The sequence below is a fragment of the Macrotis lagotis genome, chromosome X (genome assembly GCF_037893015.1).
Source record: "Macrotis lagotis isolate mMagLag1 chromosome X, bilby.v1.9.chrom.fasta, whole genome shotgun sequence".
Taxonomy (NCBI): Eukaryota; Metazoa; Chordata; class Mammalia; order Peramelemorphia; family Peramelidae; genus Macrotis; species Macrotis lagotis.
Window position 1 is genome coordinate 101,958,186 of NC_133666.1, and position 144,179 is coordinate 102,102,364.

Here is a 144,179-nt window from a genome sequence, read left to right on the forward strand (position 1 = left end):
TAATGAAAAAAAAGTGCAAAAGAAGGTGGCTTAGCCCTACCCGATCTGAAATTATATTATAAAGCATCAGTCATCAAAATTGTTGGGTATTGGCTAAGAAATAGATTGGTGGACCAGTGGAAGAGACTAGGTGTAAAAGCAGGAGATGATTATAGTAATTTGCTGTTTGATAAACCCAATGATTCCGGCCACTGAGATAAAAACTCCCTCTTTGATAAAAATTGCTGCAATAATTGGAAGTTAGTATGGAAAAAACTTAGATTAGACCAACACCTCATACCCTTTACCAAGATAAGATCCAAATGGTTACAGGATATAGAAATAAAAAACAATACTATAAGCCAATTACAAGATCAGGTTCTAGTCTACCTGTCAGATCTATGGAAAGGGAAACAGTTTATGACTAAGGAAGAGTTGGAGAACATCACCAAAAACCAATTAGATGATCTCGATTACATTAAATTAAAAAGCTTTTGCACAGATTAAACAAATGTAACCAAGATCAAAAGAAATGTAGTTAATTGGGAAACAATCTTTAGAACTAATGATTCTGACAAAGGACTCATTTCTAAAATATACAGAGAACTGAGTCATATTTTTAAAAGAAAAAGCCATTCCCCAATTGACAAATGGTCAAAGCATATGCAAAGGCAATTTACAGATGAGGAGATCAAAGTAATCCATAGCCCTATGAAAAAATGCTCTAAATCATTAATTATTAGAGAAATGCAAATTAAAGCTTCTCTGAGTTACGACCTCACACCTCTCAGATTGGCCAGTATGACCAGGAAGGATAATGATCATTGTTAGAAGGGATGTGGGAAATCTGGGACACTATTACACTGTTGGTGGAGCTGTGAACTCATTCAACCCTTCTGGAGAGCTATTTGGAACTATACCCAAAGGGCAACAAAAATGTGCATACCCTTTGACCCAGCAATATCACTACTGGGTCTATACCCTGAAGATATGAGGAAAAAGGGTAAAAACATTACTTGTACAAAAGTATTTATAGCAGCCCTATTTGTGGTGGCAAAGAATTGGAAATCCAGTAAATGTCCTTCAATTGGGGAATGGCTTAGCAAACTGTGTTACATGTATGTCATACAACACTATTGTTCTATTAGAAACCAGGAGGGATGGAATTTCAGGGAAACCTGGAGGGATTTGCATGAACTGATGCTGAGTGAGATGAGCAGAACCAGAAAAACACTGTACACCCTAACAGCAACATGGGAGTGATGTTCAACCTTGAAGGACTTGCTCCTTCTATCAGTTGCAACAATTGGGAACAATTTTGAGCTGTCTGCAAAGGAGAGTACCATCAGTATCCAGATAAGGACCTGTGGAGTTTGAACAAAGCACAAAGACTATTCCCTTTAATTTAGAAAAAAACAGATAGCTTCTTTTCTGATCTTGTTACCTCTTAGTCTTCTCTTCTCTTTAAGGATATGATTTCTCTCTCATCACATCCAATTTGGATCAAGGTACAACATACAAACAGAGTAAAGACTGACAGAGTGCTTTCTGTGGGGGGGGGATGGGGGAGGGAAGCAAGATTGGGGGAAAATTGTAACACTCAAATAATATCTTTAATAAAAATTTTTTTAAAGTATTTCATGAAATTTCTAAAGTTCCAAGTTATCCCCCAATTGAAAATTGATCATTGGATATGAATAGACAGTTTTCAAATGAAGAAATTTAAGCTATATATAGTCATATGAAAAATGCTCCAAATCATTATGGATTAGAGAAATACAAAATAAAACAACTATAAGGTATCACCTCACACTTATCAGATTGATCAATATGAGAAAAAGGGGAAATGATCAATGTTGGAGAGGTTGTTGGAAAATTGGTTGCATTGGTGGTGGAGTTGTGAATGGAACCAACCATTCTGGTAAGCAATATGGAACTATGCCCAAAGAGCAATAAAACTGATCTTATCTTTTGATCATACAATTTCAGTTCTAAACATCCAGAAGAAATTGTAAAAATTGGAAAAGACTCACAATGTTCCAAAATATTCATAGCAGCTTTTTTTTGTAGTGGGAAAGAACTGGAAATTGAGGGGAGAAGTCCATCAATTGGGGAATGGCTAAACAAGTTATGGTACATGAATACTATGGAATATTATTGTTCTATAGGAAATCATAAATGGTTAGACTCTAGAGAAGCATGGAATGACTTACAGGATCTGATGCTTAGTGAAGGGAGTAGAACCAAGAGAATAACATTGTGGAAGCAGCTCCTTTCAACAGTTCATAGAGCTAGGACAACCATTTTAGACCAGCTAGGGACAATGTTATTCCAATCCAGAGGAAGAAAAACAAAACAAAAATAACCCTTCAGAATCTGATGAGAACTTCATAAAAATTATTTCCAATATATCTTTTTCTTAATCCTTATTTCTCATACCAAAAGTGACTAATCTGTAAATATGTTTATCAAAAATTTGTATGTATAGGGGTGGAGCCAAGATGGTGGTGTGAAGGCAACATTACCCAGAAACTCCTTCCCCACCAAAACTCCAAAAGCCAACGAAATATGACTTATGAGTGATACATTTTCCCAGTCCAAGATAACTCAGAAATTCTGAGAGAAAGGTATGTTTCACCAGGACCGGAGGTTGAAAAAAAGCTGCTGCTGCAGGGCAACCCAGCCCAGCCCAGCCCAGGGATCACCATCAATACCTTGAAGGGGCTGTGAGAGAACTCTGCTACACCAGAATGAGTGTGGAGTGAGGAGCACTGGTTGCAGAACCTGCAGTGAGGATTGGGGAAAACCAACCAGCACCTCCAGAGCACAGCCCACAGATGGTAAGGGGTTCAGGGGAGACTGCAGAAATCTCCCTGCTCTTCCTGGAGCAGGACTCTGCTATTTGCCCACACTCAGATTCAGGTTGTAGTTTGGCCTTCCATAATAAGATTGCAGGGCTCCTCCTCACAGCTCCAGGGAAGTGGGGAGTGCCAGTGATCCTCTACATATCAAAGCACAGATAAGAGAGCATAAGACCTTGGAGTAATAAAGGTCCCAGTGTGGTGTCCCAAAACCCCCCCAAAGTGGGTGTCCCAATAATACTCAAAGGCTCAGGAAGAACCCCCAAACCAGGCACAGGCTGGAGAAATGAATAAACAGAGATAATAGAGGAACACCATTGAGAAACATTGTCTATGATCCTAAGAATCCTCCTCCATCTGAAAATGAGGAACTAGAAGTTCCTGCATCTAAAATCTCCATGAAAAATGGAAGTTAGTCTCAGGCTATAACAAAGCTCAAAAAATATTTTGAAAATCAAGTAAGGGAGATAGGAGAAAAATTTGGAAAAGAAATGAGAGAGATGCAGGAAAAACATGAAAACAAAGTCAGCTGAAGGAAATATGATATGTTTAAATGTTAAAAACTAGCATAAGTCAAATGAATAAAATAGTTCAAAAATTATTGAGGAGAAGAATTCTTTAAAAAGTAGAATTGTCCAGATAGAAAAGGAGTTAAGAAAGTTCTCTGAGGAAAACACATCATTCAGATGTAGAATGGAGCTAAAGTAAGCTGATGACTTTACGAGAAGTTAAGACACAGTACTTCAACACCAAAAGAATGAAAAATAAGAAGAAAATGTGAAAGATCTCATTGAAAAAAACAAGTGATCTGGAATACGGATTCAGAAAAGATAATTTAAAAATAATTGGGATATCTGAAAGTCTAGATCAGGAAAAGAGCCTTGGCCTTATTTTTAAAGAAATCCTATAGGAAAATTGCCCTAATGACCTAGAAGCAGAGGGCAGAATAGAAATTGAGAGAATCCACCAATCTACCCTGAAAAAAGGTCCAAAAAAAGAGAAAATATTACAAGCAGCCAGAAGGACACAATTCAAATATCATGGAGCTGCAGTCAGAATCCCACAGGACTTAGCAGCAACTACATTAAGGGCTCCTAGGACTTGGAATATAATATTCCAGAAGGCAAAAGAACTCAGAATACAACTGAGAATCAACTACCCAGCAAAACTGAACATCCCTTTTCCAGGGGAAAAAATGGACTTTCAATGAACCAGGGGAATTTCAAATGTTCCTGTTAAAATGACCAGAGCTGAACAGAAACTTTGACCTTCAAATACAGGAGAAGCATAGATTGGAGGAGAAGGGTAAAATATGAGGGACTTAATGATGATGAACTTCCTGTATTCCTGCATAGAAAAATAATACTGATATTATGAAACTTCTCATTTAATAGAGCAGGTAGAAGGAACTTTTATAGATGAAGCACAGGAGAGAGTTGAATCTGAAGATATAATACATTATATAAATGGAGTTAATGGCTAAAAGGGAAATGCACTGGGAAATAGAGAAAGGAGACGTGGAATAGGCTAAGATATTTTGTATAAAAGATTTTTTTATTCTTTTTACAATGAGTTTTTGCAATGATATGGGAAGGGAGAAGATGAGGGGGGAATGAGGGCATCTTCACTCTCATCAGAAATGTCTCAGAGGAGAAACAGCATACACACTCAATAGAATATAGACATCTGGAGTAAATAGGAGAGAAGGGGGGAAAGGGGAAAGGGAGGGATGTGGGAGATAGAGGAGACAATAGACCATAGGAGAGAATAGTCAGATATGACACATTTTCTTTTTTACTTCTTGCAAGGGGTTGGGATTGGGTGGCCTGTGTGGAACCACAGGGCCAGGTGGTTGCTATGTCTCAGGGGTAGTATGTGGTTTGGGGACCTCTTGGCCCCAGGACTGGTGATCAGTCTGCTACATCACTCAGCTACTTCACAACACATTTTAGAAGAGGGACAGAGTGAAAGGAGAGAGAAAATATAATATTATGGTAGTGGGGAGGAATGTATGGAGGGAATTACTATCAGCAACAGCAACAGTGCAAAAATATGGAAGTAACTTTTACGATGGACTTATCATAAAGAATGTGATCCACCTGAGACAGAGCTGATGGTATCAGAACACAGACTGAAATACATTTTTTACCTCTTTCCTTTACTTTATTTCTCTTTAGGTTCTATATTATTTGGGGGAGGTGGTATTATGTTTACTCTTAAACAAGAATATATATTTAGTAATGTATTAACAAAAACTTGTACTAAAATATTCATAGCAGCTGTTTGTAGTGGCAAGTAATTGGAAATTAATATAATTGCCATTCAATTGGGGAATGTCTTAACAAAATGTGGTATATGTATGTCATGGAACACTATTGTTCTGTTGGAAACCTGGATGGATGGGAATTCAGGAAAGCCCAGAAAGATTTCCATGTACTGATGCTGAACGTGATGAGCAGAACCAGAGGAACACTCTGCACCCTAGCAGCAACATGGGGGTGATGACCAACCTTGATGGACTTGCTCATTCCATTAGTACAACAATCAGGCACAATACTTTATTTTTCTTCCTTAAGGATATGGTTTCTCTCTCATCACATTCAACTTGGATCATTGTATACCATGGAAACAATGTAAATATCAACAGATTGTCTTCTGTAGGAGGGGTGGGGGGAGAGTAAAGCAAGATTAGGGAGGGAAAATTGCAAAAAAGTCAAAATAAAGTACAAAAAAATTAAAAAATATGTATGTATGTATAATACTAATCTGACTGTTTGCAGTTGAGGGGAGGGGGTAGGAAGGGTGGGGGGAAGGAAATTTTATAACTTTAAAATATTCATGTTCATATGGATGAAAAAAATAAAAAATAATTTAAAATTTTTAAAAAAGAAATTGAGAGGATGCCCATCAATTGGGGAATGGCTGAACAAGTATGGCATATGAATGTTATGAAATTCTATTGTTCTATGAGAAATTATAAATGGTTGAACTGTAGAAATGCATGCAATGAATTACAGGATCTGATGCTGAGTGAGGAGAGCAGACAACAACATTGTGAGTTGCTCAACCTTGATGGATGCAACTCCTCTCATAAGTTCAGACAACCCTAGGAGAGTGGCTATCAACAATGCTATCCACATCCAGAGGAAGAAACGCAAAACACAACAGAGCAAATCAAACAAAATAAAACTTCAGAATCTCAATGAACACTGCATTCACTTTTTAAAAACTTCTCTTATGTATTTTTTTCTTTTCTCATAGTTTTCTTTCTTTTCCTTAGTTCCTCATTCTGATAATGACTAATCTGACTAATCTGTAAGCATGTTTAACAAAAAAGTATGTGTACAATATTCACCTTATTGTTCACTCCTGAGGTAAGGGGAGTGGGAAGGCGGGGTGGAAAGAAACTATGTAACTTAAAAAATGTATATACATATGTATGAATGTGGGAAACATTTTCATAACATGTAATTGGAAAAATAAAATATCAATTAAAAAAGCCATGCACACTCTGAACTAGCAATGTCACTAATAAATCTATATCCTTAAAGAGATAAAAAACAAAAAGTAAAAAAAAATAGAGAGAAAGGATATTTATACCTTGCAATTCTTTTCTAGTGTCAAGAAATCTGATTAAGGTAATAGCCATCATTTAGGGAATGAATAAATAAATTGTGATGTGTGATTACGATGGAATATTATTGTTATGTAAGAAATCAGAGTGAGCAGGCCAGAAAAGCCTGGAAAAACTTGCATTAACTGATGCTGAGTAAAGTGAGCCAAACCAGAAGAACTTTGTACACATTAATAGGTACTTTTGTGATGATCAATTGATGAATTGATGATAAATTGTGCTCCTCTCAGAAGTTAAATGACCATGGCCAATCATAAAAGACCTGCGATGAAAAATGCCAACCACATTTAGAGAAAAAAAACTATGGTGTCTAAATACAGACAGCATACTATTTTCATTTTTTAAAACTTGTTTTAGGTGTTTTTTTTCCTCTTTTTCTGGTTTTTGTTTCCTTTTTTTCTGGTTCTTCTTTCACAATATAACTATAATGGTAATATGTTAAATATGATTGTCCATGTATAAACTATCAGATTACTTATTGTCATGGGGAGTGGGGAGGGAAGGGAGGGAGACAGGAACTCAAAATCTTACAAAAAGATGAATGTTGAAAACTATCTTGACATGTAAATGAAAAAAATAGCATTTTAGAAAAAATAATAAATGGTGAGAAGGATGCTCTCAGAAAAACTGGAAAAGTTTTACATGGCCTGATCAAAGTAAAATGTACATTTTACAAAGTACCAGTATATCATGGAATGATCAAGTGCAAATGGCTTAACTTTTCTCAGCAAAACAGTGACCCTAGATAACCCTAAAAGAAATATGATGTGTGCAATGCTATCCATCCCCAGAGAAAGAACTGATAGTAAACAAAGAGAGATTGACGCATACATTTTTTATTTATTTTTCTCGAGCTTGTTTTTTGAGCAAAGGGATAAGGGACTATGCTTTCTTTCACAACATGACTATTATGGAAATGCTTTGCATGATTTCACATTTATAGCTATAGCAAATTCCTTATTTTCTCAATGGGGAAAAGAAAGGAAAAATTTAGAATTCAGAGTTTTTAAAAAACAAATGTTAATTATGTTACATGCAAGTTGAGGAAAACAAAATACTAACTTAAAAAAACTGAGAGATGATCATTAAGGTTGATATAATTTTTGGAATGCTTTTTCAGCCAAAGAAAGTCTTCATCAACACATGGTTAGTCTTCTTGTTGCCATTACAAAAGTCTGTAGATGATAGTCAATATCTTCAAGGCATTTTCCTTTTATGACAACATTATTCGTTCAGAAGCAGTTCTCTAGCATCCTCACATAGATGGAAGAGAATTCATCTCATCTGATCTACATATAAGTCAGACCTTCATTCCACTCAATAGTTAATACTCTAATTCATCTGGTATGTGAGTACTATGCCAACAGAGATTGATACAGAAATGCTCCTAATAATCTTTTTTTTCTTTTATACCAAATGAGGGGAGATTCAATATGTATTATGTATGTATTCAATTTATATTATTTCCAGACATATTTCTAATGAGATCCAAATTCTATGCCCCAATCATGATACCAGGATTTTCCTTGTATGTCTCCTTTCTTAGACAAAATTATCTCAGGCATTAATCCCTGGTGGCTTCTACTGAGTGAACTCTTCAAATTAAAAATAAATTATATGAAATGGTAGGGAGAAATATCTAAAGATATCTCCTCTCCAAGGGAAATTTGCATTTTCAAAAATAACATATGGAGAAAGAAACCTAAATAAATGAACCCCTAATGCTCAGCTAACAAGAATTTTTCTTTTGAAAGAAATGGTACCAGTTGCTGGAGTCTCCCTATATCACATAGTTTCCTTATGTGTAAAATCATATTCATTGTTTCTAAATTCAAGGTGATAGAAAAGATGTGTGATGTGTGATCATAGTGGCCTCTGGGTCAAGGTAGGTAAGCATCAGAATTCAGCAAGCCAAAGAATACAGAAATGAGTTAATTGTAGGATGTGTGGGAGCACACAAAAGCATTTGATAACATGTTATATCACAGATTGAGGTAAAACAAATTAGCTATTGGGAACAGAGGCAGGATGAAGCAGAGAAAAGGACAAGATCCAGCAATCAGAAATTTGAGAATGAATCAGGTATATATAAAGCGTGAGTGGGCATATAAAAAGAGACAACCTGCCACAAAGTTCATGCCCTTGTATAGTTTCTTTTTGGCAGTGAGTTAAACTATTCCAGTAATATTATGTCTTTATCTTTTTTTTTTAAAAGATTTTGCAAGGCAATGGGATTAAGATTAAGTGACTTGCCCAAGGTCACACATCCTTAAAGAGACTGTTTTGGTGGGATATTGGAAGAAGATAATCTCAGACTCTAACACATCCGTGAGCAGAGTTTGCTAATAATTCAAGCCTCACACTATTACTTATGATAACAGGTGCCTAGTATTATTAAATTTCTAATCTTGGCAGTCAGGTCCACAAACAAAGGAGCTGATATTAGGTACAGGGAAAAAGTAAAACTGAGGTGTGTAAAACCTGACTTCTCTTGTCTTCCTCAGGTTTTATTTCTCCTGTTTCAAATACAGACTCTTACTCATAAGACTTCAGTGTAAAAACATATTCTTAAAGCAGTTAGCTCATAAGGTACATAGATGGTTGAGATGCAGTGAGGATCTGAATAAGCTCTCTTTCACATACTGACATATGACCCCAGATAAGTTATTTACCTCTCTCAGTTTCCCCAAATGTAAAATGTTTTTGATAATAATGCCGATTTCTCTCTCATCACACCCAATTTGGATCAAGGTGCAACATGGAAACAAAGTAAAGACTGACAGATTGCTTCCCATGGGGGGGGAAGTAAGATTGGGGGGAAAAATGTAAAACTCAAATATCTTTAATAAAAATTAATAAAAAATAATGCCTATTTCACAGGGTTCTTGTGAAGATACAATGAGATAGCAATTATTAAGTGCAATGCAAACCATAAATTCCTATATAGATAGTAGCAATTTTATTTATTTTATCCTCTTAAAATAGGTTTGAAGAACAAGGTAGTTTACATTGTCTATTTATTGTACTTGGTTTCTTCATCATGGCAAATGAACACTGGTAATCCTGATAGGGTCACTTCTATCAATAAACATGGTCTGTTTCTCAGCTTAGCCAATATATCTGAAAAATGTAAATTTAAAGCACTAGCAACCTAGTCTTTTCTCAGTAGACTGAAATTTTGTGATTAGTACAATATTTCAAAGTGATTAAAAGGTTTTCAAGAATTCAAAACTGAAAAGTCATGCTTATTTTTGTAGATGAACCTTGAACTGACTGTGGCAAAAGACCAAGGTTTTGGTTTTTTTAATAATTTTATTTATGCAACTGTAAGAATTTCAGAATAAAAACTAGCTGGAAAACAAAACACAGCAAAACAAAACTTAAGTGAGAAAATGATCCAACTTAACACCATCTGTGACTCCTATTTAGAATTAGGGAATATGATAATATCTCTCCAAAAGTGGAAATATATGAGGTGATGATATCTACTAGAATACCTCTGATTAGCCTCTAATATTGTACAAGGCCAATTTTGATCTTTGTTTTTTACTTGTTTCTTTTACCCTGCTTCTTTAACTCAATTATTAGAGAAATTATTTTTGAAATTATTTCAATTTATTTTTGACTGTTTTCTGTCTTCAAACATATATATATATATATATATATATATATATACACATAAATAAATAACTAAAAATACAAAGTTTAAAAGTCTTCAAAGGAACAGCTGCCACTTCATCAGTTCATGTACATAATTTTGTTCCGTATAAAACTTTCTGAAAGAATGACTTGCTTCTGGTCCTTAAATTGTCCATCAAGAAAGCATTATCATTCAAACTGTAATAGTACAGACTATATAATTACAATAGTTGCAACTCAGGAAAAAGAAGAAAAATATGCTTTCTGCCCTCAATAAATCTACCTGTATTGAAGAGATAAGGCAATGGACCTTTCTTTCTTTCTTTTTTTTTTTTTTTTTTGAGGTTTTTGCAAGGCTAATGGGGTTAGCTTGCCCAAGGCCACACAGTTTGGTAATTATTAAGTGTCTGAGATCGGATTTGAACCCAGGTACTCCTGACTCCAGGGCCGGTGCTTTATCCACTGCACCACCTAGCTGCCCCTGGCAATGAACTTTTCACCCATCTTTGCATATGTGGGCAATTATTGCATACTGTCAGCCACAGTTAATGTGTTGGTTACTTATATTGAATCATTTTTTCCCTTACATTTTTGGTCAATATTATAATGAAAGTTTCACTGGACCCTGTGTTAGGGAAGATGTGTGTGTGTGTGTAGGTGTGTGTGTGTGTGTGTTCATGTGTGTGTATGTGATATATTAAAAATTAAGGGGGGGGCTAGGTGCTGCAGTGGACAAAGCACCGGCCCTGGAGTCAGGAGTACCTGGGTTCAAGTCCGGTCTCAGACACTTAATAATTACCTAGCTGTGTGGCCTTGGGCAAGCCACTTAACCCCATTTGCCTTGCAAAAGCCTAAAACAATTAAAATGATATGAAACAAAATATATGCATTATTTTTATTGAGTTGAAAATATGTGGAGGAACTGTGGGGGAGCTGGAAGTTGAGCAGAGAACTTTGGAAGGTGTGGGAGGAGGAAGTCAGTCTGTAGTGTCTCCCTTCAATGGGATCTGGTGTGTAGAGTTAAAGGGGTGGGGGAACTCTTAAAGAGAAAAAGTTGTGTTCAGGTAGAGTTTCAGAGAGAAAGAACTTTTAAGGAAAATGATTAAGATTGAGAAGTTATAGGAGGGAGGATTTCTTATTCTTATGGCTGTCTGGGTTGGGGAAAGGGGGTAGTGGACTGCACACGTGGTAGTTTTGATTCCATCCACATTCTTAATTAAGACTGAGTTCAGCTGAGGAGTGCCCACCTGTGGAGAGAGGGGAGGGGGACAAAAGACTTCAAGCATTTAAGACTTTAAGGGAAAGACCCAGTCACAGGTTAGGTGGTGTCTGGTTGAGAGAAGAAGAAAATATAAAAACCAGGGGTTGGGGGACATGTTTATTGAAAGGAAATCATGTATAATGAAAGCTGCTGCTCTGGCCTCGTGACCTAAAAGTGCTGCACTCTTTACTCACTATATTTAATGTTGATCTCTTTCTGAACTAGAGATATGGGAATCACTCTGAAGATTTTAAAGGAGAGTATTAGTATTGTTACATTCTGACAAAATTTTGTACAGAATGGAAGGAATTAAATAACCTAGATTGTTTGGTTTGAGATTTTGAACTCTATTGAAACACCTTTGAATTAGAGGGAAGAGTTGTGAAGGGCATTTAAGGAAAGGGCTTATTAAATCTCTAATTCATTTTAGTGTTAAGCCTAATAATAATAATAATGATAATAATAATAATCATTATTGATAATAATACTAATCATAATCATAATAATTGTATTTTTATTTTGGATGGCATTTTTGAATGCAAGTGCTAAATTCTCTATATTCTAAAACTAAACTTTTGGGAAGTTAAAATTATATGGTTGATAGCAAACTAAATAAATTGCAGTTTCATCTAATGATTTAGTCCTTTGCCATTTGATTAACCATGGCATAAATAAGAATTACTTTGGGGTTTTAAATGTATCATATATATGGCATTAGATTCTTGGAGGATCTTGGTAAAGATGTTTAATTTTAAAGAGGTAAAGAATGTGAACTCTTATGGTAACTGCAGATAGCTGATGAGTTATGGGGTCTGTAAATAAGATGTGAAAAAATCTTTATCAGTTAAGTGATATGCTTTTATAATTATTTGGTTCTCTCTTGTGAACATATAAGTTATTTGAATACTATAATGTTAAAGCCTGAAATTAACATTTCATTACTTTTAAGGGGTAATAAAGGAAATATCAAAAATTATGACCCCTTCTGGGTTAGATCTTTGGGCTCATGCATAATGTAAAAATGGAAAGTCATTTATACAAACTAGTAATTCCTGTAGCATTCTTGCTGCTGTTTTGTTATATTGGAACTAATAACACATTTTGGGAAATTTAAAGTCATCTTTTTCTAATGGTTTGAAATGATTTGTAATGATTTGTATGGTAAGCATGGCTAGTAGTTACACAAGTATATATATATATATATATATATATATATATATGTATATATATATGTTATATATGTATATAATATATATGTTACATATGTATATAATATATATGTTATATATGTATATAATGCATGTATATACATACATACATATATATGTGTATATACATATATATATATATATATATAAATATATATATATATATATATATATATTCCCAAACTCTGGCTGTTTGCTTTGAAGTAAAAGCATTTATATAATATGAGAAAGATAAACACAAGAAAAATAATTTGAGATTTTTCCTGTGACAATATTTGGCTGATTGCCTATCATCTCCTTAATTCTCATATAAAAATCTCCTAAACAAAAGAGCTGTTTAGTTAATGTATAATACAACAGGCTAGAAGGAGGGGTCTCTAGCCAAGGGGAATCAGGTATGATTTCAGACAAAAGAATGTGGACCTGAAGATCAGAGGATTTGAGTAAGAGGTAGGACATGAGGCATGTAGGGTCAGAAGTAGTTAGAATTCCTGTTTTAGCAAGGACCCAGGAAGGACACTCAGAGCTTTAAGAAGGGGATACATTAATTGGAACCCCATTAAGACTATAATTGGGAATTTAGTGATTGGATTCAATTAAAGTTCTTTTTTTCCCTTTTATTAAAGATTTTATTTGAGTTTTACAATTTTTCCTCCAATCTTAATTCCCTCCCCCACCCCCCACAGAAAGCAATCGATCAGTCTTTACTTTGTTTCCATGTTGTACATTGATCCAAATTGAGTGTGATGAGAGAGAAATCATATCCTTAAGGAAGAAACAAAAAGCAGAAGAGATAACAAGATCAAACAATAAGATATCTGGGTTTTTTTCCCTAAATTAAAGGGAATAGTCCTTGAGATTTCTGCAAACTCCACGGCTCTTTATCTGGATACAGATGTTATTCTCCATTGCAGACAGCCCAAAATTGTCCCTGATTGTTGCACTGATGGAACGAGCAAGTCCATCAAGGTTGAACATCACCCCCATACTGCTGTTAGGGTGTACAGTGTTTTTCTGGTAATGCTCATCTCACTCAGCATCAGTTCACATGCAAATCATTCCAGGCTTTCCTGAATTCCCATCCCTCCTGGTTTCTAAAAGAACAATAGTGCTCTGTGATAAACATATAGCACAGTTTGCTAAGCCATTCCCCAATTGAAGGACATTTATTTAATTTCCAATTCTTTGGCACCAAAAACAGGGCTGTTATGAATATTTTTGTACAATTGATGTTTTTACCCTTTTTCATTAGTGGTATTGCAGAATCAAAGCATATGTTTATTTATTTATTTTTTTTGCCTTTTGTGCATAGTTCCAAATAGCTCTCCAGAAAGGTTGGATGAGTTCACAGCTCCACCAACACTGTAATAGTGTCCCAGACTTCCCACAACCGTTCCAACAATGATCATTATCCTTTCTGATCATATTGGTGAGTCTGAGAGGTGTGAGGTGGTACCCCAGAGAAGCTTTCATTTGCATTTCTCTAATAAGTAATGATTTGGAGTAATTTTTCATATGGCTATGGATTTCTTTGATCTCCTTGTCTGTAAATTGCCTTTGCATATCCTTTGACCATTTGTCAATTGGGGAATGTGTTTTTCTTTTAAAAATATGACTCAGTTCTCTGTATATTTTAGAAATGAGTCCTTTGTCAGAATCATTACTTGTAAAGATTGTTTCCCAATTTACTACCTTTCTTTTGATCTTGGTTACAGTGGTTTTATCTGTGCAAAAGCTTTTCAATTTAAAGTAATCGAAATCATCTAGTTTGTTTTTGGTGATGTTCTCCATCTCTTCCTTAGTCATAAACTGCTCCCCTTTCCATACATCTGACACAGGAAAACTAGTCCTCGATCTTCTAATTTGCTTATAGTATTGTTTTTTTATGTCTAAATCCTGTAACCATTTGGATCTTATCTTGGTAAAGGGTGTGAGGTGTTGATCTAATCTAAGTTTCTTCCATACTAACTTCCAATTTTCCCAGAAGTTTTTATCAAAGAGAGAGTTTTCATCCCAATAGATTGACTCTTTGGATTTATCAAACAGCAGATTACTATAATCATTTCCTGCTGTTGCTCCTAGTCTATTCCACTGGTCCACCTCTCTATTTCTTAGCCAGGACCAAACAGTTTTGATGGCTGATGCTTTATAATATAATTTTAGATCAGGTAGGGTTAAACCCACTTCTTTTACACTTTTTTTCATTAAATTCCTACAAATTCTTGACTTTTTATTTCTCCATATGAATTTACTTGCAATTTTTCTAACTAATTAAAGTAATTTTTTGGAATTTTGATTGGTAGTGCACAAAACAGGTAGTTTAGTTTTGGTAGAATTGTCATTTTTATTATATTAGCTCTACCTATGCATGAGCAGTTGATATTTGCCCAGTTATTTAAATCTGATTTAATTTGTGTGAAAAGTGTTTTAAAATTGTTTTAAAAAAGTTTCTGAGTCTGCCTTGGCAAATAGACTCCCAGATACTTTATATTGTCTGAGGTTTCTTTGAATGGGATTTCCCTTTCTAGCTATTCCTGCTGTATCTTGTGAGACAAATATGGAAAGTTGAGGATTTATGAGGGTTTATTTGATAACCTGCAACTTTGCTAAAATTGCTAATTGTTTCCAGTAGTTTTTTAGATGATTTCTTGGAATTCTCTAGGTTGACCATCATGTCATCTGCAAAGAGTGAGAGTTTTGTCTCTTCCTTCCTGATTCTCATTCCTTTAATTTCTTTTTCTTCTTTAATTGCTGATGCTAACATTTCTAATACAATATAGAACAGTAGTGGGGATAATGGGCACCCTAGTTTCACCCCTGATCTTATTGGGAATGCCTCTAGCCTCTCCCCATTAAATATAATGCTTGTTGATGGTTTCAGATAGATACTGCTAATTCTTTTAAGGAACAGTCTATTTATTGCTACACTCTCTAGTGTTTTTAATAGGAATGGGTGCTGTATTTTTTCAAAAACTTGTTCAGCATTTTTGATATGAACATATTTTCTGATAGGCTTGTTGTTGATATAATTGAGTATACTAACAATTTTCCTAATATTGAACCAACCCTGCATTGCTGGGATAAATCTTACTTGATCATAATCCCATATTCTAATGATAATTTGTTGTACTCATTTTGCTAAGATTTAATTAAAATTTTTGCATCTATATTCATTAGGGAGATAGGTCCATAATTTTCTTTCTCTTTTTTAACTCTTCCTGGTTTAGGTATCAGCACCATATTGGTTTCATAGAAAGAGTTAGGCAGAGTTACATCTTTCCCTATTTTTCCCAAAGAGTTTATATAGAATTGGAACCAATTGTTCCTTAAATGTTTGGTAGAATTCACTTGTGAATCCATCAGGCCCTGGAGATTTTTTTCTTAGGGAGTTCAAAAATGGCTTTTTGAATTTCTTATTCTGAGATAGGGTTGTTTAGGTATTTAATCTCCTCTTCATTTAACCTGGGCAACCTATATTTTTGTAAATATTCATTCATTTCACTTAGATTATCAAATTTATTGGCATAGATATGAACAAAATAATTTCAATTTATTACTTCAATTTCCTCCACATTGGGACAGTTTGCCTTTTTTCATTTATGATACTAGCAATTTGGTTTTCTTCTTCCTTTTTTTAAAATCAAATTGACCAGAGGTTTATCAATTTTATTGGGTTTTTTTCATAAAACCAACTTTTGGTTTTATTTATTAATTCAATAGTTTTTTGCTTTCTATTTTTATTAATTTCTCCTTTAATTTTTAGAATTTCTAATTTAGTATTTAATTGGGGATTTTAATTTGTTCTTTCTCTAATTTTTTAATTGCATATTTAGTTTATTGATTTCCTTTTTCGCTAATTTATTTATGTAAGCATTTAAAGGTATAATATATCCCCTGACAGCTAATTTGAACTAATCCCCTAGGTTTTGGTATGTTGTTTCATTATTGTCATTATCAACTATAAAATAATTAATTCTTTCTATAATTTGTTTTTTGGTCCATTCATTCTTTAAAATGAGGTTATTCATTTTCCAATTGTTTCTATGTCTGTATTTCTTTGGCCTAATATTGCATATGACTTTTATTGCATTGTGATCTGAGAAAGATGTATTCACTATTTCTGCCTTTCTGCAGTTGATCATTAGGTTTTTATATCCTAGTACATGATCAGTTTTTATATAAGTTCCTTGTACTGCCAAGAAAAAAGTATATTCTTTTCTATTCCCATTCAATTTGCTCCATAAGTCTACCACATATAATTTTTTTAACAATCTATTTACCTCCTTAACTTCTTTCTTGTTTATTTTATGATTCGATTTATCTAGATCTGAGAGTGGGAGGTTGAGGTCTCCCACTAGCAGAGTTTTGCTGTCTTTGTCTTCCTGTATTTCTTTCAGCTTCTCCTCTAAGAATTTGGATGCTATCCCATTGGGTGCATATATACATACATACATACATACATACATATATATATATATATATATATTCAGCATTGAAATAACTTTATTGTCTATGGTACCTTTTAGGAGGATAAAGTTTCCTTCCCTATCTTCTTTTAACACAATGTATTTTTGCAGCTGCTTTGTCTGAGATAAGGATTGCTACACTTGCTTTTTTCACTTCAGCTGAAGCAAAATATATTTTTCTCCAACCTTTTACTTATACTCTATATGTATCTCTCTGCTTCAAATGAGTTTCTTGTAACAGCATATTGTAGGATTCTGGTTTTTAATCCACTCTGCTATTTGCTTACATTTTAAGGGAGAGTTCATCCCATTCACATTCAAAGTTATGATACTAACTCTTTATTGCCCACCATGCTATCTTCCCTCTGTTTGCATTTTCCTCCTTTTCCCCCTTTATCTGTATTCCCCAGGATCTTGCTTCTGAATACCACCCCCTTTAGTGTTTTTGCCCTCCTATATTACCCCCTCCCCTTTCTTTCCCCTTTCCCCTTTCCCTTTTTCCCTTTTTTCCTAGCTTCCTTTTGTTAGTTCCCCTTTTCCCCCTCCCCCTCCTTTCTTCTTCCCCCTCCCCTTGTAGGTCTCTTTCAGTTCTAGGAGGAAGAAGGGGATGCTTCTCCCCTGTCAGGACCCCTTCCCCATCCTCTTTCCACCACCCAGCCTGGAGGTGTTCGGCCTCCAAGTGTCCGGCCAGCTGTGTATATTTCCTGGCTGCTGAGGCAGCATGGAGTGGGGGTGGGGGGCTTCATTCCCAGATGCAGGCCCAGGGCTCATTTCTCAAAGTAAGGCAAGTAGAAGAACAGGAAGCCTCGGTGCCCCTTGACAGTGAAGTCAATGATGATGGCATACTCCTGGGATGAACAACAGGAAGCCAGGGACCAAGAAGATGGTACTGGAGACACCTGGAGAAAGTTTCACCTGGAGTCCTGTTCCAATAAGGATGAGTGTGAGGCCCAGCAACAACAACAGGAAGGAGGCCAGAGCCACCTGACAGTTCTTCTGAATCAGAGGGTGTTGTGTCCTACTGCAGCAGGCATGGTAGGAGCACTGAATATTGTTGCTGATGGTGCTGAATGACCACTGGGAACTTCGGGTGGAAGATCAGCCTGGGTCCCTGAGCTTCAAAGCTCCATCATGATCCAATGGAATCTGGGTGCCATTCTCATCATTCTCCAAGTTCTCATATTTGAAACGAGACGGCTTCTCTCCCTCCTCTTCTGAGTCCCCCCAGCCCTTGCACTCAAAGTGCAGCTCCCCAAAATGTGGAAAATTTAAGAATTGGTCTTAGGTGCCAGTTCTGAGTCTGACTTAGATTCTCAGTTCCTGATCAGAGGTGCCCTGTGGAACAGGATTCTGGTCCAGAGGAGAGAAACACCAGTGGTATATATGACTTAGTCAGTCCAGGCTAACTACTGTCCATACCAGTTTGGACAGGATATTTTCCTGGGGAGTAGCAAATGTCTGTGGCTTTATATATAGAAGCAGGATACACATATACTGGACTGTACAACTTACAGTAGGTAAACTGAGACTCATGTGAAATGAAATAATGGTACCTGGATCCCTTGTCAGGATGAATTATGGTAAAGAAAATTGTGATTACCACTGCAATTACCCATCTGCCAAAGGTTGGTCAGGGAGTTGTAACCCAGATTTATGGGTCTGCTACCTGGGCATAGGATGGGAATTAGGGCAATGGAACCCCAATTTATATCCTGACTAGATTCTAAGCTTGTAGTGGAAATAATTATCAATTAGGCAGCTGGTGCCCTGGACTTGCTGACTGGCTAAGCCATGAAAACAAGAGAGAGTTATTCAACATAGAGTTGTGTTAGACAATCTGTTGATTGGAGGAGGAGTTTGTGGTAAATTGAATCTATCAAGTTGCTGCCTAGAGATAGATAGTAATGAAATAAGCAGGGACAACAAAAAGTTGGCAAACCTGGGAGATAGAACAAGTCCATGGCTCTGATGATGCAGAAGTAAAATTTTGATTAGAAGAAGAGTCAAAAGGTGGTGCAGTGGATAGAGCACTGGCCCAGGAGTCAGGAGTACCTGAGTTCAAATCCGGCCTCAGACACTTAATAATTACTTAGCTGTGTGGCCTTGGGCAAACCACTTAACCCCATTTGCCTTGTGAAAACCTAAAAGAAGAGTCAATAGTTATGTCAATAACAAGAATTGTAATTTAGGAAAGAAATATTTAAGTGTGGAACCCAAATTCTTAAAAACAGGGGAATTGTGGGGGTGTTTGGGGTCTACAAGAATGTGAAAGGAGATTGTTAGTTTATATTACAAAGATTGGGGTCTGAGCAGGGTGAGGAAACTATATGGAGGTGAATGTGTCAATTAGATTGTGACTCCCTTCAACAAATGGCACAAAGGTGAAGGACTTTCAAAGTGTATATAAAGTGTATATAAGACCTAACATTTCCAGGATTTGGTGCTCCTCTCCCCTTGAGAGAGATGTGCCATTTATCAAGATGTCTTAATAAATAAAAACATTTTAATAACTCTATAAAAAGAAAATATGTGGAGAATAGCAGTTATTATAAATTCTAGAATTACTGCTATAGCATGAACATACCATTTTACCTCAATATCTGTTTTTTCTATAGTGCTTTGACCTAGAAGATAAGTATAATAAAGCTTCTACTCATCTTATATAGTTATTGCAGATACCAAACATGGTGAACCAAGACTTTGTTCCAGATTTCCAATATCAAGGGCTTGCATTTCTTTTTTCCACATAGAGATAGACTTCCTTCCTAAGGTAGTTTAGACTCCTTGCTACTATGTCTCAATGTAATGCACTATCCAAGTGTTTTAATAGTTTAAGAAACACAGTAGTTATCTACTAAGAAACCCCAATGAAAATTTAAAAAAAAACCCTCACAGAAAAGGTGATTTACCTCGTGAGATTAAAATCATTAGTAATGACCCAAACCCATTTCTCCACTTGCAGAAAATTTGGATATCAACTAGCCTCTAAGTGCTCAGGAATCTTGCCTCCTAGTATGCACCTATTAGCATTAATTAATACAGGTCCCTAGGACCAAGCTCCTCTATTCCTTCCCTTAATGTGTAATACTCCTAGAGTCACACAAGAACTCTATAAGAATCAATCAGACTTTATCTATTGAGGAGAACATTCCCTATTACCTTTGAGATCTCAGTAGGGTCCCCAATCTGTGTTCCCTGTAGAACTGTTAAATTTCACCTGTTAAATTTCTTTCCTGACTCCCCTGTCTTTTCTCAATTAAAATGACTAGCATTAGTCTTCTTGTGAGCTTCAAATTTCTATGTGAAATTAGGATGGTCTGTTTTCAGTCTGTATTCAGGCAGAAAGAAAGAGAGATATATAAAGTATTAAGCAGTTGCCAGACTCTGTACTAAGCAGTCAAATTAAAATAAGGTAAGCAAATATCATCTGCTTCAAGTAGTTTACATTGTAAAGGGAGGTTGGATATGTCATGGAATTTTAGGATTGGGAAGAACCTTGGCTAATTCTATAGATAATACAGTCACTGATTTACTGATGGTATTATCATTCTGATGTTAAAAAAAGTTGGAACAGGCAGTATCAAAGTAGACATAAAATGGAAAAAAAATTAATGGAAAGGTTAGAGAATTCACCATCTAAGCAAACAAGGTTTGAGTTACTTTCTGAAAACCATTAAATTAGAATACTTTGGGAAGGGCAGAAGCCTTTGTTTTTGATGACTTGGGGGGAAAATCTTAGAATATTAGACACCAACTACCTTAGATGGCGTTAAGATTTTCCTAAAGAGTTAAAAAAAATGCTACATTCAATAACTACATTCAATTCAATTCTTTTTCCTTAGAATCAAAGGCTGAATTGGAAGGGATCTGAGTGGTCACTCTTTCCAAATAATATATTAAAATAATTCCCACTGTACCATATGAGGCAAGTAATTATCTGTGCTTTGACATTTTGTAAGAAAAGGTTACCCATCATCTCTCCAGGAAGCCTATTGCATTTTGGAACAGCTCTAAAATGTTGCTAACTTATTTGTTTTCTAACACCAAAGCTACTTATTTATTTATTTTTTAATTTTTAGCAACATCCACCTAATGCTTCTGATTCTGCACTTTGAGGAAAAATAGAACAAATCACCTTCTGCCTCCCCATGACAGCTTTTCAAATATTTGAACACAACAAATGATCAGTTCCCTCTCCCAATTCTTTTTTGCTCCAGGTTAGGCATGTCCTGTTTCTTTAAAAATCCTTTTAATTATACTAATTCAAGGACCTTCACCAATTTGCTTTTATTGATTTTCAATTATAAGTATCTAGTTTTATGATTCTAATGCAAAAAGTTATGAACCTGGCTGAACTTAAGAATGATACCTTGCATCTGCTTGAATTTTTGCATTTATTAACCCATCTGATCTGTACCCAAATCCCATTGAAACTAATGTACATTTAACAATTAAAAAAATGTAAAAGGAACATTGGTCAATCTATAGGGCTAGGATTGCTATAAGACTGACTGAAAGTAGTAATATCAACCAAATATTTTCATTTATTTATCAATAATAGGTATAGAGATATTGTTGTTATCATTTAACATATGAGGGAATTGTAACTTAGAGCCATCAATTAACCTATGCCATTTTATGTAGTTAATAACAATTTAAACCCAGATATTTTTTACTTTAATTCCAATGAATATACATTTAATTCATGTTTTTTAATAAATTAAATTTAATTTCTACAAATTCAAGAAGTAGATTTAAGCCTGAATTATTTTTATAAAAAATATTTTGCTTATTAAAGGTTTGGTGATGGAGGATTGAGGACTTAATCTTGCTCAGTTTGGTTTGTGGCCTTGAATGCACATGTAGGAAAAAAGAGAGAATATATTTGTAATCTTTAACTAATGTATATTAAACAGGAAAGAAGTATTAAAAATATTAATCATTATTATGTTTCTAATTTCATATATAGGTCTAAATAAGACTTTGCCTCCTTGAGATTTCTCATTCTTTCAAAAATGAATTAGGATATTTGTTAAGAAATGTAAAACATGGGTGGCTAGCTGGCGCAGTGGATAAAGCATCGGCCCTGGAGTCAGGAGTACCTGGGTTCAAATCCGGTCTCAGATACTTAATAATTACCTAGCCGTGTGGCCTTGGGCAAGCCACCTATCCCCATTGCTTTACAAAAACCTAAAAAAAAATGTAAAACACAACAAAAAAAGATTTCTGTACATTCATGCAATTCAAGCACATAATTTCTTATATACATGTAATGCAGATTATCATGGATTTAGAAACCCAAATAAACAAAAGAATGTTCATTTGTTTGTTTTTAGAACATTAAATCTGGGAAGAAATTAATTATAATTGAATGATTAATAGGAGGAGAGCAAATTAATTTAATAAAAATTGTTCTGTTTTTATTAACCTTAGGCTTATTGTTTAGTCCATCTGGAAAAGTGTCCTATTGTCTCTCTCTGAGATGATATTGCTGGAAAAGTCAACAGAGCAGCAGAGAAAACAGAGAGAGAGAGAGAGAGAGAAGACATGGTAACTAGAGCACTAGACTGAAGTCAGGAATTTCTGAGTATGAATCCTGCTTCAGGAATTTACTATCTGTGTGGCTTGGAACAATTCATTTATATTCTCTGTGCTTCAGGTTTTTTTTTCCTAAATAAATTTGTTTACTTCTTATTCCAACTACATGTAAAGATAGTTTTTAACATTCAATTTTTGTAAAATATTGAGTTCCACATTTCTCTCCTTTTCTTCATTCCCAACCCATTGCCCTTGGCAATGAGTTACCTGAGAATAGATTATACACATATTATTTGATGGAACCAGGCTTGGATTTTACTCTTAATTGAGTCCAATTGAGTATCATTTCCTGAGAAAACAAATCTTAATTTCCATGAAACCCCAAATGATTCACAACCTTCATAGAGACCCCAAACAGCTCTCAAATCCCCCATGGAAACCACAATAACCTGATTTCCAGTAGCACTTGCCCTATAAAAGGCATGTTCTCCCAATTACCTCGTGCTGGAGTCCGTTCTGATCCAGTCCCCCCATTCCTTCCATCAATAAATAACTTTACATTCCATTTGAATCTATTGCTACCCTCTTAGGCTAGAGGCTGACCTTTCATTTGGTGCTGAAATCTGGAAGAGATGCAGAAAGAAATCCTGAAGGCATGCAATCAAGGAAGCAGTATGTTTGAACTAACTGTGATCTTGTCAGAAAGGGAACCTTGCAAGTCTCTCCTAGACTTACCAATTCCCTGTTATTTGAGAATGACTTTTACACTCTGGCTATTTCATAATACAGGACTAATTAGAGAGGTAAGTCTCCTTCCCAGACTTCTTCCTATTTTCTAGGACACTCAGTGTAGTCCGTTCTGAAATTCTCCCTAGGTGGGGAATTGCCTTGAAGCAGAGAAATGGAACTGCAGTGCTTCTTTCTTTCTCTGTTTTAAACTGGAACTAAACAATTCAGCAATAACACCTAAAATCAAACAAGGTTAAGGATTTTGTGCATCTGTTAACAAGAGCTAATTTAATTTTTTTTATCATGTCCCAATTTTTTCTTCTTTAGCATATTTCTACCATCAGAGCAAGTAGTCAATGAAAGACATGGATGCATGCACAATATGCAATGGTACATACTGATAAGACCAATGCTGCCTGAATTGGATAACTATTACATGATATATGCTGGATATTGATTCAACTACCAAAGTCATGGAATATTATTTTGTTATCCTCACTTCTCTGTATTATTATTGTTGTGCTTTCTTTTGGCTATTGCTATACGCATATTATCAACTCTCAATATTTTACTCTGGACTGAGTGTATCCTGGAAAAGACCACAAGTTGAAGACCTTCATTTTTCTCTTCTAAAGGAAAATATCTGTCTTTGATGACCTCTGCTAAGTACCCCCAGCACTTCTGTTTTAGCTTGTCCTCTTATTTTTCATCTACTTTGTTCTATTAAACAATTGATACATGTAGCCCTTGCAGATATCTCTTGGCCATATCCCCCTAATTACTCCTTACTTTTCTTTCTCCTTTGCATACTCTTTTGCTGGCCACTAATGATACTATTCTTTTTCTTGACCTCCTCCTGCCCTGGGGACCCTAATTATGTGTTGTAATTATGTTTTGTATTATGAAAGATTCCTCAGGAACTAGCAAAAGTGGGAGTCACATTTTATGATCCATTCTTAACTCATGCCATCTTCTGCCTTTCCCCATGTCAGCATTCTCAATATCATTTCTGTTTCCAGGCCTCATCATCCATGGGTACTGACATGGAAACCTCATCTCTTCTGTCTGAACTTTTCTTTTCCTCCTTAGACCAGGAAAGCCCGGCCCTATATATAGGCATTCTTCTTGAGACTGCTTTCATCTCTAGACATGTAGTCAAACTATCCAAAGGTTCTCTAGTCCCTTCCACGCAATATTGTTGAAAAATGACTGTCTCAAAACAAAATTCTTTTTTTAAAATTTGTTTTATTTTTAAATCCCCCCCAGCTACATGCAAAAGCAAATCTCAACATTAATTTCCAAAACATTATATTCCAAACTCTCTCCTTTCTTCCCATACTTTTCCTCCATTGAGAAATTAAGTTACTTGGTGTAGATTAAAATGTGCAGCCATGAGAAACATTACTACAACAGTCATGTTGCAAAAGTAAACATAACCCCCACACACAAAGAAAGAGAGAATTCAAGAAAAATAAAGTGGGGGGGGGAAGGATGTTTAAGTCTGTATTCAGACACCACCAGTTCTGTCTTTGGGATAGATAAAATTCTTTATCATAGTCTATCAGAGAAATTGCTTCAATTGTTTTCCCACAGTTGCTTTTGCTAGTTATATTGCCCTCCATTCTATTACTCCACCCTCATTTATTCTATTCTCTCTCTCCTCTCACCCTGTCCTTCCTCAAAAGTGTGTTGCATCTGATTAATCTCTCCCAATATCTCCTGTCTCTTCTATCACTTGCACCTCTTGTTTCCTTCTCCTGTCCCTTTTCTCCCATCCCTTTGTTCTCCTATTTTCCTCTAGGGTAAGAATGATTTCTGTATCCCATTTAGTATGTATGTTATTTCCTCTCTGAGCCACTTCCAATGACAGTAAGGCTCACTCACTCCTCTCGCTCATCCTCTTTCACTCCACTGTGAAAGCTTCTTCTTTCCTCCTTTATATGAAATAACATACACTATTCATCTTCTCATTTCCCTTTCTCCCAATACATTTCTTCCTCCCCCATTAACTCCATCTTTCTAATATATTAAATTTCAAATTCAACTCTCTCCTGTGTGTTGTCTACATATATATAAATTCCTTCTAACTGCTCTAATAAATGAGAAGATTCATATGATATATATAGATATAGATATACATATCTATATAAATATATATATATACATATATATATATGTATATATATATATATATATATATATACATATATATATATATGCTGGATACTGTGATTCAGCTACAAGTCACAGAATACTATTTTGTTATCCATACTTTTCTGTATTATTATTGTTGTTGTGCTTTATTTTTGCTATTGCAAATATATATTAAGACATTTCAATATCATTAAGTCCCTCATGATTTGTCCTTCCCATCCACCCTCTCTGTGATTCACCGGAGTCTTATACTTGAAGAGCAAGCTTTCTTTTCAGCTCTGATAATTTCATCAGGAAAGTATATAAGTCCCCATTCCATCTTTTCCCCTGAAAAGTATATTCAGTTTTACTGGGTAGTTGATTATTGATTGTAATCCAAGTACTTTTACCTTACAGAATATCATATTCCAAACCTTATGAGCCCTTAATGGAGAAGTTGCTAAATCTTCTGTTATCTTGAAGTGAACATCAAACATCTATGAAATCAAATCATTTCTTTCTCACTGCTTGTAATATTTTCTCCTTCACTTGGGAGTTCTGAATTTGGCTATAATATTCCTGGAAGTTTTTTTTAGGGATCTCTTTCAGGAAATGTTCAGTGGAGTCTTTCATTTTCTATTGTGCCCTCTGTTTCTGGGCTATCAGGGCAGTTTTCCTGTAGAATTTGTTGAAAAAATAATGTCTTCATTTCTTTTTTGGTCATGAATTTCAAGTTGTCCAATAATTTTTAATTATCTCTCTTGGATCTGTTTTTCAGTTCAGTTGTTTTTCCAATAAAATATCTCACATTTTCTTCTAGTTTTTCATTCTTTTGGTTTTGTATTATTGTTTCTTGATTTCTTACAAAGTCAATAATTTCCCTTAGCTCCATTCTACATTTTAAGGAATTATTTTCTTCAGAGAGATTTTGAATTTCCTTTTCCATCAAGTGAATTCTGCTTTTTAATGGTAATCTTCTCCTCATTGGCCTTTTGGACTGTTTTTTCCATTTGGCCCAAACTGATTTTTTTAAGATGTTATTTTTATTCTTGTATTACAATCACGATTATTTTTGATATCTCCTTCACTAAGCTGCTGAATTGGTTTCCATGATTTTCCTGCATTGCATTCATTTATCTTCCCATTTTTTCCTATCTTCCTTACTTGATTTTCAGAATCTTTTTTTAAGCTCCTCCATAGTCTGAGACCCATTCATATTTTTCCTTGGAGGCTTTGAATTCAGAAACTTTGATTTTGTTATGTTCCAAGTACATATTTTGATCTTCCACAGGAGCAAAGTAATTCTCTGTGGTCAGATTTTTCTTCTGTTGCTTGCTCATTTCCCCAATCTATGACTTGATTTTAACTCTTTCTTCATTCATTCAATTCAATTTTTTTATTTAAGGCAATGGGATTAAGAGTGACTTGACCAAGGTCACACAGCTAGGCAATTATTAAGTGTCTGAGTTGAATTTGGACTCAGGTCCTCCTGACTCCAGAGTGGGTGCTCTAGCACTGAACCATGTAGCTGCCTCTGATTTTAACTTTTTCTTAATGCTGGGCTCTGCTTGACATTCTGCCAAGCTTTTGAGGATTTAGGGGATACTCCCCAAGGACCTGCAATATCTCAATTTCTCCAAGATCTTATGAGTGACTCTGACTGCATTCCTGTTCTACGTTCTTGTTTGTGGATGACCACAAATCCTCCCCTTTGCTCTGTTCTGCTGTAACATACTCTATTGTGCTTCTACTCCTAATCTATTGTGCTTCTACTCCTTTTTCTTGAGACTGAAAAAAATCCTATGATTTGTATCTGAGTATCTATGAAGCAATTAGAGTCCTGCCTCAGGGACAGCAAAGAGACTTCTGCAATGTCCTCTGAACCACTTACTATCTGTGAGCTAAGCATTCACCTACAGGCCTGCTTCTGATCCCTGGTGGCCAGTTTTGCACTGAGGCCTGCACTGGACTGGGCTCTGCACTCACTCTGGTACAGCAGAATTTTCCTGCTAATTTTTTCTAGTTGTCCTTGGTAATCCTTGGACTGAGAGTTCTGGAAATTGCCACTGCTAACACAGATCCAGGTATCCCCAAAGACTCAAGCACCCCTAAGTCTGTTCCTGGATGGCCGAAACCTGTTTGCTCCAGCATGCTCTGGGCTGACTGAGGGCCCTTTCTAATCCAAGTGCAGCAGATCCTTTCTGCAGATCTTTCACATTGTCTTGGAAAATTGTTTCATTCAGGTTTTTTTGTGGGTTCTGCCACTCTAGAAGTTGGTTAGAGACCTTATTTAAAGGTATTTGGAATGGTTTAGGGGAGAGCTCTGAGGATTCCCTGACTTTGCTCCACCATCTTGTCTGCCCTCTCAAATAAATTCTAACTGCTATTCCACAACCAGTTTCTGCTCCCCCCTTTCCAGTCCTTAAGCCACCAGTGACTTCCCTTCATCACCCCTCTTCAGCAGGAAGCAGCCAGCAGAGACTGTACTGTCATCCCAATTCCCAAGAAGCATTTCTTCAGTCTTTACCACACCCCCATTCCTTTTGCAGATAGAAACTCCCCTCTATGCTATTAGAAACAGTAGATAGAAATCCTCCAAGCATGTTGTGTGGTTAGAAACACCTTGTTTCCTCATTGCTCATAGATGACAGTCTAAACAATGTCTCATAGTCTTTGCAGGCAAGGGACTTTCCCAAACCAAGATAAAATCAATTGTTCTCACACCTAACTGACCCTAATCCTCCAAAATTAAAACAAAAGATTGGAATGTTTGATCCAGGTCTAGGTTTCATTCTTGACCAGTTGATCCTAGTTGAATATTGTTTCTTAAGAAAAAGAATCTTAACCTCCATAGAAACCCCAAATGACTCTCAACATCCATGGAAACCCCAATGACTCACAATCTCAATGGAGAACCCAAACAACTCTCATACTCCAATGGAAATCACAACAGCCTTCCTTCCTATAGCACTTACCCTATAAAAGGCATTCTTTCCTAACATTCTTTCTTCTAATAAACAGCCTTACATTCCATTTGCTTCTATTACTGTCCTACTTAGACAATGTTTCATAATTATGCTAAACATTTTTCCATATTAGTCATGTTGGGAAAGATGAATCAGGACAAAAGAAGAAAAAACCATGAAAGGTATGAAAAGAAATAAATCACAAAACAAAATTTTTCATTTTTATTTTTTTAGGTTTTTGTAAGGTAGATGGAGTTAAGTGGCTTGCCCAAGGCCACTCAGGTACACCTGACTCCAGGGCCAGTGCTCTATCCACTGCACCACCTAGCTGCCCCCAAACAAAATTTTAAAATGGAAAATGGTATTCTTTGATCTACATTCAGATGCCATAGTTCTTTTTCTGGATGTGGATAGTATTTTTCAATACAAGTCCTTTAGAATTATCTTTTATCATAGGACTGCTAAAGAGTACTGAGTCTAATGTAGTTAATCATCACACAATGTTGCTGTTAATGTGTACAATGTTCTTGTTCTGCTCACTTCATTCAACATCAGTTTATGTAAATCTTTCCAGGTTTTTATGGTCTACCCATTCGTGATTTCTTATAGAACAATAATATTCAGTTATTCCCCAATTGATGGGAATCCTCTTAATGTCCAATTCTTTACCACTACAAAATGATGTGCTTCAATTTCTTTATACATAAAATGAGGAACTGTAGACCTGCAAGATACATTGTAACTATGAAACTATAATACTATGAACTTTCCCTTGGGGGTAAAAAGAATTTGGTCCTTGAAAATCTAGAACCTGATTGCAGAAAATAATTTAATTTTTTGGACTAATGTCTTGACTGACTCAAAGCAAAATTCTTGCATGGACAACTAAAGATGGTGTCTTTATATACACCTTTCAATTAAAGACAATTGAAGCAGTAGCCAGGAGGTCAGGAATTACTCTAGGTGAGGATAAATTTACTCCTCACCCCAACAACAGTGGTATCTAGCAGGAAATCTGCTCATCCAGTGGAAAACTTCCCATTCAGACATTGGAAAGAAGTTTAAGGGTGCTCAAGGTACAGTTAAAGGATCAGAGGTACATACTCTAGTCAGAAATGGATAGAACTAAGCAAGCACTAAGGAGATTTAAAAAATGAGGTCTTTGGTAACAAAGAAAAGCACTGTCTAGGGAATTATGAGAGTTACTGTACCCTTTGAGGAACAACCTCTGGAAATCCAGTTGATCAGCACACCCAGAAGAGTTTTGTAAACTCTCCACAGAAGACTAGTTCTCCACAGAAAGACAGAGTAGTTCCCAAAGTGAACATGTATTTTACTGCCATGGTCCTTTCTACCATTGTACTCTTAATTTTACTTTCCTTAAACACTTTTTGTGTAAGAGTATGCCTCTCAGGTTAAAATGCATTAATTTTAATATGCCATCTTAGTAAATTATTATATTTTGATCATAATCTCTACTGGACTGATTATTAATAGAAAGAATGCTGGTGAGGGCTTACAACCCATCATTTAAGGTATGATACAACTTGAAGAGTACAAAATGACAAAGTATTTTGTATACTTTGTACATATATATTACTCTTTAAAAAGCTAGAAAGAGAAATATGAGATATTTTTTGTATTTTTTCTTCTCTTCCTTATCCTACTTTGTTTACTATGCTCCTTTCTTTTCCATTCAATTCAGATAAATAAACATTTAGTGTTGCACATGAATAAGGCATTTGGAGAGATGACACTATGTAGCTGACTGGAAATTTACATTGGAATCAGAAAATCATTACTCTGAAATGTAAAGGTCAAATGAAACTGGTCAAATCATTTAACCTCTCAGAACTCACAGAAAATTTTTTTAATTTTTAAATTAATTTTTTATATTTCATTTTATATTGTCAAATTTCACTCCCTTCCCCTCTCTGACAGTGTTCCATTCCATGTAACAAGGGGGGGGAAAACAACCAGAGAACCAATCAATACTTTGAAAAAAATCTGAAAATATATGTAATGTTCAAAAGCTATGGATAATCCACTATTGCAAAGGAGTTGAGGTGGATGCTGTCACATAACTATTCTACAAGGTCATTTGAACTCCAGTTCTCCTGTCAACAGTGCTGGTGTTCCATTCACTGCACCATCTAACTGCCCCCTGTTTTGTTCTTTAGAGTAGTTTTTAGTTTCTGCTGTTTGAAGTATTTGAATTTCTAATAAACTTCAAACATCTGGTTGATATATGTACAAATCTGGTGGGTTGTCTGTGGATAGATAGATAGATAGAAAGATAGATAGATAGACGGATATATATATATATATATTTAAATACACATACACACACATATATATATATGCATAAATATGTGTATACAAGTATATAAGAATAAACTTTTATTTCAGATATTTGACTCAAACATCCCTGCCTCTCTCATTATATACCTGGGTATATAGGTCTCTGTATTCATTGATTAGACTCATGTTTATAGGTTATATTATTTTTTATGAAGGCAATTTGCAAAATCTTCTGTTTTCTGCATTCAGAATCTGGAGTCAATTTTGTTGTGTTATTTCATGAATTGTAGTGTTCAGGTTTTTTTTAACTTGTTATTTTATTCTTGGAAACCTATGGTTTTTCTGTTATCTCTATTCATCCTGTCTTCAAGATCAACATATGTTGTTTATATAGAGAGCATTTAATATCCTCTGTATTGCTATGTACTCACAAGTTTGTGTATATTGTATATATGTTTACAATCATGTTGATAGCTGGTAGGCATCTTCCCTTCCTACTGTTTGATCTACTTGTGCTTCAGATTTAAAGTAAATTTTCTTACTCCCTATAATAATTTTGGTTTTAGTATTTTTTCCTTCATATTCCTTCCTTTTTCTGACTGACATCACTGTTAGCAGTTCTAAGAAGTTCTGAACTTGAAAGATATTTCAGCCTCCTCTAACATTGGAAAGGTGAATTTTCAGCAGCCCCAATCATTACTTCAAGAAGCTTCTCAGGGCACAGTTCTCTTTATTTCACGTCTGGTACAACCTACAAATATGCCTTTTGGCATCACTTCCCAATTCCCTCTGGCCTTTAGTTATCTGGCTGAGTCCTACTATCTCCAACAGAATATGTACTCCTATCTTGTTGTACCTTTTCCCTTCTTCAAACATAAGCAAAATTGGTGTCTACTAATTGTTGCTGCAAAATGGTGGAGTGAAGGCCCAACAAGGTGCTTTGTTTAAAGACTGCAAGCAAAGTACTGAGCACATCTCAGTGCACAAACCATTCTGTCTTATTGTACATTCTACAAAAAGTTAGGAGCTTGTTAATGGGTTAAAGAATTAGTAAGTGTTGTTTCCTACTGAAAATTCATAAGGATTTGAGACTTATGAATTATGCAGCTTTTTATGTCTTGGTCTAAAGAGATGGGTATAATATATTTTACATTGTAGCTTAATTCCTATTTAGGGGGGAATTTTAAGAGTTAGTGAGACCTAGATAAAATTTCTAGTCCTTCATCTTTTTTGGTCACAGTACTCTGAACTGTTTAAGACAATAAATTTCAGAGAAGATTATCTACCTGTCTTTTTAGAGGGAGTTTCTGCCTCATTGATTTTTGTATACCAAGGCAATCAGATACTTCTTTGCTGTCACATGTATATGACATTGAATGAGTCATAATGTCAAGATATTTTAGATTTAAGTTCCCAACTCACTACTGAGCCTATATCTATGTATTTAAATAATTTCTGTAATATACAATTTAAATTTTGAACAAAAGCAAATGGAACATCAAGATGATCAAGGATCTTCATTTTCTTTTGAGAATAACTGGTCTTTGGAATAATGACAAAAGGCAATTAAGCAATCCCTGATGTGTTCATCCTGTTCTTTAATTAGACACTGCAGAGTATGAAGTACAAGTCTGGTTGTTAGCAAGTGTGCTTTTAAAATTTTGGCAAGGGGCAGCTAGGTGGCACAGGGGACAGAGCACTGGCCCTGGAGTCAGGAGTACCTGAATTCAAATCCAGCCTCAGACACTTAATAATTACCTAGCTGTGTGGCCTTGGGCAAGCCACTTAGCCCCATTGCATTGCAGAAAATAAATAAAAAAATAAATTTGTGGCAAGTATTGATAATATTAGAAAGAAATAATATTGGAAATTTTCAGAATTGTGTTTCTAAAATTTCTCAAATTCAGTCAAAATTTAAATAAATTTTTCTTCAGAATTAGTATCAAATACACTCCTCAGACTTCTTTCTCTGAGATATATATTTGTACCATTTGCTGCTTTTTAAGGACTTTGACTCCAAATTACTTTTGTTCATCTAACATATTTAGATCATATATTATCCTAGTTTGAGCATATGTGTAGTATTGTGATTTATTCTAGCTACAATATTTTAATAAGAATATTTATAAGATTGACCACATCTAGAGAATGATAACTTTAAGCTATACAATATAAGCATCTATTGAAAATCTTAGAATGTATAGTTTACCTTTATAAAGAAAAGACAAAAAGGATCATAATTTTAAGTATTTAAAGGGTTTTTTTTATGTTGAATAAGAATTAGAACCAGGAAAAAGAAAATAGAAGTATATATAAACTCAATATAGGGAAGAATTTCCTAGATTGTACAAAAGTTTTTTTTAAAAAAAGCTTTCTTTTTTAAGAGGCACTCTATTACTTGTCACTGAGGGTCTTGCAGAGTTTAAAGTGTTGGAATTTTCTGAGGAGGTAGCATGGAAATGAATTTCCTCTGAGACACTTTCAATTCTTGGATTCATTATTGCTATTGATAAATATTAGCTCACCTGGACATCTTCAGCACTAATATACATAGTTTAAACTAATATAATCCATGAACTAATGACCTAAATTCATATAGACCAGTGTCCTCAAATATCATACCCTTTGGAACATATCCAAAAATTTTCTATATGGATGTTAAAATTTGTCTTTGATCTCATAAAGAACTGCAAAAAGGTCCTAAGGGTTTGAGCAACAAAATATTAAAACCTAAATAATTTTATTGAACCCACCAAAAGATGCAATAAAGGTCTTCATAATTTGAATTAGTATATTATAAAAATATATCAATGTTCACTGTAATACTCCTTAAATATATAGTCATAATAATAGACTTACAAGTCAAAATTGTCAAAAATCACCCTTTCCCTTTCTGGTCAATTCCATCTCCCCAGAAACTTAAATATCCATTTAAGGTAATACATCAATTCTGACTAATCCCATTCTCTAGATTTTTCCAGTTCCTTAAAAGTCAGATTTCTACCTTAGAGAAATCTTTGTCCTGAGATCCACTCTTCTTATTGGTGACTCCCTAGCACAGAACACAATTTCTTGAAGGACACCAATTATAATCATTTCAGTCTCAGATTGCCTCAGAATTACTAGTCATTTCTATTTCCTTGACACTGTTTAGGCACTGTTCCCTTGTTTTCCAATTTCTCTTTTCATGATATTTTCCCTAATTTGGGATTTAAAAAAGCTTCAGGATTGGGAGTGTTGTTTCTTTGTATTGTTTCTTCCAATTCTTTTTTTTCTCTTTTATTCTTCTAATTCTTAGTAATGTACTTGGAACATAGTAAGCATTTTTATAAATGTAGTAGTGTGCATGTATGTATGTATGTATTCATATATAATTCTATCTTTCTATATCTATCTATCTATCTATCTATGTGCTACAATTTCTCAAGGGAAAACATTCAAACAATCTGCCTTTCATGTGAGTCCTATATCCAATATGATTTAGAATGCAAGTGCAATAAATTCTAGAAAGCCATTGGCTAGAGTTTGTACTTCTTCCCTACATGTATAATCTAATGTGTAACCAACATGCAAGCTAATATGTAATAAAAAAAACTAGAAATTAGAGGTTATTTTCATGTATAGCCTAAGTTTTGAGGGACTCTGAAAAAGAATAGGGAGAAAAAAATAGTAATATGGATTTACTTGAAATATCAGGCCACCAGGATATCGAATGGCCCTATATTCTGCCAGTCCCTTCTTTAAAACCCTGAGAGATTACTTTTAAAAGGTCAAGTGGAGAAGTGTCTATTTTTTCATATTCATTTGTTTCTATTACTGGTGTGCTAGTGCTCACACACACACATACACACATCCTGTTAAAATATACAAGTATATGTTTCAAAGATTGACTTTTATTTCTCATAAAGAATTGTATTTACAGTAGCTGGTATCCCTTTGTAACATGAAGATAATTGAGCCATACAGGTAAAAGGGATTCTTCTTCTCCTCCTCCTCCTCCTCCTCCATCTTCTTCTTCTTCTTTTTCTCCCTGTATCTATCTATCTAACCTGGACCATAAACATGAGTCATTACATAACAAAACTTCCAAGAATGTAATTACTATGTACCTGGTTCAATTAATAACCATACCATTAAAAGACCTTTAAGGTTTTGTATCAAACATTTCCTCATGTCCTAGGGATTCCTTTGTTCTCATTAGTGTTGTAGGAGTTCTACTGCATGACTGACCCAAATCTTCTATATGATTTTCCTTGGGAGAGAACAAAAATTTTCCTGAAAATTTCCTATTTTGGAACTAGATGTTTTGCCTGGGGCATGTTCACAACTAGATTTTTCTGTACAACTCAAGGCTATCTAGTGTTCAGCTGATGTACAGATGAGTTCTTTCTATTCTGGGATCTAGAGTTGGACCTTCTCATAGGTGTTAGTCTTCTATTGAACAGAACAACCATCCTGAACTTACCTTGCTGCATTTGAACTTAGATGAGAGTTAAAAGTGGATTCAGCCTTATAAACAGATGAGGCCTAATTTAGCTGGCAAGAATGTTGCTTCACATATCTGTGCAGGTAAGAAACAGAGTGCATAGATAAACTTGTACCTCAGCTCTTGAACTATGTTATTTCCTATACTCATTAAACAAAGATAAATTTCTACAGAATTCTTCTTCTGAGTGAAGAAGGATAAATTAAATGTAGATCCATTTCTAGCCACTGTCACATAGTAGGACTTTGTTCAACATTTTTTTAATGATAAACTTGCTTTGTTTCTCAGTTAACCCTAAGGGCTGGTACTTATTTGTGATCTATTGCAGATTATTTTATATTTTTCCCTGACCTCCCCTACCTTACTTCTACTCCAAATTTCAGAGATATTTTGTATTAATGTCCATAAATGATGTTACATTTCAAGGATCATACTAATATTTTCATTGTGTTGTTGATGTCAATTTTTGCCTAATCACATTTTATTCAGACCCTAGATAACAATGCTCTAAAACAAAAGACATGTATCAAGTATAAATAAGGTACAACAGCAACATTTTTAATAGGATAGGCAAATATACATGATGTTAGCACCACCAGATGATAGGTCATGCTCTGCAGATTGAATATAGGTGTGTAATAGATAGAAAAGAATAAAAGACTGTTCAAAAATAGGGAGAAGAGAGCATAAAGGAGTCCAAAATAAATGATATTCTAAAATAAAGCAATATTCAAAGCAAAAATATAATGGAAAACTTCAATAATATACATTTCATGACTGAAAATAAAATTCTATGTCAAAAGGAAACACAAGTATATATTTTTAAATTCTTTAAATTGAAGTTTTTCTCCAAGTAAAAATTTTAAACTAATTCAACTAAAATTCTATTATGAAAGTGTTTTAAATGCTGGGTGAGATAAGCAGAAGCAGAAAAATATTGTACACCCTAACAGCAACATGGGGGTGCTGACCAACCTTGATGGACTTGCTCATCCCTTCAGTGTAACAACCGGGAAAATATTGGGCTATCTTCAATGGAGAATACCATCTGTATCCAGAAAAAGAATTATGGATTTGAACAAAGACCAAAGACTACTACCAGCAAATTAGAAAAAAATAAGCTATATTATTATGTAATTTTAGTATCTCATACTTTATTATTCTTCCTTAAGAATATGATTTCTCTTTCATCACATTCAACTGAGATCAATGTATATCATGGAACCAATGTAAAGACTAACAGAATGCCTTCTGTGGGGGTGGAAGGAGGGAAGCAAGAATGGGGGGAAAATTGTAAAACTCAAAATAAATAAATTTTTTCTAAAAAAATGTTTTAAGTGAAAAATCATGCACATAAAAATTTATCATTATTCAGGTAAAGACAGATCAAAAAGTTAATGAGATAACAACAAATTTCATGGGTGAAATTCTCATCTTTAATAGAACAGAGCAACATATTTTAAAAAACATAGATAGCAGTTACTTTTTCTTTAGCTAACATTCACCTTCAAATGTAAGGGTGCTGTTGCTTCTTATATCCACCCTTAACTGTCACGGATATTATGACTGTTCATTCATCAAATCTTCTACTCCTCTTCTCATTGAAGTTCATACAGAGCCATTGTAATGCATGGGAAAACATGATGAGGGAAATAAAACTGCCCATGCTTCAGCATTTCTGAAACAAACATCCTCTGTTTATCAAGTCTTCTTTAATAACTTCAATTTCTTTACTCAGATTTGATGGTCAGAATTTCCACTATTTAAAATTTCTCTGCTAGTGCAAAAAGATTAGGAAAGTATTAATAAATTTAAACTCCTTGAGATTGTTTCTCATTTGAGTCAAGACTTCAGTGAAGAGAAGGCCAAGTACTCTGGATCTAGATTTGAACTTCTGACCTTTTTTTCTTTTGATTTATATTTTTTATGTCTATATAGCATAACTCATTCACTGGTTAATTTGCAACAGTCCCATGTGCAATTAAGAACAGAAACCTGGATCTGTATTTAGAGTAAGCTAATTTTAAATTAATAATGAAATCATGAATTTTTAATGGAGAAACTTTGGAATAAAACTCTCTCATCCTAGGCAGAAGAGTGGAAAGGAAGAGTTAAAGTAGCTCACCTCTTTCTCAATATCCTGTGAAGAAACAATTCAGTCAATCTTACTTTTCTCCAGTTCTTTTAACAGAGTCCAAGCTTCTTCAGATATTCACTCTCCATGATGGAGTTTCCATTCCCTTTCTATTCTCTTAAACACTTATTTCCTCTTGAATGCTATAGTTGTTCATCCCACACCAATTGCTGTCACCTTAGAACTAACAATAGCCAATGTCCTTCCCTGACAGAAGCAACATATTCCTCAGAAATTCATTCAGTGAAACCTAAAAATTTCCCCTCTCTGCTTGCAGAGGAGTTGGTCTACCAAAGCCTACTACAATATAATATTTGCAACCTTTCCACAATGCTTTTACACTGGCTTCTACTTCTTGAACAATATAAAATTAATCTTTTCTTTTGCATGCTGAAGAATTTATACTGGGCGTGAAAAAGTGAGCTGAAGTTTTGGCACCAACTAAATGAGTTGCAATTTTAATTCAGCATAGCATAATAATATTACATTACTTTATATGCTTCACATTCAGGAAGGCAAACTTCATTATTAATATTTATAATATTAATTCTTGAGAAACAAGACATTCTAGTTGAGAAGTTCATTGTTTTCATTGGTTTGCAGCATTAAATTTAAGTATTGGACAAAACAACTAGAGTGAATTTTTAGTATCTGTGAATTCCCATTGGTTCCTTTTAGTACCAATATTTAATTCAGTTTTCTGAATATAATTAAAATCAAATATTTTGCTTTAGCTATAGAAATTTCTCTTCTTTCATTCCCTCCTCTCTTTTGACTCTTCTTTCTTCACATCTTTTCTCCTTCCATAACTGCTCTTTTCTTTTTTCCTTCTTTCTCTGCATTATATTTATCTCCAGCCCTGTCTAAGGGTTCTATCTCTAATCAATACAATTCTCTCACTTCTCCTGCAATTCATCTAAGATATATAAGTCCCGTCTGTAGTTGTTTGGCAAAGCCAGTACAAATGCAATGGTTTTGCAGGACTTATATGGTCATTAGACCTCACATTCCTCACCTCTATTCTAGAAACTGGGAACTTCCTTTTGAATGATATACAGAAATCTTTATTTTCATAAAGCATAATACTCCAATTGGACTATTACATTTAATTATATGTGCCTTCTGATTTGCTACCCATTTGGATAAATGAATTTCTTGCTACTAATCATACGTCTCATTATGAAACTGTATTTGATGAAAAGGGAATCAGGTCTTAGCAATAAAGCTTGGGTTTCTGTGATTTAACTTGAGATTTCTTGGTACTTGTTTGCTGTTCCATTGCTGTGACATTATAATGATGAAAAAATTAGGATGTAACAATTCCAGTTCATTTAAGGTCAAAATATCTGTCAAAATTTAGAGAAGCATTTTTTTTTTCTTTTTAAATCACACACTTGATGGAATGAGTCTGTTTTTTGAATTTGGTCTCTAGAAGATGTGAGACCAAATCTGGCCTTACCAGCTTGCAACCTTGGATAAGTAATTAAAAACAATGCAAAACAAATAACATACACACAGACACACAGACACACAGACACACACACACACACACACACACACACACACAGACACACACACACACCAAAAAACCCTGCCTGTCTCAGATTTCTCATCTGTAAAATAAGAATAATAATAACATCTGACTTCCATAGTTGAGACAATAATTTGAGGTGATTTTTTAAACAATTTTGCAGACTTGAAAGGGCTTTATAATGTTAGTTATTATTATCTAGCAATTTCTTTTCTTAAATAAAACAAATATTTTCTCATACTATAACACTTATAATAATAAGCATTTGTTAACTGCTCACTTTGTGCTGGGCATTGTGCTAAATATAAGGAATAGAAAGGGGGAAACAGTTCTTATCCCAAGGGGTTCACAATACTATAATGCAAAAGCTTATCCCATTGTAATGGATGTGATATTACAGGATATAACTTTAATTGTCAAATTGGAGTGGATTTCCTTATAGTAGACTAATATTGATTGAAAGGGTTTAGGACATACTTCTTATGTCTAAATTCAATAAATCTGAATTCTATTGTTCTTTCTCCTTTACTGACATTATTCTGAAGCTAATTTCTCAGTTCCTCTGAGGGTAGATGAAGGTATTTTTAAAGTTCCCTTTTAAGTCAGAGAATGCTTTTTATATCGGAGAAAAAATGAGAATGATAATTCTATAGCAGAAAATGCATTTATCTGCTAACTTGAAATTTGGTTTTCACAACTTTGTCACTAACATGCAAATTCTATTAACATGCAGATTCCATTAAAATACCCAAGTGGACAAACTGTAATTCAGTTGCATCTATGCAACCATCTCCAAGGTCTTTGTTAAGAATTAAGCTAATTAAACAGCATAATAATAATGATAGTAGTAGTAGTAGTAGTAGTAGTAGTAGTAGTAGTAGTAATACCCCCAAAACCTATTATTGAAAAATTTGGTTTATTTTGCTGAAGTAATTTAAGACTAAAGCTGTTGCATTTTGGATTACTAAAATATTTAGGAAAATCCTAATTGCCTATAGGGCTATCCCAGGACCTGAAGTCTATAGATCTGAATTTACATCTATTTTTACAATTTACTAGCTATGTGACCATTGGCAATTCACTTAGCCACTCTGAGCCTCAGTTTCCTACTCTAAATCATCAAGATAATATTCATACTGTGGATGATAGAAGCATTCTAAATTGTAATGTAACATATACATTAATATTATTGTTAATAATACTATTTCTACTTTTTACAATATTATGAGTTGAAGTATTTGTTAATTTAGATATTAACAAACTTTTAATAAATTTTGGGGGGAATGGACACAATTTTACAAGTAAATTCATATTTTACTGCATTTCTTTTCCTTTAACAATATAAGACTTTTAAAATTATGTTTTTTGAGAGAAATGAGAAGAAATTCATGTGAGACTGAAATAGCAGGGAGAAAATAAGATAGGTGAAATATATGATAACTGGAATGACAGAAGTTAAATATACCTGTCAGGGATCATCCCTGGGAAGATCAGAAGTCCTGATATAAGATATGAAAAGAGCCTTGAGAGAAATACAAAAGGAATAAGAAAAATCCTTCTAAGAAGAGTAGTTTAAGTTACCTAACTTCAGGTTGGAAGTTGTGACTTCAAGCACATTCAAGCAAGCATAATATTATAAAAGAAGACACTATGGACCTAATTATCATATGATATCCTGAATTTAATAAAATTGTGGTCAAATGATATTCTGTCCTTAAAGACACCTCTGGAGTTTTTAGTGCCTGAGACCTTGGCATGAGAAAAGAAATTCATGTTCTTATATGTTTTAGAAGACTTTGAAATGACAAAAAAAAATATCACTGGAGATGACAAAAAATACCACTAAGAAATCACTTTGGGGATTTCCTATTTGGCCTAAAGTATGAAATATAGGGTATTTGGTACTATTCACTTAACCATGATTCTGTTTATGTAAAACTCCAAATTTAGTGTTCTGGAAAACAATTTGGAATTTTGTGGGGAAAGAAAGCAAGTTCCTTTCACAAGAGCACTCTTATGGTAGTTTTAAGAATATTAAAGGAAGTTGTGGCATCTTAATAAATGATGGATATGAAGAATTTAGAGGGACATATAAATTGGTATAATGTGAAATAAAAGTAAAACAGTATACATCATGGCTAAAATGATATAAATGAAAACAATGCTATCACATATTCTAATTTGTTGCCTCTAATAACCAATTTTAGTCAAGGAGAGGAGAAACAGCTCCTGCCTCTAAGGAGAGAAATAAAAGGGCATGGAAGTGAAATGCAGCATATCCTGTCAGATATGGTTGTTGTATGGTGGCTTCTCTTAAATGTTTTTATATATTAAAGGAATGATTCTATTATAATAATGAGAATTTAGATGAAAAGACTGCTTTATAAAAGCATATGATATCAAGAAAACTTTTTAAAAGTGAACCTAAATTTGGGCAGTATTATCCAAACCTTTATTCTATCCATCAAATCAGTGGAAAAGGGAGCTAGAGGTATTATGGTACAACATTTAATAACATGCAACCAATTTAATCTGTGGTTATTGTAAATTTGCAATAATTCTGCATACAGGTACACACTGACAAACTAAAAAGATTTTATGCACAACTTTAATTCACTCCCTTACAGCAACTTAAGTTAATTTTTAAAGAACTAAACATGTTTGATGTTCTGAAATTACATGATTAGAAATATATATATGAAGAATTCTTGAGTGGAACCAAAGTGCTATAGAGAAACAAGGAAATTTTGAGTTTTTCCCAGTTTCTCTCTGAAACAACACTGAATGAAATCTCCAAACAGACTGTGGAAGGATAGAAACCACAAAAAAGACAGAATAAAAAACAACTTTTAGGCTCAAGATATCTTGGAAGTTCAGAAAAGGTCACTCTCACTTTGTTGAAAAGGGGAGCTCAGCCCAAGTGGGAAACAGGGAAGTCAACAGTAAACTCTTAACTCCAGAGTCAGCAGATATGTATTGAGGACCCTGGGTCCTGATTTATAAAAAGTCAACAGCGAGGTCTAAGCATCAGTGCAGAACACATACTGTGAACCCTGGGAAGGTCAGAACAACAGGCAGGGCTGGGTCAGGCTACTCCAATGCAGGTTGCATGCCATCCAGTGATCAGACGTCTGAACCCTAGCACAAAAAAAAAAAAATGGGACTGTGATGTGCCTCAGGAATAAAGCTCAACTTTTAAAATAATACAAAAAATTAAAAAGAGCACTAACCTTAGAAATCTTCTATAGCAATAGAGAAGAACAAAATGTTGTCTCAGAAGAGGAAAGCAATGACAAAATGCTGAATTGGTTTCCCATCCAAAAGTCCTCTTGGAAGGGTTCAGAAAACATTTAAGAAACCAAATAAAATAGACAGAATGAAAATTGAGAAAAGAAATGAGGATATATGCAGGAAATTATGAAATATTGAAAAAGGAAACACAAAAAATGACCAAAGTAAAGAATACCTTAAAAGTAGAATCGACTCATGAAAAAAGAAAATAAATTCTTTAAAAGATTAATTGGAGGGGCAACTAGGTGGCACAGTGGCTAGAGCACTGGCCCTGGAGTCAGGAGTACCTGCATTCAAATCCAGCCTCAGACACTTAATAATTACATAGCTGTATGACCTAGGACAAGTCACTTAACCCCATTGCCTTGCAAAAAACAAAACAAAACAAAAAGAATTATTGGTCTACTTTAAAGCTATGATTTAAAAAAGGGCCTGGACAATATCTTTCAAGAAATTATTGGGGCAGCTAGGTGGCGCAGTGAATAAAGCACCAGCCCTGGGGTCAGGAGTACCTGGGTTCAAATCTGGTCTGAAATAATAATTACCTAGCTGTGTGGCCTTGGGCAAGCCACTTAACCCCGTTTGCCTTGCAAAAACCTAAAAAAAAATTATCAAGGAAAACTGCCTTAATATCCTAGAATAAATGTAAATTATTAATAGTTTACTATTGGTTAACTTATAGTTATGCTTATAGTAAACTAATAGTTTACTATTTACTATTATTAATAGTAAAATATTGCTTGAAAGTATACACTGATCACCTTCTGAAATAGATCCTAAAAATAAAAATTCCGAGGAATATTGCCTCCAAACTTCAAAATTCTCAGCTATGGGAGGAAAATATTACAAGTAGTCAAAAAATAAGAAAAGAAACAACTCAATTTCAAGGGCTCACAGTTATGATTAACCAAGACGTGGCAGCATCAACAATAAGGTATTGAAGGGCCTGAAATATGAAATTCTAGAGGACAAAAGAACTTGGAATATAACCAAGAATCAATTATCTTGTAAAACTGAACTGTAGTCTTCCAAAGGAAAAGATGAATATTAAATTAAATAGAAGACTTTAAAATTTTCTTGATGAATAGAACAGAACTGAACAGAAAACTCAGTCTTCAAATACAAGATTCAAGAGAAATGTAGAAAAGTTAACAGAATAAAAATATTTAATAAAACTAAACTGTTTACATATCTACAAAAAAGATAATTTCTTTATTAGAAGGAATATACTCAGATAGTTGGAGTGGTTTTAATATGATTTTAATTTGATGATATTAAAAAAATAAGAGCTGGGGAAGCTAGATAGCGCAGTGGATAGAGCACTGGCCCTGTAGTCAGGAGTACCTGAGTTCAAATCCAGCCTCAGACCCTTAATAATTGCCTAGCTGTGTGACCTTAGACATTTAACCTTATTGCCTTAAATAAATAAAATTTTTAAAATATACCTAAAAAATAGGAGTCAGAAAAAAGGATTGTGATGAGAAGAAAGAAATAGGGAAGGCATAATAGGGTAAATTAGATTACCAAAGGAGGCAAAAATATCCTAGTACATTAAGGGGAAAAATTGAGGGATTGAGAACTGCTGGTATTTTACTGTCATTGGATTTGGCTCAAAATGGGAATAACATATACACTCAGTTAGTTTAGAAATTTGTCTTACCCTACAGAGAATTAGGAGAGGAAAGGATAAAGAAAGACGGGGGGGGGGGGGGTGTGAGAAGAAAGGGCAGAAAGGATGTTAGGGGAAAAGGGAAAGGCTATATATATAGTCATATGAAAAAAAATCTCCAAATCATCATTGATTTTGGAAATACAAATTAAAACAACTATAAGATACCTTCTCACACCTATCAGATTGAGTAAGATGACAAAGAAGGAAAATGATCAATGTTGAAGAGGATGTGGGAATATTGGGACATTGATATTTTAATAGTGGAGTTGTGAACTAATCCTGCCATTCTGGACAGAAATGTGGAACTATAGCTAAAGAACAATAAAAAATGTATCTTACTCTTTGATCCAGAAATACCAATACTAGGCCTATATCCAAAAGAAATCTTAAGAAAGGGGAAAAGTCTCATATATTCAAAAATACTTATAGTAGTGGTAAAGAATTCAAAAATTGAGGAAATACCTATCAATATGGGACTGGCAGAACTTGTTCTTCAATCCATACCTTCAATTTCCTTTCTTACTCAGGACATTTTGCTGACTTGTCTCTCGTGGCTTTCTTCTGCCACAGTGTTTTCAGTAGGGTTTCTTCTTCTGGAGTCAGTCTCAAATTGTTTTCTCAATTGGAGGAGGACCAAGCACTATTCAGCAGCAAGATTCCCAGTCACTTTTGTAAACTGGATCACTTTGAATTTGAATTCATCACGGTTCAAAAATATTTTCTAAGTCATTTCTGGGCAGAACTTGGCAAAACATAAATTGAATTAACTGGTAACAAATATGAAGCGATGAGTGCAAAGCCAACAAGGGTGAAAAAGAGGGAAATGTAAGTAAAAAATATCTACACCACTATATAAGATGTTCCCAGTTTTAGACCCCAAATTTTTGGAAAAAGGTGTGTCTTATAAATGGGGAAATATGGTAGGTACAAAAGAAACAGTAATAAGTGATGATAACAATCTGCTGTTTCATAAACCCCAAGATTCTAGCTTTCTGAGATAAAAGTGCAATAATTTACATGAATGAAATAAAGAAACAGGATATCAAAGGATTGGATATGCAACTAAAATGTTAGAAAAAGAACAAACTAAAAATACCCAATTAAATACAAAATTAAAAATCATGAAAATAAAAAGAGAAAAATTAAAAATAAGAAAACTTTTGAAGTAGCAGATAAAACAGAAGAGGAAATAAAATGTTGAAATAACCTTATTTTTGAGCAAGCAATGGATGATTTCCCTCCATTTGTATTTTTCCCCTCCCTTCACCCTTTCCTTCCATACCAGTGTTTTGCTTCTGAACATTGCTTCCATCAATGATTCCCCTTTCTATCAATCACCTTATTTTTTCTTCCCTTTTCCCCTTTTTATCCTGTCCTTCCTTCAATCAGTCCCTCCTTCCCTCACCCTTTCCCTTCTAATACTTGAAAGGGTAAGATAAAGTTCTCAGCTCACCTGAGTGTATGTGTTATTTATTCTTTGAGACAAATCTGATAAGAGTAGGATTCAAGCAATTCTCATCCCCCCTTCTTTCCTTCTACTGAAAGAAGTACCTCTTCATATGATTTAATTTACCTCATTCTGCATCTCCCTTCCCCTCTTTCATTACATTTCCCCCATCTTTTTTAACCTCTTAATTTTTTTAAAAAAATCTTTCCTAATTGAGTGAATGTCCATCAATTTAGGAATGGCTGAACAATTGTGGTATATGTACGTTATGGAAAACTATTGTTCTATTAGAAACCAGGAGGGATGGGAATTCAGAGAAGCCTGGAAGGATTTGCATGAACTGATGCTGAGCAAAATGAGCAGAACCAGAAGAACAATGTATACCATAACAGCTACATAGGGGGCTGATCAATTTTAATGGACTTGCTCATTCCATCAGTACAACAATCAGGGACTATTTTGGGGTATCTGTGATGGAGAATACCATCTGCATCCACAGAAGGAATTGTGGCATTTGAACAAAGACCAAAGACTATTACTTTTAATTTTTAAAAAAAACAGTTATCTTATTATGTAATTTTGCTATCTCATATTTTTTTCTTTAAGAATATAATTTGTCTCTTAACACATTCAACTTAGATCAATGTATAGCATGGAAACAATGTAAAGACTAACAGACTGCCTTATATGGGGGGTGGGGGAGAGAGGTGAGATTAGGGGAAAAATTGTAAAATGAAAAAATAAATAAATAAAAGAAAAAATATTCCCTCCAAAATTAACTTATGTTCATCACTGCAGCCTAAGTCTATTCCCTCTCATAGAGATACTTTTCTCAAGAGTTATGAAAATCTTCCTGGGAAGGACATAATCAATTTAATCTTATTGAATAACAACATTTTTATTTTCTCCTGTTTATCTTTTTAAGAATCTCCTTTTTTTTTCATTTTCTGTTTTTTGGGGATTTTTTGCAAGGCAATGGGGTTAAGTGGCTTGCTCCAGGACACACAGCTAGGTAATAATTAAGTGTCTGAGGCTAGATTTGAATTCAGATACTCCTGACTGTGCTCTATCCTGCCGGTGCTCTATCCACTGCACCAGCTAGCTGCCCCCTATGTATCTTTTGAATCTCCTACTTGAAGATCAAATTTTCTGTTCAACTCTGGCCTTTTCTTCAGGAAGGTTTGAAAGTCACCTGCTTCATTAAATCTTTTCACCTGAAAGAGAAGAGTCAGTTTTGTTGGATAGTTGTTTCTTGGTTGTAATCCAAGTTCACTTTCCCTCTAGAATATCACATTCCAGGCCTTTCAGTCTTTTAATGTTGATGCAGTCAGGTCCCATGGAATACTGAGTGTGACTCCTTGGTATTTGAATGACTTCTTTCTGACTGCTTGCAGGATTTTCTCCTTGATCTGATAATTCTGGAGATTGGCTGCAATATTTCTTGGTGTTTTTATTTTGGGATCCCTTTGGGATCCCTTTTAGGAAGAGATCAATGGATTCTTTTGATAACTATTTTGCTCTCTGATTCTAGGGTATCAGGGTAGTCCTCTTTGATTTCCTGAAGAATGGTATCCAGGCTTTTTTTTATCATGGATTTCAGGTTGTCCAATTCTTTTTTTTGTCAAGGCAATGGGGTTAAAGGACTTGCCCAAGGTCACACAGTTAGGTAATTATTAAGGGTCTGAGTCAGTATTTTAACTCAGACCCTCCTGACTCCAGGGCCAGTGCTCTATCCACTGTGCCACCCAGCTGCCCCTGTCCAATTATTTTTAAATTATCTCTCCAGGATATATTTTCCAGGTCAGTTATTTTACCTTTGAGATACTTTATGCTTTTTTCTATCTTTTAATTTTTTTGACTTTGTTTAAAAAATTCTTTATTTCTCATTAAATCATTACTTTCCATTAGTTCCATCCTATTTTACAAGAAAGTATTTTCTTCACTTAGGTTTCACATCTCTATTTTCTATTTTTAAAAGAGCTTTTCTCTTTTTCCAATTGCCCAATTGTATTTTTAAAGAATTAGTTTTGGGGGAGGAGCCAAGACGACAAAAGAAGAGCCTCTTTTAGGTGCACTCTCTATAATATTTCAAAAATCATAAAATTATGACTAACTAAATTTACGAGAGACAGAATCCACAGAAAGATCCAGTGAGGCAATTGTCCAGACCGAGGTAACCTGGAAAATAGTGGAAAGGCTCCACTCCACGGGGGATAGAGGGGCAGCCCACCAGAGTGAAGGAATTTCAGCCTCCTGGAGGAAGCCCCAGGGTGCCTGGTAGTCACAGCGCATGGCAGCAGGAGCAGTTTCCTGATCTACACCCCGGGGAGCATTGGGGACAACTTGGAAGATCAGCGAGAGGGACCTCTGCCAGAGCAAGCATGAGAAGCCCAACCCTCAGGGCACTCAACAAGCAGAGGTGGCAGTGGCAGTCCAGATCCAGGAAATGGAAGCAGTCAGAGCCTGTAAGCAGGAGCCTCCAGGCAACTGAGCCTTGAGTGCTTAGTCTACCAAAGGTAGGGGAGTGGAGAGAGACTTCTGAGGTCTGTCCTCTGTACCTGGACCAGGACTCTGGGGCTCTGACACATTCAGATCCTAATCACAGTCTAGGCTCCTCTAATAGAACAGCAGCCCTCCCACCTCAGCCCTGGCAGAGGGGTGCACTTGTGGTCATTCACAAACCAGGAGAGAAGACAGAGCTTCAGACAATGAGTTCTTTGTGGGGGTGGGGTGTCCCAATAATACTCAAAAGCTCAGGAAGCAACACGAAACCAGGCACAGACTGGGAAAATGAGTAAACAGAGAAAAAAGAGGAACACCATTGAGAAATACATTGTCTATGCTCCCAAGAAGGATCAAAATACTCAATCTAAATATGAGGAAGCACAACTTTCAGCGTCTAAAAGACTCCAAGAAAAATGGAAATTGGGCTCATGCTATGACAGAGCTTAAAAAAGATTTTGAATATCAGATAAGGGATATAGAAGAACAATTGGGAAAATAAATGAGAGAGATGCAGGAAAAACATGAAAAAGAAGTTAACAGTTAGTCAAGGAGACCCCAAAAAATGCCAAAGAAAATAACATGTTAAAAACCAGCATAAGTCAAATGTCTAAAACAGTTCAAAAAGTTATTGAGAAGAATACCTTGAAAAGCAGAATTGGCCAGATGGAAAAAGAGATAAGAAACCTCTCTGAGGAAAACAAATCCTTCAGATGTAGAATGGAACTAAAGGAAGCTATACGAGAAGTCAAGACACAATACTTCAACACCAAAAGACTGAAAAATTAGAAGAAAATGTGAAACATCACATTGAAAAAACAACTGATATGGCAAACAGATTCAGGAAAGATAATTTAAAAATTATTGGAATACCTGAATGTTATGACCAGGAAAGGAGCCTTGACATCATTTTAAAAGAATTCCTACAGGAAAATTGTCCAGATATCCTAGAAGCAGAGGGCAAAATAGAAATTGAGAAAATCCACTGATCTTCCCCTGAAAGAGATCCAAAAAACCAAACCCCAGGAGTATTATAGCCAAGTCACAGAATTGCCAAGTCAAAAAAAAGATATTTCAAACAGCCAGAATGACACAATTCAAATATTGTGGCACTGCAGTCAGGATCACACAGGACCTAGCAGTAACTACATTAAGGGCTCATAGGGCTTGGAGTATAATATTCCAGAAGGCAAAAGAGCTCAGAATACAACTGGGAATCAACTACCCAGCAAAACTGAATATCCTCTTCAAGGGGAAAAGATGGACTTTCAATGAACAAGGGGAATTTCAATTGTTCCTGCTGAAACAAACCAGAGCTGACCAGAAAGTTTGATCTTCAAATACAGGACTAAAGTGAAGTATAGAGACCAGAAGAGAAGGGTAAAATATGAGGGACTTAATGATGATGAACTGTATGTATTCCTGTGTAGAAAAATGATACTGATAATATGCATATGAAACTTCTCATTTAATAGAGCAGGTAGAAGGAGATTTTATAGATGAAGCACAGGAGAGAGCTGAATTTGAAGATATAATATATTGTAAAAATGGAGTCAATAACTAAAAGGGAAATGTAATGGGAATAAGAGAAAGGAGAGGTGGAATAGGCTTAGACATTTCATATAATAAGATTTTATTTTATTGCACTTATCTACTGCAATGATATGGAATGGGGAAGGCAAGGGGGAATGAGGGAACCTATGCTCTCATCAGAAGTGACTCAGAGAGGAAACAGCATATATACTCAATGTGGTATAGACATCTAGAGTAAGAAGGAGAGAAGGGGGACAGGGGGGAATGAGTGATGCAGGAGAGGGTGGACCGTGGGGGAGAGTGGTTAGAAACATTCACATTATATGTTAACAATACATTAACATATAACACATTTTCTTTTTTACTTCTTTTAAGGGGCTGGGATTGGATGGCCTGTCTGGGACCACAGGGCCAGATAGTGGCTGGACCTTAGGGGTGGTATATGGGCTCAGGGCCTCTTGGCCCCAGAGCTAAGAAGAGGGACAAAGTGAAAGGAGAGAGAAAATATAGTATATGGTGGGGAAGTTGCGATCAGCAATGGCAATGGAGGAAAAATGGAAGTAGCTTTTGTAATGGACTTATCATAAAGATTGTGATTCATCTGTGACAGAGCTGGTGGTGTTGGAACACAGACTGAAGCACATTTTATTATTTATTTTTATTTTTTTTCTCTTTCCTTTACATTATTGCTCATGAGTGTCTATATTTTTTTGGGGGGAGGGTATCATGTTTACTCTTAAGAATATTTTTAGTAAAGTATAAAATAACATCATTTGTACAAAAACATAAAAAATAAATATTAAAGGATTCATTTTCTTCCTTAACATTTTGTTGCAACATGTTAATTTTCTCTTGCATTTCTTTTCCCAATTTTCCCTTTGATTTTTTAAAATCCTTTCTGAGTTCTTAGAATTCTTTCTGGATTGGAGACCAATTAACATTCTCCTCTAAAGTTTTACATGTAGCATCCCTTTTCTTCTCCTTTACTGAACTTGTGTTTTGCCCATCTCCATATCCAAGGAAGCTTTCAATGGACTCTGCTTTTCTCTACCCTTTCTTATTCATCCTGAGATTTGTTATCTATCCCAAGGTTCTTGTATTTTGTGGGGAGATTGCTCACAGACCTTTGGGGCTGAGAACACTAGAGGCTTGCTAACTAGCCTGGGATCACAGATATTAGGAACTAAAAGGAGCTGCTCAGTGGATTGAATAGTAAGGATCACCTAAGGCTTTCTCTTTGGGATGTATGTACTGGGGATGTCATTGGGAATGGTGGGAAGTCCTGGCACTATGTCCAGCCTGTCCACAGGCAGCCCAGTTACTGGACTAGGCCTGCCAGGCTGGAAACATCAGTGGTTCTCTCTCTGGACCAACCTACAGTGCTAGGGAAATCAGCTGCCTACTCCCTGGGTCATTGTGAAAGGTGGTGCTATCTTAGGGCTGTTTACAGAGGGATGACAGGTCCACTAGAAATGCCAGAGCATCATAGTCAGGGTCAAGCTGTCCAGATATGCTGGGGGGGTGAATAGGGTTCTTTGGCACCCATGTTAGAGTTTTCCTATCATGCTGAAGTTCTCCCAGTGACCTGTCTGCAGCTGAATTTGAATTACCATAGCCCAGGTTCCCACAGCTGAGGATCTCAGGTTAGTCCCCACCTCATTCTGCTTCCCTTGCACTAAATTTCTGTTTTCTGCACTAGGTTTCTGGTTTCTACCTGATTCTGCCCACAATCCCCTGGGACAGACCTTTGGTTCATTCTGTTGTTTCAAAATTAAGAGTCTTGATTAATTTCATTTCTGAGGAAAATACAGGAGAGATTAACAATGTTCCTGTCTTCTCTCTGCTGTCTTGACCAGAAATCGAATAGAAAAAATCTCCAGTCAGAGGGATTTACAATAAAATTCTACCAAATGTTTAAAAAACAATTCATTCCAATTTTATACAAGTATTTGAAAAAAATAGTGAAAAAGCAGTCCTACTGAATTCTATTTATGACATAAATATGGTGTTCATACCTAAATCAAGAAGAGCCAAAAGAAAGAAAAAATTTTCCTAAAGAATATTCCTTCAAAAATTTTAAAGAAAATATTATTATATTAAAGATATTATAACAAGTTATCACTAGGATAGTATACCTTGGTTAGGGAGGATTTATACCAGGTATATAGGTATGGTTTGATATTAGGAAAAACAATCAGTATAATTGACTGTATGAATAGCAAAACTAATAGAAATCATGATTATTATCTCAATAACTACTGAAAAAGTCTTTGAAAAAATACAGCATCCAACTTTTACACCTAGAGAGTATAGAAATAAATGGAGTTTTCCTTAAAATGAGAAGCAGTATCTTTCTAAAACTATCCACAAGCATTATATGTAATATGGATAAATTAAAGATATTACCAATAAGATCAGGGTGAAACAAGGATGCCCATTTTTACCACTATTATTGAATATTGTAATTAGAAATGCTGACTTTAGCAATAAGAAAAGAAAAAGAAAAAGGAGTTAGAATAGAAAATAAGAAAACAAAACAGATCATACGATGGTATACTTAGGGAATCTAAAAAAAAATCAACTTGAAACAATTAACTTTAATAAAGTTGTAGGACATAAAATTAACCCAAAATTGATCGTATCTCTTTATATGACCAATAAAGTCCAGTAGCAAAAGACAGTAAGAGAAATTTCATTAAAAATAACTCTAGACAAAATAAAATACTTGAGAGTCTATCTGCCAAGAAAAACCAAGAAACTATATGAACTTAAATACAAAACAACTTTTCACATGCCAAATGCTTGCACTAGATTTCTGGTTTCTGACCTGGTTCTTCCCACAATCCCCTGGGACAGACCTTGTTGTTATAGTGTTCCAAATGACCACTTGAAAGGTAATCACAATATCTGATAATTTTGGGGTATCCAATCTTTACTTTATCCTCTGCTAATGAGATTATGGGTGCAATTAGGTAAGCACAGTGAACAGAGCGCTGGATTTGACAGGAAGACTCATCTTTATGAGCTAGCCTCAGCACTTACTATCTGTGCTACCTTTTCTTCATCTGTATAATGAGTGGGAGAAAGGACTGACAAACTGCTCTCATATAGACTAAGAAAACACTAAATGGAATCACAAAGAATTATACATGACTGAAATGGCCCAATAACAATAATAATATTATTAATGTAGTCAACAGTTTAAAAAATGAAACAAAATACAATTAATTTATCATTTTTTAGTTTTTATATACCCAGTGGGTTGCAGAGTAAAGACTTGCAGAAGAGGGAAACTCAAACTATATCCCTAGTAAGATAATATGTTTATATATAATATTCATAATATATATTTCTATAATGTATATATATATCATACATACACATATACATAGATAGATGATGATGATGATGATGATGATAGATAGATAGATAGATAGATAGATAGATAGATAGATAGACAAATAGAATCAGCCTTGTACCCAGAACCTGTAGACCTATATTGTCAAGGTTAACCATTGTCTAATGCTTAGTCAGCCAGTGTGATCAAACTGGAGGTATTAGCACAGTGTGGAAGATGGGAGGTGGTAACACCCTTAGTTATTAATTATAAGGAATACAACAGAAGCCAGACACCCACACAATCTTAAAATTAGTTTTCATAGTTTGCAAAATATTTATTAGCCAAACAAGATTTTTGAATAACTATTTGAAAAAAGACCTTGTGCTAATTGCTATAATAATGCTATTATATATGTCTTATTATATCATTTTATTTTATGTAACTAGGCACAAAAATGCATTTTCTATGTATGAATAAGTATATTTGTATTTGTGTTTATATACATTACATTCATTTGTGTTTATGTCAGAGAGAGAAAACAAGGTAAATATAGTGGTACCAAAAATAAATAAAACTAATCTATAGATAAAAGATCCTTGCTCATACATATTGGCTAAGAAAATCACACATTTATCTTATATTTTATTGTACTTTCATTTATTTTGTTGAATATTTACTGATTACATTTTGATATCACTTTTCATGAGTGTTGTGGACCAAATGACACAGAAGTCATGTGCTTTAAACTTATGGTATATTGATGATAATGTTTGGCCTTCATTTTTGAAGAAGACCATGACATCAGAGAGGTGATGCCATGATAAGCATGATTGGATTAGAGTGTGTGTGCGGGGGGGGGGGGTGCTGTGCTAAGTCAACAGCCTCACTTTCACCTCCATAGTCATCTGAATCCAGTGGTCAGATATAAATCAGAAAGACTGGAGATGGTCCTGGAGGTGAGACAATCAGGGTTAAATGACTTGCCCAAGATCACACAGCTAGGAAGAGGCATGTCTTTCTGACTCCAGGCCTTGTGCTCTATCCACTAAACCACCTAGCTGCCCCTTATGGAACATTGGACATAAGAGGCTGTATCAGGAATAACTCAGTTTAATTTCTAAGATTGCATTTGTCTATGAATAATTCATTTAACCTCTCACTGTCCAAAAGCACAAATGAGTTGCAATCTGCACCTGAGGAGGGAGTTTCCCTGCCAGAAATTCTCCTAAAAGAGGTTCAATGACTAATTTACTTTCTTCAGAAAAATAGCAAACACAAAAATTTTAAACAATCTTATAGTTATTCTCTTCATTAAACATTACCCCTTCAAGACTAAACTAGATGTCAATGATAAAAGATAAATTATGAAATTATCTGCATTTTCTGTCAATTCTCAATTTATCATAAACAGTTACTATGTACTTTGTACCATAATGAACTAAGTAAGAAAATTCAGTTTAGGAATGAATTTATATTCAAAAGTCATCTTAAGATAACATATAGAAATATTAGCTAACTAATAAATTAGTGAAAGTCCTACTTTGATTTTAGATATCTAACTTCATAGAAAGAATTATTTTTTCATCAGAGCCCAATGTCCCCAGAGATGCTCCAAGATACTCTTTGAAAATCTTGAAGTAACCTCCAAATCACTGTTTTATATTTGCACACCTATGAAGAGCTCAATTTAGTCCATCAGACGTGAAGTGAAGACATCTCTAGAAGCCAGGAACAGCTTAAGAACACAAAGCTAACTGAAATTGCCATTTCTAATTACATTTTTTTAGAGAGGAAAGATTAAACTATGTGAGAATGAGGGTCACTGAATTCAGAATTGGGTTAAAGTGTCTAACATTTATATGTAAATGAATAATAAAACTGAAGTCTTTGTAATGAAAACTCTTGACTGATGCTCTGATGTAAGATGTATTCTTTAATGGAAAACTATGAAATTAAGTATCAATGAAAACTGCAAATTATTTTTAGTAGAAGTGAAGAACATGATTTCTGACTAATCAGTGTTCCAGAGTAAATTACCTGGGTTACCTAAACTCTTTGAGATCAAGAATAATTTCAGTTATTTTATTTGAATACCAAGAACTTAGTGAAGTCCTAATAATCAAACAACAAGCAAGCATTTTTAAGGACCTGTGATATTTGCTAGATATTAGGCTAGACTCTTGGGAAATAAGGAGATGATTAATTTTGAGTATTGTCAAAGACAATTCAATACCAAAAGCAAATATTAATATAGTGTGGGAGGATTTAATGTAATAATGGATCAATAAAGAATGTAAAGAATGGTATGTGGTATGTTAAGCCTGACTTTGAAGAAAGCTGTTATTTTAAAATGTGGAGCTGAGGTAAATAATAGGTGCTTAATATTTGTTTCCTGCCTGAGTGAATGAAATATGAATGATGAATTTATGTGAAAAGAAAGTAAGCAATGAAGAAAATAAGATAGCAAGAGGAAGGAAAAAAGGAAAGGTGGAAGGGTAAAAGGATGAAAAAGGGAGGAAGGAAGGGAGGGAGGGAGGAGGAAGGGAGAGAAAGGGAGGGAGGGAGCAATGACTAATATAACTCCAAGTTTATTTTTGCTGCTGCCTATAGCATTCTTATTGATGGCATTGCCGTTTTTATTGAATTATATCTTTTGACTTTCCTTCTATGGTTTTTGGTGAACTTGTAGTCTCTAGTATGACTATTTCAGAAAACCTGTAGATTTTCAGTTTCTGGAGACTATGTATAATAAATATAACAATTAGGTATATTCATATGGTGGATCCCAAAATGTTGATAATTGGGCAAATGTCAATGCAAAGAAGCATAGAGATTATAATAAATACAATTTTGATTTCAGTCATTTGTTCAGCATTTTTAAGTGATTTTACTGAAGGCATGTGTATGCCATTTTTGAAAGGCATTAAAGAAGTAATAACAAGATAAAAGTAAATAAAACCAAGGGCCTGTCAGTTAGGGAATGTCTTAAAAATTATGGTACCTAGTTTTCATGGGATATGTTAGTGCAACGATAAATGACATAGTTTTAGAGCAATCTGGTATACTTTTATGAATTAATGCTGAGTGAAACAACCAAAAGCAGAATAAATTATACAATAGCAAAAATTATGTGGAAAAACAAATAAATTTAAATGTATAAAAAGACTGAACAGCACAACGATCAAGCAAAATTCTACAGGACCCATGGCAAAATATCTTAAGCACAAACTGAAAGAAAAGCTATGAACTAAGAGTACAAAATAAGAAATACTTTAAGAATTTAATGTGTTTGACCATGTGTACTTGTTACCACATTTTATTTCCCCTTAGATTTTTTAAAATTAAAATATAAAATTTCTCTTTTCATAAAAAAAATCAATAAAGCTATAGCTGACAGTGGAATAAAAACATTTGTTTTGCTTTTAAGTTAGCATTCCTAGGCCAAGGTTGACAGTTCTGTCCCTTTTGAAGTTCTTATTGAAGCATTTGTATGAATTACCAGTATCATCCTACTATGGTAGGAATCAATTCAACATCATTAAGTATTGGGAGAAAAGGGAATGAGAAGGTAGAATAAAATAAATTCTCTCACATGTAAGAGTCAATAAAAAGAATTGCAGTGAGATTATTTACCCAATTCTATCTTCTGTTTCCTTTTCTACCAATACATTCCTCTCTCACTCGTTATTTTAATTTTTTAAAATCATGTTTAAATCATACTTGTGTTCTCTCCATACATATATATGTGTGCATGTGTGTGTGTGTGTGTGTGTGTATTCATTATAACTACTCTAATAATGAGAAAGTTTGTATGAATTATTAGTATCATCTTAGGGAGGAATCAGTTAAGCATCATTAAGTCCTTTATGATTTCCCTTTCCTGTTTACCTTTTTATGCTTCTCTTGAAAATCTAATTTTCTTTTCATTCCTAGTCTTTTAACCAAGAAAATTTGGAAGTTCCCTATTTCATTGAATGCCCATCTTTTTTTTGCAGAAAATAATACTCAATTTTGTTCAATAGTTAATTTTTGGTTTAATTCAAGTTCCTTTACCATCTGCAATATCATAGTCGAAATCCTATGGTACTTTAATATCAAGGCCACTAAATTTAATACTTGAATTGCTTCTTTCTGGCTGTTTGTAATATTTTCTCCTTATCTGGGAGTTCTGGAATTTACCTATAATATTCTTGGGAATTTTAATTTGAAGATCTTTTTCAAGAAAGATATTCTAACAGAAAAACTTGGAAAGACTTAAATGAACTGATGAAAAGTGAAATGAGCAAAATAATTTAAAAATTGTACATATCAGCAATATTGTAATTCAACTGTGAATGACTTAGATAATTTCAGTAAAATGATAATCTGAGACAATTCCAAAGGATTTGTGATGCAAAATCAATCTACTTCCAGAGAAAGATTTGATGAAATCATAATACATATAGAAGCCTAGGTTTAAACTTTTTTCTATTTGTTATTTTATTTGTGTTTTCTTTCACAATAAAGCTGAAAGAAATATGTTTTGCATGTTTGCATATGCATAATCTATAATAATGAGCTTACCTTGTCAATAAGCAGCCAGAAGAGGAGGAAAGTGAGAAAATTTGCACTTCAGACTTTAAAAAAAAAATGTTAAACATTGTTTTATATGGAATTCAGAAAAAATAATAAGGTTGAAAATTTTTAAAAAGAAATATATACTATTGTATACAGAATAGACAAGATAGGTAACTTTACATTGCATTAGTCAGTCCATAATTAGAATATTCTGTCCAGATATAGAAACCAAATTTAAGAGTGACCAACTGAAAAATAACAGAAGAGTGTGATCAGCTATATCAGTTGAAGTAAATATTATTATAAAAATAAATGAATCTATAAATAATCAAATGAATGAATAAATGCCAAAATTATACAGTCAATGTTTGAATAAGAAAATGAAGTTTTCTTATAAGTAAGTTCTCTCGAGCCTGTATGAGGATGTGCCTTCCTCACAAATTTACTTCCCCCCACTCCAGACATTCCATAGGTAATTTGGCTGCATTCCAGAGACTCCAGGAGCCAGCCACTCCTTGGAATACACAGGTAGTACTGGGGAGAACTGGCTATTCTCACAGTATTGACCTTATTCAAAGTAAAATCTTCCAGCCCCCTATGGCATTTCCTTGAAGTCTTCAAACTGCTAGACTTGTAGGCTTTTCCCATATTACTGTTAAAGGAACTCCCTCCCAACTAAGGGAATTGCCTCCCAACTAAATTAGCATCTAGCCTTCTTTGTTCTCCACTGATAAATACTCTGAGGCTCCAAGCATTGGCAGGAATCTCACCCATGGAGAATTGATTCTTCCTGGGACTTCTCTCTCTCTCTCTCTGTCTCTCTCTCTGTCTCTCTCTCTCTCTCTCTCTCTCTCTCTCTCTCTCTCTCTCTTTCTCTCTTTCTTTCTTTCTTCCTTTCTTTCCCAAACCGGGACTTAACAGAAAGGCTGGACAAGAACTTGGGATCCCCCCAGCCACGGACTGTTCAGAGTTGGTGCTCCCCCGAATTGGTGATGTTATCTTTATCTTTTTCTTCTACTTTGATTATAGTATTACTAACCCATTGTCTTTAATGTATTAGTTGCTGTATTGGATGTTATTGTAATCAATCTACTCCTTGTGTTGTGTAATTAAAATACTTTCATTTTTTATGAGTGTCAGTGAGAGTGTCATTTGCAGGAACGAATCCGAAACTCATTTAAAATCACAATACAATGTTATTTACAAGAAAGGACCAGATTTATAAAAATACTTGCTAACACAAAATCTAATATCAATGTAAAGAAAAAAATAAAAAAAACTGTCAGAATTTGTGAGGCATTCATTTGTATGAACTAGATAAAAAGTCAATATAATACAGGTGATAATACTAAATAATTTGGTTCATAAATTTAGTGGAATATCAAACAAAATAGCAGGAATAAACAATTAAGGAAGCAAGACATTGTTCATTTAAAGCTAGGTCTGAGCTGAGCCCTCCTGAGTGTACAATAGAAGATAGAATATTTCAATTGGTACAGTAGTTTTTTCTATCATGATTCTGGAGGGAATAAGGGAAAATGGGAGAAGTATTTTAGAAAGCAATTATCTTTGTCAGAATATATGATTTATAACTACAATAAATCCAACTCCACTAAAGCACACAACATTTTAAAGGTGATACAAAGTTTCATCTTAAAACATTAGTAACTTGACCTTCAGAATAATGAAATGATTTATGCAGTGAAGGATTTCACTTCTCTAGTTTCCTGTTCAAGGAAAGATTAGGTGGTAGAGACCAAAGGAGAAACTGGGTCAGAAGCTATTAAACCAGACATGGAAAGGGAACCTGACAAGTGGACAGAAAGCAATTATGCTAACATTGGATGCAAAACCAGATGTTTGGGATACCATTGCCTAAATGCATTTCTAGGTCATATTTCAAGGGTGGAGATTCAAACTTTTAGTCAAGAGTAAGCAGAAATTCTGAGGGGTATGTTCACATTTGTTTACAAAGGATCAAGGATCCTGAGAAACAGTATCACTTCTGGTCTCAAGAGATCAGGAATCTTGAGGAGCACTATCAATTCCAGTCCCAAAGGAGCAGTGGTCATAAGTATCAGTTGCCATCCCAAGAAATCAGGGACCCTTACTGCTTAGAAATTGATCATAAAAAAAGTCTTCTGAGGAACAAGGAAAATCAAGACACAATCACATAAGACAATGAAGTCAAAACAACAAAAAAAATTTGAAATAAACACATTTCTGAAATTTCAGAAAAAAAATCTGGAAAAGGTAAAAGGATAATTCTCAAAATCATAGTGAAAGAAAAAAATAACAAGAAATGAAAACAAAAGAAGAAATTGGGAAAAGAAAATTAACAACTTTGTAAAAGAAGCACTAAAATATTTAAGATTTTAAGAGACTTTAATAAAAAGCAGAATTGGCAAAAAGGAAAAAAAGAGGTACAAAAGTTCATTGAAGAATATAATCCTTTAAAAATTAAAACTGGACAAGATGGAACTAATGACTTTATGAGACACAAAGAATTAATAAAACAAAGTCCAAAGGATCAAAAAATATAAGAAAAATGTGAAATATATCATTGAAAAAATAGCAGACAGATCAGGGAGAAATAATTTCAAAATAGTTGACCTATCTGAAAATCATGATCAAATAAAGAACCTATAAATATAATTTTAAGAAATTATGTAGGAAAATTGTCCCTATTTATTAGAATCATAAGGTAAAATAGAAATTGAAAGAATCCACCAATCACCACCTGAGATACTAAAGTGAAAACTCCTGAGAATATTATAGCCAAAGGGAGGATGAGAAGGCAAAAGAAAAATAAGGCAGGTGACTAAAGAGAAGATAGATAAAAGAAGGCAGTGGTCAGAAGTAAAATGAAAGGACAGAATATAAAATAGAGATAAGTAGAAGAAAATATTATGGAGGAAAATGCATAATTGATTATCATAACTTCAAAGGAGATGAACTCATTGGAAACAGAAGCCAGAATGAATTAGAAACTGGAATCAACAATAATGTTGCTGTTGCTTTTTTATAAGAAATACATCTGAACCATAGAGTCACATACCAAATTAAAATAAGAAGCTAGACTATAATATATTATGCTTCAAAAGAAGTTTAAAAAAACGCTTAGGTAGCAATCATGACCTGAGCCAAAGCAAAAATAAAAATAGACCTAATTCAAAAAGGTAAGTAGGGAAAAGGAATCTTAATAAAAGACACTATGGACAATGAAGTAAAATCAAATATATGTGTGTGTGTGTGTGTGTGTGTGTATACATATATGTAAAAGCATAATATCCCAATTCATAAAGGAAAATATATGAATGAGTACAAAAATATACACTAAAACTCTACTAGTCAGGGAACCTCAATTTTCCCTCTTTTAGAACCAGATAATTCTAAACATAAAATAATAAAGAAGTGAAGGAGATAAATCCTAAAAAATTAAATAAACTCTAGAGACAATTAAATGTGAATAGAAAAGAGTGTCCTTTTTTCAGTTTTATATGACATCTTCATGAAAATTGGCCATATATATTTAGGGTAAAAACCTCACAGTCAAATGCAACAAAGAATAAATATTAAATGTACCCTTTTCAGACTATATTGAAATAAACTTCAAATTTAATAAAGGACAGTAGAAACATAAATTAGAGATGATTATAAACTAAACAATTTAATCCTAAAGAATGAGTGTGTCAATGAACAAATCATAGTTACAATAAATAATTTCATTAAAGAAAATAACAGCAATAAAATAGCATTTCAAAATTTATGGAATGCAGCTAAAGCAGTACTTAGAGGAAATTTATCTCTAAATGTTTAGCCAAATGAGAAAAGGAGTAGATCAATGAATTTATTATGCAAAAAACTTCAAAAAGAATAAATATAAAATCTTTAATTAATACCAAAAATAGAAATCCTTAAAATCTAAGAAAAGATTAAGAAAGTAGAGAGTAAAAAAATGACAAAGAATTGGAAATCAAGGTGATGCCCAGTATTTGAGAAATGAATAAACAAGATTGGGTAGCTGATTGTGATAGAATTCTTTTGTGTTGTAAGAAATATTGAGCAGAATGGTTTTAGGAAAGCTGCATAAATCATTTTATTACTCTGAACACCAAGTTAGGAAAAATGTGGAACATACACAAAATAAGGTGACAGCAGGAGAATATTATACTTACTAGCAGAAAAATTATAAGGATGATCAGCTGTGAAAAACTTAAGATGATGAAGCCAGATTATTTCAGGAGACCCATATACAAAATGTTATCCTCTTACAATAAAAGAACTAATAAACTCTGAATTCAGACTGAAGCACAAATCTTAGTATTTATTTTTGTTTTATTTTTCCCCTTTTTGTTTGTTTTCTTTTTTCTTTTTTAGTTTTTTGCAAGGCAAAGGGGTTAAGTGGCTTGCCCAAGGCCACACATCTAGGTAATTATTAAGTGTCTGAGACCAGATTTGAACCCAGGTACTCCTGACTCCAAGGCCGGTGCTTTATCCACTACGCCACCTAGCCACCCCTGTTTGTTTTCACCAATGATAATTCTGACGTGCATCTAAACAGTGACTTGAGAGTCAGATTGAATAGAGATGTGTATGCAAGGCTGAGATACAGCTCTACTAGTTTATTCTTGGATACTCAGACTTTTTATAACAAAAACTTATCTCAGGAATGACCTGTTCAAAGAGACCCAGCTTCACAACTTCCTGGGTAAATTTACAATATTTATCCTCAGAAATCTGCAGACTTCCTTATCAGAAAAGCCTTTTACAACCATCTCCAGAGCCAAGATTGTCCCAGGTCAGATTTCACTGGAGAGCCAACAAATCCATTTAATGACCAAGAATATCTCTGATGGAAAAGGTCACCAAATATATGTGTAAATCACCCCTAGGAGCTGGCTCTCTACAGATTTCACCCTTCTTGGGCATGCTGAAGCTTTAGATGGTGTGTTAAGACATTTATATTTTGCCCCAGAGAAAAAAGACATCTGAGACAAATGGGAATAATACACAATATTAATAATAATGCAAAAATACCAGAAAGCATGCTTACTAAATGGTTCATAAAATAAAAAGTATGAAATTTATTAACAAAGTTAAACAAATTATCAATACCTGAGTCTGTTTCCATTCTAGGTGCCAATGCAATATCATTAACAATTTTATGTAACTGATTCATATCCATAGTGATAGAATCATTATTCAATATTCCATTCAAATAACTTTTTATATTATCCAATGGAATAAGTGAAGTATTATATTTTAAACAAATAACAGAAAAGCTACAATAACATTGCAATTGTAATCTCATTTAGATTGTATCCACATGATCCCATCTATTCATTACAGAAGTTTACAATGAATTAATCAAATGACAAAGATCTTCATTAATTCTCTCCTGAACTTTTAATACTCTAGTAACATTTTCTGATAATTCTTGAATATATTTAGCTTCTATTTTTTCCTTATTCTCTACTTGTACAGAAATAACTGTAGAGGTGACTGCCACAATGGCTGCCACAACAATTAATATTCCAAACACAATGCATCTCTTTTGCCTAATTCTCTTTATACCTTTTCCAAGAACTCATTAGCAGGAGACATACACCAGGCTTCTACCTTGGTGGGTATTGTAGCAAAGTTTGGTTGTCTTATCACAAAAGCAACATCATAATCCATCACTTCCTTATTTACACATGCTCAAAAAGTGCAATCATAACAGTTAACATTATATCCCCCTTTTTCTCTAATAATATTGACATTTTTGAAAGACCCTATCATGAAAGCAATGTCTGGTCCTGTGCATGTGGTCACACACAATTTCTTTTCTGTATAAGATGTTTTGCCCATCTTATTCCATTGTATATAAATTACCTCATCTACTGTTGCCATAGCCTTCCAAATCTCTGAATTAGCTAACCCTATATCTAGGTATATAATTGGTTTAATATAGCTGGAATATCACATGGAATAACTCTATCAGGAGAATTCCACACTTGTAGCAAAACAGAATGATCATAAATTCTTCTTCTACTCAGGGTGTGACAGCCAACCCAGGGTGGAAAACATTCATGGTTGAAATCCTAAGCATGGAAATTTAAACAAGAAGGTTCTGTAGGAAATATCTTTCTACCTTTAGTAGTTTCTACAATTGGAATTCCTGATATTTCTAAGATCCTAAATACTCCCATGTTATAAATATTTGGATGAGTTGAATGATTAGTTTTACTTAATTTAACACATGGTTCAACAGTATATGTTTTACAAAAACATATAGGTGATATAGTATTTAAACCAGAAATATTATGCCTAACTTCTCTTTTCAGCATTTCTTTTTTGATATCTCCAGTAGGAATTTTGCTATATCCTAAATAATTTGTAGCTTCCCATATTAATACAATTTCAGCCATACTCACCCCCATTGTAGAGTAGTTACCCATGGAGGTTTTTAAACATAAGTCCAATATTCAATTCCTTTTACAGTCCCCAAGTTGTTCATGAGTAATGTAAGCATCATATATTGTCCCATAAGTCCATGTTGTGCTCTTCTTTTGGTCTGTCCTTCCTTCTCCTCTTATCTTTTCTTTTTTGATTTCTTAAGTGTAAGTTATTCATTTTCTTTTTTTAATTTATTTTTTATTCTCATTTTGTACAAATGTTTTTTTTTACATTATTAAAATATTCTTGTTTACAAGTAAACAAAATACCCCTCCACCCCCATGAATATAGATAGACTTTCTTGGGTGAAAAAAGTAAAGGGGAGAGAAAAAAATTAAAATTAAAAAAAATAATAGTAATAATTGTAGGTATGGCCAGGTGGCGCAATGGATGAAGCACCAGCCCTGGAGCCACAAGCACCGAGTCCATATCCAGCTTCGTAAACCCAACAATCACCCAGCCACGTGACATGCAAGCCACCCGATCCCCACTGCCCTGCAAAAACCAAAAAGAAGGGGGGAAAAAAGACCCAAAATAAAATAAAATAGTAATAATAGTAGGGGTAGCTGGGTGGCAGACAGAGCATTGGCCCTTCAGCCAGGAGCACATGGGTCCAAATCCGGCCCCAGACACCCAAAGATCACCCTGCTATGTGGCCCTAGGCGGGCCACCCAGCCCCACTTGCCCTGCACCCTCCCCCAAATAATAATAATAAAAAATGTGCTTCAGTCTTTATTCCAACACCAACAACTCTGTCACAGGTGGATCACATTCTTTATGATAAGTCCATCACAAAAGTTACTTCCATATTTTTCCAACGTTGCCATTGCTGATTGCAACTCCCTCATTTCTTATTTCTCTACTACCATGTACTATATTTTCTCTCTCCTTTCACTCTGATTCTGCTGTAGGGTCACTGAGTGGCACAGCAGATAGATCCCTGGTCCTGGGGCCAAGAAGCCCTGAGCCCCCATACAACCCCTTAGGCCCAGAATCCACCTGGCCCCATGGCCCTGGGCAGGCCTTCCAATTCCAGCCCCTTGCAAGAAGTAAAAAAGAAAATGTGTTATATCTGACCACTCTCTCCCCATGGTCCATCCTCTCCTCCATTATTCACATCCCCACCCCTTCCCCCTGCTCCCCCCTCCTTCTTACTCCAGATCTCTATACCTCATTGAGTATATCTGCTATTTCCTCTCCTAGCCATCTCTGATGAGAGCAAAGGTTCCCTCATTCCCCCTTGCCTGCCCCCCTTCCATATCATTGCAATAGCTCATTGTAATAAAAAAAATCTTATTATATGAAATATCTTGGACTATTCCCCCTCTCGTTTTTTCTTTCTCCAATTCCATTTCCCTTTTTTTCTATTGACTCCATTTTTATACCCTATTTTATCTTCGTATTCAGCTTTCTCCTGTGCTTCAACTGTAAAAGTTCCCTCTACCTGCTCTATTAACTGAGAAGTTTCATATAAATATTATCAGTATCATTTTTCTATACATGCAGTTCATCCTCATTAAGTCCCTCATATTTCCCCCCTCTCCTCCAATCTCCTTGCTTCATCTGAGTCCTGTATCTGAAGATCAAACCTTCTGTTCAGCTCTGGCCATTCCAAAAGGAACATTTGAAACTCCACTGGCTCATTGAAAGCCCATCTTTTTCCCTGGAAGAGGACATTCAGCCTTGCTGGGTAGTCCGTTCTTGTCTGCATTCTAAGCTCTTTTACATTCTGGCATATTGTATTCCAAGCCCTACGAGCTTCCAATGTAGTTGCTGCTAAGTCCTGTGTGATCCTGACTGCAGCTCCACGATATTTGAACTGTGTCCTTCTGGATGCTTGTAATATTTTCTCTTTGACTTGGGAGTTCTGGAACTTGGCTATGATATTCCTAGGGGTTGGTTTTTTTGGGATCTCTTTCTCTGGGGGATCGGTGGATTCTCTCCATTTCTATTTTGCCCTCTGCTTCTAGAATATCAGGACAATTTTCCTGTAGTAATTCTTTGAAAATGATGTCAAGGCTCTTTTCCTGATCATGACTTTCAGGTATTCCAATAATTTTTAAATTATCTTTCCTAAGTCTGTTTTCCATATCAGTTGTTTTTTCAATGAGATATTGCACATTTTCTTCTAATTTTTCTTTTTTTTTTTTTTTGGTTTTGAAGTATTGATTCCTGATTTCTGGTAAATTCAACAATCTCCCTGAATTCTATTCTTTGTCTGAAGGATTTGTTCTCTTCAGAGAATTTTCTTATCTCTTTTTCCTTCTGGCCAATTTTGCTTTTTAAAGCATTCTTCTCCTCAATAACTTTTTGAACTGTTTTATCCAATCTGACCTAAGCTGGTTTTTAGCATGCTATTTTCTTCAGGATTTTTTTGCATTTCCTTGACTAAGCTGCTGACTTCATTTTCATGTTTTTCCTGCATCTCTCTCCTTTCTTTTCCCAGTTTTTCTTCCAACTCCCTCATTTGATTTTCAAAGTCTTTTTTGAGCTCTGTCATAGCCTGAGCCCAATTTCTGTTTTTCTTGGAGTCTTTAGATGCAGGAGCTTGTGCTTCCTCATCTTCAGACTAGGTATTTTGATCCTTCTTGGCTCATTTGCAAAATATTTCTCAATAGTCTTCCTTTTGTTTCTCTGCTTGCTCATTTTCCCAGCCTGGCCCTGGTTTTGGGGTGCTTCCTGAGCTTTTGGGACACTCCCACAAGGGTCTCAGTGTGTGAGGCTCTGTCCTCCCTCCTGGTCTGTGAATGACCATAAGCGCCCCCCTCTGCCACGGGGCCGAGGTGGGGGGGCCCTGTTGTTCTATGGGGGGCCTAGACTGGGATCAGGATCTGAATGTGGTCAGAGCCCCAGAGTCCTGTTCCAGGGGCAGAGGACAGAGCTAGGCAGTCTCTCTCTCTTCACTCCCCTCCCTCAGCTCAATGGGCTCATGCCCTGGAGGCTCCTGCTTACCAGCTCCACCTGCTTCTGTTTCAGGGTCTGAGCTGCTGAAAGACCAAGCTGCTTGCTGTGTGCCCTGAGGGCTGGGCTCCACATGCTCACTCTGGCAGAGGTCCCCCACTGTTCCCCTACTTTGGGCCCGGTGCTCCCTGGGGTGCAACTCAGGAGACTCCCCCGCTGCTGTGAGCCCCAGTGCCCTGGGGCTGCCTCTGGGAGGCTGAAGTTCTTTCACTCTGGCAGGCCACCCCTCTGGCTGGCCGCCCCTCAGACCCCGGGGAGCAGAGCCTTTCTGCTCTTTTCCAGGTTACCTTGAGTAGGAGAACTGCCTCACTGGGTCCCTTTGTGGGTTCTGTCTCTCAAAAGTTTAGTTAGAGTCCTTAGTTTTATCAGAGAGCTCCTAAGACTGGATCCCTTCTTGTTGCCATCTTGGCTCCGCCCTTATTTTGTTTATTTATTCAATTCATCTGGTCTGCATGGTCTGATATTCCTTTCTGGTTTCCAGACAGTTTCTCCATCTGGTCAAAACAGAAGTATACCCTCGACTTGAGATTAATAATTGATCCAGGGGTGGCTAGGTGGCGTAGTGGATAAAGCACCAGCCTTGGAGTCAGGAATACCTGGGTTCAAATCCGGTGTCAGACACTTAATAATTACCTAGCTGTGTGGCCTTGGGCAAGCCACATAACCCCATTGCCTTGCAAAAACCTAAAAAATTCCTTCTGTAGGTGTTAATTGTTTAACATTCAATGTCAAAAAATTCACGCTATATAAGGCAAGACTTATTCTCCACTTTTGTTTCCCCCTTTTTATGCATTTCCAGAAATCTCTAAAGTTTGAACAGTGGAGTTATAGGGAATACCTGCAACATGTTTTATATTGTAATATAGGCAGAATTGTTTAAATGCCATAGAAGTATATCCAGAGTCATTATCTGTTTTTATAAATTTTGGTATCCCTGCAATAGTAAAACAATGGGATAAATAATCAATCACACCTTGTGTAGCTTCTGAACGTTGTGCTGTTGCCATTGTATATGAACTAAATATCTACAGTAACATGAATGAATTTCATTTTTCCAAAAGGTGCATAATGAGCCACATCCATCTGCCACAATTCATTAGGAACCTGGACTCTAGGATTCTTAATTTGGAGGGGTAAGTAAATATGGAATTCATAATTGAAAGGATATTACAATATTCCTTGCTTGCTCTCTGGTTATTTTAAATTCTTTCCTTAGTAAAGAGGCATTCTGATGAAATTTTTTGAGACTAACTAGCTTGCTCTTCTACTAAGTTTATAAGAAGTGGAAGAATTAATTGATCAGCCCTGTGATTACCTTCATATATAGACTCAAGCAATCCAATGTAGAAATGTATGTGTTCAATAAAAAAAATTATATCTATCTCTTATATCTTCTTGTAACTCTTTAAATAGTTGATATAATTCTTCATCAGTGCTATGTTTAATAAAAGCTGTTTCTATGTGTCTGACTACAAGATAACAATACTTACTATCTGTAAATATGTTGAGGGTTTGTGGCTGTTCTTTTAATACCATTATTTGGGCAAATAATTCATTCTGTTGTTTTGATTTAAAAGGAGTTTGTAATTTCTTTTCTATTATTGCATTTATGCTTAGACTTACAGGTCCAGAATAAGATCCATCACATTGTTTAAAAATTTCAGGAAACTCAGAAGTGCATTACTTTGGGTATTTTCCTTCATTACCTCTACAAAGTAATCAATCATTAACTCCAGGCTTTGACATTTTACAGTAAAATAGCTTATACTGATAAAACTAGATCATATAACTTTTCAGCATCTTTCTCATCAGTAAGTTACCTAATTACATAATTTTCAATTTCCCAATCATTTTTTCAAAACCTCTTACATTTATTCAGTATTATTGAAAATAGCTACAGCTAAGCTATACTTCCCAATCTCTTATTCAACCTTCTTCTAAGTTTGCCATTTTGCTTCTTTAGAATTAAACATTACATTCTTAACTTACATGAAACATAATGTTTCCATGCTGACATCTCATTCTCTTAAAGTTAACCTTATAACTGAATATCTGTTACACATAAATTTCTTTCACATTTCTTTTTAAAAAGCTTATTTTCTCTAGCTCAAATGCACTCCTATTTTCAAAAGAAAATAAGATTCTCTATAAATTTAGTTTTATACACACACACACACACACACACACATATAATATATATATATATATATATATATAAATAATTTCAAAAAATCCAATGTAAATCTTTTACCAATGTTAAGGTTACAGGATACATGTATAATTTCTTCTAAAATAATAGATGTTAAATAGATTACTTAACTATAAATATTCCCTTTAAGAAACACTAGGTGGAAGAGCACAGCTTTTCACAATCCCTCTGGGCCAAAAGATCTTGAGAGATATAACCTTGTTGGCAAGTTTTCTTTTAACAAATCTTTACAAAGGTGATGGATGATACTTCAATTCATTCATTGTTTGTTATTATAACAGAATCTTAAAGTTTCAAAAAATTGTCTGAATCTGTTCTTTTACAAACTTTACTAATGATACAGAGCACATTTCAATTTAATGTAAATTTCCTTTACTCCCTAAAACTCTGTAATAAAATTTTCATAGAAATTCTCATAAATTTCTTGACACCAGATGTTTCTAAGATTCCTTTTTATGATTACAAGATTTTCTTTATAGTTCTCTTAATATTCTTATAAATTTCAAATTCATTTTCAAAATTACCTTAAATTATTTTCCTTTTCAAAATATAAAAGTCTACAAATTCTTCTTATCAATGCTATTCTAACTTCTCAGTGCTCTAACTTAAAAGAGCTTTCTATCCTGACTGACAAAATGATGTTCTGGGAATTAGAGATTTCTCACATTTTGAGATATCAAGTTAGTATGCACTAATTATTTACCTTTACTATTTATCATTCCTCGCTCACTCAAAAGAAAAAAAAAATATATATATGTATATACATATATATTTTTAACATGCTAATTAAAACCAGTCAAAAAATTTTAGACACTTTCAGACACTTCTAAGTCCTTTAGAAATATAATTTGCCAAATCAGTAAATAAAATTCTTAGTCAGTCAGACCAGAAAAGAAACAATGAAAAATAAGAGAAAATAATAGAACCTCTTCTCTTCCAAAACATGATTCTCAGGAAAATCTCCTTTTTTGGAACCATTTATGAGTTTTGGGGGAAAAAAAGAACTAATTTTGAAAAGAAAGAATGGAAAGAAGATTGGCCAATCAGAACACAGAGAACAGCTGGCGGGAGAGATAGCTGAGAACTTCTCTCTGCCTGTATTTTAAAGCAAACACATACAGACACATAAATGCAGTCAAAGTATTTAGAACCAGAAAGGCCCCTGAAATCTGGGGAAACCCCACTTTGCTCTCCCTTTAAACATTACACAAAGAAAAACCAACAGGATACCATATAAACACACACACTCTAATGAAACACAAAAAACAAACACCACCAAAGGTGACAAATCTCCAAGACACCAGATGAAAAATACAGAAAACATTCCATTTTTTCACAATACATTTTTCCATTCAAAGGTTTTGATATCTAACACTTCTTGATTTTAACTATAAATAACTATAACTTTTGAGAAGACAGTCACTCAAAAATCTCTCAGTCTAATTGGAAAATGCCCTATGCCCCTTCAGTTTAGAGTAAAACAAATAACTTCTTTTTAAAGGAATAGCCCTAAATCTTTTCTGGGAGGGGAGTCTTCTATTTTTAAATCATCAATTGTCACATCATTTTCTGTAATAATCAAATTAATGTACTTTAAAATGAACCTGGGGGCGGCTAGGTGGCACAGTGAATAGAGAATTGGCCCTGAAGTCAGGAGTACCTGAGTTCAAATCCAGCCTCAGACACTTAATAATTACCTAGCTGTGTGTGGCCTTGGGCAAGCTACTTATCCCCACTGTCTTGCAATAAATAAATAAGCAAACAAACAAACAAATAAATAAATAAAAATGAACTGGACTATCTTGTCTTTCTGAAATTTACTTCTTCAAAGCTTTCTTAATGTCAAATAGTATTTTTGTGATTCTTATTTAGCACATACCTTTCACATCTATGAATACTCACTGTCACTTTCTCTGTTTCTATTGATTCAAATAAATTCCATTTTTAACATTGTTGGGAGCCAGGGTCTCTAAGCTGTTTGACATAGTCGCAGTAAGAAGACTCAAGGCAATCACTCTGCCTGATGGAACAACATTTCCTTCTTCAATATATATAGGGATTCCATGCATACCAATATTTATAGGTCTATTATTGATTGCAATATTTACTTACCCTAATAGTAGAATGACTATAAAGGAAGGATTTCAGAAAAATTCATTGAATAAAACAGATTGTAAACTATGTCCAAATTTAACAGGACTGCCTCTCCTTGAGGCATACAAAAGGATTCAACATTATGAAATCTCTGGAAAACGCAACACTGGGAATTCCAAGGAGATGTCAGAATATATACAGGGAATACAGATACAAGATGGGTCAGATAGAATTCCAGGGAAATTAATAGTTTCCCCCCCCCCTTATCATACACAGGAATATATGAAAAAGATGTTGAGAAAATAGTTAGTATAGCTAACCCATATGTGAACCCTAGCAGCCTTAATTTCTTGGGAAAGAATAAAAAAGTCACAGAAACCATGCTTTCTACCAACAAGGCCTGAAAGAAAAATTGGTTATTGTAAGAGTTAACGGATGGGCAGACAAGCATAAAGACCCTCACTATAGATTGTTAAGGAAGTTTATCAGAAAACATTATTTACACAAAAAATATAAACTCTTTCCATTAAAAGAATTGCTTAATAACTTTAAATGAATTAACAATTATACAGTGTAGTAATAAATAAGGTAATAGATAGGTTGAGGTCATCATGGTCTGAGCAGGGATAAGAAATCAATTACCTATATGATTAATTAAACTCGTAATCACATGAATTATATGATTGATGATGAAAATTGTACACTTTTGTAACCAAGGAAATGATCTTAACTTGCTTACTTGCTTGAAGCATACATGATTCTGAGACTATAAAAATAAATCCAAGCAGCTGACTGTCAGTCAACCTGTTCCTGCCTTTACCCCTTTGTTGACTCAACTCATTTGGCTGACTATCCCTTCTGTCAGGTTCCAAGGACCCCACAGAGGCTGGACCCCCACATAACATTTTATTTTATTTTATTTTTTCAAGTCTTCATGAAACAATTTTCTCTCTTATATTGCTTTTTCTTAATTCCTCTCTGTTAACTTCAAGATCTAGATAAATGAGCCATGAACAATCAAAGCTGTCTGGTCTCTCACACCCCTTTGAACTGCCTGTTGCAGCCTAGCAAGAAATTGTGCAAAATCTTCATTAGTTCCTTGTTTTATTTTTTTAAGTGAAGTATTGTTGCCTTCTTTTTCAGGCAATTTCAGCCATGCCTGTTTCACAGCAATGGCTATTTGTTGGTGTGCCTGTAAACTATACCCAATTTTATTATTTACTCCTGCCCATGGACCAGTGCTAGAGAACATTTCAAATGTTATTCTTAACCCTGCTGCATCATTTATTGTAGCCTGACTAGTAAAATTCTCAAAAAAAAATTCAGTTTTCCATATTAAATAATGTCCTGGTATAAGAATAGTTTTTGCTATCGTGGTCCAATCTTCTGGGGCTAATATCTGACTACCTAATATTTCTATTATATTCAAAACATATGGATGGGTATTGCCATAGGTGCTTGTTGCTATTTTTAATTCTCTAAATGTTTTAAAATCTAAATTATTGTATTCTCTCAAAACAATCCCTGGAATCCTTGGATAAGGTTTCTCAAGCACAGGAAAAGGGAACAATAACTCTTGCATGTCCCATGGAATCTCCTCTTCTTTAGCCACTGCTTTTTGAGCAACATTTATATGCCCCTTATCTTTGTTAGTGTTTTCTTCTTTAGACTGTAAAGCAGCAGAAGTTATTAAATTTAGGGTTATTAAAGTTAGGAGGAGATAGTGTTAGAGATAAAAGCCACCAATCTTTTTAAACTCTTATCTTCCTGCTGAATGGCTTGAATATCTACATCAACTTTTATTATAATCTGAGCCCAAGGAACATCACCAGGTGGAGTCAGACATATTTTTAAATTATTCCACCATGAAAAGATCCCTATAGGAAATGCCTCCTGTCCTTCCTGTTTAAAATGTTCACTTCTCTGTTTCCCCACAGTTTCCCATTTTTCAGTACTTAGTACTCCTTCTTCTGGAAACCAAGGACAACATTTTTGGACACATTCAAAAAATTCTTCCAATTGTTTTGTTGTTATTAACAAACATCTTTCTTTAACTATCTGCTTTAGCACTTTCAAATAATGTCCTATATCCTTAGACTGTCCCTGTCCCATATTAATGCTCTCTGTTTCAGATCTGATGAAAAAAATAAAAAAAAATATTTACCTCAATGCCTGCTATCCTTTTAGAGCACTCTTTTTTTGACCCACGGGATGTTCAATGTCTTTCCTTTGGGTGCTAGATTTTGCCAGTGATAATTCTAGTATGTGTCTAAATTTTGACTTGAGAATCAGGTTGAATGGAGATGTACATGCAAAGTTGTGAATACAACTCTATTGGTTTATTCTTGGATACTCAGACTTTTTATAACAAATACTTATTACAGGAATGACCGGTTAAAAGAGACCCAGCTTCACAATTTCCTGGGTAAATTTACAATATTCATACTTAGAAATCTGCATACTTCCTTGTCAGAAAAGCCTTTTACAATCACCTTCAGGGCCACAGATTGTCCCAGGTCAGAGTTCACTGGAGAGCCAATATATTCATTTAATGAGCAAGAATACATACATATGTCTGATGGAAAAGGTCAACAAAAACATGTGTGAATCATTCTCAGGAGCTGGCCCTTGACAGTTTGTTTTAGTCCAATTCTTCTGATATAATCTTCTCATTTTACTATATTCTTCGTACTCTATAATAATAATAATCTTATATTATGTATGGATAGATAAATTCGTTCATAATGTTCTGTTATACCAAGAACTGTTAAGGGACTCTCTGTTTCCTAACAAATGCATTTCAATTCCATTGTTCAAAGTTGTCCATAATATGCTGTCATAATTTTTCCACCCTTAAATTATTCCTCCTCTCTGCATCATTTAAATCATAATAGTCTGGAATATTCAATTTACTTGGCCTACATTTGTTGTTGCTCTCATTGTTCAGTATACCTGGAATGCTATCCTCTAAACATTTCTTGCAATGATAAATATCCCTTAATTATATTATTACTATTTAATTAATTAATTAAATCAATTAATAATTATTATTAATACTAATAATATTAGCTCTATCACTTGCAGAAAAACTTCTCATAGGTTCTTAGTTTTAAAAGGTCTTTTTCTCCTTAGACATTACATTGAACATTTTTGTTTCCCTTGAAAATATTTTGTATTATGATTATGTAAGAGAAACATAGATAAGTCCCTCCCTACTCAATTCCTGTTATTCATATAAACCCCATCACTTCTCAAACTCAATGTAGATTACATGAATAACAATGTAGATTACAGGAGAAGCAATATGCTTTTGGATAAGAAAACCTAGGCTCTGTGGGAAGAGGAGGTGTTGGGGGCGGGGGGAAGAGGCTTGGCGGTCGCTTAGAGGGGAAACATAATCACCTTATAAGGGAATGTTACAGAACTCGGCCCCTCATTGAGTAAGAGTTCATGGGAGGGAGGACAGAGGGGATAAAAGGGTCTGCTGAGAGGTTGGGGGGAAGGAGCGGGAATGTGATCACAGAAGAATAAAGACTCATGACCCACCTCAGGCGCTCTGTCTGGTTCTTCCCCCATCAAAGAGTGGGGGCCGGAGGTACCCCGAAGACTCACCACGCGTTGGACTGGTGAGTAAGAGGACGGACTAGCATTAAGAAGCCGGCGTTGTAAATAAAAACCCGGCAAGTGGTGCCGAAACCCGGGACCTGATTTTGCTAGGGAACGTCTGAATCCGCTGGTCGGATTCTCCAGACAGCCTCGGTCGTTTCTGACCGGGAGGAAGGAGAGGGCGTTTACTCTCAGATATTGCCTGAGGGACATATCCCTATTGTGTTGACTATGCTTTCTTTCTCTCCCCTTTCTCCTTCTGCTCTAATCACGCTCCTTGCCGTGCTGGCCTGTCTGATTGTGCCCTGCTTCCTCCTTCTCTTTTGCCGAACGGGAACTTTCCAGTTCTGCCACCTGTTAGGATTGCAGCCTCGGCTAGTAGACAGCATGGGGGGCCGGAATAGTATTCCCGCCTTTGAGCCGGAGGAAAAAGAGGCCGTTGCAGGGCAGCTTTATAAACTCTGCGCTAAGCATGGCCGTAAATTACCTATCAAGACGTGCCGTGCTTTTGTTGAGAATATCTGGAACATCTGCCCTTGGGTGCAACATAGTGGGATCCAACCAGGTAAATGGAAGGTGGTAGGGCAGCAGATGGCCTCCTATAATGACACCTGCCCGGGAAAACTGACCCCCAAGGATTTTACAGTGTATAAGATAGTGGATGCAGCCCTGCATCCCCAGAAGGTGACTTTGGCACGAACAATCAGCACTCAGGTGGGTAGCTCGTTGGCGGGATCGGATTCAGAGAGCCCAGAGGAAGAGGGAAGGCCACTCCCTCCCCTGTATCCGTGGGAGGAACTTAGAAGAAACAATGGGGGAACAAGGGGCCCCCAGGGAGAAGATTCAGGGCCGGAAGTTTCCGAGCGCGGGAAGGGAGGGGTGCAAACAGCCCTCAGGGGTGGCAGGAAGAGGAGCGTGAGTAGGTGGGACCGGGAGGCTGCTGACGAGGAGGGAGAAGTCTGCGCTGATTGGACAGCTGCCGCGCCCCAGGCTTGGCGGCCCAGCCAGGAAACAGAGGCAAAAAATCCCCCGTGTTCCTTGTCCGCCCTTCAGAGATCCCCTCAAGGGCTCCGCCCATCTGGCCTACTTGCCACCAGTGCCTCCATAGCAATAGAGAAGGGGAGGAGGTGGACTGGGATGACTGGGGCCTCTACCCGGTATTTACGGACCCCCTTACCGGAGCCCGAGACTACCGCCCTGTCCCTTTTAAGATGCTTAAGGAACTTAAGGAGGCCGTGACTAAATACAGCCCAAGCTCCCCTTATGTAAAAAGACTGATGCAAAACCTCTTTGCTACACACCCTTGGACCCCTGCTGACTTTGACGAAATTGCAGCCGCGTGCCTAGATGCCTCCTTATATTTAGCTTTTAAGGCTCAGGCCCGCAGAGAGGCCTCTAAGCTGGCAAAATCCCGGGGTTATACTCCCCTGGATTTAGCCATTGACCTCCTGTGTGGAACTGGAGCCTATACTGACCCTGCTGTTCAGGCCCAGTATGGCCAGTTTGAGCTAGAGACTGTTAAAGAAACACATGTTGCAGCTTGGGATAAGATTGGAGCCATGAAAGGGGGGAGAGCCACACAGAAGTTGGTTGGGCTGAAGCAGAGAGCAGATCAGACACCCCTCTCATTTGTGAACGAGGTTAAAGAGACAGTGACTCGTATAATGGGAGACACCCCGGGATCTGATCTACTTATGAGACAATTGATTAAAGAGGGTCTTTGCCCCAAAGGGATCGCAGCCATTAGCAGCCTTCCCCCCGACGCTTCATTAGAAGAAATTGTTGACAAATTGCTGGACATGCCCAGCGAGGATTCAATTCAGGCCTTAGTGACTGCCATGGAGAACCGGGAGGATAGCCTCCTGACCGCCCTTCACGGTATGCAGGTGAGACCCACCTGTTTTGGGTGCGGAAAGCCAGGGCACCTCAAAGCACAGTGCAGGCAGCAGCCCCCCTCCACTTCAGTTCCGACCTGTTATTCCTGTGGAAAGCCAGGTCACATAGCCAGGTTCTGCCGATCCAAAGGGAAGTCGGGAAAAGGGAAAGGGAGGGGCCCGGCCGCGGGGCCCCCCCCGTGCTCGAAGACAGCGGCCCCATTACTGTGACTATCCCCGTGAGGGTTGACTATAGAGAAGGGACACAGCAGAGAGAGATCGGGCCTTGGGAAACCTCGATGATTCCCATTGAGCTAAATATTTTCCCAGCGCTCATCACAGGGGCTGAGAGATGTGTGGACTTAGTCACCCATACCCAGGTCATTTTTGGTCCCGGAAGTCCCACATCCGTAAGGGTCACAAACCCCCACCCCTTTCCCACCTTGGTAAAACAGGGCCAAGAGGTAGGAAAGGCGCTGCCCTTGCGGACCCCTCCCGCTCATGTGAACTGGGTCCACCCGGTCAGCTCTGGGCGACCACTGTTAACCGTCACGGTGGAAAATCAGAAGCTCGAAGGGATAATTGACACTGGAGCCGATTGCTCTGTCATAAATAGGGGACAGTGGAGGCGCGAGTGGCCACTCCTACAGAGCCCTCAAGCAGTGACGGGGGTGGGGGGCAATAGATCTGCCATGAAAGCAGCACACGCCCTACGGTGGTCAGCTTTGGAAGAATCTGGACTCTTCACCCCACTGTGCCTACCCGACCTCCCTTATGCATTATGGGGTAGAGATATCTTGAGCCAGCTTAACCTGACACTTGCCACCCCTGATAGCCTGCGGGGAAATTAATTGGGGCCACTCTAGAGATGAGCTTTTCCCCTAGAATAACATGGATTAATAAGAAACCTATTTGGGTTGAGCAGTGGCCCCTGACAAAAGAAAAGCTCATCGCCCTCACAGACATAGTAATGACCCTCCTGCACGAGAACAAAGTGGAACCGTCCCTTAGCCCGTATAACTCCCCCGTCTTTGTCATAAAAAAGAAAGGGGGGAGTTGGAGAATGTTGATTGATCTTCGGGCAGTAAATGCCAACATGGTACCCATGGGTACCCTCCAACCTGGTCTCCCTATGCCCACTGCAGTCCCGCAAGGGTGGACTATTATAGTGATTGATGTTAAAGACTGCTTCTATAGCATTCCCCTCCACCCGGAGGACAAAGAAAAATTTGCCTTTTCCCTCCCCGCGATCAATTTCCAAGCCCCCAGTAAACGTTATCAGTTCACCGTCCTACCTCAGGGAATGGCCAATAGCCCCACCCTGTGCCAGCTTTACATGGATACTCTGCTACATCCTATCTTTTTAAACAGAAAGGGGGAGTTGGCAGGTCACTGACCCATTCAGACCTGTCTCAGGTACTATTTACCATGAATTTCCTACAAGTCAGGGATGACGGCACTACAGCCGCCCAGAGATTTTTCTCCCCAAAAGGACATGCTAAGAAAGAACCAACGCTCCTGCCCTCTCCCACCAAGGCCCTACCAGGCTCTAAAGTCATGTGGAGAGATGAAGAGGGAGGTTGGCATGGCCCTGTAACGGTAAAGAACAGAAGACAGGGCCACCTGTCATTTCATCCCGAGGATAAGATAGAAGAGCCAGAAAGATGGCTCCCTGTTTACAAGATAAGAGACCTTGATTAATGCCCAACCCTACGGGGTGAGAGGAATTTCTTTCTTTTTCAGGCCTTCTGATCATCGTAGGGATCCTTGGAGGTGCTCCATCTGAAGGAAATCCGACATGGGGAATACTCCGAGTTATTCCCTCTCCCCTTCCGGTAGCACGGAACTCCCCGATCTACCCTCGCCTGCTAGTGACCAATACATCGATGGGGCTCCCTTCTGCCTCGGTGGGGCCCCTCATGTGTGGCCACAGGGGAAGACATCGAGGATCCCATACCATGGAGGGATTGCCAGATGGCGGGAGGATACCCCCTTGAGGGTGAACAAGGACGCTGATTCTGGGAATCACCCTACTTGTTGTCTGTTTCTGCCGCCTAGCTAGGCGACAGAGGGGCTATATGCTTCTTACTCAGAAAGCCTTCATGGCCATGGAGACGGGGGAGGATCCCCAAGTCTGGCTAGCCGCCATGCATGACATGTGACACCTAGGGGTAAGACGAGGTAAACCCCAAGACGGGCAACTTCTCCTCACCCAGCCACCTAAGACAGGCCCTGAGGGTGTCGGGCGCCTAGGACGGGCAAGGTCCTGGGTTGAAGGAGATGACCTAAGACAGGGTTCCTCGCCCCCGGCTATCAGAGGCCAGTAGAAATGACACCGCTTAAGGCTAACCTCAGCACCGCTTAAGGTCACACCAAGTGATAACCTTGTAAAACAGAAAGGGGGAGATGTTGGGGGCGGGGGGAAGAGGCTTGGCGGTCGCTTAGAGGGGAAACATAATCACCTTATAAGGGAATGTTACAGAACTCGGCCCCTCATTGAGTAAGAGTTCATGGGAGGGAGGACAGAGGGGATAAAAGGGTCTGCTGAGAGGTTGGGGGGAAGGAGCGGGAATGTGATCACAGAAGAATAAAGACTCATGACCCACCTCAGGCGCTCTGTCTGGTTCTTCCCCCATCAAAGAGTGGGGGCCGGAGGTACCCCGAAGACTCACCACGCGTTGGACTGGTGAGTAAGAGGACGGACTAGCATTAAGAAGCCGGCGTTGTAAATAAAAACCCGGCAAGGAGGTAAAGATTCTCAATGGGGTTTAGCCTTGGAAAAACATTGGTAGCCTGATTGATTGTAAGGTTATTCAGTAATGTTTTCAAAAGTACAAAAAAAGTCAGAAAATGTTGGGTTTTAAAATTTTTAGAATAAAGAACCTTTTTCTCACAAGATAAATGTGTAATTGATGATTCTAGGGAAAATATTCTGTCTCTTCTTCAAAACTATATTCATGGTCAGGGGAGGCTAAGTGGCGCAGTGGATAGAGCTCCAGCCCTGAAGTCAAGAGTCCCTGAGTTCAAATCTGACCTCAGATACTTAATAATTACCTAGCTTTGTGGCCTTGGCCAAGCCACTTAACCCCATTGCCTTTCAAAAAAAGAAACTTAAAAAAAACCCTATATTCATTGTCTTAAATTGTTTGAACATGAAATTAAGAATTTTCACTTTTTTTTAACCAATCAGCACAATGGCAGATTGGATTAAAACACTTCCTATGGAAACAACTATATATTTCATTTATAAAAATTGAAATTTATTTGAACAAAATATTGTCTGAATTTTACCACTTTTGACAAAAATAATGAAGTTTGTAGTTCCTTGATCAAAATCAACAATTGGCAAACAGCCAATTGCAGTTGACTTTTCAAGAGCCAAAGAAACTTCCTGAAATAGTCTCAATTGGGTATTTTCAGGGATAAATGTTCTGGCCCTTTCTATTATAAAACACAGAAATAGTCAGAGATTTTTTTCTTGCTTTCTTGATCACAGTAAAAGGAGGGATTACTCAACTTGACTTGTGATTGAACTGAAGAGCCACTGGGACAAATAAGGAAGTAAGACTCTTCTTTTTTGAACTGGCTTTTTTGCAGGGACAAGATAAGAGTAATGGACCTCTACCAAATAGATGTTTACTCTCTACTTTCCATTCCCAGTGGGACAAATGAAAAATCCAGAGACAGAGTTTCTGGGTAATTAACAATTAATTTATTAATTAGACTAGTTAATAACCAATAAATTGTTGAACAGAATTTTTCTCAGTAACCAAAGATACCTAACGGAGATGCAAATACCTTCCTTTTTTGTGAAAGGGAATTCCTCTCTGGAAGGAGAAATCAACTCTGTTTGATGGACATTTAAATGAGGAGGTAAGCTAAAAATATTCAACTCCTCCTGTTGTGAACATGGATTGATAATGAGCCTCCTGCAGTCTCAACAGGAGAATTCATCTTCACCCAGACCACTCTGATTGATTTTTCTCCTTGATGAAATAGGTCACCTTAAATAAGACGGAGGGTAGGGTTTCAAACTCAATGCTTTACATCTTTAATTCACCCAGATAGATTCTATTTACACTCTAAATGGAAATAAGGTCTCCTGCTTGAGTGGAATATCATCCAAGATCAAGGAGCACATTCCAAAAGGATCTGTGTGATCTCATTTATCAGCTATATTGTTCAGAGAAATAGAAAAATAATTTCCTTCAATTAGAGAGTCTATAACATTGATTACAACAAAATCACAGAAGTTCCTAGGTTTTCTTTAGATTACTTCTCTAGAGTAAAGATTTCTTTTCTTTTTTGTGTTTCTTTCACTGGGTATAGGTTTCCAAAAAAAATGGGAGATAGATATTGTTTTTCCCAGTTACTACCTCATGAGTTTGTCCTGCTGGGAGTTAGAACCAGGTCAAAGTTGTTTAGCAGTTGGTGATCCCTGCACTATTGCCTTCTTAGAAGAGAAGATGAATATTTCCATTAGGATAAATCTATCTTATTTGAGAGAAGCCATGGAACTTGAGTTAATTTACATTAAATAGGAACATGAAGCAAATGTGAAAAATCTCTTTGGCAGCCCCTGAAGTCTGGTCGGAGGCTTTACCTTCTGGGAGAGTATAATAGGAATAAGGGATTACTACTTGAATTATCTCACCATTTTGTTACAACTTTCATTTGTATCCTTGCTTCATTTATCATGAAAATATTATTACCAATATGTTTCAATTCTGCCAATAATATGTTACTCTAACTCATAGAAGAAAGATATGACACATATTATCAGTGACTAAGCTAATATTTAAAGATGATTTTAAAAACTGAATGATTCCTACCACCTTCTACTCTCTTTTCTAAATTCCACCATTTTTCACTGCTGCAAAAGAAAAAAAAGAAACAACAAAACAAAATTGGTGGTAATCCCTTCCTTCATTTCAAGAGTTTCTATAGATGGAAAACTAATCCATAGTATATAAAGGTTGATGATCCTCCCCTTCCTTAGGAGAAGCTTAAGAATTAACTCCACACAACACTATCATATTCTTCTCTTTAATATAACCATTTATCATTCCTTTTGTTACACAAGTTCTAGGTAGCTCTGTATTGTATCCTTTTGATAATTTTGGAAGTACTATCATTATTATATTGTCTCAGGACAACCATGAGCACTGACTTTTGTTATTGTTTTGTCTTGTCTTGATCTATTAAGTGGACATTTGATTGGTATAGCAATAAGTTAACTTTAATCACTAAATATCTCTTGGGTTATTTAAATTCTCAATTTTTTAAGAAGAATTTTTCTTTGTAACTATATATCCTTTTGGATATTTTCATTGCTTCATAAAATAATATTAATTATTGTGAGGTTTTTTCCTTGTTACTTTACTGAAACCATTGTTTTTATTTTTTGCTGATTCATTGGGATTTTCTATCCAAAAGTTCATGCACTGAGCAAATATTGTTTCATTTCTTCTTTGGCAGTTTATGGATTTAATTTATTCCTTTTGCATATTACTATCATAAAGGGCATTCTTGTTTTACTCTGGTATTTGTTGAGAACGTTCCAATTATTTTCCCACTGTAAATATAGCCAGATTTTTGTCATAGATGCTCTAACATATTAATAGAAAATCCTTATGTATCTAGGTAATATAGGAATTTTTACCATAAATAAGTGTTGTACTTTTCCAAATATGGTCTTTAGATTTTGGATGTCTTTATTTATTTATTTAAATATGAAAGAGTAGTTTGCTTTTTTTTTACCCCAGAGGTGAGAAGGAAAGAGAGAAAAAAGCTAAAATTTAAACCTATTCTCTCCTCACCAAAAAATAATTTAAGTAAAGTGTTTTTTTGCTTTCCCACAAATTATTAATTAATAAAATTTACATTGTAGAAAAAACTAGATATAGATAAAGGAAAAGAGTATCAGAGGAAGCATAGCTGTCTTGACTTCCATAAATTACATATATTCTTGTTATCTGCAATATTTAACATAATTTTGACAGAGTAAAAAATCATTTTGAATTTCTTAGGCCATCTGTTGCCTATTCCAGTTGAATGTTACTACTCAATGGAGCTTTTAATATCTTAAATTTCTTCCACTTGAGTAAATTTTTATCTTAATCAAATGTAAGTCATCAGGCTCAGTTTATTACATTCATCCATTATAAAACCTTTTTAATTCCCTTGCTTCAGTCAGAGAAATTTGATGTTAGCAGTAAAAGGACATGGTTGAAATGATACTAAAATTGTTATTTTAGGTCTGGACCTGAAAGTATCAAACTGACTAATAATAAGTAAAATAGGATAGAACTCCCTCAGTTCTGTTTGAATCCAGACAAAATTAAAAGGGGATTTCATAGCAAAGCCAAGAACAAACAAGTTGGTAACTTTTACATTCAAAAGAAAACAGTGCTATCAGAGAAACCAAGTCCAACAGATGCTACAAGTATCTTCCTTTGGCAATTCTTGTGATTTTTTAAGCAATCTGAAATCATTTGCCTGCTGAATTTTTGAAGGTACAAAGGTTAGGAGCATTATGAGCTATGTAGCAAAGTTGAACACTTTACTTGCTTTCAAACTAGCATTCAAATTAGAGTAACAGTTCCTCATACAAGTTCCACTGGTTACAGCTTAAAATAGGTTCAAATTGTTTCTCATGTAACCATGATGCCATTAAGTATTCAAAAAATGACAGTCATTGAAAGCATCCAGCCTTTATTTTTGTTTTTTGAGATTTTGTGTTTTTGTTTATTTTTGTTTTTTTTTAGTTTTTTGCAAGCCAATGGGGTTAAGTTGGTTTGACCAAGGCCACACAGCTAGGTAATTATTAAGTGTCTGAGGTCAGATTTAAACTCAGGTACTCCTGACTCCAGGGCCAGTGTTCTATCCACTGTGCCACCTAGCCGCCCCATTTCCAACTAATCTTACGGGAGTTATTGTAGAATAATAAAATATGAACAAAGCCGCCCTAGCATCCATCCTTTATACTCATTAAAGACACTATACTGTGTCTTTAAAAGAGCTTCCAGCTTCTCCTTTTACACTGTAGTATAGGTTAATGTGGGGTGCTGGAGTCAGAAAAAATAACCAGAAAGAAGGAGGGGTTTTTTGGTAATGTCTGTAATTTTTTTGTAAATTTTTTTGTAATGTAATGCCCACCTACAGATCAGTTTTAAAACTTTGAAAAAATTAAAAAAGAAAGGGTTTTTTTTTTGGTTAATCCACACCCATACATAAAATTGAGCACAGCAAATTTTTTTGTTAGCTAGATAGTCCCAATAGTAAATTATTTAACTATGGACTTGTATTGGAGCTGGAGTTTAACAATTATAATAGGCTGTTATAATAGGCTATTTAGTTTCATCTTAAAGTTTGCTTGTGAAGTTGCAAAGGACAAAAACCTGTATTAGAAAATCTTGAATAGCAATTGATTTAGTATAGGGAACAGAAAATTAAGGAGAATGGAAAGGACAAAAGGAACCAAAATAGTAAAATAGTTTGAAAAAAAAAGGAGTGACTAAATTAAAAATAGGAACAACCCTGTTTTGGGGTATTAAGAAAGAATTATATAAAGTTTAGAAAAAGAAAAGTTAAAAAAAACTTTATTGCTACTTCTCTGTAGTGATGATAACAAATCCTTCTCAAAGAAAAACAAAACTATAAACCACGTGAGCAGTCTATTTCTTCTAAATTTGTAAGTATCATTGCATTTTCATTTTAAGCAGCAGAAGTCTATATAAACTATCATTCTCACTTCTTCCACATTCCTCAACTATTTTAGGTTGATATTTCATTTGGTAATATTGTTGCATGCTAATTTTTTAATTAAAAAGTAAGAAAGAAGAGAAATATAAGAGTAAAAAGAATAATCACTTAAGACATCAAAACAGTTCTAAACTATTCAAAATACTTTAAATAGAAAAGAATATATTTTATCAAAATATTATTTCTTGTAAATTCAATTAATATTAGGAATTATGCCTTTTTTTCTGCCTGATGCTACAGTGAATGTAGAACTTGTTACCACCATTGTCATTGGTATAAAGATTTAAAACTGAAAATGGTCTTCTTTGTTTACATATTTCCAATTACAGGTGTAGCAGAATCTGATAACTTTGCATCTGTTTTCATAATTATTCTAAAATATTTGCAAATATTTGATTTACACTTAAAGTTTCAGACTTGTATATAAGTTTATATTTGTTTATTAATCTTTTGGCTATGTTTGATTTGATTTTACATTAGTCATCTTTATAAAATAATATTAAAGATGAATAAGAGATATGATGAATTTTAGGATCTAAAATGAAAAATAGCAAATAAACATTGGAATGGTACCCACCTTTTGATTACGATTGAAAAGTAGTCTGCAGGGTATAATTTTCACCTTGGGAAATATACTGCTTCTCATTCCTTAATCTTATTTTTTTTGTAAAATAATTATGATGCTATATAATTTCAGAATGCAATTTGTTTTACTTAATATTTATCTGAGTATCTGGCTGAGCTTTAAGGCACTCTATAACTTTTTACAGCTTTCATAGAGTATTCATTTTCTATTTTTATTGAAATTTGAAGGCAATACATTACCTTCCTACAATCTTGCCTCCCTTATCAATCAACATATTAGCAAAAAGATATGATCAAAGACTGGGTAATTTGGATAGCTCATGTATAAAATTAAATCCACCCTTGATTGAGAATATTTTTAGTTGTTTCTTATCATCCCAAATTAGTTACTTATGACAATATTTAGAATGGTTTTCCAACTGTTACATAAACCAAAAGATAGTTTTCTCTTATGTTTAAAGTTCTATTTAAAATAAATACTTCATTAGCTTCATGTGGATAAATAAGTTCTGGTTTGATTTCTTCACACTTTGTAGACTAATGGGACAGTACTTAAAGGAATGTAACAATTATTTGACTTTTGTACATATTGCACAGAGGACATGGGAGAGGCACAGGAGGGATGAAAAAAGTCTGCAACATAAAACTCATTAACTCTGAAAATCAGACTTAAAAAAATTGTAAGTTGGGAAAAAAGATGAGTTGTCACATCCAGAGCAATAAATGATATTGTGAAGTTACCTGATGTATTGTCTCAATACTCCTAAATTGAAAGTAAAGTGATCTTCTAACACATTGAGTGAAACAGCTGTGACAAATTTTGGGAAGGGAATGGGCAAAAATCACAAAAGATGAGTAGGTTGTGATGTGACTGAAAGGTCCATTTAAATGTAAATTCTGGCAAATAAAATGGATGAGGGCAGCTAGGTGGCACAGTGGATAGAGCACTGGCCCTGGAGTCAGGAGGACCTGAGTTCAAATGTGACCTTAGCCTCTTAATAATTACCTAGCTGTGTGGTCTTAGGCAAGCCACTTAAACCAATTTGCCTTGCAAAAACCTAAAGAAAAAAAAATAAAATGGATGAGCAGCAATGATTTAGCTAAATTAAAATTCAGTTAACTTTTTTAAAGAAAGGTTTTATTTATTTTGAGTTTTATAATTTTGCCCCCATTCTTGCTTCCCTCCCCCCCCACACACACACACCGAAGGCAGTCTGTTAGTCTTTACATTGTTTCCATGGTATACGCTGATCTAAACTGAATGTGATGAGAGAGAAATCATATACTTAAGGAAGAAAAATAAAGTATAAGAGATAACAAAATTACATAATAAGATAATGTTTTTTCCCCTAAAATTGAAGGCTTTGGTCTTTGTACAAAATCCACAGCTTTCTCTGGATATAGATGGTATTCTCCATCACAGATAGCACCAAATTGTCCCTGATTGTTGCACTGATGGAATGAGCAAGTCCATCAACATTGATCATCACCCCTTTGTTGCTGTTATGGGTATACAAAAATTCAGTTAAATTAAATTAAAATTTAAATGGTTATACTTTTGAACTGACATAAAGCCACTCCTATAAGCATTCAAGTTTAGTCTGTCAGTAAACTCTGGGTGATTTTGTGAGCCTACACTGCTCTCCCATCCCAAAGAGCTTTTTTCTCCCAAGGAGAGTCTAATGGTGTTGACAACAATGTCATTCATATATCTTTATCTTCTGGGACTTTGTTCTCACAATCCATAAAATATTTAACTATACTGAAGAAGATAGCTTGAGAATCAGACTGCCTTCATATGCCAATAAAATTCAGGCTGAGTGTATCTGCCTCCATACACTATTCTGTTTTTTATTTGCTACTTCTAATACTACTTAATTAGGTGGCCATATAAAGCATAATTCCAAGCACTCAAAAAATCACCCAATAAGAATTCAAATTACCCTCAAATTTCCCAGAGATCAGGTTGGGAGAGCTATAGTTTACTGATATAGTCATTATATTATATCCTACTTGTCAAACCTTCATCCTTTGTAGTTACACAAATTAAATATTATGCCTTAAATATATTCAACTTCAGCTCTCTTTTTTTTAACAGAAATGTTCCCTTGTATTCTAATCCTGCCTAATCTTCTGATTAATAGTGATTAGAAAATAATATAAAGCTTTCTTATAGCACCTGGAACACCTAATAATGATATCCATCTGCACTCCTGATTCAGAGATATTTATCTTCCAAATCCTGAAATCAACCATGATAATCAAACTTATATGCTGATTATAGATTGTGTTGATTATTTTAAAACATTATATGGCTTTATTAAAACTTATAATTTTTCCTGAAAACACATGGCAAAAGGAAATAGTAATTAATAAATTTTCTAATTGTTCTTTCTTGCTGCTGTATAAAGTATCAAGTTTTTAATGCATATTATATACTTTGTATAAAAGTTTTTCCCCATGCTAAAGCATCCTAATTTTACAAGTCAGTGACATTATTAATGAAATGAAGTTCCAAATGTTTACTGGGGATTTTACAGTTGCTCATAAGATTCATTTTTTTGGTACATTTATGCAGGCTAATTGTTTTATTACTGTGGAATTTTGTTTGCACAAACCTTCTGAAAAACTGTAAATTATAATCTCTTCTCTAACTTAAAGTTTTGGGGGTCTTTTGAGGCCCTTATAGCTAAGTGACTTCTCTAAAGTCATATAGCTAATATGTTGTTAAAATAGAATCTCAGATCTTTCTGATATAAGAAATAACCCATATTCATTCTATCATGAAATCTCTCACACATTGCCAAATAATAAAAACAAACAACCTTAAAATATAAAAAAGGCAACAGGAGGCTTTCTATGAATAAAAATTTTTTTGGCAATATGAGGCTATACTTTTGTGAGTCAGATAGGATTGTGTAACAGTGCTGACACATCCATGAGTCTATGTGTTTTGTTTTGCCTTTAATGGAGCAATGTTTTTTCACTGTTATTATTTTAAACATATATTAATTAATCAGACTTATGAAGCTATTTTTCCTTCTGTATTTGATAGAACTCTTGGAAAGTATCACCTAAAAAGTCAGAAAACAAAGGTAGACTAAACAATTTCCCTTTAAAATAGAATAAATTTTTTTTGTTCTTTTTCTTTTTAAGCTCATGATAGGTATGTTTCACCATCCCTCCATACTAGAATTTGTTCTTTTCAACGTTAAGTCAAGAACTGAGCATGTAATTATAATTTGGTACAAAAGTCAGCTTATAAAAATCTATTTCCTTCTATATCATGTAGTTTTCCAGACTTTAGTAATTGTTGGGTGGGGGGTTTCCCCTTTTGGATGGAAGATTTTGATTCTTTCATTTTTATCAATGTACACAAGTATGTTCACTTAAGTTTTCATTGTTACAAAAGGTCAAATGTCCAGAGGAAAGGTTCTGATTTATTTTTTAGCCTAATATTTCTTTTGTGAGTTAAATATGTCACTGAAGAGTAAATTTTTCATAAATAAAATATTATTACAAATAATTGCTAATGTTTACATAGGGCTTTAAGTATGTAAATAACTTGATACCATATCATATGATCTTTATAGCAATCTTGTGTGATGTCACATACATTCAAACATATAAACATACATCTTGTTTGCATATGCTTATGTATTATATAATATATACATATAGAATAAATAAAAATAAGAATAAAGAATGAGAAAACTAAACTTAGAGAACTACATATTTTATAGATTAGAACTTTAAAACTTGGAGAGGTCCAGTGAACAAGTCAACAACCATTTATTAGGTGTTTTTTATGAGCTAGGCTACTGTGTTAGTATCTGAGAATGCAAATATGGTTCTGTTGGGTTGGTTCTTATCCTTCATTATCAAGAAAGATCAAAATGACTTCACTATGTTTGAGACAAATTGCAGTGTGTCCTCCTGTTACTTAACAGACCAATAGAAGTTCAGTAGTAGCTGATCTCAACACCATTTCCATCCTCATGAATCATGAGTCCACTATCCAGAAAGAGGGCATGCATGTTATCATGCAACTGGCCTACAATACTGATGAACTTCTCTAGGCAGCCAAATTTTGATATAATTTTTCATAAGCCCTCATGACTAACAATATCAAAGCCCTTGGTCAGATCTAAAAATGTTGTGTACAGACCTCTGTTCTGCTCCTGGCTTTTTTTTCCTGGAATTATCAGGCAGAAAACATCATATTGACTGCTCCTCTATCCTTTCTGAAGCCACACTGGCTCTCAGGGAGATGACCATCTTCCAGGTGAAGTATCAGTCTATTGATAAGGACACTGACAAGAATCTTACCAGCAAGGACTAAAAGTGAAACACTCCAATGATTGTCATAGGATAATCTATTCCCTTTGCCTTTACAGAGATGGACAATAGAGGCATCCTTGAATTCTTGGGGATAATCTCTTCATGCCATATAACTTGAAAATTTCAGTCAGTTTTTGAATGAACAATGGATCCCCCACCTTGTAGATCTCAGCTGGAATGGAATCAGCGCCAGGTGCTTTTGCCACATGAAAGGAACCTAATGGCATTCAGAATCTCTCCTTCAGTAGATAATTCAGCTAAGAACAGAGTGACTTCAACTTGAGGTAAATAATCAATGACTTCTGCATTGCTTGTTGATGGTCTGTTAAGAACATTTTGAAAATGTTCAGTCCACCTCTCTAGGACCATATCCCTGTCATTAATCAATGTGACTATATCTGAACTGTGTAGTTGAGATGCTCTAGATGTCTTTGGCCCATAAATAGCCTTCAGAGTGTCACAAAAGCACTTTAGATTGTTGCTATTCTCATAAAAGTAAATTTCATGTTCTTTCCTACTGAGCCAGAAATCCTACAACTCTCTAAGCTTTGCTTGTACTTTACATTTTTTATTTGTTTCATTTTGTTGATTTTTGCAAGGCAATGGGTTAAGTAGCTTGTCTAAGGCCACATAGCTAGGTATTTATTAATTGTCTGAGGCTGGCTTTGAACTCAGGTCCTCCTGACTTCAGGGATGGTGCTCTACCCACTGCATCACCTAGCTACCCCATTTTTACTTTACTTTTGCTGGGATTAAATTCTACCTTTTTAGAAACAGATGAACTATCCTCTGGTAAACCCAATGGAGTTCTCTTTTTTTATTTAGCAGCTTCTGTATTTCCCCATCATTTTCATGAAACCAGTCTTAATGTTTTCAAGTGCTCTGACCCAGATGAGCAAATTCTGTGCTGTATACCAAGTCTGTGAAAGCTACCATTTCAACTTCACTTTTGCCAATGACATGTTGGCTCAGCTTTCCCTCCAATTAACAACAAACTGCTCAGAGAGGCATTTTATTCTCTTGACAATTCTTCATGTTGTCGTTTTGAGTTAGGTGCCTCCAAGCCACCCCTTTGCTAGAATGTAAATACTTAACTTGGAAAGCATGAGTCTGTGATCAGTTCAGCACATTGCACCACACATTGCCTTTATCACTCTCACATTTTGTATGTCTCTTTTTCTTACAAACACATAGTTTATAAGATGACAATGCTTGTTTCAGGATGCACAAGTCTTCATTAGTAGGTGACCATTACTGTTGCTGTTTCCAACTACATTCCTTCCAACAATTCCCTGCCATGTCTGGTAATCTGGGCCTACTGGGCCTACTCTAGCATTAAAGTCATCCAAAATTATAAATTTGGGCCTACTCTAGCATTAAAGTCATCCAAAATTATAAATTTGTCCTCTTATGGCACATTGATGATAAGGGTCTCCAGGTCTTCATAAAATTTTTCTTTGACTTCATCAGAGTTTGTCATAGTATAGGCACTGAGTAATGTGGTGTAGCATTTTAGTGCAAGTGGCAATCTCATTGTCATGAGCCTTGTCATTCACTCCTTTTGGTAGGCTTTCATGCTTGTTAACTAGAATACCTTTGATTGCAAAATCTACTGAGTTCTCTCCATCACTGCAGCCACTCCAGAAAAACATGTATATAGCTTCAACTTCAGTAAGCTGACCTTCATTTGCCAGCCTTATTTCACTCAGGGCTGATATTTGTATATGACATCTGCTGAGTTCTCTTGCAACATGAGCTGTTCAGTTTTCAGGTCTATCAGATCTTGTGCTGTCTATGATTGTACACACATCCCAAGCTCTGATGGTGAGTGAAATCTTCTTTGAAAAATTTTTGTAGATTCTTTTTTGTTTCAACTGCGGGGTGGCATTCTTGTCTTCCACAGTGATCAGGCCAGGATTGGGTAAGCAGACAATTTTAAGGCATCTTTTCTAGCCCCTTCCTCCCACCAGGAGATGAACAATATCATCCTTAAAAGGGCTGTTCAGACACCCAGGGGGTTGCTGATACCCACTGAAGTTTTCTTTTTGTTTTGTTTTGTTTTTGCAAGGCAATGGATTAAGTGTCTGAGGTCACATTTGAACTCAGGCCCTGCTGACTCCAGGACCAGTGCTCAATCCACTGGACTAGCTGCCCCCTACCACTGCAACTTGAGTTTTTATTTTGTAGTCTGCCACTTTATTGAATCTATTACTTGTCTCAGTATCAATACCAATTCTTTGTTGTTGTTTCTATTGTTGTTCAATCATTTAGTCATATGCAACTCTTCAAGACCCTCTGGGTCATATAACATAAATAATGTCCATGAAGTTTTCTTGGCAAAAGAATTGGAATGGTTTGCCTTTGTCTTCCCTAGCACAGGGGTTAAATGACTTGTCTGGGATCACACAGCTAGTTATTTTGCTGAAATAAGATATGAATTCAGATTTTTTTCTGACTCCATGTCAACCACTCTATCCATTCATCCAAATAACTGCCTAAGGAGCATTTAGGTGGCACAGTAAATAGAGCACTGGTCCTGGAGTTCAGAGGACTTGAGTTCAAATTGGCCTCAGACACTTAATAATTACCTGTGTGACCTTGGGCAAGTCACTTAATCCCTTTGCCTTGCTAAAACAAAAACAAAAAATCAAAATACCTACTGATTCTGTAGGATTTTTCAATTATACTATTATATCATTAGCAAATAGGGATAGTTTTACCTCTTTTCTTAATTTTATACCTAAAATTTCTTTCTCTTATCATATGACTATAGTTAACATTTAGAGAAATATATCAAATAATAGCTGAGGAGTGGTCATTCTTGCTTCACACCCATATTTATTGATAAGAATTCTACTGTATCTCCATTTAATTCAATACTTTGGTTTTGATAATTTTTTAAAGTTATCTGAATGGAAAGGTACCTTTATGCCTAAATTTTACAGAGTATTTGAAACAACAAAATGTGTTTTAAATTGTCATTGTTTTTTTCCTCTACCCATTGAGAAAATCATGTGGTTTGTGGGGGTTTTTTTTGGTTTTTATTGTGGCTAATTATATTTGATTATTTTTCTAAGGTTAAATAATTTATAACATCAATGGTATAAATTCCACTTTGTCATAATGAATTATTTCTTAAATAAATTGCTGTAGTCTATTTGACAGAATTTTGTTTAAAAATCTTGACTCAATAGTCATTAATGTTATTGACAAAATTTTTCTTTTGTGTTTGATCTTTCTCAGTTTAAGTATAAGGACTATATTTTGCTTTCTTTTTAATCTTTTTTATTTATTCTGGTACTGTGGTATTCCAACTTGCTCATTTTTTAAATTATTTTGAATTACTCTTAATCAGATTAGCTAAAGGTTTGTCAATTTTATTAGTCCTTTTAAAGAAGCTATTTTTAACTTTGTGCTTTATATTAGTTTTGTTTCCAAATTATCTATTTCTCCTCTAATTTTCTATATCATTTCCTTTTTTTCTTATTTTAGGTTTATTTGTTGGTGTTCTAATTTTGTTAAAATAAATTTTAGGGATTTGATTCCCCCCCCATGATGAATCTTTTAGGTGCATACCAGAAAGTTTGGTATGTAGTTTGGTCATTATAATTTTCTTTTACATAATTATAATTTCCATGTTTTCCTCAATCTGTTCAATATTTAGGATTTTATTATTAAGCTCAGTAGAGAAACATTGATCAAGTGATGTTTGGGCTGGGCTCTAACAATGAGAGCCAGAGTGATTTGAGTTTAAGGCATGATTCTTAAAAGGAAAACTACTCTGTAAACTCCAAGATGTCTTGGGAGGTTTCAGCTATCAAAATTTATATTCCTTTGAGCAATTCAACCATAGCTAAAGGAATGCTTTCCTAGATATGATGGATAGGAGGGATGGTGAGGAGGGAGAAGGAGAGGGAAGGAAGGACAATTTATTGCCAAGGTGAACCCAGTCAGTTGGCTCTCCAGTGGAGCTGATACACAGTTTAGGTTAGTACAATTAGTCTTTGAAACATATTACTGAGTTCGCCACAAAATTTACCCCACCAAGACCATTTTAACTAGGTGGAATTATTACCTCACCCAACTTAAAAGGTCAATAACCTTATAAAGTAAATCTGAACCATTGTGTTCTACTCAGATTTTTTGTGGGGTTTTTTTTTGGGGGGTAGCAACTTTGTCTAGATGGCCCAAGAATAGGAGTAGTCTGAGAGTAAGAATGACCTAATCAAAGTCAAGATTCCCAGTCTTTCATCAGATTGAGCTCCCCTCTGATAATAATATTCATTCTTTCATTGATTGTTAACTGTAGTTAGGTGGCACAGTAGCTAGAGAACTGGCCTTGGAGTCAGGAGGACAGGAGTTTGAATCCAGCCTCAGAAATTTGATATTTATTGGTTGTGTTATCTTGGACAAGTAACTTAACCCTGATTGTCCTGCATCCAGGGCCATGTCCAATAATCCTGATTCCTAATTCACCACTGGACACAGATGGCTCTGGAGGAAAAAGTGAGACTGGTGACCCAGCACAGCACCCCTCACTCAAATCTAGTTCATGTGCTTGTCATGATATCACCTCCTGGATGTCATGGTTTTCACCAATGAAGGACAAACATCATCAACTGTTAATCAACAAGAGTTGATTGTCACTTGTCAGAAATATTTATCCTTCCAAAATATCAGGAGGAGGTCTTTGGTTTATTGAATAGCCAAATAAGTATTCTTTATATTAATTACAGGCTAGCCATAATTAATAAATTGATTACCCAGAAAGTATGACTATCAAACTTTTCATATATCACACTGATACCATCCTTGGCAACTTCGTTTATTCATCTGTTTGAATTTTTAAAGTTTATAGAGTATGAGGAACAAATAATCTCTTAAAATCTTATAAAGAAAACTAAGAATGTCTCAGACACTTCTTTGCTATTCAATGTGCATGTTTATTTACTTATAGTTAAGCTCAGATTTTTAGGGTAGGTAACCAGGATTCCATACTGTGTATCATTGCTCTTTACATTATTCCATTTTTCTCTTATATTTTCTGTGTGCTTTTCAGTATTTGTCTCAATCATTTGCAGAACTTACTCATTCTCAGTTCAGACACTCAATTTAGCCAGTATATTTTTCATTTAATATTTTATTTTGTGTACAGAAATTCTGAGCAATTCCCTTGCATTTTTGCATTGATATTTACCTTTTTCATCTTGTCATATTCTCCTGAGAGACCCATGATCCTTAGCTATCTCTGTCCATCCTATCATTAAGATCCATATGGTTTGCTTGAATACTGAGCATATTTTTCTTTTAGTGTAATTACTTTTGTAATTCTTATATTGTGCCCTTCAATTCTACAGCTTCTTTGCATTTTCAATCTATTCTTCTCTGTTTCATTTCATTGTTGAGTCCTCTCTTCACAGATTCCAAATTTCCTGTTCAGCTCATTGATTTTGCTACACAGTTCATGACTTAAGTTTTTATTATCATTCATTCTAGTTTTAGCCACTCAGAAACAGGATGCTGTGGTCCCATGGTCTTTTTTACCTTCCATAGGTTTCTCTGTTTCAAGTACTAAATCATTTTCCCATTTATTAGATCTGGAGGTCATATTTCCTTTTATTCCTAAGATTTTTTTCTGTTGTTTTGACTGTTTAAATTGAAAACAGTCTTAGATTTTCTTTTCTCTTCCTGTGATTTTTGCCAATTTTAATTTATGTCCCATTCTAATTTTCCCCGCTGGCTCACTTTCTGATTTCTGCCTCTGTAATGACTATTTCTTTGTCATCTAAATCTCCTCTCAAACTGGGCAATTCACAAGTCAACACCCCCAAGTGAATTTTCAGTGGATAGAACTGGTCCCAAATAGATGTTGAAAATTTCTCCCTCAGAATTAATGGAACACTGCACAGAAGCCCCTTCTGAGATATAGTCCTGTAGTATCCTGTCCCATTTCCTTCCTGTATACTTAGAGCTGGTTTTATAATTCTGATTTCTGTATTTTGGGACTCTTAGTCTCTGAGATTTTTTTTAATTTTTTAAAAGAATCTATTTATTTTGAGTTTTATAATTTCCCCCCTAATCTTACTTCCCTCCCCCCACCCCCCCCCACAGAAGGTAATTTGCCAGTCTTTACATTGTTTCCATGGTATACATTGATCCAAATTGAACATGATGAGAGAGAAATCATATCCTTAAGGAAGAAACAAAAAGTATAAGAGATAGCAAGATCAGACAATAAGATATCAGGTTTTTTTTTTTTTTTTCTAAATTAAATGTAATAGTCTTGGTCTTTGTTCAAACTCCACAGTTCTTTCTCTGGATACAGATGTCATTCTCCAAAGCAGACAATCCCAAATTGTCCCTGATTGTTGCACTGATGGAATGAGCCAGTCCTTCAAGTTTGATTATCACCACCATGTTGCTATTCGGGTGTACAGTGTTTTCCTGATTCTGCTCATCTTGCTCAACATTAGGTCATGCAAATCCCTCCAGGCTTCCCTGAATTCCCATCCCTCCTGGTTTCTAAAAGAACAATAATGTTCCATGACATACATATAACACAGTTTGTTAAGCCCAACTGAAGGCCATTTACTTGATTTCCAATTCTTTACCACCACAAACAGGGCTGCAATGAATATTTTTTGTACGAGTGATGTTTATAGCCTTTTTCATAATCTCTTCAGGGTATAGACCCAGTAGTGGTATTGCTGGATCAAATGGTATGCAAATTTTTGTTGCTCTTTGGGCATAATTCCAAATTTCTCTCCAGAAAGGTTGGATGAGTTCACAGCTCCACTAACAATGTAATAGTGTCCCAGATTTCCCACAACCCTTCCAACAATGATTATTGTCCTTTCTGATCATATTGGCCAGTCTAAGAGGTGTGAAGTGGTACCTCAGAGATTCTTTAATTTGCATTTCTCTAATAAGTAAAGATTTAGAGCAATTTTTCATATGACATTGGATTGCTTTGATCTCCTCATCTGTAAATTGCCTTTGTATATCCTGTGACCATTTCTCAATTGGGGAATGGTTTGGTTTTTCTGAAAATTTGACTCAGTTCTCTCTATATTTTAGAAATGAGTCCATTGTCAGAAATACTAGCTTTAAAGACTGTTTTCCAGTTTACTACATTTCTTTTAATCTTGGTTACAGTGGTTTTGTCTGTGCAAAAGCTTTTTAATTTAATATAATCAAAATCATCTAGTTTGTTTTTAGTGATGTTCTCCATCTATTCCTTAGTCACAAACTGCTTCCCTTTCCATAGATCTGACAGGTAAATCAGTCTTTGATCTTCTAGTTTGCCTATAATATTGTTTTATATGTCTAAATCCTGGATCCATTTGGATCTTATCTTGGTATAAGGTGTGAGGTGTTGGTTTAATCGAAGTTTCTTCCATACTAACTTCCAATTTTCCCAGCAGTTTTTATCAAAGAGAGAGTTTTATCCCAATAGCTGGACTCTGGGTTTATCAAACAAGCACATTACTATAATCATTTCCTGATATTGCACTTAGTCTATTCCACTGATCTACCGCTCTATTTCTGAGCCAATACTAGACACTTTTGATGACTGATGCTTTATAATATAATTTTAGATCTGGTAGGACTAAGCCACCTTCTTTTACACTTTTTTTCATTGAACCCCCAGAAATTCCTGACTTTTTATTTCTCCTTATGAATTTACTTACAAATTTTTCTAACACATTAAAGTATTTTTTTGGAATTTTGATTGGTAGGGCACTAAACAGGTATTTGAGTTTTGGTAGATTTGTGATTTTTACTATATTAGCTCTACCTATCCATAAGTAATTTATGTTTACCAAGTTTTTTGTGTGAGAAGTGTTTTGTAATTGTTTTCAAAAAGTTTCTGAGTCTGCCTTAGCAAATAGACTCCCATGTCATTTATACTGTCTGAGATTACTTTGAATGGGATTTCTCTTTGTAGCTCTTCCTGCTGTATCTTGCTAGTCATATATAGAAAAGTTGAGGATTTATGAGAGTTTATTTTATATCCTGCAACTTTCCTAAAGTTGTTAATTGTTTCCAGTAGTTTTTTTGGATGATTTCTTGGGATTCTATAGGGATACCATCATGCCATCCGCAAAAAGTGAGAGTTTGTCTGAGATAAGGATTGCTACCCCCGTTTTTTTCACTTCAGCTGAAGCAAAATATATTTTGCTCCAACCTTTTACCTTTATTCTCTATGCATCTCTCTGCTTTCAATGAGTTTCTTGTAAGCAGCATATTGTAGGATTCTAGTTTTTAATCCAGTCTGCTTTTCACTTATGTTTTAAGGGAGCGATCATCCTTTTCACATTCAAAGTTATAATTACCAACTCTTTATTTCCCTCTATGCTATCTTTTCTCCACTTGAATTTTTCCCCTTTTTTCCCTTTATCCATATTTCCCAGTATTTTGTTTCTGAATACCACCCCCTTCAGTGTGTTTGCCCTTCTATATCCACCCCCTTCCCCTTTATTTCCCCTTTCCCTTTTCCACCTTTTTCCTATCCTTCCTTAAGTTAATTCTCCTTTTTTCCTCCTCCTCCTCCCTGTCTCCACCCCCTCCTCTCCCTTTTCCCCCATTTTAATACTGGAAAGGTAAGGTGTTTTTTGCATTAACTGAGTGTGTGTGTGTGTGTGTGTGTGTGTGTGTGTGTGTGTGTGTGTAAGGTAATTTTAAGTTAAGTCTAATGAGAGGAAGATTCAGTTGTTTCTCATCTCCTCCCTTCTTCTCCCTCTATTGCAATAGGTCTTTTGTACCTCTTAAATTAATGAGATTTACCCCATTCAATCTGCTCCATCCTCCAATCTCCTTCCTGGGTGGTGGGGGGGACCTTTTTAAGGAGGAAATGTTTTTAAATTATTCTATCTTAGTTATAGGAAATTCTGATTATCCATCACTTCTGGGTAAGTATATTCTCTCTAATAGAGTTACAGTTCTTGAGAGTTGTTAGAGTCTTTCTCCTAAGTAGGGTAATAGCCAGTTTCATCCCATTGGATAGCAGTCTCATGGATAAGTCATGAGTGTCCATCAGTTCTAGCTAAGTATAGTCTCTCTTTTCGAGGTACAATTCTGAAGAGTTATGAGAATATTTTTCACATGCTAGGATATAGCCAGTTTCATTTTATTGGATAGCAGTTTTTTCTTTACCCCCCACTTTTTATTTTACCTTTTCATGTGTCTCTTGAACCCCCTGTTTGATGTCCAAATTTTCTATTTAGTTCTGATCTTTTCACCAGGAATTGATGGAATTCTACCATTTTGTTAAATATCCATCTTTTCCCCTGAAAGAGAAGGCTCAGCTTTGCCAGATAGTAGATTCTTGGCTGCATTCCAAGCTCTGTTGCTCTTTGGAATATCTCCTTTCAGGCCCTTCAATCCCTTAATGTTGTTGCAGCCAGGTCCTGCATAATCCTTACTTTAGCTCTTTGGTGTTTAAATTGTTTTTTTCTTGCTGCTTGCAGGATTTTATCTTTTATCTGGTAGTTCTGGAATTTGGCCACAACATTCCTTGGTGTTTTCATTTTAGGATCTCTTTCTGGAGGGGCTCAGTGTATTCTTTCAGTAACTATTTTGCCTTCTTGTTCCATGATATCAGGGCAATTTTTCATCACTAAATTCTGTAATATTAAGTCCAGCCTTTTTTTCCTCTTAAATGTTTTCAGGAAGACCAATAATTCTCAGGTTGTCCTTGCTGAATCTATACTTGAAGTCAGTGGTTTTGCTGATGAGCTATTTTACATTTTCTTCTATTTTTTTCAGTTTTTTGGTTTTGTTTAACAGCTTCTTGTTTTCTCATGAATTCATTAGTTTTCACAGACTCCATTTTTTTTTTGGAGAAAACTTTTCTTCATTTACCTTTTGCAACTCCTTTTCAACTTGGTCAATTTACTTTTTTTTAACAGTTTTCCATTTGACCAGTTGAGGTTTTGAGAGAATTGTTTTCTTGTTGCAAGGTGTTAATTTTCTCTCCCATGTTTTCCTATCGATTTTTAAACTCCTTCCTTATTTCTTCAAGGAAGTCCCTGTGTTGGAAAGCAGGTCTCTCTGAGTTAGTGTCTTTTCCTTGCAAGAATTTTTCTATAGGCCCTCCTTTGCTGGTGTTTTTCATTCTCCTAAGACCTTGTCTTTGGGAGGAGTTGGGTCACAGAGGTTTGGTGTTGGTATCCCTAGAGTTTTTACTCACTGAGTGTAATATCTCCAGCTGTCCAGTAGGTGGTGGTAGAGGTTTTTCTCACTGAGTGTAATATTTCCAGCCGGTCAGTAGGGGTGGTGTTTGCTTTCTCTTGATTGAAGCCTTCTCCCTTGGCCTGAAGGGAGTGGTTCAAGCTGTTAAATACTTTTGTCTTTGATCAGTGGTGGGGTGATCACTCTCCAGTCAGTTGAGGTGGTTCTGCTGCTCACACACCTGAGCCTGAGTCAGATATAGTCTATAATTGTGTTTATTCTCGGAAGAGGCTTCAGCTGAAAAGGAGCTGTGGACTCTGAGTTCTTCTTGACCAGAAGAGCCCAGGGATTGATGTCTCTAGCTCTTCCCCACAAGAACTCTCCCTCAAGCCCTGCCAGCAAGCTCCAGATGGTCAGCTCCATCACCAATGCCTCTGCTCCATAGTTGACCCAAGCCCCTGTGGTTTACCAGGCTCTAGTCCTGCTGCTGATCAGGCTAATCCAGTGACTAATCCAGTCTCCCAAGTTCTCCCTGATCCCGTGCTCCTGGCAGAGTTTGCCCTCTGCACCATGACTCACCCATGATTTCAGAAGACAAATCCTGAGGTAGATGTTCTTCTCCTGGCTTTTCTTTCTGGGTTTTGTTGATCAGATTTCTATTAAGGGGTTTGTTTCACATTATTTATGAGGGAAGATCAGGAGACTTTTTAGAACTGCTTGTCTTCTCTCTGCCATCTTGGCTGGAAGTCAATCTCCAAGATTTATGAGAAAAGTGTCTCTTGCTGAGCTCTGTTTCAAGTCCAAACACATTTTTTGCCCTTTTCCTTTTGTCCTTTTGTCCTTTTGTTCTTCTGCTGAGATCTTTTTGTGGCATAAATAATGTCCCTTGGAGCACTAACTGTCATGACATCAGCAAATTTCTTCTTCTGGAGGAAATTGAAGATACTTTTTTATGCATAATTTCTGTTTTGGGTGAGAGTTTAAGGGATCAGAGAATAAACTTGTTCTTCCTTCTTATCAGTCACATGACCAACAGTCCCTTATTACATCTAAGCAATCCACTTATTTCATACCTGAGTAAATTGAGACCCAGAGATTTAATTTTTGTTTTTTATCCAATATTATCTGTGGTAATCCAGGACTCAATTCATTTTCCTAATTCCTAGTTTTTTTGAACATTATATTTAGAATCAAATTCTCAGTCCTAAAATCCCATATTTGACTATTTACTATCTATGTTACTATGGGTTTCACTTAGTTTTTATGAAGATAATATTTTGTAATTTATGCTATATATATATTTAACATATATATGTTAAAACTGTATATATATATGTATATATATATATACATATATATATATAATTAACTATTGGTTTTATTCATGTAATACCATAGTTTAGGAATAAACTTACTCTTACAGCCCAAGTTTATTTTGGAAATGAAAATATGTAGATTCTGGAAATACTTTTCTCATACAAACATAAAACATGAAAAAAAATTCACAAAAATTTCCAAAGTCTATCACCATTTCTATGTATTTATTTCTAGAAAGCCATTGGATTCTGAAGAACAGGGAATCTGAAACTATACTAAAAATCACAATTCCTAATGTGCTTACTAAATATCTCTCTCCAATTTATTATTCCATTGAATAACCATTGTATTTATTAAAATAACTAATACCATGACCTCTTACTTATGAAAATAGTTGCCCTGAAAATTAAGTTGTATTTTATTGAAACAAATTGAAGTAGACTTTGCATTTTTGACAATCCACCCTATAAACTCAAGCTCTGGTAGATAGCTCCTCACTAAAGTAAAAAGGCCTTGAGTATAAATTCATCTAAGTAATGGATTATATGCCTGCTGTCCAAGGACCATCCTCACGATGTATTGAGAAATTCATAATGAAAAGGTGGGCTTTCTGTTTGCTGTTTTTACCACAAGAATTCATGCATCGATCTACTAAGTTAAGCTCTTACAGTTCTCAGTGCTGAGAGAACTCAACCTGGGCAAGTATTCATTCTTTCTAGTTGCCAAAATGATACCACATAACAACAGCATTTTGCATTGTAATGTGACTGAAGGAGGTGCTGTGCAGTGCTTAGAGCATGGTCAGACATGGATAATGGAAATGTTATTAACTGCATAGGGTCATCTCCTACTATCTTGACTTTTTAATGCTTCTGGACTTCAATAATTCAAGAAGAAGGAGTGAAGCTGATGACTTTGTGCAACTCTACTTCAAATAAATCCAATTCACTTTCAAGTAAAGATATCAACCATGATGTCATTGACCTCTTCAAAAGAAAGATGAATGGAAGTTGTCTTCTAATTTATCATCAATATTGGGGAAATAAAGACTCCATTAAGTACTGAAGCATGAATTATGGTTTTCCCTTAGCCCACCAGCCTTGTTTCTTTCTGTACTTTTATAAATTAGACCAACACACCAGAAAGACAATGGCCTAAGATCATGCTTTTTTTCCATGAACTGACTGTTTTCTCCTCTACAGCAACTGCCCCCTAATTTCACTTGATGTTTCAAGTGCAGCTGAATATATTCTTTTCAAGTACCCTCATACACCCCTGATAGTCAGTGTCAAAGCCATGGGAATTTCCTTAAATTTACCCTTGACAACACTGTAATGTTAGGGTTGAATTTTTCATTAATTTTTTTTTGCTTCACTAATTATGTTGACCCTTTCAATACAGATATAACATGGAGTTTTAACTTTACAGTTCTCTTCTTTTCTTTACACTTTTCTGGGGTTTTTTTCCATTTAATACATTGCAGAGCTTTTTTAGACTGCAGCATGCTCTACTTACCTATGGGCTTTTCTAAAGCATGCTTGTCAATTTTGGTTTAAAAACTTCCTAACAATGAGCCAGGCTCTTCTCCACTATGCTCTATCCCTTCAGAAACAAGCCATCTCATCTTTTCCATTTCAGCTTTTCGATCGACAAATATCAACTGCACTGCTTTAGGCAGTATTACTCTTTGCAATGCTATTTTAAAAGTGTAACAACATTGGTTGTCTCCTTTAACCAAATAATATTGACTCAAATTTGTAAAATGTTTTAAAGTCTATAAACTTTTCTCACAAGAGCCTTAAACATAGGTAAAAATAAAGCAATATTTTCTTCATTTTACAAATATGTAATTCACCAGAGAGTTAGTTGTTTACCCAATTAAAAAAAAAACAATTGTTCTGGAGTCAGAGAATATTATATTAAATCCCACCCCTGAAACACATTGCCTCTAGGACTTTGAGTAAGATACTTAAACTCCCTCTGCCTCATTTCTTCAATGTTTAAATGTTACTCTAAGTAATCCCTAAAGACCTTTCTAGTTCTATATCTTTGATTAAATATTATATGGTTCAAATTCAGTTCTCCTGAATCACAGCCCAGGATATAATATGATAATAATCAGCATATAATAATAATTAACATTTATATAGTGTTTACTATATTCCAGGAATTGTATTAGGTGCTTTAACAATTATAATTTCATTTGACACTCAAAACAGTCTTGAGAGGCAAGTATTATTTTTAAAAAGAAAGTGAGATCCTGACTAGATATGAATAAGATGAAATATAAAGCATTACAAAGAAAACCATTATATATGCATATAATATGTCTAAATCTTTACATAATGTGTATATCTTTATATATATATATATATATATATATAGAGAGAGAGAGAGAGAGAGAGAGAGAGACATATGTCTATATGTGTATGTGTTTGTGTGTTGTGTGGGTGTCAACATAATTGTTTTACTATCTATATACCCATATACACACATTCTTTGAGTGGTGTCTGAGATAAAATAAGCACTTCTTATATATATATATCAGACATCCACTCAAAGTCTGAATACTGAAAAACCTTAAAACCTCATTGAGCTAGGACCTTCATCAGGAGTCTCCTGATCACCCTCTAAATCTATGATAATCTATCATATGAGCATTCTTAATCTTTGTTTATATATTATGGACACTTTTGACATGAGTTTTTAAATTTATGTAATCATAAGAAAAATGTCAAATGAATATTACTTAAAGTATTACAAAGGAAATAATTATATATGTATATAATGTGTTTATATATATATATATAGCTACATATGTGTATAAATCTAAACATAATATGTGTGTAAGTGTATCAAAATAATTGTTTTCCTATGTGTATCTATATATCTATGTATATCTCTATATGAACAAATGTAAATGAAGCCAATTCTAAAAAGCCCTGCATTAAAAAGGTATCCTTGGAATCAAGAAGAAATGAGCTTCTTTTCTATCTTTGAAACATAATCAATTTTACAAGTCATTTAACCTCTTTGTGCCCTATGCAATTCTTTAAGACCCTAAGTTTGAAGGAATTCTGTTCTCAAGAATTCCTTTAAAAATTACATAAATTGGGGGGGGGGCAGCTAGGTGGCATAGTGGATAAATCACCAGCCCTGGAGTCAGGAGTACCTGGGTTCAAAGACAGTCTCAGACACCTAATAATTACCTAGCTGTGTGGCCTTGGGCAAGCCACCTAACCCCGTTTGCCTTGCAAAAAAAAAAAAAACTAAAAAACTTACATAAATTGGGGCAGCTAGGTGGCCCAGTGGATAGAGACCCTGGAGTCAGGAGGACCTGAGTTCAGATCCGGTCTCAGACACTTAATAATTGCCTAGCTGTGTGACCTTGGACAAGTCATTTAACCCCATTGCCTTAAATAAAATTTCAAAAACATTACACAAACTTAATCTATAATGTATATCTGTTAGAATAAGCATTTGCCTAAAAATATCAACCATTTGATTATCTGGGAAAATTTTTACCAAAACCAGGATTGCTTTTAATTTTCAAATTAATATTTTGAGAACCTCTATTCATTTAAAAATCTTTACAATAAAGAGCATCTTATTGATGTCAGCAAGTTGTAGACTGTATTAACTAGATGAATAAGTACTGAAAAATTATATTTGAAGAATCAAAAAGTTGAACCTCTTGTATATGATAAGTATATCAAGAATTATCTCTCTCATACACTAAAAACTCACTTTAAAAACAAGTTCCCAATAATGCTCAGTACAATATCTGGTAGTTATATAACTAGCAAGGATCCTCTTTATTAAACATATTGCTACTGAACTCATTTCATAAATGGGAAGTTATAAATCTCTTAAAATAATGTTCTCTCCTTGATCATACTCAGAATGAGTCATTTTCTGTAATGAATACATCCAACCTTACTTGTACTCAGTTCATGTAACTCAGTGGCACTGGTTATTGAATCAATGAGAGAATCACTTCAACATTCTTTAAAAAATCATCTAAGTCCTTTTCTCTGAGAAGCCAGCATTTGGCAATGTTTACAAAACATTTTCTGGGTGGATAGATATTGCTTATCACATAGAGAATGAGCACTTAGCTTTTGTAATGATAACCACAACTACATGCACTTAAATAAGTGGTGAAGCATTTGGCAAAAATGGGAAAGATTAATGGATAATCATTTTAAAAAATAACTAGGGAGTGTGGAACATAAAAGAAAAGGCTTTTCTTCTTAGAGATAAGTTTATTCAAACAATTTAAAGTGGAAAAAATCAGAGGTTATTTTATACACAATGTGACATCAACTGGTAGATGCACAAAGTGAAGATTAACATAAATTACATCTACACTGTTTTCATTGCTTGGTTTCTGCTGTTATATTTAGTTCAAAAGTGAAAAATAAGAAAAGATGATTTGTTAAAGATTTTATGTATATACATTTTTATAGTCTGTTCTCTTTTTTTTTAGATTTTAGCAAGGCAAACGGGGTTAAGTGGCTTGCCCAAAGCCACACAGCTAGGTAATTATTAAGTGTCTGAGGCCAGATTTGAACTCAAGTCCTCCTGACTCCAGGGCCAGTGTTCGATCCACTGCTATTTTGAAGTTTTTAAAATAGTATTCCCATTCTAGGCATCAACCATCCCTACTGAAGGAATGGGAGAGGCAAAAACATTGAGAGAGAAGAAAAGATGAAAAGTAATATCCTGACCATTTCCCTTCATTCAAAAATCTCACAAGGAGCAAAATAACGAATCAAAACTGCTTTCACATATTTATCTAATTTATATGCTCAATTAAATGGAAAGTCATTAACTCAGTCATCTGAGACCTTTTAGATTCACTAATCTATGCCTGGCTAGAACTCACTCACAATAATCTAGATGCTTAACTTGATTTATCCTTTAGAATGTGACCTATGAAAATGATAGAAATGAAGACCTTATTTTGTTAAGGAAAATAAGTGTGAACACTTGCTTAATGGCTCCAGTGATAAATGCTGTTAGGATAAATGTTTTGTTGCTAGGAAATCAAAAGTTAAGATGTAGGTAATTACTTTTAATCCTAATTCCCAAAGACCCTTCCTTCATTTATATTTCCCTTTATCATGACCTATAATGTCTAAATGCTTTCTTTATCTTACTATAAGATGAAATCATTCTAGAAAAAATTAACTTATCTTTTCATTTTACAGATAAGAAATCAAAGTCAAGAATAATTCAGTGGTTTAGTTTACCACACAGAGCATGATATCCAATTCTTAAAACTATTTAGAAAATTTCTATGCCCTTTACCAAATATTGTAAGTAATTTTTAATGTTTTCCCCCAATAATTAAATAAATATTTATTAACTATTGTATTCAAGGAATCATGAGGAATACCACTGTGGGGGGGTTGACTCAGTTTAAGATGCCCTTAAGCAGCTTACAATCTAATCAGAGTCATGGCCCATAACACAAAATAAGAACTAATTTAGAATTTAATATTGGCAAGGAATGGCTTTCATATGTATTCTTTCATTTTATGCTCACAATTACATTATACAGGCATTATCATATGTATTTCACAAATTAAACAGAAAAGATAAATGAAATATTTATGAAGTATTTACTACAAGACATAGTGCTAAATCTTAAGAATACAATCCAAGTTCAAAGAAAGACAGTCCTTACCCAAAGTAGCTTATGAGAAGTAAAGAGAATGAGAACATAAAAGAAAAGATAGTGGAGTCTTGAGAGTTAGAAGCGAGCCAATAGATGAAGGAGTATGGCTAGATCAGATACTCCTCAAATGGACTTCTGGGGTGGAGCCAAGATGGCAGTATGAATCTAAATGTTCCTGTAAGTTTGCCCTATCAAAGATAAATGAAGCCTCTATTATGACATTCAAGCTATAGATCCCATCAAGAAAAAGAAAAGATTCAAAGAAGTTTTCAACATAAGACATTGTGGAGGGGCACCAGTGAAGGTCTGTCTCTTAGGGGAAAAAGGGGAAGTAAAGCCCAGGAGATCAGAGGGCGGGAAAGCCAACAGGAGCCTCTTAGCCACAGAAAAATCCAGGTCCTGACAGCTTGACAACAGCAGAAGTCCTGGAAGCTAGATAGCAAGCCAGCAAGCAGGGAGGGTCCCAAACCCGAACAATGTCTAGACCCTGGGAACACCAGGGCAAAACACAGGACTGGGTTGGGAATAAACCACTGCTAGGTCAGAATAGGAAACAAATCTCTGCAAAGGCAAGGCCTGGATTGCATAGGCAACATCTTGGCCAACAACAAAACAGGGATCATATCCCAGCACAAGCAAAAAAAATTGGATCTATACTCCCTATGCCCCAGGAGCAGAGCTAAAACAACAAAGATGAGCAAAAAAAGCTAAAAGAGTGGTCACTATCAAAAGCTACTTTACAGACAAAAAGGATAACAATGTCATGTCTGAAGAAGAAACTAGTGAAAAATCACTCATATGGGAAGTATCCAAAAAGTCTATAAATTGGACTCAAATACAAAAGCTCATCAAAGATCTTAAAAATATTTCTAAAACCAAAGATAAGAGGAAGAAGATACATGGAAAAAAGAAATGGGAGTCATGCAAGAAAATTATGAATAATTGACCACAGAATTCAACACATTTCAAAAGGAAATACAAAAGGTAATTGAAGAAAATATAACCCTAAAAATTAGAACTGAACAAATAGAAACCAATGAATCTATGAGAATTATAAGATTCTATCAAACAAAACAAAAATACTGGGAAAAATTGAAGAAAATGTAAATTATATTTTAGGGGAAAAAATGAACTGGAAAATAGATCTAGAAGGGAAAAAACTATGAATCATCAGACTACCAGAAACCACAGATCAACCTGGAAAACATCACGCAGGAAATTATAAGGGGAAAATGCCCAAATCTGCTAGAACAAGAAAACAATATAACTATTGAAAGAATATACAGAACCCCTCCAGAAAGAGACCCCAGGATAAAAACTCCAAGGGCTATTATAGGCAAATTCCAGAACTCTCAAATAAAGGAAAGAGTATTTCAAGCAGCTAAAAGAAAATAATTTGCATGCAAAGGAAACACAATCAGACTCACACAGGACATACCAGTCTAAACATTTAAGGATCTGAAGACCTGAATACCATATATTGGAGAGCAAAGGACCTGGGATTACAACCCAGAATGAACTAGCCTGAAACATTCAGCATATATTGTCAGGGAAAAATATGAATGTTCAACAAAATACAGGACTTCCAGAATTTCCTGACACAAAGATCAGAAATGAATAGAGAATTCAATCATCAAATGCATGACTAGAGAGTTGTATAATAAGATAAATAAAAAGAGGAAGGAAAAAACAAAACAAAACAAAATAAATGCTGGTCAAGGTCATCAAATTGTATACAACTCTAAAAAAGAAGATATAACACTTCTAATTCTTGAGAATTTTACTTCTCTTAGGATAATTAAAGGGTGGAATATAATTGAAGAGATTGTACTTAAAAGATAGGGGTATAGTTGGGTTTTGGCTCTCCACTGAAGTGGTCTAAGATGACATCAAAACAAAAAGCCCTGATGAAAAGCAGGGGTGTTAACTTTAAATTTAAGTGTCTCATTGTCCTTTGATCAACTTTAATTTTGCTGTGTTGAGAAAAACATAGGACTTTGTTTAATGATGGCCTCATAAGCTGAGCAGTTCAGAGTCTGTCTCTCTCATAACTTAAAATCATTTGTAAAGTTCTTAGGTGAGACCTTCAGAACCTCCCAGTATTTAGAGATCTCTAAGATTCTTGTAACTAATTAGATTAGGGTTTGACTTAATTCATGCTTCCCTTAACAAGGGGTTAAGTAGCCTGGGGGCTAAAGTGTGAGAGAAAATAGGCCTGGGAGGAAGGGCACAAATAGTTCAAGAAATAATTTGGTTATGGGATACTTAGACTCATGAGGAAGATTGTGCATACTTAGAAGGTACTTGAAAAGGGGGAAGGCAAAAAATTATTATAATTATAATTTGATATAATTTGAGACAATGCTGCTTTTCAAGCAATCAAGCAATCATTAATCCATGATAATTCATTGTTAACAATATGAACTTGTCAAGCAATCAAATAATCAAACTGTGATTGATGATACCTGATCAATAGTACTTAGACTGAAAAATAACACCAGGGAAGAGGCAAAAAAGATTTATAAGTTTAGAGAGAAATAAGGGAGAATGTGAATGCTTTTCTCAACACAACAAAATTAAAGTTGGTCAAATACATGACTGAAGAGCTGTATAATACGATAAATAAAAGGAGGAAGGAAAAAACAAAATAATGGGGGACCTCAGTCTCTCTCTATCAGAGCTAGATAAATCTAACCACAAAATATACAAGAAGGAAGGTAAGAAGAGGAATGAAATCTTAGAAAGCTTAGATGTGATAGACCTCTAGAGAAAACAATGGGGATAGAAAAGAATACACCTTTTTCTCAGCAGTACATGGTACCTAAACCAAAATTGACAATGTACTAGGGCACAAAAACCTTATAATAAAATACAGAAAGGCAGAAATAATAAACACATACTTCACAATGTTACAATAAAAATTACATGTAATAAAGGAAAGATTAACCAAAAATTAATTGAAAATTAAATAACTTTATCTTAAATAATGGGTTGATCAAATAGCAAATAATAGAAATAATAATTATATTGAATAAAATGATACTAATGAAACATAATACCAAAAATTATAGGACACAGCCAAAGCAACTTGAGGGGAAACTTTATATCTCTAAGTGCCTTTATGAATAAAATAGAGAAAGAGGAGATCAATGAATTGGGTATGCAACTAAAAAAAGCTAAAAAAAAGAATAAATTAAAGATCCCCAATTAAATGCCAAATTAGAAATTCTGAAAATTAATGGAGAGATTAATGAAATTGAAAGCAAGAAAATCATCGATCTCATAAATAAAACTAAGAAAAATTCAATGAAATAGGCAAACCTTTGGTCAATTTGGTTAATAAAAAGAAAGAAGATAATAAAACTACCAGAATCAAAAATGAAAAGGGTGAACTAACTACCAATGAGGAGGAAATTAAAGAGATAATTCAGAGCTACTTTTCTGAACTGTATGCCAGTAAATTGGATAACCTGAGTGAAATGGATAAATATTTGCAAAAACACAAACTGCCCAGATTAACAGAAAAGGAAATAAATTACTTAAATAATATTGTTTCAGAAAAGGAAATTGAAGAAATTATCAGTAAACTACCTAAGAAAAAAAGTCTCCAGGTTCAGATGGGATTAAAATTGAATTCTTTCAAATATTTAAGGAACAATTAAGTCTTATTAAACATAAACTGTTTAAAAAATAGGAGTTCTGCCAACATTGTGGTGATCCAGGAAGAACCGAAACAGACAAAGCAAATTATATACCATTCTCCCTAATGAATATTGGTGCAAAAATCTTAAATAAAATTTTAGCAATGAGACAGCAAGTTATTACTAGAATTATACAACATGATCAGGTAGGATTTATACTAGAGAGGCAGGGATGGTTTAATATTAGGAAAACACCCAACATAATTGAACATATCAATAGCAAAACCAACAAAAATCATTTGATTATCTCAAGAAATGCTGAAAAACCTTTGATAAAATACAACATCCAATCCTATTAAAAGCACCAGAAAGTTCAGGAATAAATGGAATTTTTCTTAAAATAATAATATCTATCTAAAACCATCAACAAATGTTATATGTAATGGAAATAAACTTGGAGCATTTCCAATAAAATCAGGAGTGATACAAGGATGCCCATTATCACCATTACTATTCCAAATAGTATTAGAAATGCTAGTTGTAGCAATAAGAGAAGAAAAAGAAACTGAAGGAATCAGAACTGGCAATGAGGAAGCAAAACTTTAGCTCTTTGCAGATGATATGGTGGTACACTTAGAGAACCCAAGAAACTCATCTAAAAAAACTCCTCGAAACCATAGACAAATTTAGCAAAGTAGCATGATATAAAATAAACCCACTTAAATCATCAGTATTTCCATATATGAACAACAATGTCCAAGAGCAAGAGAGATAGAAAATTTAAAGTTATTATAGATAACATTAATACTTGGGAATCTACCTGCTAAAATAAACCCAGAAATTGTATGAACACAATTATTAAGTACTTCTCACCTAAATAAAGTCAGATCTAAATAATTAGGAAAATTGTCAAATTGTCAACATGACAATTCTACCCAATTTAAAATATCTATTCAGTATTCAATCAAATTACCAAATAACAACCTTACTGACATAGAACAAACAGAAATAAAATTTATCTGGAGCAATAAAAGGTAAAGAATATCAAGGGAACTGATGAAATAAAATGTAAAGGAAAGTGACCTAGTTTTACCAGATCTAAAACTAGATAAAGTAACAGTCATCAAAACTGCCTGGTACTAGTTAAGAAATAGAGTAATAGATCAGTGAATTAGGAAAGAAACCACAGTAAATGATTACAGTTTGACAAAACCATAAAGATCAGCTTTTGGGAGAAGAATAGATTATTTACAAAAATTGTTGGAAAAATTGCAAAATAGTATAGCAAAAACTAGGCATAGAACCACATCTTACACCCCTATACCAAAATATGATCAAAATGGATACAAGATTTAGACATAAAGGGTGACACCATAGATAAATTAATAGACCAATAAATACTCTATCAGATCTATGGAAAGGGGATAAACTGCAAAATGAATGATTTTGACTATATTAAATTAAAAAGGTTTTGCACTAATAAAATCAATGCTGCCAAAATTAAAAGGAAAGCAGAGAGCTGGAAAACAATCTTCATAACTAGGAACTCTCATTTCTAAAATATATAAAGAATTGCATCAATCAAGTCATTCCCCAATTGATAAATAGTCAAAGGATATGAATAGTTTCCAAATGAAGAAATTAAAACTATATATAATCATATGAAAAAATGCTCCAAATCATCAATAATAGAGAAATGCAATTTAAAACAACAATGAGGTATCACCTCACACCTATCAGATTGGCCAAGATGAGAAAAAAGGGAAAATGATCAATATTAGAAAGGTTGTGGGATGATTGGGACATTGGTGCATTGCTAGTGGAATTGTGAATGAATCTAACCTTTCTGGAGAGCAATTTGGAATCATGCCCAAAGAGCAATTAAAAATATGCATACCCTCTGATACAGCAATATCTCTACTGGGTCAATATCCTGAAGAGATCATGAAAAGGGTAAAAATATCACTTGTACAAAAATATTCATAGCAGCTCTGTTCATGGTGGCAAAGAATTGGAAATAGAGGGGATATCCATCACTTGGGGAATGGCTGAACAACTTGTGGTATATGTATGTTATGAAACACTACTGTTTGCTTAGAATCCAGGAAGGGATGGGATTTCAGAGGAGTCTGGAAAGACTTGTATGAATTGATATTGAGTGAGATGGGAAGACCCAGAAAAATTTTATACAGCATGATCAACCTTAATGGTCTTGCTCATTCCATCAGTGCAATAATCAGGAACAATTTTAGTGTATCTTTGACAGATCTATATCCAGAGGAAAAACTGGAGAGTTTAAGAAAAGACCAAAGATTATTACCTTCAATTTCTTTAAAAAAAGTTATCTTATATACTACATAATTTTGCTATCTCTAATATTTTATTTTCTCCTCAAGGATGTGTTTTTTTTCTCTCAATATTCAATTTTGATTAATGCATAACATGAAAACAAATGTAAACATTGTCAGATTGCATTCTATGGGGGAAGGAGGGAAGGGAGGGTGGGAGAAAAATTGTAAAATTCAAAACCTTACAAAAATTATACGTAGAAACAACTATTATATATAAAAAAGGAAGCTAAATAATATATATATATATATATATATATATAATAAAAAAGAAAATATTACCTAAAAAATGGAAATCTAAAGACTGATGAGAAGGAAATTTTTCTAGAATCAGTATTGGGGAAATCTTTGTGTGTGGACAGAATATATAATACAGTAGCACAGATAACTATTAAAAAGTGATAGATTAGATAACATAATTTTAAAATACAGAATTATAACTAACAATTAGTTAAATCCAGTTATCTCACTGTCAAATATCATTTAAAATAAATTGTGAATTATTTCATTTACATGATTTAATATTTAAATTTGATACAAACATTAATGTATATTTAATACCCATAGATAATATCAATAAAATAATAAAAATATGAGAAATTCATAGAATTTCTTACTCATATCCAGAAAATATTCCAAATTGCCTCATTGAAATAGAATGATTTGAGAACCTCTGACTCCAAAATATGAGTATGTTGCTCACAGGAAACACATTTAATGTAATATATATTTATATCTATATCTAGTTATACATCTGTCTATCTGTCCAATCATCAATCTATATGATTAGATTTAAAAGTAACAGTTTGTTCTAAAAACACTGAGAAACAATAATCCAAAAATTAGATGTATTAACACTAATTTCTGATAAAGGAGCGGCTAGGTGGCTCAGTGGATATAGCACCAGCCCTGGAATCAGAAGGACCTGTGTTCAATTCCAGCCTCAGACACTTGGGCAAGCTGCTTAACCTCATTTCCTTGCAAAAAAAAAAAACCCTAAAAATAATAATTTCTGGTAAAGTAAGAATTCAAGTTAGAAAGCTTTGAAGAGAACAAAATTATTACGAAATGTTACATTTCTCTATATTGAATCCTAAGAGCAGAGGGGCAACCTCAGTTCCCTAGTGACATTGTCCTCTCAACACTCCATTATATCTGATTCTCCCAACTCTATCTCTTTTTCCTCCATGACATATCTAGATAGACGATAGATGCATAGATAGATAAACAGACAGACAGACAGATGTATAACTTTTTACCAGACTATGAATTCACCCTATGGTGTCATGGCCTTAGATAGGAAGTTGAACAAAAACTTCAAATTTTAGAAATATTAACTAAGGAGGAAACTCATTCATTTTTGACTAAGGGGAAAAACAGGAACTGATCTAGGAAAAGTTCCAGGGATATAAAAGAATTATGCACACTGATGAGTTTTCACATATAAATTAAACATAATTAAATAAAATATGGAATTGAGTTATATGCTTTCATAAGTTCCAAGTAAACTTTCAGCTACAGATAAACTGCATTCAAACCACTTTAGTGTAATTTAGTGACTGAAATATCAATGACAGACAAAAAAAGAAAAAAAAAGCATAAAGTCCCTGTACATTCAAATCCCTGAAACTTCACCTCCCATAGCTATATTTTTACATGCATCACTCAAGTTTTCTTTATTTATATATGAGGCTACATGAATTATTTTTTTCTTTAAATCATGAGGAAATAAGAGGGCCTTATCTGCTTTCTCTTTTTCAATCTTGATAAAAAAAACTTTCCCAAACTATATTGGAAGTTTGCCATTAACCATGCATTTAAGGTCAATTTTACTGGTCACTTTCCTCCTTTTAATCTCAAACAAATGGAAGTGCATTATAACTGAAAGAGCTATTAATACAGATAACAAAAACTGAATTATGGCAGGTCTTCTATAAGGTTACCCATAACCACAAAACTTAATATGTAAAATCATGCAATAAACATCACAGAACTAATAGGAAAATTGGGTTAAAGATACATTGTTATACCAATTGGTCCTTTCATTTCATTTTATGAAGGAAAGATTGAGGACTTGATGGAAACAAACATATTAAATAGCTTCCCTCCTTCAAGCATGCCTGTATTAGTAACTTGAAAGGAAAAAACTCTTAATACACTGTGAACCATTTTTATTAGTATTTTATTCTTAAACAAATCCCAGAAATAAAACTGCAATAAGGTCTTCCTAAATCAATATTCCTTCTATTTAACTATGGAAAACATTGCTTCTCTCCCTCCAAAAAAAGAAAAAAATAGTTATAACATTATTGGCATAGAAAGACATTCAAGTTATTTAACTCAATTAAGTGAATTTCCTGTGTAAAGTCAGAAATACAGTATTTTTATGTTGAAATGAGATATTCGTTAACTTTCAAAACCACTTTTTTGAAGCTTACAATGTATGCTCCTAATTATGGGCAGATGAATAGTATGTCCAAGTTTTCAAAATTTGACCTTTGCCTTTCTATGGCACTTGTGTATCACTGATGCTCAATAAGTGTGAAATAATAATCTAATTACAATTTCATGAATTCAGCAATCCTAAAACAACTTTTATCTATGGATTTCAAAAAGTTTTAAAATATTAATTAAGGCTCAAATCACCTCATATTCCTATAACACTCATTTCACAGATAGCTAAACTGTAGCACTGAGATATTAAGTGATTTTCACAAATTTTCTGCAATACAAAAAAAAGAATACAAAAAGTCTGATTCTCTAACCTCTAGATGTTACATATTGTGAAAAGTGACTATTATATCCATTTTTTGCCTTTATTTTTTCTGATATCTTTGCTTTTCTTACTTATATCATGTCTGAGAAATAACTTAGAGTCTATAATCCCTACAGTTGTTAATTTCTATTTAATTCTATCACTGTCTTTTTTTGGAGATACAGATCTATCTCTCTACATATATATATATATATATATATATATGTATATATGTATATATGTATATATGTATATATGTATATATGTATGTATATTACAATATAAAATGAAGCAATTTACTGAAAAAACTTATAGTATTTTGTTTTACTGGAGATCTACTCTTCTGTCTGGTCAATCCTCTAAATTTGGTCTTTATAGGCAAATCTCAAATTTTAAGTAAAACCATCCCTTTCCTTGAAATATTGAAGAAAGCATAACAAGGGAAACTTTTAATTTGAGGCACACAACAATTTCCCAATTCCAAATAATGAACCTTGATACTGAGGTTGGCAATCAACTGTGATTAATGTGAAAAATAATATAACAATGAAAGGCTGAACCTGAACATTGATTATGCTATGAACAATATTTGGACAATCACTTTGAAGAGGCAATCCCAATCCAAACCTGAGTAGAATACAATGACTTCCCAATCTGGTTCAGGTTTAGTCCAATCTTAATATTATTAATATCCTTCAATAGATTGAATTTTTGATATCAGGACTTTAGGAAAAAAGGGATCTTCCAAAATCACTATGTGAAGTCATACAAATAATATTTCCATATTAGACATGTTGCAAAAGGAAACAAAAAGTAAAAGAACAATAAAGTTTAGAAAAATATACTTCAATATGTTTTCAGAATCTATATATTCTTTCTTAGGAAGTGGAAATCATTTCTCATCATGGGACCTATAGAATTGTCTTGGATTTATTTATTGATGAGTAGCAAGTCTTTCATGTTTGATCATCTTTACAATATTTCTTTTATTATTTAAAATGTTTTCCTGATTGTGCTCACTTTACTATATTTGAAAACAGAAATATTGGTCTCTTTTTAGTTTTGAGAATAATTTCAAAATTGCTTGAAAATAATGTCTCTGGTTACACTACACTAGTGAGAATATAGCTTAAGTATTGAATTTAGTTATTGACATTACATTTTAGTGGAAACAACAACAACAACAATTGAAAGAGAATCCAAAGAAAAGTGATTATGACACTAAAAGGATTAAATTTCATGCCATGTGAGTTATTTTTTTGATTATCTGGAAAACAGGCTTTACTGTCTTCAAGAATTTTAAAATTTGTCATTTTGATGAGAAACTATATTAGTTCTATATACTTGCAAAGGAAAACAGCATCAAGGATAGGTATTTTGAGGTATCAGATTTTAAAGGGGGGGATGTGGGTGATAGAGGAGAGGACAGATCATAGGAGGGAATAGTCAGATTTTCTTTTTTACTTTACATATTTTCTTTTTTTACTTCTTGCAAGGGGCCAGGATTGGGTGGCCTGTCTGGGACCACAAGGCCAGGTGGTTGCTGAGTCTCAGGGGTGGTATGTGGGCTCGGAGCCTCTTGGCCCCAGGGCTGGTGATCAGTTCACTGCACCACTCAGTTAACATTTAGCACATTTTAGAAGAGGGACAGAGTGAAAGGGGAGAGAAAATATAATATATGGTAGTGGGGAGGTATGGATGGAAGGAATTACAATCAGCAACAGCAACAGTGGAAAAATATGGAAGTAACTTTTCTCATGGACTTATCATAAAGAATGTGATCCACCCAAGACAGAGCTGATGCTATCAGAACACAGACTGAAACACATTTTTTTCCTCTTTCTTTTACTTTATTTCCCATGAGGGTCTATATTTTTTGGAGGAGGGGGTATTATGTTTACTCTTAAACAAGGATATTTTAGTAATGTATAAAAATCACTTGTACAAAAACAAAAAAATGACAAAAATAAGAAAAAAAATTTGGACAATTAGATTCATCTAAAACTACAGTAGTCCAGTCCACCTATTTAGGTTTTCTGGTATAGTATAAATAACTCTAGACTTCAAACCAGGAGAAAGTTCAGTTTGAATAACATCTCTGACTAATTGAATGATCATAAACAAATCAATTTTTTCTTAATTTGTTTGACCCTCAATTCCTTTATCTACAAAATGAGGATAACAAAAATACTTCAAACCTTACAGGGCTTCAGAGAAGAAGAAATGTATGAAACAATCTTTCATAAACTTTAAAGAAATATCTAAAATAAGTTATTATTAGAATCTTCTATAATTTTAGGTTCAAATAAATACTGGGCAGGCATTCACTGAGGTTATTATAAAGATGTTTGAACACTAGAATATTGGCCAGGGTGTTTGACTAAAATTTCTTTGAGGTCTCTGTCAGTTTTGAAATCCAATGAGACAATTCTTTGCTTTCAGTCTAAATGCACATATTAAAAGCCCTTTGAAAATGTAAAAAATGTAATGGGGCCCTTGGAGCGTGCTCAGATCAAATAATATGGTTACACTCTGCTCCTCTGTGTCTCCTTATCACATGAGTGGGATTAGCCTAGTTTCATTGGCTCTGAGAGAAAACAGGATGTGCCTCTAAAATTGGGCAGAATGAGTTAGTCTCTCTCTTTCCTGATGAGTACATGGGGTGAAGATCACAGGTAGCATAAGGGAGGATGGATGCCTTTCCCCCACCAATTTTTTGAAGTCCATGAAATGAGCCTGGTTGTCTTTGTTTCTGTTATTGTATTCTGTTGTCCCTTTGTTATTCTCAGTTTCACGTCATTACCAGAGTGTTTTAGCAATGGTGAACTTGCCTCCTTGAAGCCAGGATTCTGGTGGGATGTTATAGCCAGCCATCTATATTCATGGAACGCCATGAGAAGCCACAAGAAGACAGGAAAATCTAGAGAGTTGGGGACTTGGGACACTGCTCTCTGAAAAGTGAGCTAAACTATAAACTTAATTTCCCTCACCTCCCTAGAGAAATTGTCCTTGGGGATGAGGAGGAAAGTAAACTCCATCTTTGAGGTGAATAAATCTTAATATTATATTATGCTCTTGAAATAAATTTTCTTTGTAAAATCAAATCCAATTTAGCAGTCAAATGTCTTTAATATTGGGGACCATTTGATGTTTAAAGTATGGCTGGAGTCATTTTCAAACACCCTATACAGATCCCTTAACTCATAAAGCATTTTAGTGAACTCTGATGGAGGAGTGAAATATAACACAACTGGTCAGGAGGTACCAGGCATTGCTTAAGAAGAAGAAATAAAATATATAACATAAATCTTATAAAAGATTAAAATTAATCATATTTTCCAACTATTTAATTATATTTAATTGATTAAAATTGAATCATTAGAAAACAAAAATAAGTGACATATATAGATATTGTACAAGGTTCTAAGAATACAAAACCAAAAATGAAAAAAAATCTCTTTATGACACATAAACTAAATTCCATTTCGAAGAATTGTTAGGTAAAAAAGAAGGTATGAGTTGCATTTGTTACTGGCATGATCTTGAATGAGTCACTTAGCTCTATGGTGCTTAGCTTCTTCATCTGTAACATGAGAGAATTGGAATTATATATCATCTCAGTTTTCTATCTACTATGAATTAACTAGTTACAATTTTGGAACTATATGGTTTTTAACATATAATAATTTAATACAAAAAATAAATTCAGAAGGCATAAACTAGTGGGGAAGTGGGTAACACATCAGAAAAAGTGGGTAACACATCAGAAAATGCCTCTAAGGGACTAAGAATTGCAAGAGGAAGAAATGAAAAGAGATAGTGTTCAGGTATTGAGGCAACTAGTTTAAAAGATAGGGATTTAAGGAGATGTTAAGTAAGGGAAATACTGAGTTTCCCTTAGTTCATCTATTTAGATGTAGCATTTTCTACACTACTGAAGACAGAAGTTGACTGAGGGGCACTCTAGGTAGGACCTTACTTGTATTTTCAGGAACTACAATAGGAGTTTTAGTTCAAATAAGATCATTTCAATTAAACTGGATTCATTTGTTGTTGTTGTTCAGTCATTTGTATCATGTTCCACTCTTCTTGACCCAATTTGGGGTTTTACTGGCAAAGATATTGAAGTGGTTTTTCCATTTCCTTCTACTCATTTTACAACTGAGGAAACTGAGGCAAACAAGATGAAGTTTCTTGCCTAGGGTCACACAGCAAGTAAATATCTGAGTCAGGAATGGGACTCAGGTCTTCCTGACTCCAGGACCAGGTAATCTAGGTGGCACAGTGGATAGAGCATTGACTTGGGAGTCAGGAGGACAGGAGTTCAAATTCAGACTGACTCTTGCCATTTACTAGTTGTGTGAGGTTGAGCAAATCACTTAACTCTGATTGCCTCACATACAGGGTCCTCTCTAGTAGTCCTAATTCATATCTGGCCACTGGACCTAGATGGCTCTGGAGGAGAAAGTGAGACTGGTAACTTAACACAGACCCCCTCACTCGAATACAATTTATATGCTTGTCATGGCATTGCTGATCTCATGGTCTTCTTTGAGAATGAAGGGCAAACATCATCACTAGTGCTCTATTTACTGCTCCAATTAGCTACCCCTAACAAGCATCTAATAAAAACCAGATGTGCTAGACAGCATACTAAGTGCTAGGTGGTTATAGGGATGCATTCTGGAAGAAGAGGAACATATTTAAATATTAAAAATTAATTTATGATATAAAAAGCACTAATATCTTGGGGAATCAGGATAGTATTTGTATAGAAATCAGGACTAGATCTGAGCTTCAAACGAAACTAAGGATTCCAAGAAATAATGAGGAGCATTCCAAGGAGATAGCTTTTATAAAGTCACAATGTCTGCATATGATATTTCATACTGAAGAAATAACAAACATAATAGATAAAGCCAAAGTACATGATGAACACTATTTCTCTATATTAATTCTCTTTATCTCTCTCTTTCATAAAATTTGTAGTTAGTGAATTCTAGAAATCATTTTAAAATAATGACTTAAGTAAAAAACACCTGACTAGACCAAGTAGATGATAAGATTCAACTACAATAGGGAAGAAATTCCTTAGTACAGCCTGAATTAAGTCATTTAGGACAAGACAGTCAACTACGAACTATCAAAAAGTTCACAGAGGTAGAACACTTGAGTATCATTTGGAAGCCATCAAATGGTACATCACCTTGGTAATGACTTTGCATTTTAAAGTTCTTATAAGAAAAGAAAAATATATTCATGTCTTATAGTGACAAGGATCAGTTCCTGGAATGAAGAAGATTGAAAATTCTTTCCCACAGAATTCTATTATTCTAAACCTCAACAGTCAAAAGTAGAAAATATTTTTAAGTGAAAATAACCTACCATCTACTTTTGGGTAAGGACTTAGATGAAATACAGGAGCTATATTATAGTGGAATTGTCAACACTAAAAATCTTCTCTTTAAAAATTTATTTGAACCATTAAAAAAGCTAAAATGAAAATTGAATTGTGTGCAAATATGCATTGACTCAGTAATTTAATCTATATTTAAAATTATTACTGGAGTTAGTTTTTTAATATCCCTAATTTACTCCATTATTCCTTCACCTCTTGGTGAAACTGAATTGCTATTGTGAAATTATGAATTCTCTATGAACAATCTAGATTGAAATCTCATGTGAGGTGTTTAGGATTACAATTTTGTTAATGGGATTTTTAGAACAATTCACACTTTCATTTTTACCTAATAATTCTTTGAAATGGAATTTAGTTTATGTGTCATAAATCCTATACTCTGAATATTGTACATGAGGAATACAAGACCAGTAGCAACCAACTAAGATCTCACATCCTTGGGTGTCTTTACTACTTTCTTTGATGATATTCTCAAGATATTTTTTCCTTATAAAGACTTTTTTGTTTTTATTAATTTTTTTATTTTATATAAGTGATTTTTTATAATTACTAAAATATTCTTGCTTAAGAGTAAACATAATACCCCTCCCCCAAAAAATATAGACCCTCATGAGAAATAAAGTAAATGAAAGAGGGAAAAAAAATGTGTTTCAGTCTGTGTTCTGATACCATCAGCTCTGTCTCAGGTGGATCACATTCTTTATAAGTCCATCACAAAAGTTAATTCTCTATTTTTCCACTGTTGTTGTTGCTGTAATTCCCTACATACAAACCTCCCCACTACCTTATATTATGTTTTCTCTCTCCTTTCACTCTGTCCCTCTTCTTAAATGTTCCATAGGGTAGCTGAGTGGCACAGCAGACTGATCACCAGCCCTAGGGTCAAGAGACCCCAAGCCCACATACTACCCCTGAGAACGAGCAATCACTCAGCCCCATGGTCCTGGACAGGCCACCCAATCTCAGCCCCTTGCAAGAAGTGAAAAAGAAAATGTGTTATATATGATTATTCTCTCCTATGATCTACCCTCTAGTCTATCACCCACATCCTCCCCTCCCCTTTCCCCCCTTCTCTACTTCTTATTCTATATGTCTATACCCTATTGAGTGTGTGTGCTGTTTCCTCTCTGAGCCATTTCTGATGAGAGTGAAGGTTCCCTCATTCCCCCTTGCCTTTCCCTCTTCCATATCATTGCAATAGTCATTGCAATAAAATAAAATCTTTTATATGAAATATCTTAGCTTATTCCTCCTTTCCTTTCTCTTACTCCCAGTACATTTGTCTTTTAGTCATTGACTCCATTTTTACAATGTATCTTCTTCAAATTCAGCTCTCTCCTGTGCTTCATCTATAAAAGCTCCATCTACCTGCTCTACTGAATGAGAGGTTTCACATAAGTATTATCAGTATCATTTTTCTATGCAGAAAAACATGTAGTTCATCATCATTAAGTCCCTCATATTTTACCCTTCTCCACTTTCTATGCTTCATCTGAGTCCTGTATTTGAAGGTCAAACTTTCTGTTCAGCTCTGGTTGTTTCAACAGGAACATTCGAAATTCCTCTGGTTCATTGAAAGTTCTTTTCCCCTAGAAGAGAATGTTCAGTTTTGCTGGGTAGTTGTTTCTTGGTTGCATTCCAAGCTCTTCTGTCTTCCAGAATATTATATTCCAAGTCTTATGAGCCCTTAATGGAGTTGCTGCTAAGTTCTGTGTGATCCTGACTGCAGCTCCACAATATTTGAATTGTGTCCTTCTGGCCACTTGTAGTATTTTCTCTTTGACTTGGGAGTTCTGGAACTTGGCTATAATATTCCTGGGGGTTGTTTTTTTTATCTCTTTCTAGGGGAGATCAGTGGATTCTCTCAATTTTTATTTTGTCCTCTGCTTCTAGGATAGCAGAGCAATTTTCCTGTAGCAATTCTTTAAAAATGAGGTCAAGGTTCTTTTCCTGATTATAACTTTCATGTATCCCAATATTTTTTTTAAATTATCTTTCCCGAATTTGTTTTCCAGATCAGTTGCTTTTTCAGCGAGATGTTTCACATTTTCTTCTAACTTTTCATTCTTTTGGTGTTGAAGTATCTGTGACTTGAGTTCTTGCAAAGTCATTACCTTCCTTTAGCTCTGTTCTTCATCTGAGGGATTTGTTTTCCTCAGAGAGTTTTCTTATCTCCTTTTCCATCTGGCCAATTTTGCTTTTTAAAAGCATTCTTCTCCTTAATAACTTTTTGAACTGTTTTATCCATTTGACTTATGCTGGTTTTTAACATGTTATTTTCTTCACATTTTTTTGGACCTCCTTGACTAAGCTTCTGACTTCTCTCTGACAACTCTCTCATTTCTTTTCCCAATTTTTCTTCTATCTCCATTCCTTGAGTTTCAAAATCTTTTTTGAGCTCTATCATAGTCTGAGCCCAACTTTTGTTTTTCTAAGAGTCTTTAGATGCAGGAGCTCTTGCACTTCCTTATATTCAGGTGGAGTATTTTGATCCTCCTTGGGATCATAGACAATGTATTTCTCAATGGGTGTTCCTCTTTTTTCTCTGTTCACTCATCTCTCCAGCCTGTGCCTGGTTTGGGGGTGCTTCCTGAGCTTTTGAGTATTTTGGGGACACATCCTTACAGGAATCTCAGTGTGTGAAGCTCTGATTTCCCTCCTGGTCTGTGAATGACCACAAGTACACCCCTCTGCCATGGAGTTGAGGTGAGGGGACTATGTTCTATGGGGGGCCTAGACTGTGATCAGGATTTGTATGTAGTCAGAGCCCCAGAGTCCTGTTCCAGGAACAGAGGACAAATCTCGGAAGTCTCCCCTACCTTCAATGGGCTTCAGTTGCCTGGAGGCTCCTGCTTGCCAGCTCCATGCCTTTTTCTGTTTCCTGGATCTGGGCTGCCAGGGCGCCACTGCTGCACTGACCGTGCTGACTGTGACAACCACCCTAATGGCCTGGGTTTCACATGCTCACTTTGGCAGAGATCCCCCACACTGATCCCCCAATTTGTGCCTAATATTCCTCGGGTTGTATGTCAGGAAACTGCCTCCACTGCCATGAGGTGACTTCCAGGTGCCCTGGGGCTGCCTCCAGGGAAGCTGAAGTGTTTTCCACTCTTGTGGGCTGCCCCTCTAAACATTTCCACTATTTCTCATGTTACCTTGGTCTGGAGAATTGCCTCACTGGATCTTTCTGTGAGTTCTGTCTCTTGAAAGTTAAGAGTCACAATTTTAAGATTTTTGAAATATGGAGAGAACACCTAGGCGAGGATTTTCTCCTGTTGTCATCTTGGCTCCACCCCTTCAATTTCCTTACAATGGCTTTTTAAAATATATTATACTCTTTGCTTGGGTGATCACCAAATTCAATTCTTGAGAAATTGTGATATTGTTTGATTTACATTGATATACTTTCACTACAATATTATTGATATTTCCAGATCATGTGAGGAACGTGGAAGACTATCCTCTGATCACCCTGACCTTTCAAACCTCTAAAAAATAGAAATTATGTGCCAAAAAATAAAATAATTTCAGCTTTCCCTATGATCTAAGACACCTAAAATTCAAAATAAGGTTAAAAACAAGAAAACATCTTAAGCTCACTCAATAAACCTCCACTACCATTCATACTACTAGTATCAAATCTACACTAGCAGAGTCAAGGATTCAACACAGGCTTCTAAGAATATCACTCCTCACAATTCAAATTGTCAAAAATTAACTATGACAAATAGTCAAATGACCATGAACCCTCAGAAGCAACAACCTGGGCCCACTACTCCATAGCACCAGGACTACAAAGTTCTGACATGTCATTCCCATGGAAGACAACTCTGAAGTAACAGCACTGAAAATCTCTGACCTTCCTGTGCCTAATCAAAGGGCTAAGTAAGAGAGAGAGAGAGAGTGATATAGGAGAGGACAGCATGTATGAAGGGTGTGGATATAAAAAGAAGCAAGGAAAGTTATGCAATATTCTATCAAACCTGAGAGAAAAGAACAGTATCCCAGATGGGACCAGTTCTGACCAAATGAAAGTCATTTAGGGCAGAAACTTAGGATGATGACTTATGAGTTGGCCACAATCAGAGGCAAGGGAGTCAGAAAATGAAAAGGAAAAGGAAAAATGGGCAATGGGGGGATTACAGCCTGAAATTAATATCAATTAGAAAAAGAAAAATTAAAGACTTGAAGGATAAATAAATAATGAAAACAACTGCAGAAAGAAACATGACCTGAAGATCTAGGACATGAGTTTAAGCATTTAGGAATATATACTACAAAACAAAGGAAAATGATCTAAATGAGCTAGAGGACCCTGGATAATTTGAACAGAACATGGAATCACAACATGCTGTTCCTGAGTGGCTAAAAATGAAATGAGAATTATTAAAGCAGAATTTATCGCCTGCAGAGAAAAAATAATGGATAGAATAATTAAAAACAAACAAAAAAGCAACAACCTGGAGTCTGGCTTGGCAAACTTCACCACAGAAATAAAAGAGAGAATAATTGAATAGGGATGTAAATATATAGAAGTGAAAGACAATTTATAAGAAGAGAAGGGAAAGAACCAACAACCTTAAAAGAAAAATATGTTCACTATGCAAGCAACACATCCCAATCTTGAAGGCAAGATGCATGGAGACAACCTAAAAATTATAGATCGCTCAGAAGATGACAAAATGAAAAACCTAAGCACCAAAATGACAGAAATAATAGACAAGAATGTCTCAGAATTTTTGAAAATAGAAAATGTATTTCATATTAAAAGAATTTACAAATTGCCTCCAGGAAAAAAAAAAAAGCAAGCTGCAAATTACAGGTCATATAGTGGTTAAATTTAAATTTTAAATTCAGAAACAAGGTGTTCTCCAGGCATTGATGAGAAAACCCTTCAAATGCAAAGGAAAGAAGATTAAAATAACACAAGTCTATTCAGTATTACTTTCCAAAAAATGTAGGAAAGAAATAATATCTACTATAGAGAAATGGAACTCAGGATGCAGCTCAAGTTGACCTAACCTGCACATGAAAAAAATGAATGTTCATAATAAAGAAGAATTTGAAAAAAATTTTAATACTAAACAAAATCTTAAGAGATCTTTTTTGAACACCACATACATCTTAAATGTAGAAATAAATAAAAGCAGCATGCAAATATCGTTTAAGTAATAGAAGGCAACAGAGAAACAAGTAAGAGACTCCTTTCTAAATGTACACATAAAAACAGTGAAGGTAGAAATCTGGTAAACAATGAAGAGAGAAAGGGGGATATTATGAATTGAGCCTAGTGACACTGAATATTGGTGTATCAATATTTTTATTTATTTTTAACAATGCAACAATTTGAGAGTTTTCATGGAAGAGAGGGAGGGAATCAGGGGAATAGAGAGAACTATATCCTGAGCCAGGGTAAAATCAAGAGCTAGCAGTAAGGGGAAAATGACCTATAAAGGGAATGGGTGAGGAGGAGGGCAGGAAGATTGAAACGGGATTTGGAAAGAAAAAAATTCTTACTTTGATGGTGGGAAGGAATTCCCTGATGAATGATTCTGTGGGTGAAGAGATGATCTGTGAAGGAAGATGAGGATCTTAAACTTGGTTAGACCTGAGATATTTGGTGCTTGAAAAGTCATATTAGAATGTGTAGTGTTAGAAATTCCATGAAAGACTGGTGCCTAGGAAAGTGGGAAGAACAAGGACCCAAGGAGCTTTTGAGGCAAATGTGTAGTAGAGATAAACAGAGGAAGACATAGAGTATTGGTGAATTGCATATTAAGGAACTTAGTGGGGTTTTGCATTACCTCAAGATAGTTCTATCTGTGTTACTTGAAATAAATGGCATTACTCTGTGAGTGAGGCACAATGGCAAAAAGAAACCCATGGGGCAAGTCAATGGTAGAGAAAACCAATAGAAAATGTCTGGAATAGAAATCTTGGAAATTTTAATTGCAATAAAGAAATTAGAAAATTATCTGATTCAGAGAATGAAAGTCTGAAGTAAACAGAGAGGATAGATAATGAAGAAAGATATTAAGAGCAATTGTTTTTGACAAAGAGGTATGTATAACCTGTATCAAATTTCTTACTATTTTAGAAAGAGTAAAGAGGAAGGAGAAAGGAAGAAAAATTGAAACTCCAAATCTCAGTGAATTTTAAAAATTGTTTTGACATGAAATTGAGAAAACATAAAATGCTCTAATTTTTTAAAATAACTAATGAACACACTTCTTAAAAGAGATATAAAGAAAGGAGTGCTCTATTTCACTTACTGGGAATGGAAAAGGAAGGTTTGGTGGTCATGTGGAGAAATATCTAATCAGATAAACTCAGGAGAGAAAAGAAAATTAACAAACTAAACCCTCAAGGGAAATGGATAATAAAAAAAGAAAAAAGAAGTAATCTAGGGTAAGTGGAAGAGAGTCAGTAGGCACAGGTTCACTTAAGAAAACATAAAATAAAGAAACACAACATATTTACAGCAGAAGAGGTGGAACTCACCACTTGAAAAATCTCAGCATTAGACATTAAATAAAATATAAAACCAACTCATATGAATGAATTAATGCAATAAAATTTTAAAAAGTGACTTTTTGGAAAGGAAAACAAAACCTCATAATATATTATTTACATTTTACACTGAAAAGCAAAGATGTATACAAAATAAAATTGAGATAATGGATTTTTTTTCGACTATACACATGAAGTAAATACCAAAAAGCAAGAGTTTCAATAATAATGATGAAACACTATACAGGAAAATTTATCAAAATTTTAAAAAAGAGATAGTACTAATACCTCCCAAATTATTTTCAAAAATTATGAATTAATTCCCTTTACTAAATCCGTTTTTGAGACACATTCCTACTAATTAAATTATTCAAAGATAAAACACAGAGAAAATTATGAACTTATATAATTATGAATATTAACAAAAAAGTTTAGATAAAATTCTATTGACTTGACTATAGTAATTTATCCAAACAATGCACAAGAATTGTAGAAAACAATTTGGAATTACACAACTAAAATGACAAAAATGTTCATAGCCTTTGAACAAAAGATTATATTGCAAAAAATTACCATATACTCCAAAATATCTAAAGCAACACTTTGTGTGATAAGTAATATTTTTTTAGGTTTTTGCAAGGCAGATGGGGTTAAATGGCTTGCCCAAGGCCACACAGCTAGGTAATTATTAAGTGTCTGAGGCCAGATCTGAACTCAGGTACTACTGACTCCAGGGCCAGTGCTTTATTCACTGCGGCACCTAGCTGCCCTGGATAGCTAATATTTTGAAAGAAAATAGATGCCCATCAATTGAGGAATGGTTTGTGATAAATGAAAATAATCATATATTACCTTCCTGTAAAGAATACTACAAGACTCAGAGAGAAGTATAGAAAGATCTATATGAAATAAATAAAAGTGAAGTAGCATCAAGACAACCAAATAAAATGTAGCTACAACAACATAAATGGAAAGAGCAACTATCAGTCAAATAATCAAAAGTAAATTTAATAAAATTATAAAGCTCAATCAGGACTCTGATGAGGAAAAATTTCCAGCTTATTCTTTGTGGAGGTCAGAGATCCAAATCTAACTTTTTAAATATGCTGACCAATTGAGCTATTAATTTTCATAAAATGACTATTTGTTATAGGAGATAGCTTTCAAGGAGAGATATAAGGAGAGATCCTTGGGATAGCTATGGTTATGTAAACAAAAAAAAAAAGAAAATTTCATTCAAAATTTATTTTTAAAGAATGATATTAGGACTAAAACGATGTTTTCAGGTTAAAAACTTGAGGGGAAATTAAAAATTTTACTAAAGTCAATTCAGCCCACTCTCCTCTTACCCAATTCACATAGGGTCTGTCTGAAATACATATACTTAAAGAGTGAGCATTATGGTTTGCCCATCCAACTTCATATAATTGACAGGATATTCTTTCTTATGTTTTGTCATTCAAGTATAGATAAGTTAAACATTGAAATAACCTATGAAGCAAAAAAAAAAGAGAAATAAATAAATATTGCTTAAAAAGAGCTAAAATCACATGTAATACCCAGTGAACTTATTGATACCTACATGTTTATTAGTTGATATTGTATCTCCGTTTGAATGTTTTGTTTAATTTCACACAGGTGGCAAGAGATTCTTTATGAAACTACACCAAGCACCTTAGCCTCACTGAGGAAACCAAGGTCCATTAATACTGGCTGTCCTAATTTGGAAGTATCTTCAGTGGAGAATACCATCTGTATCCAAAGAAAGAATTGTGGAATTTGAACAAAGTCCAAAGACTATTACCTATAATTTTAAAAAATGTTATCTTATTATGCAATTTTTTATCTCTTATACTTTATTTTTTCCTTAAAGATATGATTTCTCTCTCAGCACATTCAATTTGGATCAATGTATAGCATGGAAACAATGTAAAGACTATCAAATTGCTTTCTGTGGGGGGGAGGGAGATTAGAGGGAAAATTGTAAAAATAAAAAATAAATAAATTTTAAAAATTAAAAAAAAATACTAGCTGTCCTAAAAAAGTTTTTAGTGAACATGGATGTGTCAAGAAAACAGCAGCAGAATTCTTAAGGTCAAGGGAGATAACAATGCACATTTCCATAGAGCAATTTCTATAGATTAGATGATTATCACTCTCACATTTAGTCAAAGACTCAATATCTCCAAATTTCATGCGTTAATAAGAATTCAATTTCTACTCATAAAATTTCTTTGCATTTAATGCTGTGGCATCATTAGAGATAATGAAGTCTTGACAATGTTCAATTTTATAGTCACTATCTGCTATAATGCATCTTTGTTTTCTTCCTATTTGGCATAATTATAGATCATTTTCCACCTAATGCTATCAAAACAGTTTACAAATACTAATTAATAAAGTCTTAGATTCTTAGGCTCACTTTAACTCAATAAATGTTTAAAGTGAACAGACTTACATTGATACAAGCATACAGAAGAAAATAAAATGCACAGACATAAAATTGAGATACATATAAAGAGAATAATTCTAGAGTAAATAATATAGGACAGTTAAAGAGTTGAATGATTATGAAATAAATAAATATATATGTGTATAAATATAAAATAAATATAAATTATAAAATAAATAAAAATACAATATCACATTATAAACTGAAATGGCCAATTATAAATTAAAATTGCAATTGCTTCTCTCTATATACTCTTCTCTAAAATTCATTTTTTAAAATTGCTTGTATGTAGTTATATGATTTTTGTATCTATACTTAATCCATCTAATGCAATCCCTACAGAATCAGATTTTTATCTACATACCTAAAACAGAACTTTAAATTGAACAAAACTGAATTATTAGATCAACCTTACCCTTCCAGAACTCCAACTATTAACACATCACAAAATACCTTATAAGGCTTTTTCATACTTGAGATAAACTCATATGTCTTGATTTGCTAGCTCTGGCTTATTGAAAGGTCAAGTGCCTTTTTCAAACTCTATGAAAGTAAGTGTTATAATTTTTTTTGGTTCAAAATTATTAGAACCTTTTATATATCATCTCCATGACCTAGGACTGTCTATTTTTTTGACTCTTTCCTGCACCCTAATGGAATGTTAACCCATCTTACTATAGGGTAAAAGTCCCACTCATTTGCAGATTACAGTGGCAGAAAAGGGGGAGAAGTGTTTCATTTGACATCTCACACCAACTACAGTACTTAGCTCAAGAGCAAAATCTAAACCAAATCTCCTAAATCAGTTTGAGTCAGTGAAGAGAATGCCAGTCTGTGAACTTATAAAAAAACTCTCTCACATTAAAAAAAAAAGTTGGAGCTCAAAACCATAGAGGCTGTGTAGTACACTTTTATCTTTGTAGACTTGCAACTAGCTGTTGTTTAAGATGTTTGTGCTTGTTTTTTGTTAAGTTCCTTTCTAAGATCAAGAAATCATCATTTGGCATGATTTAGGCATAAAGACAGAAGACCATTATTTGCTCTCCATTCAGAAATGGAATTGGAAGGTATTTTCCTAATTATCAGGAGACTACTTGTGGTCAAACCAGATGATGGGTACTATTCTCTTTTCATTTTGCCATTTAAATAAATTTTGAGGTCTTCTAGCTAAGGGTCATACTTAATTCTATTCTTCACTATAATCCTGAGGAAATGGGGAAAGTTGACCCAAAGAAATTGATTCTAGAATCTTCATCCCATGAGCCACCTGTCCAATGTCTACTGCTAAAATTACAGGAAGAAGATTCATACCCACATCCTTGACATTTTGTTTTATGCAAGAGAATGTAAGCATTTTGGGGTACCATACAGTCATTTAAAGTGAAATAAGATATAGGGCACAATAAAAGTATTATACCATATCTATTTTCTTCCAGGAGACCAATTTTAACTTATTCATAATATTGAAGTATGTGGATGTAGTAACTCTCACTGAGTCCTTTTTGATTTCTGCTGACAAACACATTCTTCACACTCTAATTGCTAAATATTTAATAGGACAGTGGTTTAGAGATTTCCCATCTTATTATCCAGGAATATTGTATTCTGGTTGAAGGGTATTTGTCTCCTACCCTTATCATGGATTAAAACAGCATTAGCTGGAAGATGGCAAAGAGAAGCCAGGAAGTTGCCTGAGGTCTCCCCAGTTTCACTATGTTAAAGCAAGCTATTTTTTTTTCAGTTCTTGCAATGGGGTCAAGGGACTTGCCCAAGGTCACAAAGTTAGGTAATTATTAAGTGTCTGAGGTCAGATTTGAACTTGGTTCCTCCTGACTGCAGGGCTGGTGCTCTATTTACTTAATTGCTCCTTTTCTTTTTTAAATAAATATTTTATTTGCTTCCCAATTATATACAATAGTAGTTTCTACCTATCAATTTCATAAGGTTTTGAATTTTACAATTTTTCTCCCATCTTCTTCTGTCTCCCACCCCCCAGAAGGTAGTCTGATAATCTTTACATTGTTTCCATGCTATACATTGATCAAAATTGAATGTGTTAAAAGAAAAATCATATCCTTAAGGAAAAAATAAAATATTAGAGATAGCAAAATTATGTAGTATATAAGACAATTTTTTCTTTAAAAAAATTGAGGGTAGTAGTCTTTGGTCTTTGTTTAAACTCCAGAGTTCTTTCTCTAGAATACAGATGATATTTTCCATTGAAGATACCCCAAAATCGTTCCTGATTATTATATTGATGGAATGAGCAAGTCCATTAAGATTGATCATCACCACCCCCCCCCATGTTGCTGTAAAACAAGCTGCTAAAAGAATTCTGGAGTACCAGAATCCCCCTCCCCCCCCAAAAAAACCCAAAAAAACAATGAGTGAAATAATTTTCCAAAGACAACTTAGAACTTCAGGAAAACATCTGTCTCACATGGGAAAAAAGAGAATTCAGACCAGCACAAGGTATCCTGGCAAACAATCAGGTAGCAGCATAAATCAGCAATAAGGTTCATTGTCCAGGTTGACCAATGACAAAACAGGTCAGTTGTGAGGACTTCAACTCCAATACAGAAGGAAAACAGCCAGCCCTGGAACCCAAGACACAAGAAATGGGACTAGACAGGGTCACAGCATTACAATGGACAAGCTACCAACCCCAGAGGTCCAAGTGCAGAACTCCAGTGCTCCCTGTATCCCAGTAAGAGAGGTTTGCCTTTCGAAAATGAGCAAAAAAATACAAAAAAAAGAGTACTGATCATATGGCATTACTATGGCAAGAGGGAAACTCGAAACAAACTCAGAAGAGAACAATGTCAAATTGTCTACATGTGAAATTTCAAAAGGAATATTAATTGGTATCCAACCACAAAAAAATCCTCTCAGAAGAGTTCAAAAAGAATTTTAACAATCAAGAGTTTTTACAAAAGAATTATGAAAAAAAGTCAAGAGTTTGGAAAAAGAAAAACATGAATTTCCTGACAAAACAACTCCTTAAAAAAACAGAATTGTCCAAATGGCAACAAAAAATTCATTAATGAAGTCAACTCTTGTAAAAGTAGAATTATCCAAATGAAAAAGTAGATACAAAAGCTTACTAAAAAAATAATTCCTTAAAAATGAGAACCAGACAACAGGACACTAACAAGTAATTGAGATATCAAGAATCAATTGGAGAAAATCAAAAGAATAAAAAACAGGAGAAAATGTAAAATACTTCTTTGGAAAACAATTGACCTAGAAAATAGATCCAGAAGTGATAATTTAAGAATTATTAGACTACCTAAAAGCCATGATCAAAAAAAGAGCCTGGACGGCATCTTTCAAAAAATTATCAAGCAAAACCTGCCCTGACACATGGATCCAGAGGGTAAAAAAATACTAATTGAAAGGAGTTTATTCAAACTTTCAATGGTACATCATGGGAACATTTTCTTTCTTCCCCAACCACTTGCTTATAATTGAATTTTAGAGTACTGATACAGAAAAACACTGAATAATCTCCAAATGAAAAATAAATATGGACAAATTGACTTCTCTTCAGTATGATTTTAATGCTTCTTACCTTCCACTGTTTTTCCTCTAAAAATATGTAATCCACTTAAATATGTTGCAACTGAATTAACTAAAATATGAAAATAACCAAAATGTTATGATCTTACCCTTCTATATAATTAGGAATTTAGTTATGCACATGAATCATAGTTTTCATTATTTTGTACTCAAGAAAATATCATAATTTAATATGATAAACTTGCTATAAATTATTTTTCATATATGAGAAAAATGATACCTAACTTCAATGTATATTCATATTTGATAAACTTTGGAAAATTAATATAATAACATCCAGTCAGAATAGAGTTAATTGTTGTTTCCCTGGGAGAAAGGTGGGGTACAAGTTATATTGAAAAAAACAGTGATTTTTTTTGACACAAATGCTTTTTCAAAAGAATCAAACTGTACAAGATAAAATAATGCTGTCTTGAATTATCAAAAAGAAAATTAAATACAAAATCAATAATTTTCTAAAAAATGGTTTTTATTTATCATTACATTAAATAAAACAGATGTTCTTTATTGTTAAATTTTTATTTTCCTCCTCACTAGGTTAATTAACCTCAGTATCATTTTGGTACCTAAAAAACAAGTAAACAAACAAACAAAAAACCATTTCTACTATCTAGTATACATTTAGAGGGGAAAATTGGCAGAATTCTGACCTTATATGTAGATCCTGCTTTGAGAAATAAATTGATTTAATTTTATCATTCTTTTAAAGACAAGAAGATGCAGCTATAAAGTGTGTGCACACAATATGTTGATATTCCTTGGGAGGAGAAAATATCCATCTATAATTTGATTGATTTATCTGTTGATCCATGAATCAATCAATCACTTCAAATATAAATGTATATTTATTTATATTTCTATATTATTTCTATATTTATATTATATACATATATCCCTATATTGTATATCTTATATCTATATTATATGTTCATTTATACATAATACATTTATAATGTTTTCATGCCAGAAGATATATAAAGCTACCTCCATAGATTTTTATTGGTTGAACATTTCTGATCCTGAACAATTTCTTCTCTATATTAATCTTTGAAAGCACTCTAGTATAGCCCCAATGTCTTTTCAAATTAACTGAAATGATCAACTCCCAGCTTGTATTCTTACCTCTAGTCTATTCACTGTTTAATTTCTTCACACTGCAGTCCAAATAATCTTTCTAATGCATTACTCTGCTTCTATAGTTCTCATGTTACTTTAAACTTTTATCAGTATTCTATTGCCTACCAAATCAAGGATAAAAACATGATCTTGGCACTCATGACCCTCCACAATTTGTCTTCAGTCCACCTTTACAACTTCAGTTTAGATAACTTGTCAAATATTCTACTTTCCTACAAAATTAGATCATTTCCTCTTTCTGTCCTCTTTTCTTTCTGTGTGTATGATCTTGCCATCCCATTACTGAATTGAACTGATTTACATTTGTTGAATTTCCTTTTCTTTTCAAGGATGTACTTCCCTGACCTTATCACTTTCCAATCCTCACGATTAATGAGCTTTTCACTAAAGATATTTTGCAGTACTTTGCCCAGATATTTTGCTTTGAACTAGTCATATTCTAGGTTGTAAGAAAGTTATTTCTGTAAATTTCTCTCCCCCTTTAAATTTTAAGCGCCTTAGAATAAATCTGTATTAATTTTTTACCCTCACTGCCTAACATAGTGCCTTGCCTATATTAAATATTTGATAAATAATGTTTTTAATTTAAAGAAAATTTAAAACAAGGTTTTTTTTAAATTGGTTTGTTCCATTTCATTGGAACAAGAAGAGAAAAAATAATTTCTATTGTATCTGATATAAGATCTGTAGAGGGGTTTTATAACAGATTCAGCACTTTTACTAACAAAGAGATCTGTTACCATGGGGAAAAAATTGGAATTATTTCCTAGTTTTTAAAAAAATATTCCAGTGACTCTCCAGTGCCCACTGGCACAGAGCTATGATCTTACTAATGAGTGATTTGTGGTTTTCATACAGGTCTATGTATTTGAATTCTAAATTAAAATTGCATGTAAAGACAGATATCTAAAGTTATTTGCCTGCAGACTTTTTTACCTAGAGATAAGTAACTGAAAGTCAATTAATTTTAGTTAAGTCCCCAAGACAACAGCTATTGACTTGTAAGAATTAAATAGGCAATGCAGCATATATTATTGTCTCATATTTTGTAAAAGGTTTATCAGGGAAGGTAAATGGCACAGTGGATAAAGAACCAGCCCTGGAATAATTACCTAGCTGTGTGACTTTGGGCAAGTCAGTTAACCCTGCAATACAAAACAAAAAAATAAAGCCTTGAAATACAAAACAAAACAAAAAAGAAAAAGGTTATATTATTTAGAATCACAGGATTTGAGTTCAAATTCTGATTCTACTATTCATTGTACAGGTAACAAAGGTTCTTGATCTTTCTGTAATATGAGTGGGTAGGTTTCAGTGACCTTTAAGTTTCATTCCAATCTTTTGTCTATGAGCCTATGAGTAAATGGAGGAAGGGGAAGAAAGAAAAAATATAGAATTAAAATATTAAATAAATAAGGGCAACTAGGTGGTGCAGTGGATAAAGCACCAGCCCTGAAGTCAGGAGTACCTGGGTTCAAATCCTGTCTCAGACACTTAATAATTACCTAGCTGTGTGGCCTTGGGCAAGCCACTTAACCCCGTTTGCCTTACAAAAAACCTAAAAAAATATTAAATAATTACCACAATACAGATGCAAGTGAAAATAAAAGATCTTTGAGAGATCAAGCTTTTTTGTTTTCTTATTTTTTGTAACTCCAGCATTGAGAGTCATATTTTGAAAATTCTAGATCACAGAATCATGGATCTACAGGTAGATCCAATCCTACTCTTTCAGATGAAAGAACAAAGTGTTCTAATACTGAATGCAGAGATGCTAATATTTTAACATGCTGGTGCTTAATAAATCCTTTTTAGATTGTCTTGACTTAACCTATGATGCTAATGTCTCCCTCCTTTTTAATGAAAGTATTCAACAATTATTGTCCTAATAGCACTGCTAAATCAGATCATAACATTGATCTCCCAAGTCAGTCCAGATTCCACTTTCTTCTGTCTATAACACCTCAAAGCGGTAAATTTCTCAATGGTCAATGAAAAAATATATAAACTCGGTTATTTGCTTTTTTTAAAAATGATCACTTATGAATTTTTATATCAGAATCTTTCTTAGAAAAGGAGGGCAGTGATTTGCTTTTCAGAGAAATAATATTACTGTTGTACTGATATTCAAATATTATATTATTATATAATAATTATTATGTAATACAATGATAAAATATTACTATAATGGGCTAAGGATCTGTTATTTCATCACTGTGGAGATATCAATGTAAGAACATCACACATTCATGCAGAATATATCTTATTTATAACAGAATAAAGCATCTTAGAGAATTGATTAAAGCATATAAAGATTGAGTAGTCCAGGTCAAACAGATTTAATTATCAAAGCTATGATTTGTATATTGTTTTTCATAACTTTAGCTCAACACTTTCCCCATTATGTCAAGCCATTATAGTAATAACTGTGTATTTATACTTATGTATATTTTTAACTAGATATATATAATATATTCCATGTAGCAAGCTACATAGAACAAATGTTCTATATAATATAAATTCAATGTTTTACAGTTTACTTGATGTTTTTCTTAAATCTGAATGTGAGAAAAAAAGTTTTATCACCATTTGTCAGATAACAAGCTTAAAGCTCAAAGAGATTTCTAAGAACCTCTCATTGGTACCTATCTTAGCCAGGACTAGGTATGTGTTAGAGTATCTATGAGCTTCAGGAAGGCACCAGAAACATTAGAAGGAAGAAAAGTTAATAATCTCTGATGATATATCTGAGATTGCAGCAAAACCCTTGTGTTCCTCACATTTTGTGATTAATATAATCAGTGCTCTGTGATTAAACAAACTATATGGAGACTAATGTAGTTTGTATTTCCCTCTTTCAACTGAGGTAGGTAATATGGGAAATTTAAAAAAAAAGAAAAGAAAGAATCAGTGAAAACAGGAAGAAAAAAGCATTAGACTAAAAAATGGGCCAGGAGTCTCATGGGTTTTAAGTTTTAACTCTGGCTTAAAATAGTTAGCCTTGACAAATTATTTAATTTATCTATCCTACAACTTCAACTATATAATGAGACAAATGGATGAAATAATTGAATTTTCTTATTATAATCAACAAGCTATATATCTATTTCAATTTTTAAAAAAATAATATTAATAGTTTGCTTTAGAAGAAACTAAGAGGATTTCCATACAATTTTCTTTTGGTTTAGCATTTTGTAAAAATATTTTATTTGTTTTTTATTTGACCTCTATTTTTACCAGACATAAGAAGTAATGACAGATGGACAATTTCCTGACACAGGATATTTTGAAGCTGTAAAAATAAGCCCCTCTGTATAACTGGTAAAATTGAATATTTCTCTGTGGCACAATAGCCACTTATGCTCACCTGGGATGCCAAACTGCCAAACCAATGTTTAATGGATAGAGTTACTCCACATAATATGGAGAACCAAGTATTATTATCCCAGTGAGACTTTATAGCCAAAAATTGTCAGTTTCCCTGAGTTAAACTATTACCTTATTTTTCAAATTGGCATCATTTTTTATCTTTCGATGTATAAAACATAAAAATTAAATAAATAAGTAGAAAGAAGACAGCAATTCTCATGCACTTTATAACTATATAAATCTTCCGGTAAAATGTGGGGAATTAATCTGGCCTGCAGCAAATGTCTAGATTATTTTGGCTGTGCTGAGAAATTCTTAGCGGAGTCAAATAAAGCATCTCCTTATTTTGACATTTTCATTATTCATTGGTTTCAATCAGCTTGGAAATGTCTAAATAGTAATGGTATTAGTAGAATTTGCCTATTTTCTACTGTCAAAATTTAAAGGCAAACAAGATTTCTGTTTTAATGTATATGAGAAAAAATATTTTAAAACCAATCAAAACTGCAAAGATTATAATAAATGTATAACATTTACATTGTCCTTAACAAAAGAAAATTCTCATTTCATTATAGGCACCCAGCAATGTACCACAGAGCATCAAAGTTAGAGAGATTTTTTTAGTCTAACTTTTATGTGACTTAAGATCCTTTCTCCAACATATCCAAAAAAGAGTTAGAAAAGCCCTGGTGAAAATTTGTTATATAACCCTTGGATTCCATTTTATCTTTTACTGGAAGATTTCCTGAAACCCTTTTAATTCTAATACCTTCCTTCTGTTAATTACTTTCTCTTTATCCAGTCCTTTAATTATTCTGGTAGTTCTCTTTAGGATATATTCCCATTTGTTTTAGCTTTTGTAAAATGTGCTGCCCAGGACTGAAAACATAACTTCAGATATATGTAGATAGATTAGATAGATAGATAGATAGATAGATAGATAGATAGATAGATAGATAGATATGACAGGGAGACAGTGACAGAGAGATGGTGAGAGAGAGAGAGAGAGAGAGAGAGAGAGAGAGAGAGAGAAAGAATATATAGCCTAAAATCTAGAGATGTTTATGAAGGATATATAGCTACATTATTCATATTAGTTACTCTTGTAGTGGCAGTTCCTTCAGTAACACATTTTCAAATCTCCCAGCTTCCTGTGATCAGTTGTATATTGCATGATTCAATAAACAATAAAAAAAAATTACCTCAATGATAAATTGACTGAAAGCTCTCTGCAGGAGTGATGAATAATCTCACCACTATGATCATCAATTCTATGTCTGAGGCTGGATTGAAAAGTATTTTAGGACAATTTTTTTTCACTGAAGCAAGTTCATGTTGGGAGATAGTGACCCTGAGGAGGGGTTGATTACTTTTTTGAGATGAGATCCTTTGTAATGGGTCTAACTTGGGGTACCAAAAGTGAAGAGATAAGAAGTTAGGGATTTTACCTACTTGGAAATGGAAATTCAATTAAAAAAAGAAAACAAAAACTTAAGACAGTACTACCTCATTTCAGATGGTAAGGAAGAAACCATGAACTCAGTTTATATGATATGTCAACCATAAAATTGAATGATGAGATAGCAAAATAGATCCCCTGAATTCAACATTATTGAGGCAAATCCTGGTTTAGCATTTTATTGTTGATCTTTAGAATGCAATCATGCCTATGTTCTATACTACTAAATAATTCTAGGGTATAATAAATAATATACTTTTTTTCTGACAGCACAAAGGTTGTCATTACCAAAATGAACAACATATAAATATCCAGAAGTCTAAATCAATTAATCCAACCAAGATGACTCTATGTTGATTTTTGTTAACTAATCTCTTTTATGTGCAGAATTGAACATAATCCCATTGGATAAGGAAATGAAATTCCTTTATAATCATCAAAAAGATATCTCGGGGCGGCTAGGTGGCGTAGTGGATAGAGCACTGGCCTTGGAGTCAGGAGTACCTGAGTTCAAATCCGGCCTCAGACACTTAATAATTACCTATCCATGTGGCCTTGGGCAAGCCACTTAACCCCATTGCCTTGCAAAAAAACTAAAAAAAAAAAAGATATCTCTTGTAAGCCTCAGGCATATTTATGCTTCTAGTGGTGAGGATGCCCTTGAGGGGATTTGAGAGGTTCTATAGTCAAAGATAAAAGAGGGACAGGAAGGAAAGAATAAAAATTGTGGATTCTTGGTTTTTGTGGGGTATTTTGGAGTTCCCATAAAATGGTCAGCCATTTTATCTTAAAGTTCTTCTACTAAGAATTATGTGCTCCTCCCAAATGAATTTCCATGATAGGGATATTTTACAGTTATTCTTTCCCCAAGGAAAGAATGTTCAATGTGGCCTTAAGAAACATATTTGTATTCTCTCCCTAGGTAAATGTGAATTCACAAAACATCTTCTTTATAGAAACTATATATATATATATATATTATAAAAATTAATGAGTAATTATTAACACACACTGATTTTATTCAGTGAAGTCCAGTACTAGTTTTAAAACTTGGACTTGCACAGTACTGGTTTATGAAATTTATTTTGATCCTGTTTTTGCTTTGCATAAACTTACTAATGAAATAAATTATCAACAGGTGTAACAGATAAAGACCAGGTTGGGACCAGGTCTTTCAATGGAGGAAAAATGTCATCTTTAGAAAAGTCCTACTATCCCCCTCATGAGACCATACATGCAATCTTTTTAATACATATATATATATATATATATATATATATATATATATGACTAATAGAATGTTTAATGTGATACTCAATCTAATTATTAGGGCTTCTCTATGTCTTTCATATGTACCTTATAGGCAGAATTTAAATGGTCTACTCTTATTTTCTGATTCTTCAACATATTTACCACTTCAATAATTGCTAGAATGAATTTAGTCTTCTAATTTAATGAGTTTTTAAATATGTGTCTGTTCCAATATGTAATACTAAAATCAAAGGAGAATTTCTATCAAGCAAGAGTAAGAAACTAAGCTTTTGGTGGAATCAGAGTCACTGTTTATAATTGTAAAGCCCATTAAATTGTCTATATGCATTAATATATATAACCTGCTAAATATTTTATTTTTTAACATCAGTGCTAGCATTGATCAGTTACTTCAAAGTAACTAGTATATGATGCATATATATATATATTAAATGCTTAAAATTTAATTTATTCAACTTAACTCCTATATGCTCTTTTCCAAAATCCAGTCCATATCTCATTCATTTCTATCATGTCCCATAATTGCTAAAACATAACCTAAAACAAAACAAACATCAAAGGAAAATTAATAATAGCAACAAATAAACTAGTTAGCATCATATCAGGCAATGATGCAGATCAGATAAAATGTCTTAAAATAATGCTGAATGATATTCAAGGAATTTCAAAGAGAAGACAATTCTTAATCATATGAGTTCATACTATAAATAGCAAGAAAATTTACCTCTTTTCTTCATTATTCCAATAAATTAATAGTAAATTTTACAAAATTTTCCAGAAATTATCAACCCAATATTGAGTCCCTGAGGAAATAAATTAAAAAATACCTTATATTTATTATATTGTCAACAGAAAAGATAAGCTGCAAAAGTTTCTATGCCAATGATTTCTTTTTCATTATTTTATTTATTTATTTTAATAATTTTCAATTATATTATATGTAAAATTACAATTCATTTTTCAATTTGAGTGGGAAATTCTCTCCTTCCCTAATAGTTATTTCCCACTCCTCAAGGAATTTGATATTGAGTATACATATAAAATCATTCAAAACATATTTCCATATTAGCTATGTTGCAAAATAAAATATAGGCAAAAAAATTAAAACGAAAAAAAATTTAAAGCATAATTTAATCTTTTCTCTCTCTGAAGATAGATAAAATTTTTCATCTTGGGGGCATTGGAATGGTCTTGAATAATTATTTTGATCAAATTAGTGAAATATAATAGTGCTATAATTGTGTAAAGTGTTCTGGTTTTTCTGATTTCATTTTGCATTAGTTCATGTAAACTTTCCAAGATTTCTTTGAAACTATCCTGCTTAATATTTCTTATAGAACAATAGTATTCCATAACAACCATATACAAGATTTTCATGAGGAATTCTTTAGTTGATGTACATCTCTTTGATTTCTAATTCTTTGCCACCACAAGAGGAACTGCTAAAAATAATTTTGAACAGAAAGTCATTTTCCTGTTTCTTTGACTTCTGGGATCTAGATCTGATAATGGTAGAGCTGGTCAAAGGAGATCTGGGCACAGTTGTATCCATTTAATTTAAAACTATTCTCTAGTTGGATGAGTTCACGACTCCAAAAAACATATTACAATATTAATTTTTCCACATTCACTCTACCATTTGTCATTTTACTTTACTGTCATCTCAGTCAATCTGATAGGTGGAGAATTGTTTTAATTTTTACATTCCTCTAATCAGTATTGATTTAGGTGATTTTTTCCATAAAACTATAGCTTTGATTCCTTCTTCTGAAAACTGCTTGTTCATATCCACGGACCATCTGTAACTTGGAAATTACTCATTTAAAAAAAATCAGTTCCCTTTATACTTGAGAGCTGAGGGTTTTATCAGAGAAATTTGCAGAACAACCTAGAAGATTAGTAAATTATTCACAATTCCTGCTATCTGTTTAATTTTGGCTACCTCAATTTTGTTTCTACAGAAATTTTTTCTATGATATAATTGAAATTATTCAGTTTATTTCCTCTCTCTCGTCTGTCTCTGTGTATCTGTCTCTCTGTCTCTGTTTTTGTCTGTCTCTGTCTTTCTTTCAGTCTTTGTCTGTCTGTCTGTCTGTCTGTCTGTCTGTCTGTCTCTCTCTCTCTCTCTCTCTCTCTCTCTCTCTCTCTTTCTCTCCCCTGTCTCTGTTCCTTTCCACTTCTCTCTATGTCTTTCTGTGTGTCTCTTTGTCTTTTTGTCTCTCTGGCCCTATATGTTTCTCTGTCTCTGTTTCTCTTTCTTTCTCTGTCTCTCTCTCCCTATCTCTCTGCCTTTCTCTCTCTGTTTCCTGTCTCTCTTTGTTTCTGACTCTGTCTCAGATGATTGCGTTTTTTCTTATCCATATATCTGATCTGTGTATTTTTCCATACTCCCCTCATTTATTTTGATATCATGTTTTATGTCTAAATCATTTTGACCCCATCTTGGCTATTCTGGGAACATTGTGAGGCACTAATCTATACCTAGTTTGTGCCAAATTTCTTACCAGGGTTTCTGCTAATTTTTTTTAAATGATGAGTCCTTGTCCCCAAAGTTTAGATATTTGAGTTTATAAAGCAATAGACTACTATGATCCTTTACTACCATTAATTTTATATATAAATTATTCAAATGTTCTTTCAATCAATTTCTTAGCCAGTACTAGATGGTTTTCTTGTTCACCCCATTGTTATAGTTTGAAATCCAGTAGTTAAGCCACTTTCCAACATATATTTTCCTCATTGATCTCCTTGAAACATCTATATGAATTTTATCATTTTTTCAAGTTTTATAAAATAATTTATTTAAAACTTTGTTTCGGAATTGAATAAATTAACAGGCAGATTTGCCATTTTATTATATTGTCTTGACCTACTCATAAGTAAGTAATTTTTTCCAATTTTTTAGATCTACCTTTATATATGTAAAAAGTACCTTGTAATTATATTCCTAGACTCCCTGGGTTTATTTTGGCAGATAAATTTCCAAGTATTTTATATTTTCTTCAGTTATTTTATTTTATTTTATTTTATTTTATTTTTGTTTAGGTTTTTGCAAGGCAAATGGGGTTAAGTAGCTTGCCCAAGGTCACACAGCTAGGTAATTATTAAGTGTTTGAGACCAGATTTGAACCCAGGTACTCCTGACTCCAAGGCCAGTGCTTTATCCACTACACCACCTAGCCGCCCCTCTGCAGTTATTTTAAATGGAATTTCTCTTGCTTCCTCTTGTTGCTTGGTTTGTTGGTAATATAAAGAAATGTTGATTATTCATTTGTTTATATTTTCTTTTCTACACCTTTGCTAATTATTTCAATTAGGTGTTTAGTTGATTCTCCATTATTCTCTAAATAAAACATCATATTATCTGAAAAGTGATAAATTTTTCATTCCATATTTTATTGCTTCAATTTATTTTTCTTATTGTTATAGTTAGTGAGAAGTATACTATTACAATATTGTACAGTGATACAATACAGAATCATAATGATGACAGTGAACATTATTGCTTTACTCCTGATCTCACTGGGAAAGATTCAGGTACATCCCTCTTTTAGATAAAGCCTGGTCTTGGTTTAAGATAAATACTACTTATCATTTTAAGAAAAGTTCTATTGAATATGGTGTAGTAAGAAAGGGACCTGCCTGAGTTCACTCAAATTCTCCTCCAAATAAAGATAAAATAATGACTATGAATAAATTCTTAAGTGGCAGAATCAACAAAAGAATTGAATAAATAATTTTTAAAATTCAAAACAACTTATAAAGTTAGTAGAAAACATCTTTCTCACTCGAATGAAAGTAGGACACAGTCCAGCACATATCTTTCCAGCATAGAGCACACCCAGGTGAGCTAGCAGCAAGGTTTTATGGCCAGCTGAAACTTCAGGAGTGATTTCCAGAGCTCACAGATATTAAAGTGATCACATAAGTGGTCATAAGGAAATTATAGATGAGCATTTAAGGGATCTGGTAGCAAGATTCT

General features: G+C 34.5%; 1 pseudogene; it reads right to left on the minus strand.

Moving 5' to 3' along the window:
* Positions 1 to 17,815: 17,815 nt before the first annotated feature.
* On the minus strand, positions 17,816 to 67,617 carry LOC141498787 (transmembrane protein 134 pseudogene; annotated as a pseudogene).
* Between the last annotated feature and the right edge of the window lie 76,562 nt (positions 67,618 to 144,179).